We start from the raw sequence: 144179 nt of genomic DNA on the forward strand, positions 1-144179 counted from the left end.
ACAAAGAAAAAGCTCCCTGCTTTCCAGTGAGTGACTTAAGAGAGCTTGAAATTCCCCGGTCTGCTTAGGTTCTTGAACAGTGACATACTTTCTTGAAGTACTTCACCATAGAAAACAAGGTATGTACTGTCGAGTTGGCGTGTGAGCTGCTTGTTTGAAATGCTAGCATGATAAACGTCTATAACCTCAAAACACTGAAGCCCGAGATATGAGGGTTTCAGCAGCCTTGAAAGTGGCAGAAACTATTACGGTGTAAGAAAAGGTTGTTAAGGTATGACTGGAAAAGCGTACTATGTTGCAGAACTAAATGCTGCCACCACGCAAAATACCCCTGCCACGTTTTCATGTTCCAACACCTATCAAGGTGTACCAGTCCGACCTCTCATTTATGCCGCACCACAAGGCTGGAATATGAAAGTAAAATTATACGCTGACAGTGGTGGACGTCGCCAGCAATGACCAGGAGGCCGAACCCTTAACAACAAAGGTACTTGTAATGACCCTGACGCTCTGACAGTGGGAACTTACGGGCGCTGTGTCCCAACTAATGGCTAAGCGAAACGTGCACATGAGACAGGGTAAAGTAGGGAACCAGGGAAAGCAGATCATTGTGGAGCGGCTCAACCGTCTTTAACCGAGAACTCCTTGGGTGCCAGAAAACCAGGGAGATTTTCGATGTTCAGCTCAATAATGATAGTATTTGCGCTGCTGTTGGCGCTACAGTGCGTAACACTAATTGGGTTTGGAAGCTGAGGGCTGTTTGGATGGCCATAAACGACGAGGTGAACAGGGTCCCATGCAGTGGACCTATTGAAGCCGTTCGGGTTACGTCTTTACGTTCGGGACAATGGATGTCGGCGGCGTCTGTGATAAATCCTGCTCTAGATCTCGGACTAGAAGAGCATTCCTAGTCATCAGATGAACCTTTACGGGAACATATTGTATTAACTGTGGATGTCGGTCATGGAGTGGTGGACCTATTTCCTCTATCAAAAACCTTCGAGGTAGAGATGGTGCTTTGTGACTGTCCTCGAGATGACTTTGGCCTTACGCATTCATGTGCTCGCCGTTTCGGTTTGGAATACCTTTCGGGATGGAGGTCTAATGAACTTGTCTATGACCTTTCTGATGGTTGGATAGTAGAGAAAACGCTCTTTAGCTTATTTACTCATGCACTCGAGGTTAGCATCTTCGACCCTAATGGGGTCTCTATGCTGTCTGGGCCCGTTTACACTAGGTGCGCATTGTCTCCGTAGCTCACTTTGATGTGATTGTAAGAGAAGCCATTTATCCACTGCTCGCTCATGTCGATTATAGCCTACCGATATAGAGCGTCAGGCTGGTCTTTCTGAAACGTACAGCAATGGGATTGCCTCTTAAAATCTTTCGAATCTGGTACACCGGGGTATCCCGCAGCGCATCTGGTTATCCCATCCATCACGCCACACAAGAGTCAATCAAAACCGTTGATTTAGGTCCTCCATAGTCTTTCATGAAGAAAGATTCATTCATCAGCATACTTTTATTCAGTTATATGAATGGCTCTTTCCACTCGTTTTGGTTGAAGTCCGTCTCAGAGAAACTTGGTGACACGCAGCCCCAGCATGATTCATGGATAGCTTCATTGTCGCCATATAAAACTGGGGTCTTGGAGACCCAGTTGTAGGAGACGACTATTTATCATAAGCTACACATGACCTGGACGGCCTTTCGCTGCGTGCGGCGTTTATTCGGATCGTCGGCAGTGCCTTCCATTGGCACTTTCAGTGCCTTGTTGTTGTTGTTGTTGATGTTGTAGGGTTTAACGCTATTTTTATTCACAATATAGGCTATACATGGTGGCTAGTATAAATGGTGGAGGAAGAACCCGGGAAAACTCCGGAAAGAACCACCGACCCACGAGAAGCTACTACCAAACTTTCTCACATACCCACATTGGCCGAATCCTAGACTCGAACCCACGTAGACAGAGGTCAAATGGCAGTGATCCGTAACGGTGAACGCTTCAGATTACTCGGCCACTCGGGGCGACCCACTCAGTGTCTTGAAAAGAGCATAGACGATGCATGAGATGCTGATTTGGCGGTGGTGGTTCTGGAAGGCCAGAATGCTCTTGCCTGACTACATAGAGGACAGACACACGGCTTTTCGGCTATTCGGTGGAATTTTTCGTATGACCTCCAATAGGACAGCCCATATGAAGACGCGAAGACCCAGACGCACGGGTGCTTTCTTTCCGTGTGGCCTATATGCTTGTAGTATATCAGGGACTGACGTTCTTGATCAAGACGCAGCTGATATTTCATGTTCAGTGAGTGGCAAACTGTATTTTGCATATTGTCTCATTTGTCCAGTAATGTGTTATAGGTCCAACCTATTTTCTTACACAAGTCGCTGACTGAACGGCTGGCTTGATCCGCTTAAACTATGCCAAAAGTACCCTGCATGGCCTACCAACAATGTCATTATCGGCCATGTCAATAACCCACAAAATGACCCACTCAAAGCAGCGGTTGCAATTATTGCTTCCAATGATTCCAGCGATTTTAATAACAATGACATTATGTGTTGATATGTAGCTCCAACGAGCGATACCTTGACACTCCAACATCAAGTGTTTCGCATCTTACGAACACCCATTCCGACCCTTCACTCATGTATGTTTCGATACGTCTGAGGGTGGTGGCATTAGGATGGTGGCATTATCTTGAGAAATCAGCACCTCGAGCCCATGAAGGTGAGCTACGACTGTGGCATCACTCCTGAAATGGTCAAAACGTGGAAGAAATTCAGGTCATGTAACAGCTGCATTCACTCGTAAAGGAAAAAGTATGTACCAAGCGCCATAGCAAAGAGTAATATCAACGTGGAATCTTCAACCCTGTCATTTTCTGGGATGTTGTCGATATGGTCTTTTACTATCTGGTGATAAGCCCAATCTCATGCACCATACTTTCATTTTAGTAATATTGGGCATCCTCGCTTTCTCTGGAGCACATGAATGAATCAGTACACATTTTCAGTTTTTAGCACAGGTTTATGCTTCTTTAGCTTCAGTAAAGCGCACTTTTTCCATGAAAACGTGACATAGTTCAAAGGTGTTCATCTGATTAGTAACCAGAAAGACAAACCTTGAAGTTGTTGTTGTTGTTGTAGGGTTTAACGCCATTTTTCAGCACGCGATAGGCTATACATGGCGGCCAGTATTAATGAAAACCCCGGAAAGAACCACCGACCCACGAGAAGCTACTGGCAAGCTTTCTCACATACCCACATTAGCCGAATCCGAGACTCGAATCCACGTAGACAGAGGTGAGATGGCAGTGATCCGTAACGGAGAGCGCTTTAGACCACTCGGCCACTCGGGGCCCCCAAACCTTGAAGTTATACCTTGCCAACATTCTTTGATTTTGTTTGTTTTTTTTAAAAATAAAAAATGTGTAGTCGTAAATAAATTGCTTGTGCGTTTTGATTTTTTCAATCCCAAACAGTAACAAGGAGAGTATAATTATTGATAATAAGTAAAATACTATCATATGAAAAGTTTAAAGAAAATTTGAGAACTGTATGCTCTGCATTAGCTTATTTTGGTGAGAAATTAGGAATTACTTATATACTACTACTACTACTCTCTCTCTCTCTCTAACTCCTTATATTATACATATATATATATATATATATATATATATATATATATATATATATATATATATATATTGTGTGCATTTCATTTTTTAAGGTTGTGGATTGTAAGACTAATTGTTTTAAATAACATTACATAGCTCCATGATTGTGGGCTGTATCTAATTTTGGGTAAATATATTTAGGCAGCCTTTTCGCCTTGGAAGCTTCTGGAAGTGATCTTATTCAAAAATTGTGTTTTGAGTTCAGATAAATGGTTCTCCCCCTTGACATTCAGGTCTATCTGATTTCTGATTTCTTAGCACCTAAAGGAAATGCCCTTGTTTACAATTTACAATGTTCAGGAAATGAATTTTTGACCCTCATCTTGGTTCTGTTATTCTTCTTTAGTTTTTTTTAATATAAGATAGTGAGTAACATAATTATGTATTCCTATCTTAAGCCGATGTAGCGGAGTCAATCTTTTATTTGTGTTAAATTAGTATTTGAGAAGATTTATTTATTTCAATTTTTCATTGGAATTGCAAAGTTTTGATGGACTGTAGGATTAAATAACTATTTTGGAATTACTATGAAGACAGTTACAGACATTTTGGATTATATATAATGTGAGACATCAAGAATGTTAGGATATCAACACTGTTTAGGGGTACTTTAACATTAGCACATTCAGCATTTGACTTCAAGGAGAACACCACTGGAACTCATTTGGAATACTCTATACTTTTGGACTTGTGATAGAACATTTTGAACGACTTGGGATTTTTTTACAATACTTTTAAGTTCTTTTTAAATTTTCACTTTGCAATTTAGAGAAACAAATTATTTGGTCGCTTTTTTCTGTCAGTTTTGTAGTCTCTCACTCTTCCTTTGGTCGATTTGACTGTACTTTTGCCATCATTCATAGGTCCAGAGACATCGTCGTAAAACACAAGCGAAAATCCTCTACGCTCGTGTTTTCACAAATGTTCGCCCGTATCTGGCTACGATGGTCTAGAGAGAGAGAGAAAGAGAGATATCTTGCATTTAAAAGATTGTTTATTATTATTTAAGGAAGACGTTTTGATTTAATATCGTTAGCATCCTCAGCTCACACTAGTTGCCGACCCTTTTGTGCATGCTTATCCGTTATCTAATACTGGTGGTATAGATAGCGTTCGAGACTGAGAGTTCGTACAACTTTGATGCTTATATAGCGGATGAGAGTCTCCTTTCGCCGCTAGACTTAATAAATATGATTGTTGATTTTTTATATTTTGTCTGTTTGTTCAACCATTGACTGCATTGTGTGTAACAAATGCTATTCACGTATATTCTTAAAACTGTGGTAAGCGGTGAATACAAAATAAAAAACGCAATTAAAGAGGTACTTGTCCAATATCATCTTACATATCTGAAAGTTCGTATTTCCTCTTTGTGTTATATACAGAAGGTCGCGTTTTCTTTCCTTTTTTTCTATATTTTATCTACTGGTTGCTGCCAGACAGAAAATTAAAGGAATATAAATGACTGAATTTTGTTTTCGTGAAATTGTCAACAGTGTAGTTCAGATGAGAAAGAAACAAAAATTCGTAATAAAGAAAAACTTGCTGTTTGTTGATATAACATTTTAAAATAGAAGCTATTGAACACAAACATTCAATACTTTTGTACTAGATAGTACATCATATCATTTGAAGATTTTTCTTTTCTAACTCATTCATTGCACTTCAGCAATACGTTTTCTTTTTATCACTGATCTCTAACTTTAACAGCTGCGTATTACAGCACATACCTAATTTTATACATTAGTTTTTTTTTATCAAAGTTGGGGATGGCTAGTACTTAGGGCAATAAAGAACCCTACACATTTTGGGATCTATAGTTCAAAGGTCACGGTCATAGTAAGTCTAAGAACATGATGTTTTCTGACAGTAAGGTTTCTTCAAGACCGCATTACTTGAGCAAGTCATTGGGACTCATCGGTCAACTATCTTCAAAGTCGGTCATACCCTATGAGTGCCTGCACATGATATTATTAAACACGGAGCTAGCGCCGGTGGCCTAGTGGTTAGAGCGTCGCCTCGGATGCGGGAGGTCGTGGGTTCGATCCCCGGCCGAGTCATACCAAAGACTTACAAAAATGGTACTAACAGCTGCTTCGCTTGGCGCTCAGCATTAAGAGGTTAGTGTTAGGACTGGTCGGCCCGGTGTCAGGATAATGTGACTGGGTGGGACATCATGCTACATGTCTGCGGCATGATGCCCCAGTGCTAGACATCACTATAAACTGCCACATTGCAGACATCGTAGCGATATGACTGGAAAATTGTCAAAGCTACGTTAAAAATCCAAATCACATCACATCACATCACGGAGCGGGCGTATAACGTACCGTTCAGGGTACCGTTTGATCCATTGAGGACTTTAGTTGTATACTGTTCCTTAGTCACCATCTTACCCAGACTGTTTATCTAACACCATATGTTTTCATTTGTGACCAGAGTAAAAAGAAAGTGTTCATTCTGTGGTGTTCTGCTTTAAAACTTCCAATGAGTTTTCCTGATCATGAATACATAGTTATATTAATGTTAAGGATCACCATACCTTCGCATCGTTAGATATTTAGCTTTTTTCCAATTGCGCTATTTATCTATTGAATTAGCTGCTTGACTGTATTATACCTTCAGCATAGAGGAAATAACAACAGTCTCCCCACTTGGTTTCATAAAATCTGCTCTCGCCATGTATCCCAGTGTGCCCGGAGCTTGGTATGTCAACATCACATGGACTCCAACAATGTCTGATATAAACACAATGAACATATTGTGTTTTTCAGCTACCGACAAAATGAGGTATATGACATTGATGTTTTAAAAAGTATTCTCTCTCTCTCTCTCTCTCTCTCTCTCTTTCTCTCTATCTTTCTCTCTCTCTCTCTCTCTCTCTCTCTCTCTCTCTCCTGGAAATATTTCTGTAAAGTTATAAGCAAACTGGGTCAAGTTATATAACACGTTTTAGGCCTAATTTGGAATTAATTTACCGTAATATTCGCGTACTCCGAAGGTAAATTCCTAATAGCTAATAACGAAATACAAAATGGCACGATGGCTGGAAGTTCGATTAACATTTGTTTTGAACGAAACATTATCTTGTTTATATGAAATGGTGGTGTTCATAAGATATCATCTTATTTTAAATAAGATATCCTGTGAGAAAAGATACAATTATGCTCTTCTAGTTCAAAATAAATTTTAATTAGTTAGGTCAGAAATCAATTATACACCCGTTCGAAGAGCACTGATCCATATTAGTGACTTTGTCAATATGTTCATTCATCCGTTCGTGTGTCCTCCAGCATGAACGATCGTCCTGTCCGGATTGTGTGACGCCTGTACTAATTTACCGAATGACATTACAATGCAGTAGGGCTGCATCTTGAGATGGAAGTATACGACACATCAATAAGTTTGTTTCTTTATTTCGCATATGTTAGTAATGGTTTCGTACAAAACTGCTCGTTTTTAGTTAGTGCTTATTAGCTACTGCAATTATTTAAATTTAACAAACATGCACAGTAAGATGGGATTGTGTCACACAGCAAATGAGGTCACTGTAACATTTAGCCTACTTTTTATTTGAGAGCTGTTCAGCAAATTCGGATTCAAGTGTCATAGTCACATGTCTGGTTAAAATCGTTGCTTATCTAGCATGATTACTTCTCTTTAGCGGGCCAATGCAAATCAAGGAACAGAAACGCAAATTCAAAATAAAAAAGATACAGTATACAGTTGCATACATTTAAGCAAATATTAGCATCGTCACCTTGTCATTTCACTCTGATGTTTAGTTCATGAACAGAACTTTCTTAGTGGGGCAAAATTCGGGGACGACATATCACAAATCAAGAAAGACAAGAAGATGCTTCCGCTGTTTAAGATTACAGACAATTGGAAAAAGTGTATTAAAGAAAGACAAGTCGAAATTTTTACACAATTTAAGGTTGCATTGACTAGTCTTGGATGCATAACACAATTATCCCCAAACGGCTTCAGTGTGCAAGTTTCATGTGAATAAGTTCTTAGCATTTGAGTAGTATCATGGAATTGAAGATAAATGACAAATTGAATACTCTATCGCCATGCACTTCGAAGTCGACATATAATATCATGGAATTGAAGATAAATATAAACTGAACGGCAAAGTGAATACTCTATCGCCATGCACTTCGAAGTCGAGATATAATATCATGGAATTGAAGATAAATGCAAACTGAACGACAAGGTGAATACTCTATCGCCAGGCACTTCGAATTCGAGATATAAATGAGTTTAGGTTTGAGCAGAATATCTTTTTATTCAAACAAAATAAAATCACGTTTAACCAGGAGAGTAGGTGATTTAAACAATACAATAGCTCTTTGGAACAAAGTAAAAGCTTTCTTTAGCAAGACAATAGCTTGGAAAAGAAGACGATATTTTATCTAAACAAGATACTATCATAATTTGAAAAGATAATAATCAGCCACCGTACAATTTCTAAAATGACACAATATGCTAGACTTGCAAAACCTGAATGAGAATTGAAATGATTGTTGCTGTATTGTGGGTTATATTTCAACCAGAATGCACTTTAGGTACTTTAGTCTTATATTTTCAGACTTACTAGTCAACAAAGATGCATTAATTTAATTGTGACTCCCGGTAAGTGCTGATCTACATTTTACTTTTCTTCATACATAGATACATATAATATTTTTGGATGCTGACAACCAGGCCACCTTCATCACACGTACAATCTAATCAGTGTTTGACATTTTATATAAACGATTCGACAGGAATTATATTGCTATGTAGACAGTCTCGATGACTGAATTGCAAATAGTTTCTAACGAAGTGTAAGATATAATATTCAATGACTGGCGTTGCCATGATCTCTTTAATTTAATTGCTCATTTTCTTGATACACATGTCGAAGATTTTTGTTATAAATGTATAACTGGTTGACGTTGGCATTATCCTGTGCATTGATACTGTTGATAAGCAGTTTATCCATTTCATTTATATATTTTAACAATATGTTATACTTATTCTGTGTTGTATTATGTATCATTTTGACATTATATTTCAGAGATCGTGACAGATGGATCAGAACGTAAGGAATATCTCTGGTGTTAGATAAATTTATAAATTTAAAAGTGCTAACACACTGTCTCATATGATCGTTTTTTAAAGTTGCTACCAGTAATTGAAGATTGATCTAGGTACCGACTCATCCTAATCTACGAAATTGGTCGCATTGTCTAAAACTGATTACACTGAGTGACACACCGATATGTGACCGGGATATTAATATTTGTCAGCTTGACGTAATTAATATACTATATGTCGCCTGTGCGTAATTGTCGCAAATCTCCAAACGTTGCCCCAATCTTGTCTTGGAAAGTTTCAAAACGTCACCATGCTTAAATGCTGTAAACATTGTTATGATATGTCAACGTCGTTTTGATGCTGGAAGTGTGCATAAGTTTTTGTTTGTGTTTGCTTTTGTTGGTTTTGGGGGCGGTTGGTTGAGGTGAGGTTAAATATAACATTTGTGCTTATTATTGCTTTCATTTTATTAAAATTTTCCGATTGTTTCTAACATTAAGCCCTTTACAAACGGGAATATATAAGTAAGGATATAAGAAAAACTGGAAGAAAGAAAACCTTCAACTGGCGACATCTATTGCCGACCTTCTGTGCCATTTAAGCAAGGCAGCCTTTATTTACTGGTGTGACTACTTTAAAAAAAGCGATCAATAGCAACGGATGTGACGATATTTAGGCACAGGAATCATCAACTTAGCCCCAGTGTCACCAACATAACTAAATATTCTTCTGCAGAATCTAGCAGTTTGATTGACTAAAATGAAGTCAGATTTTTCAAGTGTTTCCAATACGACTGTATGAATCAAGACATGAGGTTAATTTGACAATGTCGGTACAATACATCCTGGTCTAGATTTGAACCATATTAGGGACCGACAGGTTACTCTCAAGAGTTTATGGACGAGATTATGATCGGTGAAGACATATTTTAATTACATCTAAGAATGAACCAACACTGGGGTTTTATGTCATTCTTTCTTCCTTCTTCCTTCTTCTTCTTCTTCTTCTCTCTCTCTCTCTCTCTCTCTCTCTCTGATATTTTCCAATATGTTCAGCATAATTTAAGCAGAGAGAAATATTTTAAACTGATGTTACGGCGATTTTCATCAACAGGAATTAACCCTAGAAAATATTGTCTGTGTTGTCAATATGACCGAACGATTTGCCTCCCTCCAGAATAGGAAAATATTACTATTTGTGTTTGGGAGGGAGGTGGGCTGGTAAATTATGTATACCCTGTCAATGTGTGTGTGTGTGTGTGTGTGTGTGTGTTATTGTGTGTGTGAGTTGGACTTTGAACGTAACTTTAACAATTGTTCAGTCATATCGCTACGATGTCTGCAGTGTGGAGTTTATAGTGATGTCTAGCACTGGGGCATAATGTCGCAGACATGCAACACGATGTCCCACCCAGTCACATTATCCTGGTACCGGACCGACCAGACCTAACACTAGTCTCCTAATGCTGAGCGCCTGGTGAAGCAGCTGTTAGTACCAATTACATAAGTCTTTGGTATGACTCAGCCGAGGTTCGAACCCGCGACCTCCCGCATCCGAGGCGGACGCTCTAACCACTAGGCCACCGGTCTTTTACCCTGTAGAAAAGACACTGCAACTAAGATTATTACCCTTAAATACATTTGAACGTCCAATGCTCAAAATAGTATGCATATTGCATTTGTATTCCATTCTGACAAGTGTATTCAACATAATATTCAGAATCTCTCTCTCTCTCTCTCTCTCATATCATAAAACCGTAGCTGGCAATACAGTTCTTTTTAGGTCTGTTATGTTTTTTTCTTCTGTTTACATTTTTGCACAATATTTTTCATTGTTCGCTATTTAAAGAGACACTTAATCATGGCTTGATGTGACGTAGACTTATGTTTTTCATTAATATGTCCTTGTACTTTTTAAATAAAAGTTAAATTCAAAAATGCTGATTAAGGTGTTCTTGTAGAACTTACGGCATTCGATTCATCATTTCTAATTACTAGTTTTTCCTATTTTTATTTTGTCGACAGTTTAGATTCAAAAGGGACGATACACTCTGATTTATATGAATGTTCTTTCTACAGTTTAGTTTAAAGAGGGACGATAAACTCTGACTTATATGTTCAGTTTAAGTAAAACATTTACAATCAACCTACTTCAGGAATACAGTTTGAGTATGGCCCAAAGAACAATGACAGATATATTGGAGTGAAAGACGGAAAATGTAAACTCGTTTACAACGCCTATAAATTCCCATTGTTTATGTCTACTTACTCTATGATATACGTAAGTACGTTTATCTCTTTCTCTTATACTTTTAAAAGATTTTTTTCCATATTGAAAACTCAATAATGAATTATTTAGCAAAGTTATAAAATATTTGTCCTGCAGATCGATAGATAAAGTACTCCATGAACGTATTATGCTGTTGCATTGACCTGCTGATAACATATTTGCAATTACGAGGGAAAGAAGAAACACTATTAATTGAAAATATGAACAACAAAATATCAATAACTCATGATGAAATGCAAGTTTGGGCATTGGATATGGAATATGCAGCTGTAATGTAATTGAGAGAGAGAGAGAGAGAGAGAGAGAGAGAGAGAGAGAGAGTATATTTACACAAGTACCATACAGAAAACGCTTCATCTCTAAACTTGTATAGCCTATCTTGCGTATTGCCTATCTTGCCTAGTGAACACAAACAACACAATTTTAACCTTTTTCAAAGGAAAACAAATAATGAATACAACTATTTTGCTTTCATTGCTTATGAATGACAAACATTATGAGATTATTTTTTAGAATTCTTGTTTTCTTAAGGCTGTTTTTTGGTGATTGGAAAAGACAATTTTTAATCTTTTCCGAAATTTGCGCGATTAATTTCTTTTAAACTAAGATAAACTTAAGTTGATTTACTTTTTACAGATTTCTTCTATGCTCTAATATTTAACTAAAAAATAACTCGCATAATCCTCATGCGACTTCCAAATAAAATAAAATTTTAGTTCCTTTCAACTAGGTTTGCATCACTGGCATTGTAACATTTGATCAGCCTTTTCTATCCCCTGGAACTGTTAACGGGTCTGATATGAAAGGAATGACCATACTGGCACCATATTTTACTAATATTGATATGAACAGTTTAAACCTTGGAGGAAGTGTTTACTACCAGATACACAATTCAATAAACGGCGATATCAACAAAGTTTCTAACGTGATGAAAGCTCAAGAAATTATTCGACGAATTCACGGAGATGTTGGAAACTTCAGTGCCCAATTCGCTTTGTTCGTTACATGGCATAAAGTTCTGCCATCAACAGCAAGCAATCGCACAAGTGAGGTAGGATGACCATCTATAGTTAATTTCATGTTATTCTGCGTAAAAGTGACCATCTATAGCTAATTTCATGTTGTTCTGCGTAAATGTGACCATCTATAGCTAATTCCATGTTATTCTGCGTAAAAGTGACTACCTATAGGTAATGTCATGTTATTCTGCGTAAGAGTGACCACCTATAGCTAATTTCATATTGTTCTGCGTAAGGGTGACCACCTATAACTAATTTCATGTTGTTCTGCGTAAAAGTGACCATCTATAGCTAATGTCATGTTATTCTGCGTAAGAGTAACCACCTATAGCTAATTTCATGTTGTTCTGCGTAAAAGTGACCATCTATAGCTAATGTCATGTTATTCTGCGTAAAAGTGACCATCTATAGCTAATGTCATGTTATTCTGCGTAAGAGTGACGACCTATAGCTAATTTCATATTGTTCTGCGTAAAAGTTACAACCTCGAGCTAATTCTATACTATTCTGTGTATAAGTGACCACCTAGATCTAGTTCCGTACTTCCAATGGAAAATTCACAAACATTTAATAGTATACCCCTTTCTTCTTTCCTGTGCTTAAAGTGTGATCAAAAATATAAAAAAATGTCACTGTAACTAGTTTGGCATATTTGAACTTTGACCCCAATCCCAAGGACACTGTCGGCGAGGCCTCAAGACCATGCCACCACCGCTTGTACGTAATCTTATGGGAAGCTTATGTACTATGCTTGGTTAATTTCCACTCATCAGTTTAGTAAGAGATATTGTGGCGGACAGACAGGCAGAGGGCATCGCATTATACACCACTAAAGTATAAAGATAATATTTTGTGCTAATAGATTAGTACATTTATCCAGTAGTTATTGTGATTTCGCTAAATTGAACATTTCTTAGAGTTCTAAATGTCTCTTCTTTGGTTTCTTCAGAAAATGACCTTTCAGCTTGGCCTTGTAACGGACGGTGTGTATACTTTCGCATTCTACATCTTTCCTCAGGATGGCATAAATTTAAGAAACCAGCCAGTGTACATAGGATTTACAACTAAAGACGGTCAAAACTATAAAGATTATCGATCATTTACTCCAAATGTCTTTAACATCGATGAATTTGCGATGTCGTTCGGTAAGTACGCTTAACGATGAGATCCAGTAAATTAACAAAGTATTATCTTTTTGAAGAAAAATAATCATTTTATATTCATGAGAGTAAACGATATCGCGATACATTAACTAGTTACAAGTTGCTATGAATTCTCTTGCATGCCCGTATTATATCTATATTATCTCTACCCGGAAGTAAGCGCTATTACATGAGAAAGTATAGGAATAATTTCACCATGACGAACTGCCAGTAACACAACGAATGGATCTCGTGAATTCATTAAATTTATCCCGATTGAAGGAAACATATACTTTACCAATTATACCGAGAAAATTATGTTACCCCGAAAACAATTGTATGCCGTGCATAACTGCATTTTCCAAGTAAAACAATTGTAATAATTTACTGGAGTGATTTACGACAAATAATTTCATTACCTGGTCAATAACAAGATAACCTTGAAATTCGAAGTTATTCTTAGATCCGTGTGGTTAAAATGGGATCATCTCATAACAGACGACCCGAGTTCAAATCTGTTACTTTATTTTGAATTGGGAAAGACAATTATGAAACTTTTTTTAAATTTTTTTTTAATGAATAATCGCATAACAGAGCAGAACATAAACGGTAAACCGCGAACATCGCGAGGAATCACCCCGCTACTTGAATAGGTCATGCTGTACATCTTGCTAGCCAATACGCTTGAGCTGGCAATAAAAAAAATTGCTGAATTTGTCACCCACTAGATTAATATATCTGCTATTCACTTATTTCAAGCAAATATCTATCTATCTATCTATCTATCTATCTATCTATCTATCTATCTATCTATCTATCTGATAGGATACAGAATTCACTTTACGTCCTATCCTCTCGGAATTGATAGCGCTACTATGCAATAAGGTAAAAATTGACGTCATATCTCGTTAACGTAATACATTATTGATACGTCATATCTCGTTAACGTAATATATTAATGATACGTCATATCTCGTTAACGTAATATATTAATCATACATCACATCTCGTTAACGTGATATGTAAATGATACGTCATATCTCGTTAACGTAATACATTAATGATACGTCATATCTCGTTAACGTAATATATTAATGATACATCACATCTCGTTAACGTGATATGTAAATGATACGTCATATCTCGTTAACATAATACATTATTGATACGTAATATCTCGTTGACGTAATACATTAATGATACGTCATATCACGTTAACGTAATACATTAATGATACGTCATGTCTCGTTAACGTAACACATTAATGATAACGTCATTTCGGAATGCGGCTTAAACACTAATTGTGAAGCAGCGATAATAATATTTTGCGCAAAACTTTCAGGACATTAGTAAGGATATACTTCACCAAGCGAAATAAAAGCTCTTTTCAAATCAAATGTTTACTTGATAGATGACAATAGTCCAACCGATAATAATGATTATCTAAGCAATAAACCTGATACAGGTTTGTAAATAGGACTATATTATTTGTTAAAAGGTTTTATGATGCCTCCGATGTAATGGGATTATTATTATTATTTTGTTTTCTTTTGTATGTAGCAGTTAAATTATTCACAGGAGAAGAGAAAGTTATTCTATTGCATTTTGATGATGGACTCAGGAAACATGATCAGTTTTATTTTCTTTGTGGAGTTTAGTCAGATGCCGTCATTTTGTGACTAGGTAATAGTACTGTCAATGACATACCGTCTACATGATATACAATACTAGTACAAGGCAGACTCATTTGACGATTTGATCTACCTCGGATAGATACATAATACCCTAGCCGTTTCTTAATAGATAAATGCTATGTATCTTACTTTAGTTTTGAAACACACACACACACACACACACACACACACGAAACACACACACACACCACACACACACACACACACACACACACACCACACCACACACAAACACACACACACACCACACACACACACACACACACACACACACACACACACACACCAAATAAGTCCAACAAATGTAATATTATAAAGCAAGTACTGTACTAATAAATGCGCATTTGTTATTAATTAGGTCATGAGGGACTGTTGCATTATCGTCTATCGTTCCCGTTACCTGGTCAGAGGAGCTCTCGCCAAGTCTGTATTGACTGGTACCTGAGCGAGAGAAAAAAACAGGATGAATACAAAGAAGGCCTGGAAAAGATGCCTCTTTGTCCCTGCGACGCCTCCCATCTCGCACGGGACCAATTTTACAGTGATAATAAATACTTCCAACAGGGGAAGGCCTTCTGCACGTATATTCGTCCTAACTGGCAATTTCGACCGACTGATTCTGGAAAGGTATATTATATACGATAATGGCCTACTCCCAGTTTGCCGATCGATTTTTTGGGAAAATTTTGTTTGCTTTTTTCAGTTCATAAAAATATCAATAGATAAAAGTTCAAGTTATATCGAACGACAAAGCAGGTAAAACATTAAGTGACATCTTTGTATAAAATAAAGTGGTTCATTTCTTGTTTACATTGTTCAGTTTGCGTCATCCACAGAATACAAGCTTATCGTGAGTGTATAAACAAATTTGTAATCTTCTTTTGTAAACGTTAATCACTTTGAACCTAACGCTCTTTAACAGTTTCAACCGATATTTTATTTTCGCCAGCCAATTACCATACATATATATATATATATATATATATATATATATATATATATATATATATATATATATATATATATATATATATATATATATATATATATATATATATACACATATATATAGTGAGAGAGAGATTAAAACAACATAGCTTTTATAAGTTATAGTTATTATGCGCATTTTAGACTTGCTGCTATGACAGAACAAATCAGTACTTCATAGAGTATGGAACCGATGCAGGAGGGTTCGTAAGGTACCATCCATACAATCAGGAGCTTAAGCACAAGATTTACGACAGTGACATGAGAACTGCTTGTTGTGAAGAAAATGCTATGTGTTCCCTGTACCAGAGCGTTCGGCCAATAGGGCATTGCTATACCATTTTCCCTGCATGGCACGGTATGAGACTGGTCATTAATTATCTTATTTTAGCAAGCTATTATATGTATTTGATATTATTATTTTATGAAACATTCACATCATTTATCACGAGATATCAAAACCTTTTTGAAAGGTCGCCAAATATATATCGTGACATGAGAAATTTTTGGCTTGTCATATAATTGGATCAATATTGTATCTGAGTTCAAGTCAAATCACAGATTCAATCCTTTTCAGCAAAATAACAAACCCTTCTTCTGAAGATTGCTGTATAAAAGACAAAATCAAACATTCAAAGGCTGGTATCTATAAAGGAAAAACCAAGCATGCGCAGTCGTATATTAAGCTGTGATTGAGACGTCGATTCCGTACCCTTTATTTAAGGCAACAAAAATATATTTCAAAACTGATTCATGTGCAAGTTAAAAACCAAACGTGATTTTGATAGCTCAATACATGAACAATATTGAACTTAACATTACCCTTTACTTATCAGCACCTGCACGTGGTGACCCACATTTCATGACCCTCGATGGACTGAATTACACCTTCAACGGCTGGGGAGAATTTACAATGATCAAAATCAACTCGTCGACAGAGGAGTTTGAACTTCAAGCCAGAACTTCCAGAGTTGTGACAAAAGATGGGAATATGAGTGATGCCACAGCGTTCTCAGCCTTTGCTGCCAGGGATAAAAATAATATTAATGTCCATGTCGAATTGGATGCAACAAAAACCGGTAATATACTTGTATTTCTTCAATGGTTTCGAACACACGCATATATATATATATATATATATATATATATATATATATATATATATATATATATATATATATATATATATATATATATATATAAGTGTGTGTGTGTGTGTGTGTTTCAATCACTGTAAATTTGTATTAATATGTAAGTTATCATCCAACGATTCAAAAGTAACTTAGTAACTTTAATATTTTGAGAGTGATCTGTGTAAGCGGGAAGACATTTCGCACAAATTATCACCATGTTAGTGTATATAATAACCCAAATTGAATACACCATCGTAACACAATATGTCAAAATAAAATAAGGTTTTGGCCGCCGATCTAACTTTGCCACTAAGGACAACATTGTAGATTATATTGTGATAACAAGTGAATACAAGTTTACTGAAAATAGCCGAGATACGAAGCTAAAGGCCTCATTTTTTTCATAATATCATCAGATATACTTCACATAGTACGTCCTTTTCTTTTTAAAATGTACAGTTTAGCAAACAAATGTTAGAGTTCAACTTTTCCAAATCTTATTGCGAAAGAACATTTAGTCATAGTAGCCATACATGTATCAGTCTGCAAATCATATACAGCTTAGATCATTTTAAGCTACGTGGAAAATTAAATGGCTTCACTATGGCCTTTTCAAACAGAGGCAACAGTTGAGTTTATTTGTTTCTGTGCATAATTATTATCTTTTAAAACGTTAAAGGTTAAAATGCTTTTGTGCATTTCATGAATGTTCATGCGCAGACTGGTCGTCAGTTCATGAACAAACATTGGACAACGTATGCTAAATGGAAGGCAGTTAATAGCGTTCTTCGTGAAGTTTTCTTCTTTTCTTTCTCTCAGATAGATCAGAGAGCATTTCATACAGCGAATGGACAGATCTTGGTTTTGCATATTTTACAATATCTCTAAAATTGTCACACATACCAAATACAAAATGCTAACTTTAACGCCATGTATATCATTAGATATAAGAAAATAATGATGAACGTAATAAGAATTTACATATTCATTCAATATTTAGCAATCATTTAAAATTAATTGTAATGCTTCTTTAAGCCGACTTATTTTCACGTATTTTTTTTTAAATAAGCACATTGTTTTGACATTCATGTTATTAAATCATCGTTAACTTTTCTGGACTTTTCAAAAGACTGTTTGCTTTAACAGAAATATCCTATTTGTAAAATTTAATCGTTTAGTCCAGATCTTTGGACAACATGAAAATCATAGGAACCCCAAAACTGATAGTTCAGTTTCATTTACCTGAAAAGGTGATACAGTTAACCTTTAGGTTATATTACATTCCACAATTTGGTATTGGTATATTTCAGGCCTCATTGTTTACGCTAGGATGGCTCCTGGTCTGATGCTGAATGACTACACATTAGAATTGATGGATATGGAAAATGAATTCAACTTCGCATCAAGCTACCTGTCACTTTCAAGAAGTAATCAAACCAAAAATGTGAAGGTTGTTTTCTCATCAGGTAAAAACGTCACGATTGTTTGCATCAACACTTAAATTTTCTGAACTTTAAATAGAAAATGCATTATATGTGGGAATTACGTTTTAAAAAAATACTTATTGATGCTCTATCAAGAAAGAAAAACATAATGTCATGTTACATACAGTCTCGTAGAAAATCCTCATTTGTGTTGCAATATGTGTAGTGTCGAATAATGCTTGATGGCTAGCATGTTATGCTTCATTTTGCGTGTGATATATAACATGAATAATAATGATAATAAGAAATCTATTTCAATATTATCCATTTTTGCGTGCAAAATAATCCATGGGCAAAACAACATTCTTACTGCTACTACTACTATTGCTAATAATACTAATAAATAACTAAAAGATTGCACCTTAGAATCTGTATTACCTAAATCTGTTTCAGGGATAGCTTTTACAGTTGGATTTTCAGTCAACATGCTAAACATTGATGTTTTGATTCCAAACAAGTTTAGAAATATGACAGCTGGATTATTGGGGAATTTTGACGGTGATCCTGCAAACGACTTTCAGTTTAGGAATGGCACCGTTCTCAGAGGCATCATAGGAGAGAAAGACATATTCGAATTTGGACAAAAATGTAAGTTTCTAAAATATAACGATTGATTCAAGTACATAGGTATAATATAACGATCTTGACAGATAACTCAAATCCTTTTTAAACATGTTACATTCTTTGCGCGACAATGTATTATTAAATTCTTTACGACACAATGGAATATTAAATTCTCTACAAGACAATATGATACTAAATTCTGTACAAGACAATGTAATATTAAATTCTCTACAAGACGATATGATATTAAATTCTGTACAAGAAAATGTACTATTAAAATTCTGTACAACGTAATGAAATATTAAATTCCGTACAACACAATGTAATATTAAATTCTCTACAACACAATACAATATTACATTCTATACGACAAACAGAATATTAAATTATCTACAAGACAATATGATATTAAATTATGTACAACACAATGTAATATTAAATTATGTACGACACAATGGAATACTAAAATTATGTACAAGACAATGTAATATTAAATTCTCTACAAGACAATATGATATTAAATTCTGTACAAGAAAATGTACTATTAAAAGTCTGTACAACGCAATGAAATATTAAATTCCGTACAACACAATGTAATATTAAATTATGTACAACACAATGGAATACTAAAATTATGTACGACAAAATGGAATATTAAATTCTCTACAAGACAATATGATACTAAATTATGTACAAGACAATTTAATATTAAAATTCTGTACAACGCAATGTAATATTAAATTCTGTACAACACAATGTAATATTAAATTCTCTACAAGACGATATGATATTAAATTATGTACAAGACAATTTAATATTAAAATTCTGTACAACGCAATGTAATATTAAATTCTGTACAACACAATGTAATATTAAATTCTCTACAAGACAATATGATACTAAATTATGTACAAGACAATTTAATATTAAAATTCTGTACAACGCAATGTAATATTAAATTCTGTACAACACAATGTAATATTAAATTCTCTACAACACAATACAATATTACATTCTATACGACAAAACAGAATATTAAATTATCTACAAGACAATATGATATTAAATTATGTACAAGACAATGTAATATTACAATTCTGTACAACGCAATGTAATATTAAATTCCATACAACACAATGTAATATAAATTCTGTGCAAGACAATATAATATCAAATTCTGTATGACACAATGGAATATTAAAATTCTGTACAACACATGGAATATTAAATTCTCTACAACATAATATGATACTAAATTCTGTATAAGACAATGTAATATGAAATTCTGTACAAGATAATGTAATATTATATTATGTACGACACAATGTAATATAAAATTCCGTACAACACAATGTAATATAAATTTTGTGCAAGACAATGTACTATTAAATTTTGTACACCAATATGTAATATTACATTATGTACAACACAGTGCAATATTAGATTCTCTACAAGACAATATGATACTAAATTCTGTACAAGAGAATGTAATATTAAAATTCTGTACAATACAATGTAATATTAAATTCTGTACAAGACAATGTGATATTAAATTCTGTACAATACAATGTAAGATTAAATTCTGAACGACACAACTGAATATTAAATTCTCTACAAGACAATATTATACTAAATTTTGGACAAGACATGTAATATAAAAATCTGTACAACAAAATGTAATATTAAATTCTGTACAAGACAATGTGATATTAAATGTTGTACAATACAATGTAAGATTAAATTCTGTACAACACATTGTAATATAAATTCTGTACAACACATTGTAATATAAATTCTGTACAACACAATGTAATATTAAATTCTGTACAAGACAATGTGATATTAAATTCTGTACAACACAATGCAGTCTTAAATTCTGAACGACACAAATGAATATTAAATTCTCTACAAGACAATATTATACTAAATTCTGGACAAGACATGTAATATAAAATTCAGTACAAGACAATATAATATTAAATTCTGTACAACACAGTCTAATACTACATTCTGTACGACACCATGGAATATTAAATTCTCTACAAGACAATATGATATTAACATATGTACAAGAAAATGTAATATTAAATTCTCTACAAGACAATGTGATATTAAATGTTGTACAATACAATGTAAGATTAAATTCTGTACAACACATTGTAATATAAATTCTGTGCAAGACGGTGTAATATTAAATTCTGTACAACACAATGTAATATTAAATTCTGAACGACATAATGGAATATTAAATTCTCTATAAGACAATACGATACTAAATTCCGTACAAGACAATGTAATATTAAGTTTCTGTACAACATAATGTTACATTAAATTCCGTACAACACAATGTAATATTAAATTCTGAGCAAGACAATGTAATATTAAATTCTGTACGACACAATGGACTATTAAAAGTCTGTACGACAAATGTGATATTAAATTCTATACAAGACAATGAGATAATAAATGCTGTACAGTACAATGTAATATTAAAGTATGTGCAAGACAGTGTAATATTAAATTCTGTACGACAAAATGGAATATTAAGTTCTGTACCACACAATTCAATACATTTTCTTATATTAGGAGAAGTATTAAAAATGTTGAATAATACTACAAATACTTTAGAGCACCATTTTCTCTCAGCGTATGATAACATACAAAACAAAACACAAACTTCAGATCCCGCATTGCGATATGGATTATCACGTTCTTTTAAGCAATTGAGATATGTAAATAAAAACTAGCATTTGTCAGTTTAAGAATGAAGACAACGTTTAGTATCATTTTTTGTTTACTAACAAAATTAGAAAGCATGTATCTTAAGCATGCATGTAAGAGTGATTTAAATGAAAATGACATGTTGAACGAATAATGTGAATATATAAATACTTACATATTGATATGGTGTATAATCGTCCAAGTTAGAATTAATCATCCAAGTTAGAATACTCTATGTTACTGAACTGTGACAAATATAGGTTACAGCTACCAAATTTTGTTAGTGTATTATTGTATCACAAAGACTCATCAACCGTTCCGGATCACTGCCATCTCACCTCTGTCTGCGTGGGTTCGAGTCTCGGATTCTGCCAGTGTAGGTATGTGAGAAAGCTTGCTAGTAGCTTCTCGTGGGTCGGTGGTTCTTTCCGGGGTTTCATCGGGTTCTTCCTCCATCAGTGATACTGGCCACCATGCATAGCCTATCGTGTGCTGAAAAATGGCGTTAAACCCCACAACAGCAACAAGACTCATCAGCAAACAAACATGCATGCCATTGTTGCCAACAATGCCATGTAAACTGAAATAAATGCAAAACTAAAATCAATGAAGCGTGATATTTAGGTCACATTATCCATGGTTGGATGGGATGGTCTTTTTATTCCTGCGACATATTTACAGACAGTGCATGAATCTGATTTCATATAGCCTCTGTGATGCGACGTAAATCCACAACCAATCAACCGACCAACCATAAATCTGAGACTAACTTGTGCCTTTAGAACAGATCTATATTTCGTCGTTGTTGATGTTGTAAGTTTAACGCTATTTTTCAACACACGATGGGGGTGGGGGTGCCGAGTGGTCTAAAGCGCTCTGCGTTACGGATCACTGCCATCTCACCTCTGTTTGCGTGGGTTCCAGTCTCGGATTCAGCCAATGTAGGTATGTTAGAAAGCTTGCCAGAAGATTCTCGTGGGTTGGTGGTTCTTTCCAGGGTTTTCCCGGGTTCTTCCTCCACTATTAATACGGGCCGCCATGTATAGCCTATCGTGTGCTGAAAAATGGCGTTAAACCCCACAATAACAACAACACACGATAGGCTATACACGGCGCCCAGTATAACTGGTGAAGGAAGAACTCGGGAAAACCCTGACAAAGACCAACGACTCACGGCAAACTACTAGCAAGGTTTCTCACATACCCACGTTGGCTGAGCTCGAGGTTGGAACCCACTTGGACAGAAGTGTGATGACAATGGTAGGTAAAGGCGAGCGCTTTGGACGACTTGGCCCCCACCCCCACCCGGGGTGGACCTAAACGTAAAATTTAACAAATAATGGATGAATGGACAGAAAAACAGATTAATACACTAAGTGGTGGGGCATCTACAGAGACTTGTCTTGTCTCTTTCACATATTTCCACATAATTAAAAGCGGATTATACTGTTTCAGTCAATATAATCCATAGACAAAACAAGAGTTGTTCATTTCGATCTTCATGTCATTTTAGGTACTTGTGCACTCCGATTCCCAACTTAATTTACAATGTTGGAATAAATATTGATATTTAATATTATGTTACCGAACACTCTGATTAGCAAGTATTCCGCCCATCTCATACTAGTTAGCTCTGTGTGTAGCTTTTGTGAAAAATAGAAACAAGTTCTTAAGTGATGGAGTCAAAAGAGATTTCCATGTCATAGTAACCAAATGATTTCCAGAGGGATAATACACTTTCAATTTGTGTGTCGTTTATTAATTTTAATAATAATAATAATAATAATAATAATAATAATAATATTATTATTATTATTAGCAGTAGTAGTTGTTGTTGTTTTAGTTGTAACAGCAGTAGCATTGTGTTGTTGTTTTTGTTTCCTACGTACCCGAGGGCTGATTTGTAGAATGGATGATGACATAGAGCATTTATTTAATATTTCCTCATTTAGAAAAAAAACGAACATGGTTTAGTTAATGGATGCTTCACATAATTTCGCTGCTTTTCATTTTTAAGAATATGTTAAAAATAAAAAGTAAAATCTATTTAATCAGGGATCATTCTCCTCATGATATGCAAGACATAGTGGACATTTACGGCAAACATACTATGTTGGTGCGGCACATTCAGGTAGTTGCATCAACATTAACACGTGAACGGTGAAACTAAACTTGTTTTATGCTAAAGTAGAAATTGATTTTAAAGGGGCGGTTCATCCCAATCAGTCGACATTTTGGTATCCTCGAGGAAAAGGATATTACGATTATTCACACCTGAATTACACGCCTACATTTCTGGAAGATCTTGATCCGGCAAAAGTTGCAAGTGCCAGCATGGTCTGTGGTGAGGAAGAATATGAATGCATTTTCGATTTGGTATTGACCGAGGATGAAGAAGTTGGAAAGGAGACAAGAAGACTTGTTGATGTTGCTAGACATTTAGATGGAGTACTCGGTAGGTATTTATCTCTTTTGCAATAAAGCTTCAGATTAATCCAATAATTGTCAAATATTTAGTTAATATATATGCGTTTTGAAAAAAATATGTACAGAGCATTAAATATAATTATTAACAGTAGATGCTTACAAATATGACTGTTATAGTAATTGCAACGTTATACGATACACTGATTGGAACTGTTACCAGAGGCCTGAAACAACAACAAAATAAATAGATAAATCTTTTCGTTTAGCAAGAGATTTTTAATATCTGTATTAATTAGTATTCAGCTGTGTATTTGATTTCATTTAAACAATATTTGAAACAATATGTCGTTCCACTTTCAAATGCGGGTTATACAATGTTCGATAGAACAGACGAAAAAAATAAAATAAAATAAACTGTTAGATGTTGAATTGTTTTAAATTTAATTCCAGCTAACGAGGCACCGCGTATAAGTGGTCCTACAACAATTAACGGAACGATCAATGAAACAGCGTCCTATCAAGTGAATGCCTCAGATGACGGTACATTTACATATCGACTTCTTGATGGCCACATGTATGCCAATATCACCGCTCAAAAGAATGGAACAGCGCTTGTTACTCTTCTTCTCCAAGACGACAGGCCTATCAATGTCAAGTAAGTTATTGTCATCGGGTTTAGTTTAAAGTAAGGTTCAACACGCTTAAAGGTCATTAATAAATATTTGACAGAAGCGTATAATAATTATGATTATAGAATATGCTACATGCAACCCCGTCCCGCTCTCCTGCCACCCCCACCCCACCCCCCGGGCCAAAACAAAGCCAAACAAACGACTACTTTTCGCATAATGAGTCAGTGCGGCTTTTAAAATGCATGCATTAGAAAGGAAGAAAATGCTATCTTAAATGAAAGACAAATCCAATTCCCACCTATTCTTTATTTTCGTCAAGATAAGATATATTAAATTGTTCAAGTCGCGTGATGGGGATGTCTAGTGTTTCAACAGCGTTTTGACTTTGCTGTTTATCTTTACGTCTTTCATGCTGATTGATAACAGCATGGGCTTGATATTAAGCACTCGGTTTTCTCTAACAACTGATGCAGTTCAATTAATATTTGGAACAACTAATAATATCGTACTTTCAATAGACCGTATTTCACTTCTGTCCGAGCCATTTTCCTGGAGAGCAATATAGTGTCAAGAATTTTGACAACTCATTGTTAAGGTTTACTCAGCTGTTATTTACTTAGATAACCTAATAATTATATGATGACATGCTCTCTTTCTTCCTCTACAACATTTACGCTACACCATGTCTACTGTAGAGTTATGCTACATCATGTCTATAGTACATATACGCTACATCATGTTTATTGTAGATTTACGCTACATCATATCTATTTAAGATTTACGCTACATCATATCTATTGTAGATTTACGCTACATCATGTCTATTGTAAATTTACGCTACATCATGTCTATTGTAGATATACGCTACATCATGTCTATTGTAGATTTACGCTACATCATGTATATTGTAGATTTACGCGACATCATGTCTGTAGTGATTTTACGCTACATAATGTCTATTGTAGATATACGCTACATCATGTCTATTGTAAATTTACGCTACATCATATCTATTGTAGATTTACTCTACATCATGTCTATTGTAAATTTACGCTACATCATATCTATTGTAGATTTACGCTACATCATGTCTATTGTAGATTTACGCTACATCATGTCTTTTGTAGATTTACGCTACATCATGTATATTGTAGATTTATGCGACATCATGTCTGTAGTGATTTTACGCTACATCATGTATATTGTAGATATACGCTACATCATGTTTATTGTAGATATACACTACATCATGTCTATTGTAGATTTACGCTACATCATGTCTATTACAAATTCAGGTTTTATGAAATAGAAAATGTTTGGGTAACACTTTTGTTCACCTGTTTCTTTATACCACTTACCTAATTTATACCGTAGTGAACGTCACGAAATAACTCTTTGCTCTGTATCACTTCTTCTTCTGAGTCATGCTTCTAATTTGGACCATATTGTGTCCAATTTTATCATTCTCTCTGGTTTTCTCGGTATTTTTTCTTAACATCAGAATCCGTTCTATATTCTTAATGTTTATCACGTAACGCTACATGAGATTTGTTGAAGCAATGAAATACCCTAATATAAACTGATTAGTTAATGAACACAATCTTCATGAAAAGATTATTCGAGGAGAAGTTCGACCGTTTGAAATGCTTTCGCCCAATAAATAAATGCAACTTGCACAAATATCTTAGTGCAATATATTTTATTTGATAAACAATGAACTTGCGATCATGTATAATGCCCGACAACTACAAACCTTACCTAAAGAGTTGTTAAATATGTTCTTAATACAGCGGGACTTTTTAAAAGTTTCAGTTCCTTTCAATACTTTAAGCAATGTCATTGATTTATTGTATTCTATAATTCTAACCATAAGCAATTTGGCTGAAGTTATAAATGGAGACATATGAATATGATCTCAAATGAAAAACATGTTTTTATGCTCAGTTCGTTAATTTAATATTTTAGAGTGACAGTTGTTGATGAATTTGGAGTACAAGCAACCCCTCAACAGCTCGTCATAGTAATGTGTTCGACTTGCAACCAAAGAGGAACATGTGACTTTGAAGAATTCCGGGATGATAATCGCACAACAGACACTTTTAAATATGCTACATGCAGATGTGAGCCGTACTGGGACGGTAGGTTAAAACAGGCCGAGTTCATTTGAAACGTAAACTGTCGTATCAACACACACATACACATACATGTACATGTCGACATAAAGAAACGAAGACTCAAGTGCAACGTAGGTGAAAATGTACATTTATCGATGTTCCTACATATTTAATAGCTAAACAAATTGTGATAAAAATAAATAAGAAATAGAAATGAAGACGTAAAATGATTTAGTGTGTATGATTAGGATTTTTGAAGTAGCTTTAACAATTTTTCAGTCATATCACTACGATGTCTGAAGTGTGACAGTTTCTAGTGATGTCTTCCAATGGGGCATCATGCCTCAGATATGTAGCATTATGTCCAACCCAGTCACATTATCCTAACACCAGGCCGACCTGTCCTAAAACTAACCTCTTAATGCTGACTTCCCTCCAGTTGTAAACGTATCTGAGTTGAATGATACTTAGGAACTATAAAATGTGGTGGGTTTGTTTCGCCTTCAAACTTTAATTAGGTTTCTGACAAGAATAACTTCAAATGTTTATGTTATATGTGTATTCCATTCTGCCACACTATTATAATTATTATTATTATCATTATTATTATTATTATTATCCAGTGTAAGTGTACAACAAAGATAACCCATCTTTCAAAATTATACAGATATACGCTCGATGAAGGTTAGTAAGCGCAAGTACTAAGGTCATGTCTAAGTTTCCATGAAAATAATGACGCACTGACCATAGCTGGTGACCAATACGCATTTTGATGAAACGAATGAAAATAAAATTACAATTGTACCGTTTTTCTCATTATCTAATATGGGTTTCAAATACTTAGTAGGTTACGTGGGGAAACTTATGCCACAACACCTTTCAAAAATGCCTCAAATTAAGGAGTCGCACAAAAGGAAGAATCATTTGATTCAAGTGTGCCTCATTAACAAGTTTTAAAGCAGCTTCATCTGCACCAGTGTTAAAATGTTACTGCGTTGCATTGGTGAATCGGACTTGTTTTATGGTCAGAGAGATTAACAATGTAAAAGGTATACTTTCTTGCAACAGATAAGGTTATCCATAATCTACCGCTCTTTTCAATCGCTGATATTTGTGTGATGAGCCTATGAATTATATTGAAAGTGATATAAATGAACAAAAAGTGGTGAATTGTGGATAGGAGTTGTGTTATAGAGTGAGTGTTTCATTCTAAGCTTCGATTCAGGAGTAAAAGTTTGTTCCGGCTGGAATGCCGGTTATGTTGTTTCATCCTGTGGTACAATAATAACAATATTAACAATTGTATATATATATATAGCTCACGACGATTAAACATATTAGGGGAAGAAAGACAAATATCATGAATGTATTATATATAAATTTCAGGTCCGGAATGTGAATTGGATAGGAATGGATGTGCTACACAACCATGTTCGCCGCTAAGGAACTGTATAGATATCCCAGCACACATCCAAGAAATTACGGGGATCGGATACAATTGTTCTAACTGTCCAGCTGGTTTTACATCCACAAATGATGGCGGATGCGAAGGTTTGTTTCATCAGGTCCAGAATGTGTTGTTAAGTCTCTTCCAATGCAAAACTATGTAAAGTTTTATCCGTACTGTCATTAGTGTAGAACTTCAAACAAATACTAAAACTTTCTTCAGAGGTTGCATCAATAGGGCCGCACCAAAAATGACCAAACGGTGTGTTCCCAAACGGTTTAATAGCAAACAAATGACACTATCTTATAAGTTCTGTATATCTAGGTACGGACCTTAATAAGTTTCGAAGATTTACTATGCATAATTATTCTAAAGAAATATTCAGACGTCGTCAATAATTGTAAAAAATATTCAGCTCAATTCAGCCATTAAAATCGAGATTGAACTTTAAAGATGTTTTCATTTTTAAAAAATTGAACGTGAAATGTAAAGTTGTCGAGATTCATCTTTTTATCTGTATGAACGCCAAATCTGGGATATTTTAATGGCCGTATATCTAATTTTAGTACTGAATCGTTGTTCCAGAGTTATCTGTATTTAGTAAAAATTGCATTTGCAAACAGGCCTAATTCAAAAGTAGAGAATCATAAAGCATGTAATTTACAGATGTATGGTCAAGATTTTGTTTTCGATATTATTTTCAGTTTACAATAGACGATCGCATTAAATATTCCGTAGAGTCTGATTATACTGGAAATGATGGTCCATACATGAAACAAATTGCAAAATGCAAGCAGGTTATTTTGTTATTCCAGATATCGATGAATGCAGTTCTTCAAATGGTGGCTGTCCTCACATGTGTAATAATTCCTATGGAACATTTGTCTGCTCGTGTTTTGAAGGTTATAGAAAATCTACGGGCTCAGATATATGCCATGGTATGATGTTCATTTTTAATACTGACATGCGCATTAAGAGCAGCATATAATACACGGCGTAATTATTATACATTTTTTCTATTACTTCCACTAAAAACTTAATCAACAGGATATCTATGTCCACGCTTATTTTAGTTTAAATTTGATATATATTGAATGTGCTTTCCTTTCTTGCTCTGATATTTCTTTGTGCTCACAGTATTTTTTGTTGGAATATGCCTAATTTATTGAACAATCTACTTACGTAGACTATAAATCAATAACTCTACCATCGATGAGCCAATTCCACACTGGAATTTAAAGAATGCCGACGGAGCCAAGCTTGACACACTGTCAATGGGTTTAAACTCTCAAAATCAAAAACGGTATGAATGCATTTCGGTCAGTCATGAAGATAACATGGTGATCCTAAACTCCCCGTGGACGGAGCATCTATACCGATTGCTGAGTAAACACAGGTTTTAGGTACTGTCTTCGAAAAAAACCTTATATTCATGCCACACATTAAGAAACTGAATGCTAATGCATGAACGCCCTTGATGTACTCAAAGTATCAGTGCGTACTGACTACGTTGCTGATAGAAAAACATTCTTAACCTATATATCACCTTTATTAGATACAAACTGAGATATGGTTGTATTAATTATAGTTCGGCCAAAAACGCATTCTTAAAGATGCTGGTCCTAATTCACCATCAAGCAATACGACTCGCGCTGGGAGCATTAGTCACCCATATTACATCGAAGAGAAACATTATGTTATAGAACTAAGACCCAAACCTTTAAATCCTGCTTTTGCGTCTTTCTGTCAACCCCAATATAAATCATTATACAAAACTAAAACAAATGCCATAACAACCTTTGGCATTAGAATATTTTCCATCCTTGACCGTAAAAAATTTATCTTTGTAAAGTCCAAAAGTCGTCTGTGTATGTAACAACTCCCTGGCTTCTTAAACAATCTAAAGTACGTTTTCCGCTGCATGCAGGAACAAAATCCAAAACAAATTCTTCTACTTTTCATAACCCTTGCAAGAAAAGTCCCTCCAACATTTTCTAAAACTAGAAAAGAACTTACACAGACGGATCAAAGGATGAGGAAAAGGCTGCTGCAGCCTTTATTTGCGCTAATCATTCCATAAAAGTTCGCATTTCAGAGTTCGCATCGAAATTTTTTTTGCCGAAATCGGGACAATAGACCTTGATCTGAATTATATCGCAACCAAACAAAGTTTACATTCTGTCATCTTCTTCGATTCACTATCTGCACTATAGTTACTACACAATACGAAGCTGGAAAACCCACTATTGACCAATATTCGCATCAAACATACATATCTGTGTATCTCTCGCAATGTAGTGTAATGTTGGTTACACAGACATGTCGGTATTATAGGTGACGAAAATGGAGACCACACTGCTAAAATAACCATATCGCTACATCCATATGTTTATAAAATACCATACACTAATTTTAAACCTGATATCAAAAATCCTTCTTTTGTTAGTGACAAGCATCGTGGAAGGGTGTTGTTAATAACAAGCTCCATGTGATCATGTGATCAAACCTACCTCCAGCGCATGGCCTTCTTTTTACTTAACCATGGGACACGGTAGACATTGCAGGAATTAGTTGTATTTATACAACCCACTCATACAAATTAAAGGGACTAAGAACCACCTGAATTCGTTCCTTACAATGAACTCTTCGCAGTGAAACAGTTTGTGACAGATTTGTATTCTCCAGCCAAGATGCGACCGTTACTAAAATGTTCAGCACATGATGGAAAGTTTTGATATAAAGAATGTGACTTGTATTTTAAATTTCTTGAAAGAAGTAAACATTTATTCTAAAATATAGAATATTTGGAATCATTTTTTCTTTTGAATATTTTAACCAACTTTTGTACTGTTGATCACCCTATTTATCTTTCTTCATTTTCATCCCCCACTGATTGTAAACCATCTTCTATTTGCTACATAACATCTTTGTATTTTCTATACTTTTATCGCTTGTTAGTAATAAATCTTTTGATCCATTTTATTTTATCATATTTTGACGCTGTATAGCCTTAAAGTGCTGGTGTGCTGTAAAATCAACATTCAGTCAAATAATTAATCAATAATTCTTATACATTGATATGTATGTACTCTCACATTTAGCTTCATTTGAATATGCCATATATATTGAGCAATGACATAACCTAGATTGAGACATATATTTATGATGAAAGGGATTTGAAAATATATTCGGAAAAATAGCAATGGATAGCTTTTTTCATCACTTCACTAGGCAAATTTTCGTACATTAATCAGTATAAGAAGAATGTGGATAAATATATGTCACACGTCAGCCTCGGAAGGTAGATATGAAACTTAAATAATTCTTTACATATTTGTTGTACATTTCCAAAACACGGATATCGTCATTTGATGTTTTTTGAGTATTCGCAAGTATTTTCCTTCATTAGATTTGCCATAGAATATGAACTTAGTATGCTTGACATTTTGTGTAACAGATATTAACGAGTGCTTAGAGGCATCCAATGACTGCGACCAAATTTGCTCTAACAGCATTGGTGGATACAATTGCAGTTGTTATGAAGGATTCATTTTCAACAGTGCGACACGAAGCTGTAAGAAGGGTAAGAAGTTGGTTCTTTTTATTGTATGTATATTATTAACCATTCAAAGCAATTGACCAATATATGTTCCAACGATTATCTCTTCCTAGTGTAGTGCACTAAGTGTACTCTTCAGCATGGCAGGTACTTGAATTCAAATAAAAATATTTTGAAGGAGTGTAGATCGAGATATTGTTACTAACCAGTCTAAACAGCAAATAGTAATTCTTAAAGAACTTAAAGAAGCGATATATAGTAGCGAATTATCTGAAAACGTATATGCCTGTAATCCTTTACTTAATAAGGAAATGTATATCTAATGCATTTGTATTATTGATCCATTGTAGATTTCATGGTAAGCAACAACAAAAGTAATAAATCCACTGGTTTTTTTAGATGTGAAGGCATCAAATTCAATATATATATATATATATATATATATATATATATATATATATATATATATATATATATATATATATATATATATACATTGTCAGTTTCGTAAATTTATTTAATCAATAGCTGCGGCACGCAATTACCAGTCTGTAATATGAATACATTCTAATTTTGTTCACTAATTGTCTTTATTTTAATGCCAGTTGTTCCCCACAATCATTAACCGTCTTCGTTTGCTGTTTTTATAATCGCTGGATATAATTTCTTTATCACCATTACGTGAATTGATATTTAATACTATATAAATCAGGTCAGATCCCTTGCAATACTTGAGATTACTACGCAAGATGAAACATTTTCGAAAACTTTGAGCAGTTGAATATCCACCTCAAGATGATTCATTTGGAATTTTGGATGTGGATTTCCAGCATTATTATTTTTGCAAAACATAATCGTCTATGACCAGCTAGAAATGGTGATATTTTGTTAAAATGTAGGACCGAAAGCCATTAATGTCTGTGATGGTACCATTGATCATTCTTGAACTCATCTGAAACTTATCAAATGCTATTACGATTAAGTTCGAATGATATATTTTCAGGGTTAAAGCCACTCCTTCAGCAAGGGCGATTTAAGTTATTTGGTGTTGGAATTAATGACAAAATAAACTAAATATATGCAAAACACACTTTTAATTTATTTCATGATTTATTAATCTGAAAAAGAAAAAATTATAAGAAAACGTGTGCATTTATTTTAATAAATGCTGGAAATAAAGAGTGAAAATTAATGTTAAATGACATAAAGCTCCAGAGCGGAAAATTCCATGGTGCGACTCATTTCGAGTTAGCTAGATATTCAAACTTGTTAATAATTCTAAGACGTGTTTGAATACGTGATAAAGCATTTGTATTGCAAAAATTCATTTGTTTACGGAAACTATGAAAGCCCAATTAGGATTGCCGTCTGAAGAGGTCTAAAAGTCTGAGCACACATGTGAGCGTATACTAATCTGGCACATTACATCATTATATTTTACTATTCAATACTGAACTTATAATATTTTAAAAATTGCAGCACTAATTAAAACTGCAACACTAATTACAGTGCAGAAGACAAAGTTTAGGTTAAAGAAGCAAATAAGATTATCTCATTATTAGCATTACTAGTTCATTGTGTGCTAAGTTTGTTTTGTCCCATTAAAACGTTGTACCTCTCACAAATTCGGCCGGTCGGAGACACCTTATAATTTCCACTTTGGGATCCAAGGAACAACACTAAATATATAATTTTCATGTTCTGATATCTAGGGACTCTTCCACCAGGATGCAATTCTCTTAACTGTAGTGGTACAGCAGGATGTACAACCGACGAACATGGCAACGCTACTTGCTTTTGTAGGAAAGGGTTTCAAATGAGCTCAGATGGAGACACCTGTAACGGTATGTATTTATATTATATTTAGCTTTGAATATTTTGATCTAAAAATATCTAATTTTGGAGCAGAACAGAATATAAATCAGTTTTGGTTTAGATATTTATGCTTATCATTGATGATGCAACCTAATTCAGATTTTCTTTTCTTTAGTGCTTGTAAATAGGTAGTTTCATGCTCGTGCTTATTATTTCCATTATTATTCTAAATATCAAATCAGCGATTGAAAAGAATAATAAACAAATGGACTGTATGATCAAATTCAAAATTGTTTACTTACACTATATATGAATTATCATATCTATTCATTAAGATGTAGTCATATGTTTAGATGTAGACGAATGTCAACTGCCAGTGTGTCAACAGCTCTGTACAAACACGGAGGGCGGCTTCAGCTGTTCCTGTTTTCATGGCTTCATGATTGAATCGGATAAATCCTCATGCAAACGTAAGTGCATTATATAACTCAGTAACTTTAGTACTTTTAGAATCTGACTTTGGTTGGCAAGTCTAGTTTTCATTGAGCTCTGCATATTAGTTTCTTACTAAGTACTTTTGACACAAACTCTATTATAGAAAAAATGTCTTACCTAATTTAGTAAATCTTATAGTTTACCTTGGTTATTAACAAATAATGACCAAATATATATATATATATATATATATATATATATATATATATATATATATATATTTCCAATCGATCTTAAATGATGCCATTGACACAGGCCTGCAAACAGCGATATTTATATGTGTATTCCATGAAATTTATATCCTTTGACAGATTATCATTTTGTCTATTATCTGGGAAAGCCAATCATTAATCTATATAGTACTTATGGACGTATTTGAATATGAGAACTAAATCCTCTGTAGATGTCGCCACATAGTATTCACTGACTGAACTGTAAAATGGCTGAATAACGGCAAACTTCGAATCCGCATGGCTCGAAATGAGATAGAGAGCCACAATTGTTGAATGGTTCGTCAGAGGAATGTCTCCTTTTACTCTAAGCTGGCTAATATTGACAGTTATTCAATCTTAACAGAATAAATGTTAGGCTCTATAAAATCATATATTTTGGAATACTTTATAAACGTTCAAATCGTAATAGTTTAAATGTATAAGTATGTTTTTTTTAAACAACAGTGTGTGAGCTTCCTAAGTACGGTGAAAATTGTAACAATACGTGCCAGTGTGGACAGGGAGCCATTCGATGTGATCCTATAAAAGGCTGCATTTGCTCAGAGACATGGACTGGTGCAAATTGCGACGAGGATGTAGACGAATGTCTAGTTCCAAATATATGCAATGACAGCTTCAAGACATGCTTAAACACAAATGGATCGTACATATGCAATTGCGTGGACGGTTACACCCTAAATGCAAGCGGATCGTGCATAGGTAATTTATGTACATGTCTTATCTTTTACCTTGGTTATTTACAAATAATGACCAAAAATAATTTTATATAAATATATGGATTAAAAGCAAATTGAGGATAAAAGTGAATGATAATCTAAATTCTGACTTTTGTCATTTAAACAGTTGTCACTTTAGTTAGAGTTGCTAGCAGAAAGCTTAAAGATGACTTGAACATATGTATTAATCTATTTCCGCCGAGTATTTAAGACTTTGCGGATATGTAATCTGCTACGACATCGATAATACATTGTGTGCAATACTCATAGATCTGAATGAATGCAATGATCCTGAGTTGAATACGTGTCAACAACTTTGCAAGAATGAAGCTGGAGGTTTCTCGTGCAGCTGCTTCAATGGATATATACAAGGCAGAAATGACACGAAGAATTGTGAGGGTAAATTGTTATGTTATCATTCTTAATCTGTTTGAGTTCCTGTCAAGATATGAACAGTACGTTTTGTTTTCAGAAATAATTGCCACATCATCTTTATTAACTGAATCTGGCATTAAAACCAAATGATCTGTAATCTGTGCGCCTTAAATGTTTAAAAAGAGATGCGAAAGAAACAATTTTGAACTATACTAAACAAATAAGTTATTATCTCTTGTCTTGTTATGTTCTTTCAGAATGATGTGATCATGGCGCTAAGAAACATTTAAATACCACTCTTTCGTCCGTTTAACAAAACATTTTTACGTTAAACAGAAGTAGTACATTTTTGAAACCTAAGACAAATAATACAATATCAAGACAAATTCGGCCACACACACACACACACACACACACACACACACACACACACACACATATATATATATATATATATATATATATATATATATATATATATATATATATATATATATATATAATAGATATCGATGAATGTAGCGTGGGCATATCCGGATGTGAGCATTTATGTGAAAACAGCGATGGCAGATATACCTGCGACTGTTACTTTGGTTACATTCTAAACAGCGATAGGAAGACGTGTAAAAAAGGTAAACCATAGTGTTTGCACTACAGCAAGTTATGATATGATCCCGTAAACTATTTCACCCATAGTTATTAATTTTAAATCAACAAAGTCAAGTAACAAGAATAACAACTAACATGAGAAGGCATTATACAATGTAATTCATTTACCACGAGGTCATATTCATCGTACTTAATAATGTTAGAATGATTTTATTTTATCTTTCCGAAAATAATTTTCACAACTATGTAGCGATATTTTGAGATTGGTCTCTATATTGATCGGTTTTTAATTTTTAGATGTAAAGGTAAAACGTTATACAGCTTTATATTTTTAAAACCCCTATAACACATAATTCAGAATTGGTGTGTTGCCTTATCATCATTGTTCTTAGAACAAATGCATAATTTAGACAGCGTTTAATATTTTTTGCGTTGCAAATTTGGACGTTTGATATAATTGATGAAGCAAGAGAGAAAAGCTGTTAAAAGTAAGATCACATAGATATTAAAGTTTTAAATGCAATATGATCACAAAATAACACTGTATCTATTAAATGCCATATATTGTAACATTACTAATATTAGGAGATTCTTTTCGTTTCGAGACAATATTATGTTCCTGCTTATCCACGACTGTAAATAATAAAAATGCACATACTTATATTATCATCTGCCTGTTGTTATTGAAGGATAATCCAATAGAAAACGAACTGTCACATGGTTTCGATAGTACCTAAAGCATTAAGAAATCTTTGCCACTTTTGCTGCACAATTTGTCGCTCTGTTGATGAATACGTTCATAGCTAAGAACAAAGAACGTCATAAAATATTTAGTTGCATTTCATTTGATATGGATAAGTAAATTGGATAAAACAGTTTTATTGTATCACGAATAAATATAATGCAATATTAATTAGCCTCATTTGCACCTGTTCTGATAAAAACTTCTTAATGATATATCAATACTGAGTAGTCCAATGGATGTATAAAATTATACGACTGACATAGATATATTAAGGAATTCGATTACTTTGCAAGTTGCGTTTATTGTACACGTGTTTGTTTCTTGTACCAGTTGAAGATCCATGCGCAACATTTGGAAATTTAACTTGCAGCCAGTTATGTGTCTTGGAAGATGGACGTGTTTTCTGCTCCTGTGCAATTGGCTACAAATTACGTTCTGATAACCAGACATGTGAAGGTGAGCCAACGTTTTATAGGTTGTTTTGTTAATCGACTTGTGAGTGCAAAACAGCATATCAGTATGTATGAAAATGATAGATATCATTCAGTAATTATAATTGTATTTCACAAATTACGTCAGGATAGATAACTTATAAATGCACTTATCCTAAATTTTCAAACTTTCGATCTTTTAAAGATTTTAGTCTATTATTAATGACCTAAATGTTTTGATTTGATATAATCTCATCCGGCTCCTCGTATGATGGAAGTAGTTTTAAAGGTTAACTTTGGTTTTAATACGGAAATTGTAATTACTTCATTAAATAATATTTAATTTCAAACTGGTATTATATGTACTAGATATCAACGAATGTGAAGACAAAAGGTTGAATCGATGTAGTAACAACTGCACAAACGAAAATGCCGGTTATGTTTGCTCATGTCCAAACGGTTTTCATCTAGCAAATGATGGGAGAACATGCATAGGTAAGATTAATAACCTGCTTTAAATGTGATTGCGTTTCGCATGCATTTCATAAACTAAAATTACTTTTTTCAATGTGAGTATAACGCGTAAAATGATCATATCATATTTCTGGATACGCAGCACACACGTCTCATGAGCATATTTAGTCTTTCATTGTTATAACTGAATATAAATCGAGTCCTCCTTTAGGAATTATATGGATACGTTACAATGAATGTATTAAATCGAGGGTTATTAAACATCTCTTCAAGCTAAGAATTGCTGATTCACCTTGTTGATAATGATATTGCTATTATACGACCTAATGACATTTGTATGGAGATTTCACAACTTGACCTGGACACAGACCTTATGAGAGTGTTTCAACGTTACTGTAACGAATGATGAAAACCTGTTGCCGTTTGTATTTGAAAAGAAATTGTATGCTTATGTACACGCCATACTTGTATGAGACAGTCTAATATTTTATTTATTTAGGTATTTTGCTAGAGTCACGATTAAGCAAATAACTAGAGATTGAAACGCACTACATCTAGCACCTCCATTTGTGACGATCCGACTTTATAGGAAATACTGAACAAAGTAAATATCTGCATGTAGATTTATACAAATTGAATGGCGTGAGAGTATTTCTAGAAATATTCTCTGAGAAAAGAAATATATTAATTAGATTTTCGACCAAATTCATAGTGATGACGAAAAGCTATCAAAAAACTTTATACCTGGAAAGAAGTTTTTAAAACCTAACAGTTCTATTATATATTTTGTGTACAATATTCATTTGTTTCTTAAGCTTGAATATTTATTCCTTCCGTTTAATGAAGTTTGCCATTAAGTATCTGTTTTCTTCCCATTCATTTCATTCATTCATTCCATCTATATATCCTCCTTTTGGAGATTAATAACAATGTGAATTGGTACAGACACGGGAACAACAAGGACAATATGTACAATACATATATAAATCACAAACTCGTACATATAATCATACTTTCACACATAGAAATTACATATTCATACATATATAAATGGGAATACGTTTTAAATCTGGAATTCTGATAGCGTTTTCTACCAATAAAATGGATCATTAATATATTCTCTGACTCAACGTAATAAAAGAGGTACACAATACAATTATCACATTTGAGTACTAGCAGATTTGTTACATCAAACCTTATGAACGGTTATATAGTTATGTAATCAAAGCTGTTCAGTCAAGTTATCCGTGAGGTAACCCAGCGGGATAATTTTGATTTAATTCAGTTTTTTGTCGTTGTTTCGTTAGTCAGTCATGCAATGCCTCCAGCTAACAAATGCTCCTATTAGTTAACAAATTCATGTCGGCTTCCTGCCGAAGGCATAGCAGCTGACATCATAAACTTTCTGTAGACGTCGGGGTCATTAAGTTTACAGTTGTTTGGGAATTCCCTTTTGGATAAGTGCTGAACGAAATCTTAGATATATTATGAAGATATGCACCAAGTACAACATCAAAATTATTGTTAATATGCGACGAAAATAGATCACTCATTCTTTGAGATTTTGAACAAGAGATAAGCATACGAGCAGTAATACCAGTCTACGCAGTATTGCAATGTTGGCAAATTATGAAGTGTCATACTGAATGGAGTTACTAGAAACCTTTCCAAAACTTTGACCAGTTTAAGTTCTTTGCCTTTTTTTTTTGAATGATGTATATTTTTGAACCTTTGAAAAGACGGATCATTAAAGCACATTTGCTCATATTTATTTATGGTGTTCCATACACGGTGTTTCCATTCCTTCTTAGATGGAAATGTCTTTTATTGTACAAAAATATAAATAAAGTCTTCCAAGTCGTATTTATGGAGTAATTCTATTCAGCAATAAATACTTCATCATAATGCTCGGAATAAATACGTCTCCTTGCTGTAGTATGTATTCATCTGTCAAAAATTTACTATGCTGCAAATTATTATCTGTTGCACAAGTATGTAAAAAGATTTAAATCTCATCAAATAAAGAAGTTTGTGGTTCACGTTGAGTATTGTTTCATTTTACAGCATGCGATGAATTTCACTACGGACCAAATTGTTCTACACTATGCAACTGTGGTATTGGTACTGAAAGATGTGATCCTATCACAGGCTGTGTGTGTAACGATGGGTGGCACGGCATCAGCTGCGATAAGGATATAGATGAATGTGTCAAACATCCATGCACTGGTACTAACAGTATCTGTATTAACACAGCTGGATCCTACGTGTGTAATTGTTTACTTGGTTTCAGAAATATTAGCGGGGTTTGCCAAGGTACGTACCCTCATGGAACATATTTATTAGTGTGTATGTATTTAATTGTAACCTTTAGATTCATTCAGCCAATAAGGTCTAAGCCACTGAAGACCTCAGATTTCTAAGATGCTAGAAGTCCTTGTAATAATTTTGTTTTAGATCGAGTAAAATGATAGTGTATTGTCTACTAAAACTCTGATATTGCCAGTTACTTTGAATATTGTTGTAGTTGCAAAATACTGGTAAAACGATATAATAGAATATCTCGGATATAATTTGCGGTTACTCATATTTCCGTAGAAAGATAGATGGCGATGTGGCTTTTCAATTTAGAGGTCTAAATATTATATTTTCCAGCATCAGCATCAAGTTGAAGCCCACTAGTTCAAACATCAAACATTGCTATTTTTTTATAATTCGAATGGTCATGTAAAATTTTGTAACAACGCTTTTTTGTTGTTGTCCTATCTCTGTTTTGTATTTGCCTTTAACGTTGACTCATTTGGATTCTCAGGAGCTTAGGCATGTTAGAAACTGGTATTGCACTGTTTGTTGTCTGGATTTTTGCACACACACACACACACACACACACACACACACACATTGAATCTAATAAAGGTTTAAAAAGTAAATGTATTTCCAGATATTGATGAATGCAACGATCCGCGCTTAAATGAATGTAACCATATCTGCCACAACAACGTAGGAAGTTACAGTTGTTCGTGTTATGAAGGATTTGTTTCCAATGGGATCGTTTGTACTAGTAAGTTTTATTGATATTGTAGTATGTGCAAATAAATATCATTCTACTGAAAGTAGCTATTGTAAAGAAAAGTTAAACTTTCTGTGGTCGTGAACTAGCCTGTCAAGCATGTATTAACAGTCACATTATTTCATTCGAAACCGTGTAATAAACTGGAAGGTATTCGACCAGAAAGCCAACGTAGATTAAGCAGGCACATCTGAAAGGAAGAGGGAATTGTTAGCGACCTTACATCTTCTGAATAATCTGATACGTTGCCAAAATCAACGTTTGAGTTTCTCGTACGACTTCGTATAATTTTGTAAGAAAGACTCATATTGCCGTTTGGATTAATCGAAAGGTGTACAAAAGGTCTCTTTCTAATAGAGCCTTCCAAATTTCCATTTATGAAATATTCTTCTAAACATATACATAAAGACATATTAAGGAGAATTTATTAAATATAGCTCTTGATTAGTTTGAATCCAACATAACGTCGTGTGCTAATATGTTAAGCCTTTCGCAGTAGTGCAAATTGTGTTGCAGTCGTTTACGAATGTACATGCATTCATGATAGAGTTCATTAACGTATCAGTATAGAAAGCAGTTAAAGATATAAGGGTCTTTGAATCATATCTCAGTTCCAGTAGATGTAAGTAATTAAGTCTTTTGTTTAATCCCCATATTTTGCAAAGTCAATTCGTTTTTGTTTTCTTTCTGCAACTATTTCCTCGTTCAGTCATCACTTGGAGAATATTGCGCGGCTCAATATATTTAAATGCATTTAATGTCTTCCCAGATGTTTCTTCATATGTTATTGATTTTCTTATTATGTGAGGCTACCTTGCAAAAAAAATTGCACTGTTAAACATTTCACTCAGACAAATGTGAAAATGCTTAAGCACATAGCGTGACTGATAGCACAATATGATTTATATAATTACTTACACGAAGTATACTATAAGCTTCAGTTATTTGTCATGTGGAGAAATAAAAGTGAATCCATATTTTTGTTATAACTGCTCAGCATGTTTCAGAATGTATTTATTATTTATACGTAAATTGCTTAACAATGTAATCTTTGGAAACTAGGCAGTTCGTTAATACAACACTCTTAAAATAGATATTTCTTTTCATTGGGGATGGAAAAGAAAATCTCTTAAAAACATTTTATTACAGCTGCTTGCAAAGCAAACACATATGGACTCGACTGCGACCTTAACTGCACTTGTCATATGGAAAACACCCAAACATGTTCCAGTGTAGATGGAACCTGTCTATGTCGAGAGGGATGGGAGGGCAAGGAATGCAGTGTAGATGTTGACGAGTGTTCTAATAGTTCGAGCCCCTGCGGCACGACTAACAAGATATGTGTCAATAGCCCTGGATCTTTTGCATGTGAATGTAAACAGGGCTACGAGATGAACAATAATACACAGTGCATTGGTAAGTACTACTTCAATATTCATTTTGAAGATATTTTCAAAATTGCAACCATTTGTAATATTTTAATTATGAATCTTTCAGTACAGTTTGTATTTGTCTCTAACAACAGATTAAAACATTATGTTGCCTTCTAAACCTGATATAAGCATTGTATGGAATCTAACAAAAGATACAAATTGATTAATACTATTTGTTATGTGTCTCTGTGTGTGTGTGTGTGTGTGATATTTAAGCCTGAGAGGCATGTCTCCTTGATTCATCGAAACTTATTTTTAACAGAGGAAAACTCTTTAATCGGTGGTGGTATCTATCAATTATATGAATGTGTTGGAGTATTTGTGAGTTATTTACATTTATTGACAATCACTCACTAACATTAATTGTATAAGACCAATTTAAATACCAAATGTCTCCCAAAACATATCCAGAATTTGAAGCTTCTGTCTTGAATTGTCAAATATGTCACCCAGGACCTTACTTTGTAACTTCACACAAATGCACGTCATTTTGATAGGCAGGATATTATTATCCTCGCTCACTCATCTGGATCGTAATTAAGTTGTGGATCATTATCCGTGCTCACTCATCTGGTTCGTCATTACACACTTGTCTCAACGATGCTATTTTTATACCAATAACATTAAGAACATTACTAAATGCTACGTCTAGGTTACTTCTCTACATATAGAGGTGAAGAATAAGGTCACTTACGAGCATTTTCTAAACCATTTTCTGAACAATCAAATGTCTCTTCTAGATCTTGATACATGTGCAGGCCTTCATAAATGCACTCATCAATGTGTTAATGGTGAAGACACAGAGGAACATGCAATTAAAGATTTCAGCATGGCCAAGAGGATAACCGTTGTTACTCTGCTTAGCATAGGGGTCAATGATATGAATACACTAAATGAAAACTCACTCAACGAACGTATTTTATCTTCTGCAGAGGATAGTATTCATTCTTTTGCGAAAATTAAAAAAGCGATACAATTTCAGTCCTGTTACAGACTGTAAATTGTATCATATGTTGTACATTTTGTATGTTGATATTAGACAATTTCCAAACCGTTATTCGTATCTCGGTTTTAAAAATATAGGATTAAATTACCTTTATAGGTTATAAGCTGTCTCTTTAATGCAAACCTTTCCCACTGATCGCAAAGTAAATACAGTAGAGGGACTAACCTTAGTAAGATTTATTGTTTGATCCCCACACACTCTATATACACACCCACAGTGTTGTGGTCTAAATTATTCCAACGCAAAACACTAAGTTACCATAACGACACGCCGCATGAGATTGTCTCCGGACCTTATTGATATCTTGATCCGGCATAGGTCTACATTTGAATCGGCATACATGTACATTTAAATCGGTGATGATACACATCAGTTATACTAAACCTGTGTGTTCAGCATATGGAAACGAAATTCTACATTTTTAATGATAAGATCGGAATAAGAGCTATAATCTCTTGCCTGAAGAATGTGGTTTTATGGCGACAAAAGTAATTCCATTTTTAAATGAAACGTCCATGTAAAGACTCTACCAATATACATGCATAATAATGTGACATGAAAAGATTAAAGGTATGATCAATAATAGCGAAATCTTTCCAGATCTTGATGCATGTACAGGCCGTCATTATTAAATGTTACGTCCAGGTTATTTCTTAACGAATAAACGCAAACAATAAGGTCACTTATGAGTAGTTTCTAAAAGGTTGATGAATAATACAATGCAGCTTCCAGACCTTGATAAATGTGCTGGCCTTCACAACTGCTCTCATCAATGCTGTCAATAGTGAAGGCAGCTACAGATGTACATATAACGAAGGATTTATGTTTTTAGAAGCGGATAATCTCAGCTGTTAATGTCAGTATTTGGCTTCGATATAAAGCAAAATAATTTAGCAAGTTTAATAGTCTTTTTCAAAACACATCGTTAGTGTTGACCCTAAATATATGAACGGTAATGCCTGAATCTCCACACAGAATTAAAACATTGTTCATCTGCAGAGGATGTTATGATTATTCAGACCTTAAATACTGTACTAATTTTTTGTATATTTCTCATGTTGAAACCAGTCCATTTTCCAAAACCGTTAAATGTGTCAAAAATTTAAACAAATTACAGTTCTAGGATATATTTGTCAACCAGAAACTTCTTTCGTCATGGTATACATTGCCCATCAAACCTAAACGCTGTAAAAGACACTACGGGGTTCGTAAGAATAGCGGGAATACATGTAGTTGGATCTCAGAATTTGTTGTCCCAAACCCAAATAAGACTGAGCAAGTGTGTATGCATATATGTTGGGGTCTAAAAGCATGAACGGAAATACAGTGTCCATGTCTATATGCCGCATGGTGATGATTTCGAGTCCCATTGTAATCATTGGGGATAATAACGACAATCGTTTGCCGCAAGGATGCTATTTTATAGCAACAATGGTAACATCATTATTCAATTAAAATAAAGGTAAATACTGTATCAATATTGGTGCAGAATAATGTGACCTGACAATTTGTAAAGAATTTGATGAGTAATATATATTTTTCCATATCACAATGAATATTCCCGCGCTACATACCTGTCACCTTCCTTGTGTCATTAGGGGAGGCAGTTAAAAACATGTTAGCAAATGGATAAAATGCAGCAGAGATTTAGCATTGAAATAAAATCGAACTTTGTGATGATTCTAATACGCAGGACGTTCAAAAGAAATCGTATGCAAGAATGTTAACATAATGAACAACAGCATGTGATCTTATGGGGAATATTCCACATGGTTATTAAAGACCGAGGGAAAACTTGTTAGTATTGAGCTTAGGTATATAAACAATAATGATTGAAACCCGTCACATAAATAATACAGTTTCTGTACTGCAGTGACTACTATTTTTGGTATTGAATCGGTAAATGTTTTGATTATAAACAATACTCTCGGTCCGTTTTAAGTCTATAAATGCTATATCATATTTATATACTTTTCATGAAAATATTAGAATAATTTCCAGTCCTTTATTGTTAGTCTAAAGTTTTAAAGATACAACGATCACGCTACCACTATCCTTTAGAAATTCAGCTATAAAGATATCATGTTCCCATCAGCCGCAGAATTTCTACCATAGGATATACTTCACGAGGAATGAAAATATATCGTTATCAATTATAGAAGGATCTGATAATTTGTGTTTCCATCCATATCAAATATGTGTGTGCGCGTCTTTGTCTGGCTACGCTGTTGTGACCTAAATAGTTTCAGCAGATAAATGAGTGACTATAGCTATAGGTCGCACGTAGGTGGCTTTGGGTCTCAATGAAATCTTTGCCATATATCTAATTTTGAATCAGTGGTCACACCCATAAATTGTATCAAATGCATTCTTGTACAAGGAGCATAATTCCACCATTTTATTGACAAGCTATGGGAGGATGGTGGTAAAGAACCATACTCTTGTGTCTCACGAAAGGCATAAACATTACTAAATAAAACATTCTGGTAATGACTCTATCAATATACATGCAAAATAAGGTGAGAGATTAAAATATTAAAAGGATAATAACTTTTTTTACAGATATTGATGAATGTGCCGGCCTTCACAACTGCTCTTATCAATGTGTCAATAGTGAAGGAAGTTTTAGATGTACATGTAATGAGGGATTTCAACTTTCTCAAGCGGACAATCGCAGCTGTTTATGTCAGTAGTTATAATCAATTTAAAGCAAAATGACTTCAGTTTAACAGTCTTTTGAAAACTATTTTCAAGAAAAAATAAATTTATATTCTTGCGCGTATACTAGTCTTTGTGGTAATACCTTTGCGGATGTATGAATATAAATTAATGCCATTAAAATGCTGATAATTATTTTAAATTATGCATGCACTCATCTATAATATAAGATCATTACATAATGCCTAATATCTGTCTGTCTGCAAAAGGGAACGTTCAAAGTAAATTTATATTTCAGAAGATTATTCTTGCGAGTTATAATTTTGCAAATAATAGAGTGTCACAAAGAACAAATCAAAACAATATATTTGCTAAAGAATAATATCAGACTGCTTTTGCAAGTACGCGAACCCATAAATGAGACTGAAAGAAAACACCACGGTTTTTTGGAGGAGTTAAAATATCAAGCAGTTACTTTTTAATTACAGCTTGTGGACCAAATAAATATGGAATAGACTGTGCCATGAATTGCACGTGCAATATGGAAAACACCCAAGTGTGCGACGCTCGTAATGGAACATGTCTTTGTCGAGCGGGTTGGACAGGGATCGAATGCAGTAGAGATGTTGACGAGTGTTCCAACAGTTCTAATCCATGTGTTACACCCAACATGTTCTGTGTCAATAGTCCTGGATCATTTTCATGTAAATGTGAACCTGGATACATAAGTAATAATACGCAATGCACTGGTAAGTGTTTTAAGACAACCGTTACCGAATTTTCAAATATACATGCTAACATTTGGTTTGAAATATATACAATGCAGGAAAGAACTAGCGCTGACGTACAATCAAATCCTTTTTATGACTCCAATACTGAGGGGTCGTTCAAGTGTAATTGTACGCTGGAACGGTAACATAATGGACATATACCCACCCCAGCATATGATCGTCTAGGAAATATTCAACGTGGTTATGAAAGAGTGAGGGAGCATTTGTGGCATCTGAGAATTTGTTGTTCCGTCTACAGTAGTTATACACACATAGACTTTTCTTCTTCTAATACGTTACCTTATAATAATACATTCGGAGGACTAGTACTACCTCACAATTGCAACCCTTCCAGATACTACGTTTATCTAAAGGGGGCTATTAATTTTCTCCCGAGATATGTGATTGTCAGGCAGAGTGATCTCCTCTTAGGTATTAGACTTACCCGCAAAGTCTACAAAAATAGCAATTACTACTTCCGCTCGTGCGATAAATCACACTCTCGACATGAGAGACCTCAAAAAAGCCAGAGCCTACATGGATGATATACCACTACCAGTTGGAACAGTTTCTCAGGGCATCAACTTTAATGTATTTATTTGTACGGGAGGTAACTGGGCCTTATTCCGTACAAGTATTTTGTCATACTGGATTTTGTCGCATCCACTATGTAAGTATCAATAATGGTGCCTTAGTTGTCTTTTACGGTGTAGATATTTGCGCGTAATGTATACACTCGTATACATTTAAGTATTTCTTTCGCCCTGGTCGGAGAGGTACAGGTCAATGCTCTATATGGTATATTCATTCACCTCCTCCGCATGCATTTTTGTATTGGCAACTCTTGAGTCATGTTTATCTGCATAATCTTTAAATCATATTTATCGAGAACTTTCTCCCTTGCACGTGTTGACTATGCTATTTCACACGATAGGTTCGGGCTACATTATTTGTAAGTGTACATGTCTTTATGCTCTTAAGAAACTCCATATACATGAAAGTTCCGACAGAACGGTTCAATGTGTTTCATGACAGCATCCTCTATCATTGCCGAGATCTGTCTTCCTTCTACGGGTAAGTAGCATTTGTCATGAACCCTACGTCTCATATGGACACATCAACTGAAGACCACCTACAAGACTCAATCAGGGCCCTCAGGTGATAGCGTAACACGAATAGAGGCGCTGTGTCGAAGGAGATCACGCCTGTTTCAATTTCTTATAACAGACATGAGTATCTATCAGAACAGGCTATCACGTAGTCGAGTAAGGAAATTTCTCGAACAGAATATGGGGGAATATCCCCAACCCAAAGAACATATTACGCACTTCGGCTCACGAGGTTTGATCAGTTGCCACCAACCTATCCGACACCATTCAGGCTGTGGGATAGAGGTCGGAGTCCACATTATCTAACCTTTATGTCCGATGTCTGTCATCCCAGATGGCCCAATTCGATATGGTAGGGCCTATATCCACAGCTCAACAGGTCACCGTTCCAGATCGATCGGCAGGTTCTTAAGACGCGGCTTCACAACTCCCACTGAATTTGCCTGTGGAGGGGGATTTTTTAACACTTTTCAAGCCGCGCCCTGATGGAGAGAATCTTTGGAGTCGGTTTACCTAGAAGCTGTCTCACTGCCTTAGGGGACCGGAAATGATATTTCCGGGTAAGGGAATGGACCTCTCTGCACCTCTTACCTTTCTCTTAATGGTTATGTTTCAGTAACATATTTGAAGATGAAACCAATTATTCTATGTAAAACATATTTAAATGAGAATACTGACCTAATCTTAATAGACATACACCCTCCCAGCTCACCCACCTGCAGTTACATCCATAGAAAGCGTGTCGTTCTCTTCAGTAGTAACTGATGCATTTTAAGCCTTTGCGGCCAAGTCTTATTCGCAAGGGGAGACCACTCTTACTGACTTTCACATATACCGGCAGACGAATTGTAGCTCCATTTAGCTAAAAGTAATATCTGGGAGGGTGGGATTTACGAGGTAGAAGTATTTCTCATGAGGTATTATAATTGGTTCAGTATTCTGGAATAACATTTATTACTAGGAAAAATTGGTATATATGTATGTATGTATATATGTATGTATGTATGTATGTATATATGTATGTATGTATGTATGTAACAATCTTTGTTTCGATGTGCAAGCCTCATCAGATGTATGACATATAGCTTTATTGAAACATGTTTTGTCAACGTCGACTCCGTAATCATTTATTTTATCCAATTGTTCTAAGAAATATTTGTCGGAGTATTTTGGTGCTATTTTGATTTTTATGGAACGTCATTCACGTCCTATTAGATCCTGGTTCAAGGCCATTATGATGAATGATGAAGACGATGATCGGTGATACTTCGCATCTATTTATACACGAACGATTGCTCTAATCGGCAGGTTAGCCCGATTTCCGTTACTCCCCACACCAAAGATCCTCCAATAAGTCTTGCATAAGAACAATAATCACTTTTTCAGAAAAATGTGCTTCAATTCCAACGAAGATAAGCTCATTATTAAATGGTACATCCAGGTAACGGCTGTATAAATAAACATGCAGAATATTATCACATATGAACATTTTCTGACAATGACATGAAGAATAGAATGTATTTTCCAGATGTTGATGAATGTGCAGGCCTTCACAACTGCTCTCATCAATGTATCAATAGTGAAGGCAGCTACAGATGTACATGTAATAAAGGATTTCAACTTTCGCAAGCGGATAATCGCAGCTGCTTTGGTTAGTATTGAGCTTAAATATATAAACAGTAATGATTGAAACCCCTGAGACTTAATACAGTTTCTGTAATGCAGAGACCATTATTCTTGACATTGAATCTGTGCAGGTACTTGATTAAAAACATTAAACTGTTAGTCCGTTTTTTGACTCAAAGTGCAACATTATTATTGTATGTTTTTGATGATAAGATCAGATTGTTTTTCCAGTCCGTTATTTTTTCCAAGGCTTTCCAAATACCCGATCACGCTACCATTAACCTCCTGAAATGTATTTCTGAAGTTAGCATGTTTTCCACTCAGTCTCAAAATCTGTACAATAGGATATAGTTCAGGAGGTCTGGAACGATATCGTAAACAATTATAGAAGTATCTGAGAATTTGGTTTTCCATCCATATTAAATGTGTGTGTGTGCGTGTTTGTGTAGCTACGCTGTTGTGATCTAAATAGTTTCAGCAGATAAATGAGTGACTATTTGCTATAATCCGCATGAGCATGGATTTGGGTCTCAATGAAATCTTTGCCATATGTCTAATCTTGAATCAGTGATCATACCCATAAATTGTACCAAATGCATTCTTGTATATAGGAGCATATTTCCACCGTTGTATTGAAAATCTGAGGTAAACATCATTGATATCGTGTCTCAACAAAGGCATACAAATTGCTAAATGAAACCTTCCGGTAATGACTCTATCAATATACATGCAAAATAAGGTGAGAGATTAAAATATTAAAAGGATAATAACTTTTTTTACAGATATTGATGAATGTGCTGGCCTTCACAACTGCTCTCAACAATGTGTGAATAGTGAAGGAAGTTTTAGATGTACATGTAATGAGGGATTTCAGCTTTCTCAAGCGGACAATCGCAGCTGTTTATGTCAGTAGTTAGCTTCGATATATATGAAAATATTTGAACAAGTTTAATAGTCTTTTGGAAAACAAATTCAAGAAGAAAGAAGTTTCTATTTTGGCTCGTATACTAATCTTTGTGGTAATGAATGCTATTACAATTCTGTGAATTATTTTAAATTCTATATCATATGGAGGCTCACTTCTTTAATATAATATCATTTTCTAATACCTAATATCTGTCCAGGTATGCAATAAGGAACTTTTAAAATAACTTTATCCTTCAGAAAAAAAATCGACAAGGAACAAACCACAATCATATATGTGCTAAAGAATAATATCAGACTGCTTTTGCAAGTACACAAACCTCTAAATAAGACTGAAAGACAACAGCACGGTTTTTTGGAGGAGTTAAAATATCAACCAGTTACTTTTTAATTACAGCTTGTGGACCAAATAAATATGGAATAGACTGTGCCATGAATTGCACGTGCAATATGGAAAACACCCAAGTGTGCGACGCTCGTAATGGAACATGTCTTTGTCGAGCGGGTTGGACAGGGATCGAATGCAGTAGAGATGTTGACGAGTGTTCCAACAGTTCTAATCCATGTGTTACACCCAACATGTTCTGTGTCAATAGTCCTGGATCATTTTCATGTAAATGTGAATCTGGATACATAAGTAATAATACGCAATGCACTGGTAAGTGTTTTAAGATGTCCTTTACCAATTTTTTAAATATGCATGCTCACATTTGGTTTGAAATGGATACAATGCAGGAAAGAGCCAGCACTGATTTAAAATCAAATCCTTTTTATGACTCCAATACTGAGGGGTCGTTCAAGTGTAATTTTACGCTGGAACGGTGAGATAATAGACATATACCCACCCAGCATATGATCGTCTAGGAAATATTCAACGTGGTTATGAAAGAGTGAAGGAGCATTTGTGGCATCTGAGAATTTGTTGTTCCATCTACAGAAGTTATGCACACATAGACTTTTCTTCTTCTAATACGTTACCTTATAATAATACATTCGGAGGACTAGTACTACCTCGCAAATGCAACCCTGCCAGATACTATCTTTATCTAAAGTGAGCAAAAAGTTGTTTTCCGACATGTGTGGTTGTCATGCAGAGTGATCTCGTGTTAAGTTTTAGTCTTGCTGGCAAAGTCTACAAACACATCAGTTACTACTTCCGCTCGTGCGAAAAAGCATGCTCATGTCATGAGTGATCTCGAAAAATGCCAGAGCCAACGTGGAAGATATACCACTATAAGTTGGAACAGTTTTTCCGGCATCAACTTTAATGTATTTATCTGTACAGGCTGTGTCTGGGCCTTGTTCCCTACAACTATTTTGTCATACTGCATTTTGTCGCATCTACTATGTAAGTATCAATAATGGTGCCTTAGATGTCTTTTACCAGATGGATTTTTGTGCGTAATATATACACTTGTATACATTTCTGTATTTATTCCGCTCTGGTCGGAGAGGTACAGGTCGGTGCTCTATATGATATAATATTCAGTAAATTCCTGCGCAAGCATTTCTCTATTGGTAACTCTTGAGTCATGTTTATCTGCATAATCATTAAACCATATTTATCGAGCACTTACTCGCTTGCACGTGTATCCTATGCTACATCACAAGATAAGTGTTGGTTATATTATTTATCTGTGTAAATGTCTTTATGCTCTTACGAAACTACATATACATGAAGTTCCGACAGGACGGTTTAGTATGTTTCATGACAGCATCCTATGTCATCGCCAAGATCTGTCTTCCTTCTACGGGTAACTATCATTTGTTATGAACCTTACTGAAGACCACCTACAAGACCCAATCCGGGCTCTCATGTGATAGCTTAATACGAATAGAGGCACTGTGTCGAGGGATATCAGACTCTGTCAACTTCTCATAAAATGACATCGGTATCTATCAGAACAGGCTATCACCTGCTCGAGTATGGAAGTTTCAAGAACAGAATATAGGGAAATATCCCAAGCTCCATGAACCTATTACGCACTTCGGCTCACGAGGTTTGATCAGTTGCCACCAACCTATCCGACACCATTCAGGCTGTGGGATAGAGGTCGGATTCCACATTCTCTTGATTTTATCTCCGAGATCTGTCATCCTAGAGGGCCCTATTCGATGTGGTAGGGCCTATATCCACAACTCAACAGGTCACCGTTCCAGATCTATCGACAGGATCTTAAGAGGCGGCTTCACAACTCTCACTGAATTTGCCTGGGGAGGGGGATTTTTAATCCTTTTGAAACCGCGCCCTGATGGGGGGAATCTTCTCCAGTCGGTTTACCTAGAAGCTGTCTCACTGTCTTAGGGGACCGGAAATGATATTTCCGGGTAAGGGAATGGATTTCCCTCCACCTCTTACCTTTCTCTTAATCGTTATGTTACAGTAATATATTTAAAGATGAAACCAATTATTCTATGAAAAACTTATTTATCTGAGAATACTGACCCAATCTTGATAGACATACACCCTCCCAGCTCACCCACCTGCAGTTACATCCATAGAGAGCGTGTCGTTCTCTTCAGTAGTAACTGATGCATTTTAAGCCTTTGCGGCCAAGTCTTATTCGTTAGGGGAGATCACTCTTACTGACTTTCACATACCCCGGCAGACGAATTGTAGCTCCGTTTAGCTAAAAGTAATATCTGGGAGGGTGGGATTTGCGAGGTAGAAGGATTACTCATGAGGTATTATAATTGGTTCAGTATTCTGGAATAACACTTATTACTAGGAAAAATTGGTATGTATGTATGTATGTATGTATGTATGTATGTATGTAACAATCTTTGTTTCGATGTGCAAGCCTCATCAGATGTATGACAGATAGCTTTATTGAAACATGTTTTGCCAGACGTCGACTCCGTAATCATTTATTTTATGCAATTGTTCTAAGAAATATTTGTCGGAGTATTTTGGTGCTATTTTTATTTTTATGGAACGTCATTCACGTCCCATCAGATGCTGGTTCAAGGCCATTATGATGAATGATGAAGACGATGATCGGTGATACTTGGTTTCTATATATACATGAACGATTGCTCTAATCGGCAGGGTAGCCCGATTTCCGTTACTCCCCACACCAAAGATCCTCCAATAAGTCTTGCATAAGAACAATAATCACTTTTTCAGAAAAATGTGCTTCAATTCCAACGATGATAAGCTCATTAATAAATGGTACATCCAGGTAACGGCTGTATAAATAAACATGCAGAATAGTATCACATATGAACATTTTCTGACAATGACATGAAGAATAGAATGTATTTTCCAGATGTTGATGAATGTGCAGGCCTTCACAACTGCTCTCATCAATGTATCAATAGTGAAGGCAGCTACAGATGTACATGTAATAAAGGATTTCAACTTTCGCAAGCGGATAATCGCAGCTGCTTTGGTTAGTATTGAGCTTAAACATATAAACAGTAATGATTGAAACCCCTGAGACTTAATACAGTTTCTGTAATGCAGAGACCATTATTCTTGACATTGAATCTGTGCAGGTACTTGATTAAAAACATTAAACTGTTAGTCCGTTTTTTGACTCAAAGTGCAACATTATTATTGTATGTTGATGATAAGATCAGATTGTTTTTCCAGTCCGTTATTTTTTCCAAGGCTTTCCAAATACCCGATCACGCTACCATTAACCTCCTGAAATGTATTTCTGAAGTTAGAATATTTTCCACTCAGTCTCAAAATCTGTACAAGAGGATGTAGTTCAGGAGGTCTGGAACGATATCGTAAACAATTATAGAAGTATCTGAGAATTTGGTTTTCCATCCATATTAAATGTGTGTGTGTGCGTGTTTGTGTAGCTACGCTGTTGTGATCTAAATAGTTTCAGCAGATAAATGAGTGACTATTTGCTATAATCCGCATGAGCATGGATTTGGGTCTCAATGAAATCTTTGCCATATGTCTAATCTTGAATCAGTGATCATACCCATAAATTGTACCAAATGCATTCTTGTATATAGGAGCATATTTCCACCGTTGTATTGAAAATCTGAGGTAAACATCATTGATATCGTGTCTCAACAAAGGCATAAACATTACTAAATAAAACGTTCTCGTAATGACTCTATGAATTTTCATGCAAAATAAGGTGAGAGATTAAAATATTAAAAGGATAATAACTTTTTTTTTTACAGATATTGATGAATGTGCTGGCCTTCACAACTGCTCTCATCAGTGTGTCAATAGTGAAGGAAGTTTTAGATGTACATGTAATGAGGGATTTCAACTTTCTCAAGCGGACAATCGCAGCTGTTTATGTCAGTAGTTATAATCAATTTAAAGCAAAATGACTTCAGTTTAACAGTCTTTTGAAAACTATTTTCAAGAAAAAATAAATTTATATTCTTGCGCGTATACTAGTCTTTGTGGTAATACCTTTGGGGCTGTATAAATATAAATTAATGCCATTAAAATGCTGATAATTATTTTAAATTATGCATGCACTCATCTATAATATAAGATCATTACATAATGCCTAATATCTGTTTGTCTGCAAAAGGGAACGTCCAAAGTAAATTTATATTTCAGAAGATTATTCTTGCGAGTTATAATTTTGCAAATAATAGTGTCACAAAGAACAAATCAAAACAATATATTTGCTAAAGAATAATATCAGACTGTTTTTGCAAGTACGCTAACCCATAAATGAGACTGAAAGAAAACACCACGGTTTTTTGGAGGAGTTAAAATATCAACCAGTTACTTTTTAATTACAGCTTGTGGACCAAATAAGTATGGAATAGACTGTGCCATGAATTGCACGTGCAATATGGAAAACACCCAAGTGTGCGACGCTCGTAATGGAACATGTCTTTGTCGAGCGGGTTGGACAGGGATCGAATGCAGTAGAGATGTTGACGAGTGTTCCAACAGTTCTAATCCATGTGTTACACCCAACATGTTATGTGTCAATAGTCCTGGATCATTTTCATGTAAATGTGAACCTGGATACATAAGTAATAATACGCAATGCACTGGTAAGTGTTTTAAGATGTCCTTTACCAATTTTTTAAATATGCATGCTCACATTTGGTTTGAAATGGATACAATGCAGGAAAGAGCCAGCACTGATTTAAGATCAAATCCTTTTTATGACTCCAATACTGAGGGGTCGTTCAAGTGTAATTTTACGCTGGAACGGTGACATAATAGACATATACCCACCCCAGCATATGATCGTCTAGGAAATATTCAACGTGGTTATGAAAGAGTGAGGGAGCATTTGTGGCATCTGAGAATTTGCTGTTCCATCTACAGAAGTTATGCACACATAGACTTTTCTTCTTCTAATACGTTACCTTATAATAATACATTCGGAGGACTAGTACTACCTCGCAAATGCAACCCTGCCAGATACTATCTTTATCTAAAGTGAGCAAAAAGTTGTTTTCCGACATGTGTGGTTGTCATGCAGAGTGATCTCGTGTTAAGTTTTAGTCTTGCTGGCAAAGTCTACAAACACATCAGTTACTACTTCCGCTCGTGCGAAAAAGCATGCTCATGTCATGAGTGATCTCGAAAAATGCCAGAGCCAACGTGGAAGATATACCACTATAAGTTGGAACAGTTTTTCCGGCATCAACTTTAATGTATTTATCTGTACAGGCTGTGTCTGGGCCTTGTTCCCTACAACTATTTTGTCATACTGCATTTTTTCGCGTCTACTATGTAAGTATCAATAATGGTGCCTTAGATGTCTTTTACCAGATGGATTTTTCTGCGTAATATATACACTTGTATACATTTCTGTATTTATTCCGCTCTGGTCGGAGAGGTACAGGTCGGTGCTCTATATGATATAATATTCAGTAAATTCCTGCGCAAGCATTTCTCTATTGGCAACTCTTGAGTCATGTTTATCTGCATAATCATTAAACCATATTTATCGAGCACTTACTCGCTTGCACGTGTATCCTATGCTACATCACAAGATAAGTGTTGGTTATATTATTTATCTGTGTAAATGTCTTTATGCTCTTACGAAACTACATATACATGAAGTTCCGACAGGACGGTTTAGTATGTTTCATGACAGCATCCTATGTCATCGCCAAGATCTGTCTTCCTTCTACGGGTAACTATCATTTGTTATGAACCTTACTGAAGACCACCTACAAGACCCAATCCGGGCTCTCATGTGATAGCTTAATACGAATAGAGGCACTGTGTCGAGGGATATCAGACTCTGTCAACTTCTCATAAAATGACATCGGTATCTATCAGAACAGGCTATCACCTGCTCGAGTATGGAAATTTCAAGAACAGAATATAGGGAAATATCCCAAGCTCCATGAACCTATTACGCACTTCGGCTCACGAGGTTTGATCAGTTGCCACCAACCTATCCGACACCATTCAGGCTGTGGGATAGAGGTCGGATTCCACATTCTCTTGATGTTATCTCCGAGATCTGTCATCCTAGAGGGCCCTATTCGATGTGGTAGGGCCTATATCCACAACTCAACAGGTCACCGTTCCAGATCTATCGACAGGATCTTAAGAGGCGGCTTCACAACTCTCACTGAATTTGCCTGGGGAGGGGGATTTTTAATCCTTTTGAAACCGCGCCCTGATGGGGAGAATCTTCTCCAGTCGGTTTACCTAGAAGCTGTCTCACTGTCTTAGGGGACCGGAAATGATATTTCCGGGTAAGGGAATGGATTTCCCTCCACCTCTTACCTTTCTCTTAATCGTTATGTTACAGTAATATATTTAAAGATGAAACCAATTATTCTATGAAAAACTTATTTATCTGAGAATACTGACCCAATCTTGATAGACATACACCCTCCCAGCTCACCCACCTGCAGTTACATCCATAGAGAGCGTGTCGTTCTCTTCAGTAGTAACTGATGCATTTTAAGCCTTTGCGGCCAAGTCTTATTCGTTAGGGGAGATCACTCTTACTGACTTTCACATACCCCGGCAGACGAATTGTAGCTCCGTTTAGCTAAAAGTAATATCTGGGAGGGTGGGATTTGCGAGGTAGAAGTATTACTCATGAGGTATTATAATTGGTTCAGTATTCTGGAATAACACTTATTACTAGGAAAAATTGGTATGTATGTATGTATGTATGTATGTATGTATGTATGTAACAATCTTTGTTTCGATGTGCAAGCCTCATCAGATGTATGACAGATAGCTTTATTGAAACATGTTTTGCCAGACGTCGACTCCGTAATCATTTATTTTATGCAATTGTTCTAAGAAATATTTGTCGGAGTATTTTGGTGCTATTTTTATTTTTATGGAACGTCATTCACGTCCCATCAGATGCTGGTTCAAGGCCATTATGATGAATGATGAAGACGATGATCGGTGATACTTGGTTTCTATATATACACGAACGATTGCTCTAATCGGCAGGGTAGCCCGATTTCCGTTACTCCCCACACCAAAGATCCTCCAATAAGTCTTGCATAAGAACAATAATCACTTTTTCAGAAAAATGTGCTTCAATTCCAACGATGATAAGCTCATTAATAAATGGTACATCCAGGTAACGGCTGTATAAATAAACATGCAGAATAGTATCACATATGAACATTTTCTGACAATGACATGAAGAATAGAATGTATTTTCCAGATGTTGATGAATGTGCAGGCCTTCACAACTGCTCTCATCAATGTATCAATAGTGAAGGCAGCTACAGATGTACATGTAATAAAGGATTTCAACTTTCGCAAGCGGATAATCGCAGCTGCTTTGGTTAGTACTGAGCTTAAACATATAAACAGTAATGATTGAAACCCCTGAGACTTAATACAGTTTCTGTAATGCAGAGACCATTATTCTTGACATTGAATCTGTGCAGGTACTTGATTAAAAACATTAAACTGTTAGTCCGTTTTTTGACTCAAAGTGCAACATTATTTTTGTATGTTTTTGATGATAAGATCAGATTGTTTTTCCAGTCCGTTATTTTTTCCAAGGCTTTACAAATACCCGATCACGCTACCATTAACCTCCTGAAATGTATTTCTGAAGTTAGCATGTTTTCCACTCAGTCTCAAAATCTGTACAATAGGATGTAGTTCAGGAGGTCTGGAACGATATCGTAAACAATTATAGAAGTATCTGAGAATTTGGTTTTCCATCCATATTAAATGTGTGTGTGCGTGTTTGTGTAGCTACGCTGTTGTGATCTAAATAGTTTCATCAGATAAATGAGTGACTATAACTATAAGCCGCATGTGAATGGATTTGGGTTTCAATGAAATCGTTGCCATCTATCTAATCTTGAATCAGTGATCATACCCATAAATTGTACCAAATGCATTCTTGTATATAGGAACATATTTCCACCGTTTTATTGAAAATCTGAGGTAAAGATCATAGATCTCGTGTCTCAACAAAGGCATACACATTACTAAATGAAACGTTCTCGTAATGACTCTATCAATATACATGCAAAATAAGGCGAGAGATTAAAATATTTAAAGGATAATAACTTTTTTTTACAGATATTGATGAATGTGCTGGCCTTCACAACTGCTCTCATCAATGTGTCAATAGTGAAGGAAGTTTTAGATGTACATGTAATGAGGGCTTTCAACTTTCTCAAGCGGACAATCGCAGCTGTTTATGTCAGTAGTTAGCTTCGATATATATCAGAATATTTTAACAAGTTTAAGAGTCTTTTGGAAAACAAATTCAAGAAGAAAGAAGTTTCTATTCTGGCGCGTATACTAATCTTTGTGGTAATACCTTTGGGGCTGTATGAAAACAAAATTAATGCTATTAAAATTCTGTTAATTATTTTAAATTCTATATGATATGCAGGGTCACTTCTTTAATATAATATCATTTTCTAATACCCAATATCTGTCCAGGTATGTAATTAACGTCTAAAATAACTTTATCATTCAGAAGATTATTCTTGCGAGTTATCGTTTTGTAAAAAATCGACAAGGAACAAACCACAACCATGTATGTGCTAAAGAATAATATCAGACTGCTTGTGCAAGTACACCAACCTCTAAATAAGACTGAAAGACTCCACCACGGTGTTTTGGAGGAGTTAAAATATCAACCATTTACCATTTAATTACAGCTTGTGGACCAAATAAATATGGAATAGACTGTGCCATGAATTGCACGTGCAATATGGAAAACACCCAGGCGTGCGACGCTCGTAGAGGAACATGTCTTTGTCGAGCGGGTTGGACTGGGATCGAATGCAGTAGAGATGTTGACGAGTGTTCCAACAGTTCTAATCCATGTGTTACACCCAACATGTTCTGTGTCAATAGTCCTGGATCATTTTCATGTAAATGTGAACCAGGATACATAAGTAATAATACGCAATGCACTGGTAAGTGTTTTAAGATAACCTTTACCGATTTTTCAAATATACATGCTCACATTTGGTTTGAAATAGATACAATGCAGGAGAGAACTAGTGCTGACATACAGTCAAATCCTTTTTATGACTCAAATACTGAGGGGTCGTTCAAGTGTAATTGTACGCTGGAACGGTAACATAATGGACATATACCCTCCCCTGCATATGATCGTTTTGGAAATATTCTACGTGGTTATGAAAGAGTGAGGGAGCATTTGTGGCATCAGAGAATTTGTTGTTCCGTCTACAGTAGTTATACACACATAGACTTTTCTTCTTCTAATACGTTACCTTATAATAATACATTCGGAGGACTAGTACTACCTCGCAATTGCAACCCTCCCAGATACTACGTTTCTCTAAAGGGAGCTATTAATTTTCTCCCGAGATATGTGGTTGTCAGGCAGAGTGATCTCCTCTTAGGTATTAGACTTGACCGCAAAGTCTACAAACATATCAATTATTTCTTCCGCTCGTGCGATAAATCACGCTCTCATCATGAGAGACCTCCAAAAAAGCCAGAGCCTACGTGGATGATATACCACTACCAGTTGGAACAGTTTCTCAGGGCATCAACTTTAATGGATATATTTGTACGGGAGGCAACTGGGCCTTATTCCGTACAAGTATTTTGTCATACTGGATTTTGTCGCATCTACTATGTAAGTATCAATAATGGTGCCTTAGTTGTCTTTTACGTGGTAGATATTTGCGCGTAATGTATACACTCGTATACATTTAAGTATTTCTTCCGCCCTGGTCGGAGAGGTACAGGTCAGTGCTCTATATGGTATATTCAGTCACCTCCTGCGCATGCATTTTTCTATTGGCAACTCTTGAGTCATGTTTATCTGCATAATCTTTAAATCATATTTATCGAGCACTTACTCGCTTGCACGTGTAGCCTATGCTTCTTCACACGATAGGTTCGGGCTACATTATTTGTAAGTGTACATGTCGTTATTCTCTTAAGAAACTCCATATATAAGAAAGTTCCGACAGAACGGTTCAATGTGTTTCATGACAGCATCCTCTATCATTACCGAGATCTGTCTTCCTTCAACGGGTAACTAGCATTTGTCATGAACCCTACGTCTCATCTGGACACATCAACGGAAGACCACCTACAAGACTCAATCCGGGCCCTCAGGTGATAGCTTAATACGAATAGAGGCACTGTGTCGAGGGAGATCACGCCTCTTTCAATTTCTTATAACAGACATGAGTATCTATCAGAACAGGTTAGTACGTCGTCGAATAAGTAAATGTCTCGAACAGAATATGGGGGAATGCCCGCAACCCTATGAACTTATTACGCACTTCGGCTGACGAGGTTTGATCAGTTGCCACCAACCTATCCGACACCATTCAGGCTGTGGGATAGAGGTCGGATTCCACATTCTCTAACTTTTATGTCCGAAATCTCTCATCCCAGATGGCCCAATTCGATATGGTAGGGCACATATCCGCAGCTCAACAGGTCACCGTTCCAGATCGATCGGCAGGTTCTTAAGACGCGGCTTCTCAACTCTAACTGAATTTGCCTGGGGAGGAAGATTTTTTTAACTCTTTTCAAGCCGCGCCCTGATGGGGTGAATCTTCCCCAGTCGGTTTACCTAGAAGCTGTCTCACTGCCTTAGGGGATCGGAAATGATATTTCCGGGTAAGTGAATGGATCTCCCTCCACCTCTTACCTTTCTCTTAATGATTATGTTTCAGTAACATATTTGAAGATGAAACCATGTATTCTATGTAAGACATATTTATCTGAGAATACTGACCCAATCTTAATAGACATACACCCTCCCAGCTCACCCACCTGCAGTTACATCCATAGAGAGCGTGTCGTTCTCTTCAGTAGTAACTGATGCATTTTAATCCTTTGCGGCCAAGTCTTATTCGTTAGGGGAGATCACTCTTACTGACTTTCGCATATGCCAGCAGGCGAATTGTAGCTCCGTTTAGCTAAAAGTAATATCTGGGAGGGTGGGATTTGCGAGGTAGAAGTATTAATGATGACGTAGTATAATTGGTTCAATACTCTGGAATAACACTAATTACTATGAAAAATTGGTATGTATGTATTGATGTATGTATGTATGTATCGCTGTATATATGTAACAATCTTTGTTTCAATGTGCAAGCCTCATCAGATGTATGACGCATAGCTTTATTGAAACATGTTTTGCCAGACGTCGACTTTTGAATCATTTATTTTATCCATTAGTTCTCAGAAATATTTGTTGGAGTATTTTGGTGCTATTTTTATTTTTATGGAACGTCAATCACGTCCCATGAGATGCTGGTTCGAGGCCATTATCATGAATGATGAGGCTGATGCTCGGTGATACTTCGTATCTATTTGTAAACCAACGATTACTCTAATCGGCAGGGTAGCCCGATTTCCGTTACTCCCCACACCAAATATCCTCCAATAAGTCTCGCATAAGAACCATTATCACTTTTTCTGAAAAATGTGCTTCAATCACAACGATGATAAGCTCATTATTAAATGGTACATCCAGGTAACGGCTGTATAAATAAACATGCAGAATAGTATCACATATGAACATTTTCTGACAATTACATGAAGAATAGAATGTATTTTCCAGATGTTGATGAATGTGCAGGCCTTCACAACTGCTCTCATCAATGTATCAATAGTGAAGGCAGCTACAGATGTACATGTAATAAAGGATTTCAACTTTCGCAAGCGGATAATTACAGCTGCTTTGGTTAGTATTGAGCTTAAATATGTAAACAGTAATGATTGAACCCCCTGAGAGACTTAATACAGTTTCTGTAATGCAGAGACCATTATTCTTGATATTGAATCTGTGCAGGTACTTGATGAAAAACATTAAACTGTTAGTCGGTTTTTTTACTCAAAGTGCAACATTATTTTTGTATATTTTTGATGATAAGATCAGATTGTTTTTCCAGTCCGTTATTTTTTCCAGGGCTTTCCAAATACCCGATCACGCTACCATTAACCTCCTGAAATGTATTTCTGAAGTTAGCATGTTTTCCACTCAGTCTCAAAATCTGTGCAATAGGATATAGTTCAGGAGGTCTGGAACGATATCGTAAACAATTATAGAAGTATCTGAGAATTTGGTTTTCCATCCATATTAAATGTGTGTGTGCGTGTTTGTGTAGCTACGCTGTTGTGATCTAAATAGTTTCATCAGATAAATGAGTGACTATAGCTATAAGCCGCATGGGCATCGGTTTGGGTCTCAATGAAATCTTTGCCATATGTCTAATCTTGAATTAGTGATCATACCCATAAATTGTGCAAAATGCATTCTTGTATATAGGAACATATTTGCACCGTTGCATTGATAAGCTGGGGTAAAGATCATTGATCTCGTGTCTCAACAAAGGCATAAACATTACTAAATTAAACGTTCTCGTAATGACTCTATCAATATACATGCAAAATAAGGTGAGAGATTTAAATATTTAAAGGATAATAACTTTTTTTTACAGATATTGATGAATGTGCTGGCCTTCACAACTGCTCTCATCAGTGTGTCAATAGTGAAGGAAGTTTTAGATGTACATGTAATGAGGGCTTTCAACTTTCTCAAGCGGACAATCGCAGCTGTTTATGTCAGTAGTTAGCTTCGATATATATCAAAATATTTTAAGAAGTTTAATAGTCTTTTGAAAACCAATTTCAAGAAGAAAGAAGTTTATATTATGGCGCGTATCCTAATCTTTGTGGTAATACGTTTGGGGCGGTATGAAAACAAAATTAATGCTACTACAATTCTGTTAATTATTTTAAATTCTATATCATATGCATGCTCACTTCTTTAATATAATATCATTTTCTAATACCTAATATCTGTGCAGGTATGTAATAAGGAAAGTTTAAAATAACTATCCTTCAGAAGATTATTCTTGTGAGTTATAGTTTTGTAAAAAAATTGACAAGGAACAAACCAGAACCATATATGTGCTAAAGAATAATATCAGACTGCTTGTGCAAGTACGCCAACCTCTAAATAAGACTGAAAGACCCCACAACGGTTTTTTGGAGGAGTTAAAATATCAACCATTTACTATTTAATTACAGCTTGTGGACCAAATAAATATGGAATAGACTGTGCCATGAATTGCACGTGCAATATGGAAAATACCCAGGCGTGCGACGCTCGTAAAGGAACATGTCTTTGTCGAGCGGGTTGGACTGGGATCGAATGCAGTAGAGATGTTGACGAGTGTTCCAACAGTTCTAATACATGTGGTACACCCAACATGTACTGTGTCAATAGTCCTGGATCTTTTTCATGTAAATGTGAACCTGGATACATAAGTAATAATACGCAATGCACTGGTAAGTGTTTTAAGATAACCTTTACCGATTTCTCAAATATACATGCTAACGTTTGGTTTGAAATAGATACAATGCAGGAGAGAACTAGTGCTGACATACAGTCAAATCCTTTTTATGACTCAAATACTGAAGGGTCGTTCAAGTGTAATTGTACGTTGGAACGGTAACATAATGGACATATACCCACCCCAGCATATGATCGTCTAGGAAATATTCAACGTGGTTATGAAAGAGTGAGGGAGCATTTGTGGCATCTGAGAATTTGTTGTTCCGTCTACAGTAGTTATACACACATAGACTTTTCTTCTTCTAATACGTTACCTTATAATAATACATTCGGAGGACTAGTACTACCTCGCATTTTGCAACCCTCCCAGATACTACGTTTATCTAAAGGGAGCTATTAATTTTCTCCCGAGATATGTGGTTGTCAGGCACAGTGATCTCCTCTTAGGTATTAGACTTGCCCGCAAAGTCTACAAACATATCAATTATTACTTCCGCTCGTGCGATAAATCACGCTCTTGTCATGAGAGACCTCCAAAAAAGCCAGACCCTACGTGGATGATATACCAATACCAGTTGGAACAGTTTCTCAGGGCATCAACTTTAATGGATATATTTGTACGGGAGGTAACTGGGCCTTATTCCGTACAAGTATTTTGTCATATTGGATTTTGTCGCATCTACTATGTAATTATCAATAATGGTGCCTTAGTTGTCTTTTACGGTGTAGATATTTTCGCGTAATGTATACACTCGTATACATTTCTGTGTTTCTTCCGCCCTGGTCGGAGAGGTACAGCTCAGTGCTCTATATGGTATATTCAGTCACCTCCTGCGCATGCATTTTTCTATTGGCATCTCATGAGTCATGTTTATCTGCATAATCTTTAAATCATATTTATCGAGCACTCACTGGCTTGCACGTGTAGACTATACTATTTCACACGATAGGTTCGGGCTACATTATTTGTAAGTGTACATGTCTTTATGCTCTTAAGAAACTCCATATACATGAAAGTTCCGACAGAACGGTTCAATGTGTTTCTTGACAGCATCCTCTATCATTGCCGGGATCTGTCTTCCTTCTACGGGTAACTAGCATTTGTCATGAATCCTACGTCTCATCTGGACACATCAACTGAAGACCACCTACAAGATTCAATCCGGGCCCTCAGGTCATAGCTTAATACGAATAGAGGCACTGTGTCGAGGGAGATCACGCCTGTTTCAATTTTTCATAACAGACATGAGTATCTATCAGAACAGGCTATCACGTAGTCGAGTAAGGAAATTTCTCGAGCATAATATGGGGGAATGTCCCCAACCCAATGAACTTATTACGCAATTCGGCTGACGAGGTTTGATCAGTTGCCACCAACCTATCCGACACCATTCAGGCTGTGGGATAGAGGTCGGAGTCCACATTCTCTAACTTTTATGTCCGATGTCTGTCATCCCAGAAGGCCCAATTCGATATGGTAGGGCGTATATCCACAGCTCAACATGTCACCATTCCAGATCGATCGACAGGTTCTTAAGAAGCGGCTTCTCAACTCTCACTGAATTTGCCTGGAGAGGGGGATTTTTAACTCTTTTCAAGGCGCTCCCTGATGGGGAGAATCTTCTCCAGTCGGTTTACCTAGAAGCTGTCTCGCTGCCTTAGGGGACCGGAAATGAAATTTCCTGGTAAGGGAATGGATCTCCCTCCACCTCTTACCTTTCTCTTTATGATTATGTTTCAGTAACATATTTGAAGATGAAATCAAGTATTCTATGTAAAACATATTTAGTTGAGAATACTGACCCAGTCTTAATAGACATACACCCTCCCAGCTCACCCACCTGCAGTTACATCCATAGAGAGCGTGTCGTTCTCTTCAGTAGTAACTGATGCATTTTAATCCTTTGCGGCCAAGTCTTATTCGTTAGGGGAGATCACTCTTACTGACTGTCACATATGCCGGCAGACGAATTGTAGCTCCGGTTAGCTAAAAGTAATATCTGGTGGGTGGGCGGGGTAGGATTTGCGAGCTAGAAGTATTAATTATGAGGTAGTATAATTGGTTCAATTTTTTGGAATAACACTTATTACTATGAAAAATTGGTATGTATGAATGTATGCATGTATGTATGCATGTATGTATGTATCGCTGTATATATGTAACAATCTTTGTTTCATTGTGCAAGCCTCATCAGATGTATGACACATAGCTTTATTGAAACATGTTTGCCAGACGTCGACTTCTCAATCATTTATTTTATCCATTGGTTCTCAGAAATATTTGTTGGAGTATTTTGGTGCTATTTTTATTTTTATGGAACGTCATTTACGTCCCATGAGATGCTGGTTCGAGGCCATTATCATGAATGATGAAGCCGATGATCGGTGATACTTCGTATTTATTTGAACACCAACGATTGCTCTAATCGGCAGGGTAGCCCGATTTCCGTTACTCCCCACACCAAATATCCTCCAGTAAGTCTCGCATAACAACAATACTCACTTTTTCTGAAAAATGTGTTTCAATTCCAACGAAGGTAAGGACATTATTAAATGGTACATCCAGGTAACGGCTGTATAAATAAACATGCAGAATAGTATCACATATGAACATTTTCTGACAATTACATGAAGAATAGAATGTATTTTCCAGATGTTGATGAATGTGCAGGCCTTCACAACTGCTCTCATCAATGTATCAATAGTGAAGGCAGCTACAGATGTACATGTAATAAAGGATTTCAACTTTCGCAAGCAGATAATCGCAGCTGCTTTGGTTAGTATTGAGCTTAAATATATAAACAATAATGATTGAAACCCCTGAGAGACTTAATACAGTTTCTGTAATGCAGAGACCATTATTCTTGATATTGAATCTGTGCAGGTACTTGATTAAAAACATTAAACTGTTAGTCCGTTTTTTGACTCAGAATGCAACATTATTTTTGTATGTTTTTGATGATAAGATCAGATTGTTTTTCCAGTCCGTTATTTTTTCCAAGGCTTTCCAAATACCCGATCACGCTACCATTAACCTCCTGAAATGTATTTCTGAAGTTAGCATATTTTCGACTCAGTCTCAAAATCTGTACAAGAGGATATAGTTCATTAGGTCTGGAACGATATCGTAAAAAAAATTATAGAAGTATCTGAGAATTTGGTTTTCCATCCATATTAAATGTGTGTGTGTGTGTGTGTTTGTGTAGCTACGCTGTTGTGATCTAAATAGTTTCAGCAGATAAATGAGTAACTATAGCTATAAGCCGCATGAGCATGGATTTTGGTCTCAATGAACTCTTTGCCATATGTCTAATCTTGAATCAGTGATCATACCCATAAATTGTACCAAATGCATTCTTGTATATCGGAGCATATTTCCACCGTTGTATTGATAAGCTGGGGTAAAGATCATTGATCTCGTGTCTCAACAAAGGCATAAACATTACTAAATGAAACGTTCTCGTAATGACTCTATCAATATACATACAAAATAAGGTGAGAGATTAAAATATTTAAAGGATAATAACTCTTTTTTACAGATATTGATGAATGTACTGGACTTCACAACTGTTCTCATCAATGTGTCAATAGTGAAGGAAGTTTTAGATGTACATGTAATGAGGGCTTTCAACTTTCTCAAGCGGACAATCGCAGCTGTTTATGTCAGTAGTTAGCTTCGATATATATCAAAATATCTGAACAAGTTTAAGAGTCTTTCGAAAAACAATAACAAGAAGAAAGAAGTTTCTATTATGGCGCGTATACTAATCTTTGTGGTAATACGTTTTTGGCTGTATGAATACAAAATTAATGGTATTAAAATTCTCTTGATTATTTGAAATTATATATCAAATGCAGGCTCACTTCTTTAATATAACATCATTTTCGAATACCTAATATCTCTCCAGGTATGCAATAATGAACATTTAAAATAACTTTATCCTTCAGAAGATTATTCTTGCGAGTTATAATTTTGTAAAAAATCGACAAGGAACAAACCACGACCATGTATGTGCTAAAGAATAATATCAGACTGCTTTTGCAAGTACACCAACCTCTAAATAAGACTGAAAGACTCCACCACGGTGTTTTGGAGGAGTTAAAATATCAACCATTTACTATATAATTACAGCTTGTGGACCAAATAAATATGGAATAGACTGTGCCATGAATTGCACGTGCAATATGGAAAACACCCAGGCGTGCGACGCTCGTAAAGGAACATGTCTTTGTCGAGCGGGTTGGACAGGGATCGAATGCAGTATAGATGTTGACGAGTGTTCCAACAGTTCTAATACATGTGGTACACCCAACATGTACTGTGTCAATAGTCCTGGATCATTTTCATGTAAATGTGAACCTGGATACATAAGTAATAATACGCAATGCACTGGTAAGTGTTTTAAGATAACCTTTACCGATTTTTCAAATATACATGCTAACATTTGGTTTGAAATAGATACAATGCAGGAGAGAACTAGTGCTGACATACAGTCAAATCCTTTTTATGACTCAAATACTGAGGGGTCGTTCAAGTGTAATTGTACGCTGGAACGGTAACATAATGGACATATACCCACCCCAGCATATGATCGTTTTGGAATATTCAACGTGGTTATGAAAAGTGAGGGAGCATTTTTGGCATCAGAGAATTTGTTGTTCCGTCTACAGTAGTCATACGCACATAGACGTTTCTTCTTCTAATACGTTACCTTATAATAATACATTCGGAGGACTAGTACTACCTCGCAATTGCAACCCTCCCAGATACTACGTTTATCTAAAGGGAGCTTTTAATTTTCTCCCGAGATATGTGGTTGTCAGGCAGAGTGATCTCCGCTTAGGTATTAGACTTGCCCGCAAAGTCTACAAACATATCAATTATTACTTCCGCTCGTGCGATAAATCACGTTCTCGTCATGAGAGACCTCCAAAAAAGCCAGAACCTACGTGGATGATATACCAATACCAGTTGGAACAGTTTCTCAGGGTATCAACTTTAATGGATTTATTTGTACGGGAGGCAACTGGGCCTTATTCCGTACAAGTATTTTGTCATACTGGATTTTGTCGCATCTACTATGTAAGTATCAATAATGGTGCCTTAGTTGTCTTTTACGTGGTAGATATTTGCCGTAATGTATACACTCGTATACATTTCTGTATTTCTTCCGCCCTGGTCGGAGAGGTTTAGGTCAGTGCTCTATATGGTATATTCAGTCACCTCCTGCGCATGCATTTTTCTATTGGCAACTCTTGAGTCATGGTTATCTGCATAATCTTTAAATCATATTTATCGAGCACTTACTCTCTTGTACGTGTAGCCTATTCTACTTCACACGATAGGTTCGGGGTACATTATTTGTAAGTGTACATGTCTTTATGCTCTTAAGAAACTCCATATACATGAAATTTCCGACAGAACGGTTCAATGTGTTTCATGACAGCATCCTCTATCATTGCCGAGATCAGTCTTCCTGCTACGGGTAACTAGCATTTGTCATGAACCCTACGTCTCATCTGGACACATCAACTGAAGACCACCTACAAGACTCAATCCGGGCCCTCAGGTGATTGCTTTATAAGAATAGAGGCACTGTGTCGAGCGAGATCACGCCTCTTTCAGTTTCTCATAACAGACATGAGTATCTATCAGAACAGGCTCTCACGTCGTCGAATAAGTAAATGTCTCGAACAGAATATGGGGGAATGTCCGCAACCCAATGAACTTATTACGCACTTCGGCTGACGAGGTTTGATCAGTTGCCACCAACCTATCCGACACCATTCAGGCTGTGGGATAGAGGTCGGAGTCCACATTCTCTAACTTTTATGTCCGATGCCTGTCACCCCAGATGGCACAATTCGATATGGTAGGGCATATATCCGTAGCTCAACAGGTCACCGTTCCAGATCGATCGGCAGGTTCCTTAGACGCGGCTTCTCAACTCTCACTGAATTTGCCTGGGGAGGAAGATTTTTAACTCTTTTCAAGCCGCGCCCTGATGGGGAGAATCTTCTCCAGTCGGTTTACCTAGAAGCTGTCTCACTGCCTTAGGGGACCGGAAATGATATTTCCGGGTAAGTAAATGGATCTCCCTCCACCTCTTACCTTTCTCTTAATGATTATGTTTCAGTAACATATTTGAAGATGAAACCAAGTATTCTATGTAAAACATATTTATCTGAGAATACTGACCCAGTCTTAATAGACATACACCCTCCCAGCTCACCCACCTGCAGTTACATCCATAGAGAGCGTGTCGTTCTCTTCAGTAGTAACTGATGCATTTTAATCCTTTGCGGCCAAGTCTTATTCGTAAGGGGAGATCACTCTTACTGACTATCACATATGCCGGCAGGCGAATTGTAGCTCCGTTTAGCTAAAAGTAATATCTGGGAGGGTGGGATTTGCGAGGTAGAAGTATTAATGATGACGTAGTATAATTGGTTCAATACTCTGGAATAACACTTACTACTAGGAAAAATTGGTATGTATGTATGTATGTATCGCTGTATATATGTAACAATCTTTGTTTCATTGTCCTAGCCCCATCAGATGTATGACGCATAGCTTTATTGAAACATGTTTTGCCAGACATCGTCTTCTCAATCATTTACTTTATCCATTGGTTCTCAGAAATATTTGTTGGAGTATTTTGGTGCTATTTTTATTTTTATGGAACGTCATTCACGTCCCATGAGATGCTGGTTCGAGGCCATTATCATGAATGATGAGGCTGATGCTCGGTGATACTTCGTATCTATTTGTACACCAACGATTGCTCTAATCGGCAGGGTAGCCCGATTTCCGTTACTCCCCACACCAAATATCCTCCAGTAAGTCTCGCATAAGAACAATAATCACTTTTTCTGAAAAATGTGCTTCAATTCCAACGATGATAAGCTCATTATTAAATGGTACATCCAGGTAACGGCTGTATAAATAAACATGCAGAATAGTATCACATATGAACATTTTCTGACAATTACATGAAGAATAGAATGTATTTTCCAGATGTTGATGAATGTGCAGGCCTTCACAACTGCTCTCATCAATGTATCAATAGTGAAGGCAGCTACAGATGTACATGTAATAAAGGATTTCAACTTTCGCAAGCGGATAATCGCAGCTGCTTTGGTTAGTATTGAGCTTAAATATATAAACAATAATGATTGAAACCCCTGAGAGACTTAATACAGTTTCTGTAATGCAGAGACCATTATTCTTGATATTGAATCTGTGCAGGTACTTGATTAAAAACATTAAACTGTTAGTCCGTTTTTTGACTCAAAGTGCAACATTATTTTTGTATGTTTTTGATGATAAGATCAGATTGTTTTTCCAGTCCGTTATTTTTTCCAAGGCCTTCCAAATACCCGATCACGCTACCATTAACCTCCTGAAATGTATTTCTGAAGTTAGAATATTTTCCACTCAGTCTCAAAATCTGTACAAGAGGATATAGTTCAGGAGGTCTGGAACGATATCGTAAACAATTATAGAAGTATCTGAGAATTTGGTTTTCCATCCATATTAAATGTGTGTGTGTGTGCGTGTTTGTGTAGCTACGCTGTTGTGATCTAAATAGTTTCATCAGATAAATGAGTGACTATAGCTATAAGCCGCATGGGCATGGATTTGGGTCTCAATGAAATCTTTGCCATATGTCTAATCTTGAATTAGTGATCATACCCATAAATTGTGCAAAATGCATTCTTGTATATAGGAACATATTTGCACCGTTGCATTGATAAGCTGGGGTAGAGATCATTGATCTCGTGTCTCAACAAAGGCATAAACATTGCTAAATTAAACGTTCTCGTAATGACTCTATCAATATACATGCAAAATAAGGTGAGAGATTAAAATATTTAAAGGATAATAACTTTTTTTTACAGATATTGATGAATGTGCTGGCCTTCACAACTGCTCTCATCAGTGTGTCAATAGTGAAGGAAGTTTTAGATGTACATGTAATGAGGGCTTTCAACTTTCTCAAGCGGACAATCGCAGCTGTTTATGTCAGTAGTTAGCTTCGATATATATCAAAATATTTTAAGAAGTTTAATAGTCTTTTGAAAACCAATTTCAAGAAGAAAGAAGTTTATATTATGGCGCGTATCCTAATCTTTGTGGTAATACGTTTGGGGCGGTATGAAAACAAAATTAATGCTACTACAATTCTGTTAATTATTTTAAATTCTATATCATATGCATGCTCACTTCTTTAATATAATATCATTTTCTAATACCTAATATCTGTGCAGGTATGTAATAAGGAAAGTTTAAAATAACTATCCTTCAGAAGATTATTCTTGTGAGTTATAGTTTTGTAAAAAAATTGACAAGGAACAAACCAGAACCATATATGTGCTAAAGAATAATATCAGACTGCTTGTGCAAGTACGCCAACCTCTAAATAAGACTGAAAGACCCCACAACGGTTTTTTGGAGGAGTTAAAATATCAACCATTTACTATTTAATTACAGCTTGTGGACCAAATAAATATGGAATAGACTGTGCCATGAATTGCACGTGCAATATGGAAAATACCCAGGCGTGCGACGCTCGTAAAGGAACATGTCTTTGTCGAGCGGGTTGGACTGGGATCGAATGCAGTAGAGATGTTGACGAGTGTTCCAACAGTTCTAATACATGTGGTACACCCAACATGTACTGTGTCAATAGTCCTGGATCTTTTTCATGTAAATGTGAACCTGGATACATAAGTAATAATACGCAATGCACTGGTAAGTGTTTTAAGATAACCTTTACCGATTTCTCAAATATACATGCTAACGTTTGGTTTGAAATAGATACAATGCAGGAGAGAACTAGTGCTGACATACAGTCAAATCCTTTTTATGACTCAAATACTGAAGGGTCGTTCAAGTGTAATTGTACGTTGGAACGGTAACATAATGGACATATACCCACCCCAGCATATGATCGTCTAGGAAATATTCAACGTGGTTATGAAAGAGTGAGGGAGCATTTGTGGCATCTGAGAATTTGTTGTTCCGTCTACAGTAGTTATACACACATAGACTTTTCTTCTTCTAATACGTTACCTTATAATAATACATTCGGAGGACTAGTACTACCTCGCATTTTGCAACCCTCCCAGATACTACGTTTATCTGAAGGGAGCTATTAATTTTCTCCCGAGATATGTGGTTGTCAGGCAGAGTGATCTCCTCTTAGGTATTAGACTTGCCCGCAAAGTCTACAAACATATCAATTATTACTTCCGCTTGTGCGATAAATCACGCTCTCGTCATGAGAGACCTCCAAAAAAGCCAGAGCTTACGTGGATGATATACCACTACCAGTTGGAACAGTTTCTCAGGGCATCAACTTTAATGGATATATTTGTACGGGAGGTAACTGGGCCTTATTCCGTACAAGTATTTTGTCATATTGGATTTTGTCGCATCTACTATGTAAGTATCAATAGTGGTGCCTTAGTTGTCTTTTACGGTGTAGATATTTTCGCGTAATGTATACACTCGTATACATTTCTGTGTTTCTTCCGCCCTGGTCGGAGAGGTACAGCTCAGTGCTCTATATGGTATATTCAGTCACCTCCTGCGCATGCATTTTTCTATTGGCATCTCATGAGTCATGTTTATCTGCATAATCTTTAAATCATATTTATCGAGCACTCACTGGCTTGCACGTGTAGGCTATACTATTTCACACGATAGGTTCGGGCTACATTATTTGTAAGTGTACATGTCTTTATGCTCTTAAGAAACTCCATATACATGAAAGTTCCGACAGAACGGTTCAATGTGTTTCTTGACAGCATCCTCTATCATTGCCGGGATCTGTCTTCCTTCTACGGGTAACTAGCATTTGTCATGAATCCTACGTCTCATCTGGACACATCAACTGAAGACCACCTACAAGATTCAATCCGGGCCCTCAGGTCATAGCTTAATACGAATAGAGGCACTGTGTCGAGGGAGATCACGCCTGTTTCAATTTTTCATAAGAGACGTGAGTATCTATCAGAACAGGCTATCACGTCGTCGAGTAAGGAAATTTCTCGAGCATAATATGGGGGAATGTCCCCAACCCAATGAACTTATTACGCACTTCGGCTGACGAGGTTTGATCAGTTGCCACCAACCTATCCGACACCATTCAGGCTGTGGGATAGAGGTCGGAGTCCACATTCTCTAACTTTTATGTCCGATGTCTGTCATCCCAGATGGCCCAATTCGATATGGTAGGGCGTATATCCACAGCTCAACATGTCACCATTCCAGATCGATCGACAGGTTCTTAAGAAGCGGCTTCTCAACTCTCACTGAATTTGCCTGGGGAGGGGGATTTTTAACTCTTTTCAAGGCGCTCCCTGATGGGGAGAATCTTCTCCAGTCGGTTTACCTAGAAGCTGTCTCGCTGCCTTAGGGGACCGGAAATGATATTTCCTGGTAAGGGAATGGATCTCCCTCCACCTCTTACCTTTCTCTTTATGATTATGTTTCAGTAACATATTTGAAGATGAAATCAAGTATTCTATGTAAAACATATTTAGTTGAGAATACCGACCCAGTCTTAATAGACATACACCCTCCCAGCTCACCCACCTGCAGTTACATCCATAGAGAGCGTGTCGTTCTCTTCAGTAGTATCTGATGCATTTTAAGCCTTTGCGGCCAAGTCTTATTCGTTAGGGGAGATCACTCTTACTGACTGTCACATATGCCGGCAGACGAATTGTAGCTCCGGTTAGCTAAAAGTAATATCTGGTGGGTGGGCGGGGTAGGATTTGCGAGCTAGAAGTATTAATGATGAGGTAGTATAATTGGTTCAATTTTTTGGAATAACACTTATTACTAGGAAAAATTGGTATGTATGTATGTATGTATGTATGCATGTATGTATGTATCGCTGTATATATGTAACAATCTTTGTTTCATTGTGCAAGCCTCATCAGATGTATGACACATAGCTTTATTGAAACATGTTTGCCAGACGTCGACTTCTCAATCATTTATTTTATCCATTGGTTCTCAGAAATATTTGTTGGAGTATTTTGGTGCTATTTTTATTTGTATGGAATGTCATTCACGTCCCATGAGATGCTGGTTCGAGGCCATTATCATGAATGATGAAGCCGATGATCGGTGATACTTCGTATCTATTTGAACACCAACGATTGCTCTAATCGGCAGGGTAGCCCGATTTCCGTTACTCCCCACACCAAATATCCTCCAGTAAGTCTCGCATAAGAACAATAATCACTTTTTCTGAAAAATGTGTTTCAATTCCAACGAAGGTAAGCTCATTATTAAATGGTACATCCAGGTAACGGCTGTATAAATAAACATGCAGAATAGTATCACATATGAACATTTTCTGACAATGACATGAAGAACAGAATGTATTTTCCAGATGTTGATGAATGTGCAGGCCTTCACAACTGCTCTCATCAATGTATCAATAGTGAAGGCAGCTACAGATGTACATGTAATAAAGGATTTCAACTTTCGCAAGCGGATAATCGCAGCTGCTTTGGTTAGTATTGAGCTTAAATATATAAACAATAATGATTGAAACCCCTGAGAGACTTAATACAGTTTCTGTAATGCAGAGACCATTATTCTTGATATTGAATCTGTGTAGGTACTTGATGAAAAACATTAAACTGTTAGTCCGTTTTTTGACTCAAAGTGCAACATTATTTTTGTATATTTTTGATGATAAGATCAGATTGTTTTTCCAGTCCGTTATTTTTTCCAGGGCTTTCCAAATACCCGATCACGGTACCATTAACCTCCTGAAATGTATTTCTGAAGTTAGAATATTTTCCACTCAGTCTCAAAATCTGTACAATAGGATATAGTTCAGGAGGTCTGGAACGATATCGTAAAAAAGATTATAGAAGTATCTGAGAATTTGGCTTTCCATCCATATTAAATGTGTGTGTGTGTGTGCGTGCTTGTGTAGCTACGCTGTTGTGATCTAAATAGTTTCAGCAGATAAATGAGTAACTATAGCTATAAGCCGCATGGGCATGGATTTTTTTGTCTCAATGAAATATTTGCCATATGTCTAATCTTGAATCAGTGATCATACCCATAAATTGTACCAAATGCATTCTTGTATATCGGAGCATATTTCCACCGTTGTATTGATAAGCTGGGGTAAAGATCATTGATCTCGTGTCTCAACAAAGGCATAAACATTACTAAATAAAACGTTCTCGTAATGACTCTATCAATATACATGCAAAATAAGGTGAGAGATTAAAATATTTAAAGGATAATAACTTTTTTTACAGATCTTGATGAATGTACTGGACTTCACAACTGCTCTCATCAGTGTGTCAATAGTGAAGGAAGTTTTAGATGTACATGTAATGAGGGATTTCAGCTTTCTCAAGCGGACAATCGCAGCTGTTTATGTCAGTAGTTAGCTTCGATATATATCAGAATATTTTAACAAGTTTAATAGTCTTTTGAAAAACAATTTCAAGAAGAAAGAAGTTTCTATTATGGCGCGTATACTAATCTTTGTGGTAATACGTTTGGGGCTGTATTAATACAAAATTAATGGTATTAAAATTCTCTTGATTATTTTAAATTATATATCAAATGCAGGCTCACTTCTTTAATATAACATCATTTTCGAATACCTAATATCTCTCCAGGTATGCAATAATGAACATTTAAAATAACTTTATCCTTCAGAAGATTATTCTTGCGAGTTATAATTTTGTAAAAAATCGACAAGGAACAAACCACGATCATGTATGTGCTAAAGAATAATATCAGACTGCTTTTGCAAGTACACCAACCTCTAAATAAGACTGAAAGACTCCACCACGGTGTTTTGGAGGAGTTAAAATATCAACCATTTACTATATAATTACAGCTTGTGGACCAAATAAATATGGAATAGACTGTGCCATGAATTGCACGTGCAATATGGAAAACACCCAGGCGTGCGACGCTCGTAAAGGAACATGTCTTTGTCGAGCGGGTTGGACAGGGATCGAATGCAGTATAGATGTTGACGAGTGTTCCAACAGTTCTAATACATGTGGTACACCCAACATGTACTGTGTCAATAGTCCTGGATCATTTTCATGTAAATGTGAACCTGGATACATAAGTAATAATACGCAATGCACTGGTAAGTGTTTTAAGATAACCTTTACCGATTTTTCAAATATACATGCTAACATTTGGTTTGAAATAGATACAATGCAGGAGAGAACTAGTGCTGACATACAGTCAAATCCTTTTTATGACTCAAATACTGAAGGGTCGTTCAAGTGTAATTGTACGCTGGAACGGTAACATAATGGACATATACCCTCCCCAGCATATGATCGTTTTGGAAATATTCAACGTGGTTATGAAAGAGTGAGGGAGCATTTGTGGCATCTGAGAATTTGTTGTTCCGTCTACAGTAGTTATACACACATAGACTTTTCTTCTTCTAGTACGTTACCTTATAATAATACATTCGGAGGACTAGTACTACCTCGCAATTGCAACCCTCCCAGATACTACGTTTATCTAAAGGGAGCTATTAATTTTCTCCCGAGATATGTGGTTGTCAGGCAGAGTGATCTCCTCTTAGGTATTAGACTTGCCCGCAAAGTCTACAAACATATTAATTATTACTTCCGCTTGTGCGATAAATCACGCTCTCGTCATGAGAGACCTCCAAAAAAGCCAGAGCCTACGTGGATGATATACTACTACCAGTTGGAATAGTTTCTCCGGGCATCAACTTTAATGGATATATTTGTACGGGAGGTAACTGGGCCTTATTCCGTACAAGTACTTTGTCATATTGGATTTTGTCGCATCTACTATGTAAGTATCAATAATGGTGCCTTAGTTGTCTTTTACGGTGTTAGTATTTGCGCGTAATATATACACTCGTATACATTTCTGTGTTTCTTCCGCCCTGGTCGGAGAGGTACAGGTCAGTGCTCTATATGGTATATTCAGTCACCTCCTGCGCATGCATTTTTCTATTGGCAACTCTTGAGCCATGTTTATCTGTATAATCTTTAAATCATATTTATCGAGCACTTACTCGCTTGCACGTGTAGACTATACATTATTTGTAGGTGTACATGTCTTTATGCTCTTAAGAAACTCCATATACATGAAAGTTCCGACAGAACGGTTCAGTGTGTTTCTTCACAGCATCATCTATCATTTCCTTGATCTGTCTTCCTTCTACGGATAACTAGCATTTGACATGAACCCTACGTCTCATCTGGACACATCAACTGAAGACCACCTACAAGATTCAATCCGGGCCCTCAGGTCATAGCTTAATACGAATAGAGGCACTGTGTCGAGGGAGATCACGCCTCTTTCAATTTCTCATAACAGACATGAGTATCTATCAGGACAGTCTATCACGTCGTCGAGTAAGGAAATTTCTCGAGCATAATATGGGGGAATGTCCCCAACCCAATGAACTTATTACGCAATTCGGCTGACGAGGTTTGATCAGTTGCCACCAACCTATTCCACACCATTCAGGCTGTGGGATAGAGGTCGGAGTCCACATTCTCTAACTTTTATGTCCGATGTCTGTCATCCCGGATTGCCCAATTCGATATGGTAGGGCGTATATCCGCAGCTCAACAGGTCACCATTCCAGATCGATCGACAGGTTCTTAAGACGCGGCTTCTCAACTCTCACTGAATTTGCCTGGGGAGGGGGATTTTTTAAAACTCTTTTCAAGGCGCTCCCTGATGGGGAGAATCTTCTCCAGTCGGTTTACCTAGAAGCTGTCTCGCTGCCTTAGGGGACCGGAAATGATATTTGCGGGTAAGAGAATGGATCTCCCTCCACCTCTTACCTTTCTCTTAATGATTATGTTTCAGTAACATATTTGAAGATGAAATCAAGTATTCTATGTAAAACATATTTATTTGAGAATACTGACCCAATCTTAATAGACATACACCCTCCCAGCTCACCCACCTGCAGTTACATCCATAGAGAGCGTGTCGTTCTCTTCAGTAGTAACTGATGCATTTTAAGCCTTTGCGGCCAAGTCTTATTCGTTAGGGGAATCACTCTTACTGACTTTCACATATGCCGGCAGACGAATTGTAGCTCCGGTTAGCTAAAAGTAATATCTGGGGGGGGGGGGGGGGCGGGGTAGGATTTGCGAGCTAGAAGTATTAATGATGAGGTAGTATAATTGGTTCAATTTTTTGGAATAACACTTATTACTAGGAAAAATTGGTATGTATGTATGTATGTATGTATGTATGTATGTATGCATGTATGTATGTATCGCTGTATATATGTAACAATCTTTGTTTCATTGTGCAAGCCTCATCAGATGTATGACACATAGCTTTATTGAAACATGTTTGCCAGACGTCGACTTCTCAATCATTTATTTTATCCATTGGTTCTCAGAAATATTTGTTGGAGTATTTTGGTGCTATTTTTATTTTTATGGAACGTCATTCACGTCCCATGAGATGCTGGTTCGAGGCCATTATCATGAATGATGAAGCCGATGATCGGTGATACTTCGTATCTATTTGAACACCAACGATTGTTCTAATCGGCAGGGTAGCCGGATTTCCATTACTCCCCACACCAAATATCCTTCAGTAAGTCTCGCATTAGAACAATAATCACTTTTTCTGAAAAATGTGTTTCAATTCCAACGAAGGTAAGGACATTATTAAATGGTACATCCAGGTAACGGCTGTATAAATAAACATGCAGAATAGTATCACATATGAACATTTTCTGACAATTGCATGAAGAATAGAATGTATTTTCCAGATATTGATGAATGTGCAGGCCTTCACAACTGCTCTCATCAATGTATCAATAGTGAAGGCAGCTACAGATGTACATGTAATAAAGGATTTCAACTTTCGCAAGCGGATAATCGCAGCTGCCTTGGTTAGTATTTATGCTCTTAAGAAACTCCATAAGGGTAAGGGAATGTACTTCCCTTCTCCTCTTAACTTTCTCTTAATTATTATGTTGCAGCAACATATTTAAAGACGAAACCAAGTATTCCAGGTGAAATATGTTTCTTTGAGAATACTGACCCAATCGTAATACACATACACCCTCCCAGCTCCCCCACGTGCATTTACATCCATAGAGAGCGTGTCTTTCTCTTCTGTAGCAACTGATGCATATATAGATTTTGCGGCCAAGTCTTATTCGTAAGGGTAGAGCACTCTCACTGACCTCCACATATGCCGGTATACAAATTTTAGCTCAGTTTAGCTAAAAGTAATATCGGGGAGTTGGATTTTCGAGGTAGAAGTACTCCTCCAGAGGTATTAAAATTGGTTCAGTATTCTGGAATAACACTTATTACTAGGACAAATTGGTATGTATATTTGTATGTATGTATGTATGTATGTATCGCTGTACGTACTTACGTACGTACGTACGTACGTATGTATGTATGTATGTATGTATGTATGTATGTATGTATTTGTGTTTTGATGTGTAAGCCTCATCAGATGTATGACACATAGGTTTATTGAAACATGTTCTGTCAGACGTCGACTCCGCAATCATTGACTTTATCCATTGGTTCTAACAAATATTTGTTGGAGTATTTTGGTGGTATTTTAAATGGTACATCCAGGTAACGGCTGTATAAATAAACATGCAGAATAGTATCACATATGAACATTTTCTGACAATGACATGAAGAATAGAATGTATTTTCCAGATGTTGATGAATGTGCAGGCCTTCACAACTGCTCTCATCAATGTATCAATAGTGAAGGCAGCTACAGATGTACATGTAATAAAGGATTTCAACTTTCGCAAGCGGATAATCGCAGCTGCTTTGGTTAGCATTGAGCTTAAATATGTATACAGTAATGATTGAACCCCCTGAGAGACTTAATACAGTTTCTGTAATGCAGAGACCATTATTCTTGACATTGAATCTGTGCAGGTACTTGATGAAAAACATTAAACTGTTAGTCGGTTTTTTTAACTCGAAGTGCATTATTTTTTTATATTTTGATGATAAAATTATACTGTTATTGCAGTCCGTTATTTTTGTCCAAGGCTTTTTAAAACCCGATCACGCTACCATTAACCTACATAAATCTATTTCCAAAGTTATCATATTTTCCACTCAGCCGCAAATGCTCTACCATACGATATACTTCGGTAGGTCTGGAAAGATATCGTAAGCAATTATAGAAGTATCTGAGAATTTGGTTTTCCATCCATATTAAATGTGTATGTGTGTCTGTGCGTGTGTTTGTATGGCTACGCTGTTGTGATCTAAATAGTTTCAGCAGATAAATGAGTGACTATAGCTATTAGTCGCATGGGCGTGGCTTTGGGTCTCAATGAAATCTTTGCCATAAATCTAATCTTGAATAAGTGATCATAACCATAAATTGTACCAAATACATTTTTGTATATAGGAGCATACTTACAACGTTGTATTGATAAGCGGGGGTAAAGAACATTGATCGCATGTCTCACCAAAGGCAAATACGTTGCTAAGTAAAACGTTCTGGTAAGGACTCTATCAATATACATGCAAAATAACGTGACAGATTAAAATATGTAAAGGATAATAACTTTTTTGTAGATATTGATGAATGTACCGGCATACACAACTGTTCTCATCAGTGTGTCAATAGAGAAGGCAGCTATAGATGTACATGTAATGAGGGATTTCAGCTTTCTCAAGCGGACAATCGCAGCTGTTTATGTCAGTAGTTAGCTTCGATATAAAACAAAATAATTTAACCAGTTTAATAGTCTTTTGAAAACTATTTTCAAGAATAAATAAGTTTCAATTCTGATGCGTTTACTAGTATTTGTGGTAAGACGTTTGGGGCTGTATGATTACAAATGAATGCTGTGTCAATAGTCCTAGATCATTTTCATGTCAATGTGAACCTGGATACATAAGTAATAATCCGCAATGCACTGGTATGTGTTTTAAGATGTCCTTTGTCAATTTTTCAAATATACATGCTAGAATGTGGTTTGAAATAGATACAATGCAGGAAAGAACCAGCCCTGACATAAAAGCAGATCATTTTGATGACTCAAATACTCAGGGGTCATTCAAGTGTAATTGTACGTTGGAACGGTAACATAATGGACATATACCCACCCAAGCATATGATCCTCTAGGAAATATTCAACGTGGTTATGAAAGAATGAGGGAGCATTTGTGGCATGTGAGAATTTTGTTGTTCCAACTATAGTAGTTATACACACATAAACGATTCTTCTTCAAATACGTTTTCCTGCCTTAATTCATTAGGAGAACTACTACTACCTCGCAAATGCAACCCTCTCAGATACTACGTTTATCTAAATGGAGCTATTAATCTTCTCCCGTCATATGTGGCGGTCAGGCAGAATGATCTCCCCCTAGGTATTAGAGTTGCCAGCATGGTCTAAAAACACATCGTGAGAGACCCGGAAAAATGCCAGAGCTTACGTGGTTGATATACCACTATACATTGGAACACTTTTTCCGGGTGTCAACGTTAATGTTTCTATTTGTACTGGCAGTCTCTGGGCCTTGTTCCCTACAAGTGTTTATTCATAATGGATTTTGTCGCATCTACTACGTAAGTATCTATAATAGTGCCTCGGTTGTTTTTTACGTGATTCGGTTTTGAGCGTAATGTAGACACTCGTATACGTATCTTTATTTCATCCACTCTGATCGGTGAAGTACAGGTCTGCGCTCTATATATAGTTTGCTCAATCACCTCCTGCGCATCCATGTTTCTATTGGCAACTCTTGGGCCATGTTTATCTGACTGGAAATATCAACACTTCAAATCAGTATTAGGACTCTGACTGGAAACATGAACACTTTAAGTAATTTTCGGGCGTGTACATGCAGATATACCGCGTGTCAAAGTTACAAACATTTTGGTTTTAAATTCAGTTTTTCCTGTTCAAATAATTTGTTTTCCAGTGATCTTATCGCACGCGAATAATATTTGTCTCCACCGATACCTTTATTATGAATATTTCACTTTTTCAGCTTGCAGAAACAACACTTTCGGAATGAATTGCAGTTTATATTGTAGCTGTAACATATCAAATTCAATAAATAAAAACCAAACCTGTGATTCATATAATGGTACCTGTCTCTGTAAGGAAGGTTGGACGGGAGACGACTGCAGTCAGGATATAAACGAGTGTGAATTAGTCCCTGCAGTATGTGAGAAAATCAATAATTCGGGGTGCTATAACACCTATGGATCTTTCCAGTGCCGCTGTCACATTGGGTATATCTCTGATGTTACCGGAAGATGTGTAGTAGGTATGAAACGTATTGATGTCTTCGACTAAAATATCTATATTTGCTGTATATGCCACTGGAATGAATATTAAATATAAAATCTTTGTTCAAGACATATATTCACTGTTAAGTTAATTGTCCCATGTGGACAAAATACACAACTGTTGAAGTGTCATATGCAATAAAAAAAAACAAGTGGACTAATTGGGTAAAACTTGGAGGAACCTTTCGTGACAAATAATAATGAACTTTGAATATAATTTATAAATTAATAAACCTTTCGTGATAAACAATAATGAACTTTGATTATAATTAATAAGTTAGGGAGGAATAAATATTTGAAATCAATAAGTAATGTGCACACAACTACTTGAAAAAAGCACATATCCGAATAAATTACATCCTCGAATACCAAATTTTTACTATTATACCTACTGATTGTCATTACTTAATATTGACAATTGCAAAAGTTGGTTTTTGACCATGCAATAAAGAAAGTAACTTGCCAATATTTCTAATTGTCCCAGTGTTTGATTTTAATAAGGACTTGTCCATATATCTTATCAAAATGTAAATTTATTGTAAACTCTGCAAGTAAGAAGTTGCGAGAACAACTTGAATATCTTTCGTTGCAGAGGAATTCTGAAGAACAGAAGGAATTTATTATGAATTTCAGTTATGCTTTATGAGAATAGTTTACTGCCATTTTATAATGTATTGCTTCTTTTTTTCAAAGTACATTAGTTTGCATTTGGTATTCCTTTTTCGTCCGAACAGATGTTTCTAAGACTACGACACCAATGACTGTAGACGGTAAGTATTAATACATATACTTGCAAATAATGTCCCCCTAACATATAAAAATGTTTGATGCAAAATAGTAACCCACATTGAACCTCACATACGATATCCATTCTAAAAGAAATAAATGCAAATATTTCATATTCTAGTTTATTTATATATTAAGGGACACTTGTTAATAATGTTCACGTTCGAGCTATAAAACGAATTTCAGTGCATGGTTTATATCGTAAATAAAGAAGAATCTATTATAAAATGATTTTAAGACTCATCAATGCATGCATAGTGTAATAGATGTATTGTAGGCAGTTAGTATGGATGGGAAGATAACTCTGAATATCATGCTACTATGCCATTCAGGTTGACTACCATTCTCATTCCATAGAATTGCGTATTTATTCAAGTTTAAAAGTGACTATATATATATATATATATATATATATATATATATATATATATATATATATATATATATATGACTATGCTTTGTTTCAGATACTCATACATCATTTGAATGCAGTATTACCTTGGAATTCATTCTTCATGAATCCTTTGATATAAAAGTTCCAGAAAATTACGCCGTAATAGAAAGTGAGGTTCAGGATGCGGTATGTTGAAAACAGAAGGAACGTCAAAGCATATATGATCCCCTATATAATTATCTCTCTGATAGTCGTTTTGTATACACGTATATGCTTTATACGTTTACTTCATATTCTAATACAAATGTATGTGACTCTGAAATTAGTTATACTGGTGCAGCTTGTTCGGCGTAACTGAGCCAACAAGAATAACATTATTCTACATTTTTCTACAATTGGTGATGGATATTTTTAAAGAAACATGCTGCAACTATGATTCTCCGAATCAGAAAATGTATTTGTTTAATACATGTTTGACAATTGTGTTGCTTTCTTATTTGCTATTTTCTCTTTGTCGTATAAATTGTAGGCAGCATGTTGCTCAAAAGAGATCGTTCATTAAAGTGTATGCTGATCTAGATAAAACTAATCGATGTATGATTCTGTATGTACACTCAGTATACGTGTGCGTCGAATTTGAAGTTCTCTCAAAAACCAGTTACCAAAATTAAAGCATAGCAATTTTAAATTATTGGCAAAATTGAATGTTCACTGACTGTAATAATTCCACCAACGTATCATATCTTGAAAAGGAGAAATAACTGAAAATCATTATCTTCGGCGGAAATATGTGGTCTAGTTTTATGTATTAGTCATTAACATGTTGCATGTCTTACATCAAATTATAGTCATTTCTATTAATAGCTTACATAAGAGTGATTTAAGCCATTTTGACTTACATTTACTTCATAAAACCTAAACATTGCCAGATATTATTTGTAATATGTTAACTTGTTCCTCTTCAAATTAGCTCAGTGAATTCTACCGAACAAAGATGGATCAGCTGTTTGTCAGAATCGTCATAATTTCAATTCGGTAAGAATTTTTAGATTTTTACCTTTAGCAGTACAATTTTAACATTATTTTATAAACATTTAATGTCCTGTGTATAGATGGTAAATAGTCAAATACATCGATTGCATTCTATTTTCCATTTCAATATATTTTCAAGAGGTTGAAATAATGTTGAGGATGAATTACTTGTAAGCAAAGTTATTTTTGTCAAAAAGGTAATATATCTTTGTAAAATGACTGAATATTATTTTTATTGGTAGCCGAGGTAGTTTAATCTCGGAGTACAGCGTTATCACATGGAAATCGGAGGATGCCTTACTGAAGTTAGCGAATGCCAATGCAGAGTTAGCAGCGGGAGAGAAGATCTCATTAGCTGGACAAAATAGCTCTGCACTTCGACTTAATGTGCAAGGACATGACTGTAAAAATATATATTTTATGAATACTGTTATACTTTCCTAATTTTCCATTGGTGTATGTGGAGTAATTTAGAACAAAAAAGCTATGATAATAATAATATCGTTATCGTCATCATCAACATCATCATTATAATAACTAAAATAAGAATTAAATTCGCTGCTTGAACATAATAATAAAAGTCTTAAATAGAAGGAGGAGGCGAAGATGAAATGGAAGAGATTGTGATGACGATATTAATGGGGAGATAAGACGTAGGAATAACATTAGCAATGATGCTTCCAAATGCAATGATAAAAGCCAGATAAATAGTAACAAGGAATAACAAACTTTAGCTGATCATTGGTGCTTTACTTTTTGTTGTTATTGATGATGATGATGATGATGATGATGATAGTGCTAAATATTTTGATTGACGTTGGTTTTAGAGCCCATCTTAGCAGAAAATCAACCTAGCTATCACTTTGGGGTCTGGTACGTCCGTCCGTCCTAATGTCAAACCTTTTGCTCCTTAATACATAAAATGCCGGCTCAGCAAAAATATGTGGTATCTTATCTTATTTCTCGTCATTGTGTCTTACTTGATCTTTCTATTTGAGCATTCTTTTGTCTTTTAGTGAATGAATTCGCGCGGTAATAATACTTATAAGAACATATGATTTGGCTTTTCCATAATTACATAAATTAATAATATTCTTACTTGCTAGTGCCTAATGATACTTCGGCAGATCAGTTATTGTGCAAGAGTTATCAATTACTGAAAGGAGTCTGTACTATGGGCTACGAGTGCGCCGTTATTGACAGCCAACCATCATGCACGTGAGTATGGAAAAACAGAAATACTTCGTCAGCATTTTAATTGAATTACCTTTACAAAATCAATTTCTGATATTGGTATAGTGACATACAGAGCATTAAATAGGGATCATTTCATTTAACATAGTGAATTAAGATTTTTAGATTTTTGTACATGTTCATCACACAAGGATAAACAATAAATGTAACATGTGGTATAAATATTTGTGTTACGACATAGCAAGCAGTGGTTTTAGCAGGCACTGAGGTTTGTCCCATTTACGTTTTGAATACGGTTAAAAATACTGTTGAGTCCAGAATAGGGAATCATAAGTCATGTTTAGATTCACCTTAGCCCGGGTGAACTAATATCCATGGCAGACACAAAACAAGATCCATCATAACTGGCTTGACAATTAAAACGTCTCACCCTTCGAAACTGATTTTGTCTACGATGGTTCAAACGTTCGACAATACAAAACATATTTGAAAATTAATTAAAGATTGCATTCATTGCAAATTGAATTAACACCAAATTTTTGTTATAATATATTTCAAGAAATCCATCTTTGCAAAGTTCGCGATTTTATGGTGGTAGCAGCATGCACACTACATCCATGTTCTTAGAAACAGCTCAACTATCTGGCTAAAAAATAAAAGATAATTATGAATACAACATAAATACAACATAGACAGTAAAATTATGATCCTTAACGTCAAAAGCATAACTACACCCATAGTGGATGATCGACTGTTTTTATGTCTGAAGAAAGAGGTGTATTCAAGTAGAATTTGAAGATGGGAGAGGTTATCCTCACATAGTAACATGTGCTACTAATTCTCCATAATGTCGTCACATATTATTATACACGTTCATGTCAACTATTCTATACATTTATGTGATTATTACATAAGAAGATAATAATTTGAAATGAAAAATACAATTACTGAAGAGGCAAAGCATTTAAATTGTAATAATAGCATATATTAATTCATAATTTGAAAATTCCATATATATAAAATCCTCTCGCTCTTGATCGAAATGTTATACAAACTATCAGGCTTATATATATTAATTCGAGGGTTCACAAATAAAATTAATTTAACTTTTACTCTTAAGAAACAATAAGATAATTATCATTGTTGATGTATCATGCATACTTATTTCGGCATCCTTAGCAATACATTTAACCGTAACGTGTTGCCCTAATGCGAATGGAAAATGTTACCCTTTCAACATGGAGTAAAGTAACACACACCCTACCAAAGTCAGAGAGACAAACAGATATATGTGAAGATAGACATTTGGATGGATGCTGGATTGCGATATGGTAGAATGGATGAAGGAAATTGAAATAAACGAAGGTTGGAAAGAGGAATCGATAGGTGAGCGGGTAGACAAACGAATGAATATAACTGTTAAATAGAAATATGGATGGACAGATACATCGAATCACGAAAATAATTTTACGTTAAAAATAATAAATTGTATAAGAGCACCTAACATGCATATTCATTCTATATTGCCATTTACATAGTTTTGATATGTATTTTGTGTTATTATTGTGGCCTTATTAGCTACATTGTTTTATTGTTGTTGTTGTTTAACTACATAACTTCTTTTAGGCCAAGAAATAAGGAAGGTGAGTTCTGCAGCTATCTCCGACATTTTGTCTCAAGCTGATACTACTTATAACAATAATGCTTATATACATCAAAGCTGAATACAATAAGGAAATATAATTTATATTGATGGAACACATTTTTAACGTATATTATTAACACATATGTTAAATGTATAATTTGTCGGAAATTATTTTAACGGATATCATTACATATATATCAAATGCATGTTGTGTGGAACACATTTTCAGGCATATGATTACATAAATGAAACATTTGTTTCAGATGTATATGAAAAATAGTGATTACGTTAACAATATCACGTTTGTAGTACATGTTAACATACGTTTTTCAAATCTGTTCCTTATTGTAATTACAAAATGTTTAAAATATGTTCTAATTATAATATATGACACATCACAACAGTTATATCTCATATATTCATCAAATACGATACTCGTCATATCCTATTTCATGCTTACACTCAAGATGTCTTAATGGAACTTGTTCTACAACATGTCCTAATTCAATCTTGTACTCAACATTTCTTTATTCAACTTGTATTCAAGTTGTACTCAACATGTCTTAATTCAACCTGTGCTCAACATGTCTTTATTCAACTTGTATTCAACTTGTACTCATCATGTCTTAATTCAACTTGTACTCAACATTTCTTTATTCAACTTGTATTCAACTTGTACTCAACATGTCTTAATTCAACTTGTACTCAACACATCTTTATTCAACTTGTATTCAACTTGTACTCAACACGTCTTAATGTATCCTATACTCAAAACAGCCTGTACTTAGCATGTCTTAATTCAGCGTGTACTCATCATGCCTTAATTCAACATGTACTAAACACGTCTTAATCCAGCCTGTACCCATCATGACGTAATTCAACCTGTGCTTAGCATGTCTTAACTCAACTTCTGCTCATTATTTCGTAAACAGCCTGTATTCGTCATGTATTAATTTAATATGTACTCAACTGATCTTTTTTCAGCTTGTACTCAACATATATATTTTCAAGCTGCGCTCAGATGTCTTAATTTAAGCATGTACTCAACTTGTCTTAATTCACCCTGTACTCAACATGTGTTAAATTAGTCTGTATCAATCGTGTCTTAATTCAACATGTACTCAACATGTCTTAATTAAGTCTATATTCAACATGTCTTAATTTAGCCTGTACTCAAAATGTCTTAATTCAGCCTATATTCAGCATGTCTTAATTTACCCTGTACTCAGCATTTCTTAAGTCAGCTCGTATTCAGCCTGTCTTAATTTAACATCTGCTCGACTTGCCTTAATTTAGTCTGTACTCAACATCTCTTAATTCAGCGTGTACTCAACATGCCTTAATTCAGTATGTACTCAACATGTCTTAATTCAGCTTGTATTCTAGATGTCTTAGTTTCAGCATGTACTCATTATGTCTTAATTCAGCCCGTATTCAACATAAATTAATTCACCTTATACTCAACACGTACTAGTTCATCATATACTCAACATGTCAATTAAGCCTGTGCTCAGCATGACGTAATTCATCCTGTACTCAACACGTACTAGTTCATCATATACTCAACATGTCAATTAAGCCTGTACTCAGCATGACGTAATTCATCCTGTACTCAACACGTACTAGTTCATCATATATTCAACATGTCAGTTAAGCATGTACTCAGCATGACGTAATTCATCCTGTACTCAACATGTCCTAATTCAGCCGTGTCATGCATTTGGTTACTTATAAACTTTCGTGTATTTTACTCCGTAATGTGATTACTTCCGATAACATACATGGAGTTTACCGCTACTCGTCAACAATAATTACCTTACGTAATCACGTTTTAACTTTGAATGACTCACATTTATGATTCAGCGCGTTTAACACACAAGGATATTTTTTCAGCGTACACATGTTCGTGATTTGAACATTATATATATATATATATATATATATATATATATATATATATATATATATATATATATATATATATATATATATATATATATGTGTGTGTGTGTGTGTGTGTGTGTGTGTGTGTAATTCTTTATCTTAATATGTCACTTTATTTAAGCTTTAAGTGTAATTTAGGATTATGTTAATCTTTATTGTAACACTAGTAATGTTGAAACGAAAATACAATTTCTTCTTCAAAGATAAAAGCTGTCAGTTAGATTTCACACATATTTACATATTGCAAAGACTATTATAAATTAAACTTGTATCTTGCTTTTAATCTTGATCTTTAGAAGTAATGTGTTTAGTGGCCGTCTATTCTTAGAACGTTTCATAGCATTTACAGTTTCATTGTCTTAATTTAGACTAAGATTGTTCAATATAAACCGAAACACACCGAATACAATACCGTTCTAACAGTTTTATTATTGTTTTTCATTCTATACAGATAACTCCCTCCTCATTTTGGCCGTTGGAATAGGGGCATCTTTTTCCGTCATTTTAAGCCTTGTGATTGTTGCGTATGTTGTTTATAAGCATAGATCAAAAACAGAGAGGAGAGCAAAGAGTTCATCTTCCAGACGTAAAGTGCACACAGTCAGAACTATGGCTTATGGAGTAAGTTTGCAATAATAATAATAATAATATCGTCATTATTGCCGTTATCTGTCCTGTACATATTTTCTTCTAAATCGCCCTCGTACGTCTACCTTTTTCTTTTAACACAGAATAAAGCACCACCTCAAGATCTCATGGATATGGCATGGAATAGAGTTCAGTCAAATCGTGATCAGTTTAATTCAATAGAAAATAATTCATTACGTTAGTCTGTTTCATATGACGTAAGCATTATCTAGTTTTTGGGCGAAATGGTCAAACTTTGATTCCTGTTCGATCAGCGACATGAGTGAATACTATTTATAAATGAGATCTCTTTAGTGTTCCGTACTTAGTGATATTCGTACTATTTATAAATGAGATCTCTTTAGTGTTCCGTACTTAGTGATATTCGTACTATTTATAAATGAGATCTCTTTAGTGTTCTGTACTTAGTGATATTCGTACTATTTATAAATGAGATCTCTTTAGTGTTCTGTACTTAGTGATATTCGTACCATTTATAAATGAGATCTCTTTAGTGTTCTGTACATAGTGATATTCGTAAAGAAATTTTGTCAATTGCATTTTTCCATCAGAATGAGAAATAAGTAAAAGCTATTGTCAAAACACATGTACAGATTTAATAGGTAGGAATTTACACACACACACACACACACACACAAAACAACCAGTAGGTGAAACCCAGTCTAGCAAGGAAAGCGGGCCTGTCATTATAAGGTCATTTAACATTTTTCGTCTACTTGCAGAATGGAATATACAACTAACTGATGCTTCCGGCCACAGCTTAAATGGACATTTGCTGCTTAATTCATTTTATACAACTAACTGGTACTTCCGGCGACAGCTTAGATGGAAATTTTTTTGTTTAATTCATTTTATGATGATGTAAATAAGTGTACAGTTGTTTCTGGACGTACCAAATGGATTCTTTGGAGGCTATTAAGATATATTCTCTTGAATTTATAAATGTATATTTTCTTTTCGCATCCTTGCCATAGTATATTTCGTAAAGTGGATTTTTATTACGCAGAGTAATATTGCTCACAAATGCTATTGAATGAAAAACGTAGCTATATATATATATATATATATATATATATATATATATATATATATATATATATATAAACCTGATTTAAGTAACAACAAATGGAAAAATTTAAATATGGGCTCTCGTCATTTCTTTTTTGCAGAACGGACTCTTATGAGGCATGTTATATATATATATATATATATATATATATATATATATATATATATATATATATATAATTTAGAAATTTCTAGATTTTTTCTTAATGTTTTTCTTTCGCGTAGTAGTTGTAGTTGTTATATAGAACGGTGTTTGTCACTGGTATAACTTAAACAAAATACAATAGCTCCATGCATATAGTCGAACCTGTTGTAAGTACAAATCAATAGAAAAAGCGGTATTTGATGACAGGCTGTCCTTTGATACAACTTATACCAACTACACTATCAAAAATAACAAGGAATTATTGTCTTGTAATGTAGGTGGTCTCTTGGAAGGGTGATCTTTAGCACATATTCAGGTATATGTGCATCGGAAGCAATCATGACGCTTACGAAGATCTGAATGGATTAATGTTCAAGTTAGTAAAATACAAAGGAACATGTTAACATAAATTATCGTTCGAAAGGTATCTCTTTCTTATTACATAACAATGCAAGTGACATATCGAAAATGATTATAATATACCAGTATATCCCCAAAAATATCAGAAGCATTTGAGTTTGGTACATAACTGATTGCGACTCTAATTCAACAGTATACAAATGTGAGTGGATGCTTTACGTGGCTGAATTAAAACTATTTTTTTTAAATAGTTATAATATACATATTATAAAGACTATTACTACATCTAGCTTATAAACACCATTAGATAAATTTTCCGTTAAATATTACTTATCTTAAATAAGCTATCTGTAAAAATGTTTGCTACGATAAGTAAAACGGTGTTGGCAAAATCACATCAAGGTCTTTCAGTGTTGAAAATCTTCATCAATTAGCAGTTCTAGCGATTTCTTGACAGACACTTAAAATATAGGGGTATTTTTCTTTTGTGTATGCTAGGCCCGTAAAACACAATGGCATCATCACATCCAAATCAAATACCTTCCATTATGTACACCCTACACGTACACAGTATAATAAATTTTAATGCACACTACCAAAAGCCCCCTACAGTATTATTACTAACACCGGAGAAGGACGGACAATTAAAACATTAAATAGCCCCGAGTCCCCAGTCAGCAAAGCCGACGGTCTAGGTGCATCAAATAAAAACAGTAAGGTGAAAGGTATAACAATTTAATAAATTATATCACGGTATTAAACAACTAAATAACAATTTTTCCACGTAATTTCTTTATATCAATACAAAGACTTATTCAAATTGCCAGTTATTTCATCACGCGATTTTAAAGGTGAGATTATTTCCTTCCCGTGTCCATTCTATGTAACTCATCTGCAACTTACGCCTTGTATCCCGATTCGGTACTTCCGATATCCTTGTTTCAGTTCTTCCTGCCCTGCGCCTTCGCACTACTGCCTATTAGCGAACCCGACCCATCGCACTACTTCCTATTCTCCCGGCCCTGCCCCTTCTTACAATTGCCTATTATCCCGTGCTTTCACCGTCTTCTTCTCTCTCTAATCTTCGGGCGGTGCCCTATCCCACCCCGAAAGTTTCCTGCTGAATAGAAGGGACGTACCATTTTGTCTACTTGCTCAATCACACGAGAATAAAAACACTCTCACAGACCTGTCATCAGCATGATGGCAATTAAATATTTAGGTCAATCCACTTACATCTAAATATTCCGTACACTCTTGTTCTATAATAAAGACTATAACAACAACAATAATATCACGACATCTGATACACACATATCTGTAATTCTTGATATAGTAAACTATCAACATTAACAATATTCATACACATTTTCTACCTTACAAATTATAAAGACACATACAAATATAAAAATGCCTAATTATACGTGCACAAGGATAACAACGCCGAACTCTGCATAATCAACAACTATATATTCAAATACAAACAAGTACAAGTTCTAACACAACTCGCTGATCAATTCAGCTATACATAGAAGATTAAATTTCTACTAAATTAAATGCAACCAATAACGTTTAAATATTACAACACATAGTTTGGAAAGTGAGGCAGATTCAGGCGAATATATTTTACCTCCAAAGCCTTTGTTCCAAATCTCGTCCAAATTTCCTGGAATTCCTTTTTTCCCTCTCATTTTTACGAGTGCACAATTTGCTCTCGGAGTACAGCGATGTTTAATTAGTAACGTCAAGACTTGTACTGATTCTTCCAAAATGAATGTAACAGAATAACGTCTGGCTGCGTGAGAAACCGGCCAAATATTTGACTATCTTAGATCTGATTGAATATCGGTGGTCTCTTTGAAAACTGCCTGGGGTAGTAGCACTGACATGTTATAATGTTGGATTTTCCGATCTCTAAGCCGAAGCCCACCGGTGACATCACTGCCTGATTGCAAAACAGAGTTTCTCACCACCACGGCAAGGTTCTCTTTGAATTAACTGCTAACTTGACTGTGACACAATGGCTAAATCACGGACATGTAGTTTCTTTATTGAATCGATTTAAAGTTTTAATATTATATAACACTATTAACATTACCCAAGGTACTTTGAATTACAAATTCTATGAGAACACATTTGTAGACGTAAGGCAGGAATTGTTAGCAAATTTTCTCACATAGCGTGACACATGCATACAACCATTTCCACATACATGCCAGAGTAATCTAATCCACCTCAATCTGTAACAATATGGTGGGGGGGGGGGGGAGAAGACGAGGCTAAAATTATTTACTTACATGCTGACGCTCCACTCAGCTGACCAAATCCCCACCACCTTGCTTTTGAAGAACATTTCCTCTTAAGAACACGTTGTCAGGCCACTTACACATGCATACCTGAATACATATCTTACAGGTCGATCTGTGCGTATATACAAAATATATCACGGGTCTCATTTGTTCAGTAGCGACATATTTGTTATTGTCACTCCTGTAACACTGATATTCCACACAGTAGATCTTCTTGCCACTCTGATATTACAATCAGAAAGATAAGGTTTAATATCAACGTTATGCATCAAACTAATGCCATCTCAACATTCTCAATGACAGCAATATTTAGTCAAACGAACCAATGGTATAGGTAAAGATTTAAATGGATGATTAAAAACAATTATTTGGTCAGTAGTAATTGCAATGACATCATAATAATGACAAAGATCAACTGTTAATATATTCAAATATTTGAATTACCTCGTTCCTTCGTTAGATATACGTAAAATTACAGTAATGTGAATTAAATCGAAAATAGTTCCAAATGTTCCGAGTTTATAGAGTTCCTAATAAATTCCATTCGTGATCCGAATGACTTCCAAAACTGAATGTGCTGACCTGCAAATAGTCACGAATGTATTAATGTGTCAACAGTCTTGATGTATTGCAATGACACAGTCCAAAATATCCTTGAGTAAATTAAAAATAATCCCCGTATAATGATTTAGTCCGAAAAGTGTTAATGAGGGTTATACATTCTGTAAATAATTTTATAAATACCCTCAAATAAAGCAACACCACAATAAGGCTGATTCCACTTTGGATGTTAATGTCTGTATTTGCGTAAGTAGAGGTCTTGACTTCGAGGGTAGAAGGGTAAATCCCTCTTATAGGCTGTACAAGGGACGGGCAGTTGTACGTCTTGAGCAAGACACGTAACCAAGGTGTAAAGAGACGGCTATGCTAAAGTGGAAAGAGAGCTAATCTCAAAGTAAGGTACTGTGTCTTAATTTCATAATAAATTTTTCTTTGATACCAGTCTTACGAATCTTAAGATAACTGTTTGAGTTTAGTTGTCCTAAATGATATATGAATCATGTATTCTAAGCAACGATTATTACTAGGTTTGTGTGATGCTTTATGCTAATGAATTGTTAGTATTTTTAGCTACCAATAATGTATTTACACTAAGAACTGAATTTTGTTTGATCTAGCTGTTAGATAGGATGTGAATTCTTTTAACCAATAATCAGTGGTGTTAACACTGGAAAAGTAAAGTGGACACTAATGCTATTTACTGTCGGCCGTATGTGTGCATGTGTCCGATATTAATGAAGATAGTGATTAATAGCTGGCACTGCAGGGTCTTAATCGTTGAGAGATTACACCATATTATAAATCAATTAGTAATTGATAACTAGCTCTGTACAAGAAATATACTAACTTTCCTGTGGTATGTTAATTGTTTATGGAAGAACTAACCTAGAAGATATATTATTTTGAATGCAAGTTTATGACCTGAAACCAAGTAGCAATGAAATATCTGCTGTGGAATCTGATACGCTATTCTGCGGAACGAGAAATAGAATGTTAATTCATTGAGAGACGTTATTTAGAGCAAGTGTTACACTTGATTTTATTCATTTATTAAGAAAATAGCTTCCAGGTCGATATATCGGCACATTCAACGTTAAAGAATCTTGTCGGATTAAAGAATCCATCCCTGGACAAAGAGCGAAGACTAAGGGAACAGAGTGTTGCTGTATAGGTCGACTCCGAAAGACAAGCTACGCGGAGTCCCGAAAGGGGCCAGCAAACAGATCAGTTTATGAAGGCTGTTCGAAATGCACACTCAAATCTTGACGAAATTTGACGTATCTAAGTAAACGGAACTGCTAACTGCATTTAGAACTTTGAATTAATATATTTTCTGATAGAGGTACCTACTATACACGGTCTTGTACAATTTGTATTTTATTTGTCTTATAATTAAATTGTCATATTATGTACACGGGTATATTATTATGTATCTCGCATCTGATCTACATTTATTCTACCATTAAGTTCATATTTTTATATTCGCTAGGTCCTGTCTATAACACAGAGGTCGATCATTATTAGGAATCGATAACCACCAAAACGTAATAAAGCAGCACCGCATCATATATATATATATATATATATATATATATATATATATATATATATATATATATATATATATATATATATATATAGTTAGTTAGTTAGTTAGTTAGTTAGTTGGAGACACGTAACACGGCTGAAAATAGACGACTTTGCTAAAGTGGGAAGAGTGCTAATCGTAAGAGTGCTAATCGTAGAAAGGTACTACATTATTGTCATTGATATGAGTCTTAAGATAATTGTTTGAATTCATTAGTCGTACATGATATATGAATCAGTTATTATAAAAGTTAATTATTGTTAGGTTTTGGCAATGCTTTGCATCAAGTAATCTTGAAGCTGTATGGGGACATCAATTAAATGGCACTTATAGTACAGCATACTGTACTACTTCTACTAATGTACTCTACATCCGGACTAAACTCGACCAAGGTTCATAAAAACATACACCCAAAAAAGCAGTATTATTTTAACTAAATACAACTTATTTTAATCATCATTATATTAAAGGAAAATAATAATAAATCACCTGATACTTAAGTTTTTAGAACGTGTTTCAGGGATTAGATCGGTAGGAACGACTCCCATAGCACTGATGAATTGTCTACATCAGCACAACGTTCAACGCTCTCAGGTCTTTGCAATTTATGGTTCGTTCTGACACTGACACTTCTCAAATCACCAGGTGAAACACCTGGACACTCGGCGTATAAACTATTATATGCCTTTTGTTCTGCACATGTACCATATGGGTGTTATTCTTAAGAACCGCGTGCATCTGTTTATTATGTCCCTCAGCTGTCGTACCTGTTAGAAGGTCTTTGGCTCTGGTTCTCACGTAAGGTTTGTCGCGTTTATTTATTTTATTAATGGAATGAATCTTCCTCATCCATTCTCCAGCATATATGATGTATGTTACATAACAGCTTCTTTTCCAATGATCTTTGCGAGTCTTCTTTTATCAAGATTGTATTCAATTTGTTCCCTATCCCGACTCCAGCTGTGCATCCCGTCATTCAATCAAATACTGTAGCGCCTATCAAGTCCACATAGTTGCCTCCATCCTCTGGGACATCTATAATGCGCAGTACCTTGTCAACAAAGCCGTATGGCTTGGCATTTTTTCCGTTAACGGCAACCTCAGCCATATTAGTAATGTCATCCTTTAAAATTCCTCAAGCAGCTCCCCCTGATGCGGCGCCCACTGGACCACCCAACATAAACCCCCTACGCCGCCACCAAAAACACCTGAATATTATGGGATGCAGCTTACATAGGATTATCGCCCCCTTCCTTATCGCCACATACGTGATGCACTACCCCTTTTACGTGTCCAACAATTGGCACAGAATCCACCATGCTATTTACACCTTTCAGGAACTGCATCTGCGCTTCTTTGGTACCTTTTTCATCCCCACATATCGCTTGAACTAGTGAAGTGTCCTGCGATACCGCCGGGCACAACTTTAAAACACTCATTTGTGTTTCTTGAGCACCTTTGCTGTGTCCCATTGCCAACTGGGCAAGTGGTTTCATCTGACAAAATACAGGAATGGCATTCATTTTCCTTGCTGGTCTTCAAAAGAAAACATTATTTACATTATATTTACATTAAACCAGAAATCAGATTCATATTATTGTTATTATTATTATTATTATTATTATTAAAGAGTTCTAGTTAGAAATGTGGGAAAATGAAATAACCTGTCCATTGTTTGACATGTTTTTGTTTCTTTTGTTTAAAAATAATGTTACTAACAATTTAACTGTTTATTTTAAAAGTGTCCCTAAAATAAAATACTAGGCAGATAAATGTAAAATGTATTTTAGCTTCCCCAGCTTGAAACAAGAGGCCTCTAATATATCTGATGTGATTAAGAGTGAATTTTAAAATGAAAGCAGTTATTGTTATTATGAAACTGACAGAGTCCAGTGTAACGCCCATTTTGTATCGTATTAATAAATTATCACGATCATAAATCCACTTTTCACATGTATAAATGGTATTATTTATTTCCATAATACTTATGTTTTTGTGCATTTTATTTTTAAAAAATAAATATGAATACTAAATGTTTTTTGGAACAGGTATACAGTTGGATTCTTTGGTTTCACTGTTAATGGTCCTCAGACGCATATAGTTAACTGAAAAACACGTGATTATCCACTACTAAGTCTGTAAACAGCATGGTTCTTACTTTATGCTTAATAGTTGTTCATTTTCCGTAAAATCGATAGCATTAGATTTAAGAAGTGAATGACATATAAGTGAATAATTTATCATATCTTTTGCATATTACTGGACATCTCTGGTACCGTTTGCAATGATGAAGGTTGAACTGTGAATGCTCTAAACCTGTCAGTACAGGGATGATGTAGGTGGGACCCTACTGATAAAACACAGCATCCCACCCTCGTCATTTTACACTGCTAAAATAATATTGCAAAAACAATTTTTTAATATCGTTACATGTTTTAAATAATTTTCAAATATCTTGTATATAGTATTAGAATAGTGGCTTCCCGATTTAGGTATATCAATATATTTATTTAGAAAATAAAGAAGACTCGGGGGAAAAAACGCCACCAAGAAAAAAAAATACAACCCAAGAAATAATAGCCCCATTAAAACAGCTGCCTAATGGTAACATCAATTGGACCTCCGGTTTTGTATTATATCGTGTTACTCTCGTCGTTTTAATTTCGATGTTTGTGTGAGCCTGATGGAGTTGAGAAGTTGCAAAATAGAATAGATGAATAAATATATTTTTTCAGTAATCATAAACAATCACAAGTAATATAAATAATTTCATACTTACGAATGAGGTCTTGAACTATGCTAGCAGTAAAACTGAAATTAAATGCAGAAACTGCGTTACATAACACCGTAGATATTGCATAGAAAAAATCTTGAGTGATGCTTGATCAATGTTTTTTAACGTACAAAGAAGGTGTTGTCCAAAAAGAGCGAACCATAGAACCTGAAAAGATAAACAAAATTACTTTATATTAAAGAAATAATAATAATAATAATAATAATAATAACAACAACAACAACAACACTTCGACTATTCTTTAGCATTTATAAAAACGTCAAAAAAAGAAACTTTGAAAGGCCAAATAATTGATTACCTCTGGTAAAAGAAAGCAAATATAATTCTGTTTGCAGAGTTAGCAGTAATTTGTAATTAACACCACTCATCATCGTCTCTTACGAACACAGTGTAAGCTCCCCCTACACAAGTGGCAACACCATAACTGTCAAGTTTCTTGAAACAAACTTAAGTCTGTAGCTTTGTTTATTGGAGCTTGTTCAAACTGTGCAGTGACTAATCAAGGGACCGTTGCAAAGAGCCAAATGAATGAACTTTGATAGCTATTGTATTACAGTATGTCTGTGGTCAGTGTCTATTTTGCAAAAATGGTGGGCAGCTCAAGGAGTCTTAATTGCCCGTGTAATAGGGCTCTTTATCCAACAAATTTAAAAAGTCCTTAATCTGATTGATCACCTCTACCTTTCTCTACTTCTCTCCACCTCTCTCTACTTCTCTCCACCTCTCTCTACCTCTATCTCTCTCCAATACGTTTGTGGAACTCTAAGGTCATTTCTGAGGGCTATTTATTTATAATCTAATTAAATGCAACAACTAACTTCGGAAATGTTTTTAAAATAATGCTTTCCATTGCACGCATGTGAACTTAAAACCAAATAAAAAAATTACGGACGGAAGGAGTTCATCCATACATACAGTACAGACTCTGCATAAATGTGCCCTTTATATTTTAATTTTTCTAGTGTAGCAAAGTATTTTTAAAAATCTACTTATACTACAATACCACACTTCTCCGACATATTTGGTTTTTCTGAACAGTTACAAGAGTTTTAAAATTTATTTTCCTCACAAAACTTAAATGAAGTTAATAATAAACATATAAACATATAATTCAGATATACCGAGCAAAAATATTATTTTTTCTCCTCGAGGCAACGGATATATATATATATATATATATATATATATATATATATATATATATATATATATATATATTCACATTGGTCTTTCTGTGTGTGTGTGTGTGTGTGCCCAGGTCAAACATGAGATAGCGAGTTCGAAACTCGCAGCAGCATCTACATTTGTTTAAATAGTTTTAAAATGTTTAATTTTTTTAATTTCTTTAATACTCGCTCATTTTTTGTATCTTTATCTTAACACTTTCTTTTATGACTGCCAACCTAGGACGGGCAATTAAGCTATATAAGCACCTTACATTTGTATGCCTTTCGGTGTGTGTCCCGGCTGTCAAACAAGAGGTTGTGAGTTTGAAGCTCGGTGCTGCATCACAATCTAAAAAACATACTTTTATTTAACTTTTATGCTGAAACATTCTTTTAAACCCACTCATCCCAATTCTTTTTCTTTCTAACTTCCTTCATATTTCATATACTGTTGCAGCTTTCTTTTATGACTCCCGTCCTGGGACCGATAATTAAACTAGAATATATATATATATATATATATATATATATATATATATATATATATATATATATATATATATATATAGGTAAGTGTTGGGAGGATGAGCTGAAAATGAAAATTATTAAATCTAATATCACAAACAAGTGAAGTTTGGAAGTGGAGACCTGTCGTCAGTGATTACGATTTACGAGAAGGGAAAGTGAACAATGGAAACGAAGCCAAAACTAGAATGAAATGCACTGGTATATTAGCAGCTTAATCTGTATTACCTTTGCGTATTCATTTATACGCATATGAACTCGAGCTCATGTCACATGTTCCAAATTTAAAATATCGGTCGCGCGCGGGCGCGGACACACACGCACACACACACACACACACAAATCTATACAACGAGTGGTAAATCAAAGATGCAGCGTACATACGTGCATTTTATTTATATCACATACCAATACTCAAATTTGCTCTTTGAACGGAGTTATGATTGATTATAAGGAAAGTGTGTAATGACCGAGTGACTGAACTCACATCCATGCCAAGTGTGTGCGCTACAAAATCTAGTTCTTCGCTTTTGTGGCCATTCACAATCACCCTTGCAAATTGATAAATTCATTGTTTTCTTGCTTGAGTTTCTATTTTGATTCACATTGATTAAATCCAATATAAGACACAATTATAATTTAAACATGAAAGATGGTTTTCGTGTAGAAAGTATAGCACTACAAACACTGAAACGCTCAGCTCTTCACGTAGCAACAGATAGAAATTTGTGTGGAATAGAAACTAAGTAAAAAGGACGAACCAACAAGAGGTAATTAAACTATTTTAATATATTTACAGTTGGCCTAAGTCATTATTATGGTTTAATTAATATTACTACCGACATAAAATTCTCTCTCTCTCTCTCTCTCTCTCTCTCTCTCTCTCTCTCTCTCTCTCTATATATATATATATATATATATATATATATATATATATATATATATATATATAGCGGGTAGGGGTTATATGATGCAAGTAGCGATATTAACCACCCATTAACTTTATGTTATGGTTGGTTATTGAGTATCTGGTTCATGGTACAGGTCATCAAGTTTTATTATTCACCAGTTTTGGCATCAGCTTAAGTGTCTAGTTAAACAAGGGTAAAATTATTATGCGAACGTGGTTAATCATGCCTTAAATCTTGACATCAGTGCCTAAGTCTTTCTTGCTTTGGATTTTCAAACTTTCAATACACGATTTCAGCGGCAACGGACTTGATCTCTCCCTCTCTATCATGTTGGTGTAATTGGAAACACCAGCTTCATATGAGATCTTGGTCTCTCACTCATATCATTTTAGTGTCAATTGGAAACACTAGCTGCATAAGAAATCTTTTTCTATCCCTCTCTATCATGTTGGTGTCAATTGGAAACAACAGTTTCATATGAGATCTTGGTCTCTCCCGTCCTATCTTGATGGTGTCATTAGGAAAAACCAGCTTCATTTGAGATCTCATTATCAAAGGTTTTTTTAACAAATATTTTTATCTACCTCAACTAATTCTAAGTTCTCGGCGGTAACATTTCCAGTTGAACGAAAATAATCACAAATGAACTATATCGAGCGCCAAATCACCCAAGTAAGATTAGATTGTTATGTAGTAAAACAATATTTGCAATATTCACCACCAATTTGTGACAGATACAACCTTTGCAAAAAGAAACCTAATTTGTTGAACTAGTTTGTCATGGGGAATTTCTGTACATTTCTGGCGGAAACTGGCAACATACTGGGTATAGTGAAAAAGTATCGTGGTGCATGCCACTGGTAACAAATGCATCGCTAAACCGGTAATATCGCAAATACACACACACACACACACTTGCTGCTTGAATGATTCGATTCAATATTGCCTTCACTGGCCGAAGTTATCAGTACTTTTCTCTTGTCAGGGCTGTTCACGTCATTTTCAAAACTGACATTGTAAAACCCCTGTTGAAAAAACCCAACACCTAACCCTAAAGTTTTAAAAAACTACCACCCTATTTCTTATTTATTTACAAAATCCTAGTCAAACTTGCACTGTGTCTTCTTAGATCTCATTTGAATTAAAAATAATCGTTTGTTATCAACGTAGTCTGCATATCGTCCACGTCCATATCACTGAAACTACCCTTCTACGACCTTCTGTCTGCTGTTGTTAGTAAAAACATTACAGCCCTCAGCCTCGTGGACTTGTCTTGCGGCATTTGAAACAATATATCATAATATATTACTTCATCTTCTCCAGCATGTATATGTAACTCTATGCATATGTACGTGATATATATATATAATGAATATGATACGAGACAAAATGTGACCTATGACTCTGATATAATGGACAGGATAACAGGCAAGATATGGCCTAAGACTTTGATATATTGGACATGATAACAACACGTGTACAAAACATTCTACGGCAGTATTACAGGCCTCTTGCTTGAAGTCTTCATTTTATAACTGCCTATCTCGTGTTTAAAGATTGGAGATGATCCGCAATAATAAAAAGGAATGACGAATTGATACAAAAGATGAAAAAGAATGATGAAGAGGGTGTAAATGCCCTATTGATTATTTACATCTATTATTAAAATAAATATTTAAACCAATTCACTGTCACACCCAAAAAGATATAAATTAACAAGACGGACAATAGATTCAGGGTGATATAGACATGGTAATCAATGCCATGCACGAATTATATACTTACATAGAAAGGATCATACTATAAATTATTAATAGCGAATAGAAGATAAGTCACGTTTGACAGAGGTATCTCTTAATTGAAGAAATATAAATCAGTAAGGTATATATTAGGTGTTTGAAATCATACATTAATAATGTATCCGTACTATCAGTCATTCAATCACTGGTTATAAACGTCTGCTGTCTAGCTTCAAGACTTCGTATGTTTAAGAAAACATAGCTTGAAATCATCGCCCTTATCTTTGATGATTATGTAAAAGTATGTTTATTCAGAAGTCCCTAAAATACTTCCAGCGTCTTTAGCTGCATTTTAAAGTTTTTGAGACGTTGCTGTGGCATTGATGCTCAGTTTTGTCAAGATTTATAGCCAGCGTTGTAGACATAGGAACTAACGTTCTCATCCGTTTTCATTAATGCCAATATAGTAGAACGGCAAGAACAATGATGTTATGTGCAAATAATTGAAACAGAAGATATGAAGTGCGTCAAAAATACCATAGTCAATGGTAACTGTAGACAGGATGAACGTTGAAATTATAGATTTATTGCAGTCATTTTGTTCTGGATCATCACTATAATTTAGAAGCTTGCTGTTTTGGATACACACGTTTATAATGCATAATATGTACACTTCCATCGGTTTTGCATTGTTTCTAACATGCAACATATAGCGGTACTGACCATATTTTTTCTGATGTTCTTCATTTACTTATATGCGCTTACTATGGTATCAGCTTTAATTTACGTAGAAAGACGCCAAGAGTCTGTTTGAAAGAGACCAATAAATGCAGACTATAATTGTTGATAATTGTTATGATGTGTATTTTTTACTCTGGAGTCATTAACACGTATCTTTATTTGTTGTATTGACATGTTTAATGCATGCTTCATAGGTCGTAGGGACACAGGGACGTACCAAAAAATGTGATAACGTATTCCCGAATTAATCCGTACAAAACTTTCGTCTCAATTTCTTGATTAAATAGCAATCGTATTTTGATGTAGTTTTGTGATTGCGTCCAAAACAATGTGTTTTAATAGGAAATATTGAGTTTAAAATAGATTCAGAAAAAATGTTATTGTACTGTGCAAGTCAAGTTTATTATGTAAAGTATACAAAATAAATTTATTGTATGAAGTATGATGTTTATTGTCTGATTCATTAGAAACAGTAGGTTTTATTCACAAAAGTATTCGTTTTATTGCACATGACCTCGCACCTTTTCATCCCATGTTTGGTCAATACGCTCTGCCTATGTACTAATTAAGTTTTCCTATTGCGATCCACGAATTGCAACTACATTCAATTAATTAGTTGGAAACGTCTGTCAATATCGCTTCTTTTAGGTATCTTCGACCGTATCATGCTTGTTTCTTCATTTATTAGAAAATATGAAAACCTTTATTAATAAACTCTGTGAGCCTCAGAACTAAATTTCTTTTATTTGCGATGGGGTTTTTGTATACCTTCATGACTAATACACTGCTATCATCTGGCTATTTGAGGCAGGGCTTCTGCATACCTTCATGACTAATACACTGCCATCGTCTAGCTATTTGAAACAGGGCTTTTGCATACCTTAATGACTAATACACTGCCATCATCTAGCTATTTGAGACAGAGCTTTTGCATACCTTCATGACTAATACACTGCCATCGTCTTCCTATTAAAAACATGGGTTTTGCATCCATTCATGACTAATTCACTGCCATCATCTAGCTATTTGAGGCAGGGCATTTGCATGCCTTAATGACTAATACACTGCCATCAACTAGCTTTTTGAGACAGGGCTACTGCATACCTTAATGACTAATACACTGCCATCATCTAGCTATTTGAGACAGAGCTTTTGCATCCATTCATGACTAATTCACTGCCATCATCTAGCTATTTGAGGCAGGGCATTTGCATGCCTTAATGACTAATACACTGCCATCAACTAGCTTTTTGAGACAGGGCTACTGCATACCTTCATGACTAGTACACTGACATCGTCTAGCTATTTAAAACAGGGGTTTTCCATACCTTCATGACTAATACATTGTCATCATCTAGCAATTTGAGACAGGACGTTAGCATACCTTCATGACTAATACACTGCCATCGTCTAGCTATTTAAAACAGGGGTTTTGCATACCTTCATGACTAATACACTGCCATCATCTAGCTATTGAGACAGGGCTTTTGCATATCTTAATGACTAATACACTGCCATCATCTAGCTATTTGAGACAGGGCTTTAGCACACCTTCATGACTAATACACTGCCATCGTCTAGCTATTTAAGACAGGGCTTTAGCATACCTTCATGACTAATACACTGCCATCGTCTAGCTATTTAAAACAGGGGTTTTGCATACCTTCATGACTAATATATTGTCATCATCTAGCTATTTGAGACAGGGCTCTAGCATACCATCATGACTAATGACTAATACACTGCCATCATCTAGCTATTTGAGACAGGGGTTTTGCATCCCTTCATGACTAATACACTGCCATCATCTAGCTATCTGAGGCAGGGGTTTTGCATCCCTTCATAACTAATACACTGCCATCATCTAGCTATCTGAGCCAGGGCTTTTGCATACTTTAATGACTAATACACTGCCATCATCTAGTTATTTGAGACAGGGCTTTAGCATACCTTCGTGACTAATGACTAATACACTGACATCATCTAGCTATTTGAGGCAGGGTTTTGCATACCTTCATGACTAATACACTGCCATCATCTAGCTATTTGAGACAGGGGTTTTGCATCCCTTCATGAATAGTACACTGCCAGCATCTGGCTATTTGAGACAGGGCTTTTGCATACCTTAATGACTAATACAATGTCATCATCTAGCTAATTGAAACAGGCGTTTTGCATCAATTCATGACTAATACACTGCCATCATCTAGCTATTTGAGACAGAGATTTTGCATACCTTCATGACTAATACATTGCCATCATTTAGTTATCTGAGGCAGGGCTTTTGCATACTTTAATGACTAATACTCTGCCATCATCTAGCTATTTGAGACAGGGCTTTTGAACATCTTCATGACTAATACACTGCCATCGTCTAGCAATTAAAAACAGGGATTTTGCATCCCTTCATGACTACTACACTGCCATCGTCTAGCTATTTGAAACAGGGCTTTTGCATACCTTCATGACTAATACACTGCCATCAACTAGCTATTTGAGACAGGGCTTTTGCATACCTTCATGACTAATACACTGCCATCGTCTTCCTATTAAAAACATGGGTTTTGAATCCATTCATGACTAATACACTGCCATCATCTAGCTATACGAGGCAGGGCTTTTGCATGCCTTAATGACTAATACACTGCCATCAACTAGCTTTTTGAGACAGGGCTACTGCATACCTTCATGACTAGTACACTGCCATCGTCTAGCTATTTAAAACAGGGGTTTTGCATACCTTCATGACTAATACATTGTCATCATCTAGCTATTTGAGACAGGGCTTTAGCATACCTTCATGACTAATACACTGCCATCATCTAGCTATTTCAGGCAGGGCTTTTGCGTACCTTAATGACTAATACAATGTCAACATCTAGCTATTTGAGGCAGGGCTCTTGCATCCCTTCATGACTAATACACTGCCATCATCTAGCTATTTGAGGCAGGGCATTTGCGTACCTTAATGACTAATACACTGCCATCATCTAGCTATTTGAAACAGGGGTTTTGCATCCCTTCATGACTAATACACTGCCAGCATCTAGCTATTTGAGACAGAGATTTGGCATACCTTCATGACTAATACATTGCCATCATTTAGCTATCTGAGGCTGGGCTTTTGCATACCTTAATGACTAATACTCTGCCATCATCTAGCTATTTGAGCCAGGGCTTTTGAACATCTTCATGACTAATACACTGCCATCGTCTAGCTATTTAAAACAGGGGTTTTGCATACATTCATGACTAATACACTGCCATCATCTAGCTATTGAGACAGGGCTTTTGCATATCTTAATGACTAATACACTGCCATCATCTAGCTATTTAAGACTGGGCTTTAGCATACCTTCATGACTAATACACTGCCATCGTCTAGGTATTTAAAATAGGGGTTTTGCATACCTTCATGACTAATACATTATCAACATCTAGCTATTTGAGACAGGGTTCTAGCATACCTTCATGACTAATGACTAATACACTGCCATCATCTAGCTATTTGAGGCAGGGCTTTTGCATACCTTCATGGCTAATACACTGCCATCATCTAGCTATTGAGACAGGGCTTTTGCATATCTTAATGACTAATACACTGCCATCATCTAGCTATTTGAGACAGGGCTTTATCATACCTTCATGACTAACACACTTCCATCGTCTAGCTATTTAAGACTGGGCTTTAGCATACCTTCATGACTAATACACTGCCATCGTCTAGCTATTTAAAATAGGGGTTTTGCATACCTTCATGACTAATACATTACCAACATCTAGCTATTTGAGACAGGGCTCTAGCATACCTTCATGACTAATGACTAATACACTGCCATCATCTACCTATTTGAGGCAGGGCTTTTGCATACCTTCTTGACTAATACACTGCCATCGTCTAGCTATTTAAAATAGGGGTTTTGCATACCTTCATGACTAATACATTGTCATCATCTAGCTATTTGAGACAGGGCTCTAGCATACCTTCATGACTAAAGACTAATACACTGCCATCATCTAGCTATTTGAGGCAGGGCTTTTGCATACCTTCATGACTAATACACTGCCATCATCTAGCTATTTGAGGGAGGGCTTTTGCGTACCTTAATGACTAATACAATGTCATCATCTGGCTATTTGAAACAGGGGTTTTGCATCCCTTCATGACTAATACACTGCCATCATCTAGCTATTTGAGACAGAGATTTTGCATACCTTCATGACTAATACATTGCCATCATTCAGCTATCTGAGGCAGGGCTTTTGCAAACTTTAATGGCTAATACTCTGCAATCATCTAGCTATTTGAGACAGGGCTTTTGAACATCTTCATGACTAATACACTGCCATCGTCTAGCTATTTAAAACAGGGGTTTTGCATACCTTCATGACTAATACACTGCCATCATCTAGCTATTGAGACAGGGCTTTTGCATATCTTAATGACTAATACACTGCCATCATCTAGCTATTTGAGACAGGGCTTTATCATACCTTCATGACTAACACACTTCCATCGTCTAGCTATTTAAGACTGGGCTTTAGCATACCTTCATGACTAATACACTGCCATCGTCTAGGTATTTAAAATAGGGGTTTTGCATACCTTCATGACTAATACATTATCAACATCTAGCTATTTGAGACAGGGCTCTAGCATACCTTCATGACTAATGACTAATACACTGCCATCATCTACCTATTTGAGGCAGGGCTTTTGCATACCTTCATGGCTAATACACTGGCATCATCTAGCTATTTGAGGCAGGGCTTTTGCGTACCTTAATGACTAATGCAATGTCATCATCTGGCTATTTGAAACAGGGGTTTTGCATCCCATCATGACTAATACACTGCCATCATCTAGCTATTTGAGACAGAGATTTTGCATACCTTCATGACTAATACATTGCCATCATTTAGCTATCTGAGGCAGGGAATTTGCATACCTTAATGACTAATACTCTGCCGTCATCTAGCTATCTGAGACAGGGCATTTGAACATCTTCATGACTAATACACTGCCATCGTCTAGCAATTTAAAACAGGGACTTTGCATCGCTTCATGACTACTACACTGCCAACGTCTAGCTATTTGAAACAGGGCTTTTGCATACCTTCATGACTAATGCACTGCCATCATCTAGCTATTTGAGACAGGGCTTTTGCATACCTTCATGACTAATACACTGCCATCGTCTTCCTATTAAAAACAATGGATTTTCATCCATTCATGACTAATACACTGCCATCATCTAGCTATTTGAGGCAGGGCTTTTGCATGCCTTAATGACTAATACACTGCCATCAACTAGCTTTTTGAGACAGTTCTTCTGCATACCTTCATCACTAGTAAACTGCCATCATCTAGCTATTTGAGACAGTGCTTTTGCATACCTTCATGACTGCTAAACTGCCATCGTCTAGCTATTTGAAACAGGGCTTTTGCATACCTTAATGACTAATACACTGCCATCATCTAGCTATTTGAGACAGGGCTTTTGCATACCTTCATGACAATACACTGCCATCGTCTTCCTATTAAAAACATGGGTTTTGCATTCTAGCTATTTGAGACAGGGCTTTTCCATACCTTCATGACTGCTACACTGCCATCGTCTAGCTATTTGAAACAGGGCTTTTGCATACCTTAATGAATAATACACTGCCATCATCTAGTTATTTGAGGCAGGGCTTTTGCATCCCTTCATGACTAATACACTGCCATCATCTAGCTATTTGAGACAGAGATTTTGCATACCTTCATGACTAATACATTGCCCTCATTTAGCTATCTGAGGCAGGGCTTTTGCATACCTTAATGACTAACACTCTGCCATCATCTAGCTGTTTGAGACAGGGCTTTTGAACATCTTCATGGCTAATACACTGCCATCGTCTAGCTATTTAAAACAGGGGTTTCGCATACCTTCATGACTAATACACTGCCATCATCTAGCTATTGAGACAGGGCTTTTGCATATCTTAATGACTAATACACTGCCATCATCTAGCTATTTGAGACAGGGCTTTAGCACACCTTCATGACTAATACACTGCCATCGTCTAGCTATTTAAGACTGGGCTTTAGCATACCTTCATGTCTAATACACTGCCATCGTCTAGCTATTTAAAATGGGGGTTTTGCATACCTTCATGACTAATACATTGTCATCATCTAGCTATTTGAGACAGGGCTCTAGCATACCTTCATGACTAAAGACTAATACACTGCCATCATCTAGCTATTTGAGGCAGGGCTTTTGCATACCTTCATGACTAATACACTGCCATCATCTAGCTATTTGAGGCAGGGCTTTTGCGTACCTTAATGACTAATACAATGTCATCATCTGGCTATTTGAAACAGGGGTTTTGCATCCCTTCATGACTAATACACTGCCATCATCTAGCTATTTGAGACAGAGATTTTGCATACCTTCATGACTAATACATTGCCATCATTCAGCTATCTGAGGCAGGGCTTTTGCAAACTTTAATGACTAATACTCTGCAATCATCTAGCTATTTGAGACAGGGCTTTTGAACATCTTCATGAGTAATACACTGCCATCGTCTAGCTATTTAAAACAGGGGTTTTGCATACCTTCATGACTAATACACTGCCATCATCTAGCTATTGAGACAGGGCTTTTGCATATCTTAATGACTAATACACTGCCATCATCTAGCTATTTGAGACAGGGCTTTAGCATACCTTCATGACTAATACACTGCCATCGTCTAGCTATTTAAAATAGGGGTTTTGCATACCTTCATGACTAATACATTATCAACATCTAGCTATTTGAGACAGGGCTCTAGCATACCTTCATGACTAATGACTAATACACTGCCATCATCCAGCTATTTGAGGCAGGGCTTTAGCATACCTTCATGACTAATAGATTGTCATCATCTAGCAATTTGAGACAGGGCTCTAGCATACCTTCATGACTAATGACTAATACACTGTCATCATCTAGCTATTTGAGACAGGGCTTTTGCATACCTTCATGGCTAATACACTGCCATCATCTAGCTATTTGAGGCAGGGCTTTTGCGTACCTTAATGACTAATACAATGTCATCATCTGGCTATTTGAAACAGGGGTTTTGCATCCCATAATGACTAATACACTGCCATCATCTAGCTATTTGAGACAGAGATTTTGCATACCTTCATGACTAATACATTGCCATCATTTAGCTATCTGAGGCAGGGCTTTTGAATACCTTAATGACTAATACTCTGCCGTCATCTAGCTATCTGAGCCAGGGCTTTTGAACATCTTCATGACTAATACACTGCCATCGTCTAGCAATTTAGAACAGGGACTTTGCATCCCTTCATGACTACTACACTGCCATCGTCAAGCTATTTGAAATAGGGCTTTTGCATACCTTCATGACCAATGCACTGCCATCATCTAGCTATTTGAGATAGGACTTTTGCATACCTTCATGACTAATACACTGCCATCGTCTTCCTATTAAAAACATGGGATTTTCATCCATTCATGACAAATACACTGCCATCATCCAGCTATTTGAGGCAGGGCTTTTTCATGCCTTAATGACTAATACACTGCCATCAACTAGCTTTTTGAGACAGGGCTTCTGAATACTTTCATGACTAGTAAACTGCCATCATCTAGCTATTTGAGACAGGGCTTTTGCATACCTTCATGACTGCTACACTGCCATCGTCTAGCTATTTGAAGCAGGGCTTTTGCATACCTTAATGACTAATACACTGCCATCATCTAGCTATTTGTGACAGGGCTTTTGCATACCTTCATGACAATACACTGCCATCGTCTTCCTATTAAAAACATGGGTTTTGCATTCTAGCTATTTGAGACAGGGCTTTTGCATACCTTCATGACTGCTCCACTGCCATCGTCTAGCTATTTGAAACAGGGCTTTTGCATACCTTAATGACTAATACACTGCCATCATCTAGCTATTAAGGCAGGGCTTTTGCATCCCTTCATGACTAACACACTGCCATCATCTAGCTATTTGAGGCAGGACTTTTGCATCCCTTCATGACTAATACACTGCCATCATCTAGCAATTTGAGGCAGGGCATTTGCATACCTTAATGACTAATACAGTGTCATGATCTAGCTCTTTGAAACAGGGGTTTTGCATCCCTTCATGACTAATACACTGCCATCATCTAGCTATTTGAGACAGAGATTTTGCATACCTTCATGACTAATACATTGCCATCATTTAGCTATCTGAGGCAGGGCTTTTGCATACCTTAATGACTAATACTCTGCCATCATCTAGCTATTTGAGACAGGGCTTTTGAACATCTTCATGGCTAATACACTGCCATCGTCTAGCTATTTAAAACAGGGGTTTTGCATACCTTCATGACTAATACACTGCCATCATCTAGGTATTGAGACAGGGCTTTTGCATATCTTAATGACGAATACACTGCCATCATTAAGCTATTTGAGACAGGGCTTTAGCATACCTTCATGACTAATACACTGCCATCGTCTAGCTATTTAAGACTGGGCTTTAGCATACCTTCATGACTAATACACTGCCATCGTCTAGCTATTTAAAATAGGGGTTTTGCATACCTTCATGACCAATACATTGTCATCATCTAGCTATTTGAGACAGGGCTCTAGCATACCTTCATGACTAATGACTAGTACACTGCCATCATCTAGCTATTTGAGGCAGGGCTTTGGCATACCTTCATGACTAATACACTGACATCATCTAGCTATTTGAGGCATGGCTTTTGCGTACCTTAATGACTAATACAATCTCATCATCTAGCTATTTGAAACAGGGGTTTTGCATCCCTTCATGACTAATACACTGCCATCATCTAGCTATTTGAGACAGAGATTTTGCATACCTTCATGACTAATACATTGCCATCATTTGTCTATCTGGGGCAGGGCTTTTGCATACCTTAATGACTAATACTCTGCCAGCATCTAGCTATTTGAGACAGGGCTTTTGAACATCTTCATGACTAATACACTGCCATCGTCTAGCAATTTAAAACAGGGCTTTTGCATCCCTTCATGACTACTACACTGCCATCGTCTAGCTATTTGAAACATGGCTTTTGCATACCTTCATGACTAATACACTGCCATCATCTAGCTATTTGAGACAGGGCTTTTGCATACCTTCATGACTAATACATTGTCATCATCTAGCAATTTAAGACAGGGCTCTAGCATAGCTGCATGACTAATGACTAATACACTGCCATCATCTAGCTATTTGAGGCAGTGCTTTTGCATGCCTCCATGACTAATAGACTGCCATCATCTAGCTATTTGAGGCAGGGCCTTTGCATACCTTCATGACTAATACACTGCCATCATCTAGCTATTGAGACAGGGCGTTTGCATATCTTAATGACTAATACACTGCCATCATCTAGCTATTTGAGACAGGCCTCTAGAAAACCTTCATGACTAATACACTGCCATCGTCTAGCTATTTAAGACAGGGCTCTAGCATACCTTCATGACTGATACACTGCCATCGTCTAGATTTTTAAAACAGGGGTTTTGCATAACTTCATGACTAATACATTGTCATCATCTAGCTATTTGAGACAGGGCTCTAGCATACCTTCATGACTAATGACTAATACACTGACATCATCTAGCTATTTGAGACAGGGCTTTTGCATACCTTCATGACTAATACATTGTCATCATCTAGCAATTTGAGACAGGGCTCTAGCATAGCTTCATGACTAATGACTAATACACTGCCATCATCTAGCTATTTGAGGCAGGGCTTTTGCATGCCTCCATGACTAATAGACTGCCATCATCTAGCTATTTGAGGCAGGGCCTTTGCGTACCTTAATGACTAATACAATGTCAACATCTAGCTATTTGAGGCAGGGATTTTGCATCCCTTCATGACTAATACACTGCCATCGTCTAGATTTTTAAAACAGCGGTTTTGCATACCTTCATGACTAATACATTGTCATCATCTAGCTATTTGAGACAGGGCTTTTGCATACCTTAATGACTAATACTCTGCCAGCATCTAGCTATTTGAGACAGGGCTTTTGAACATCTTCATGACTAATACACTGCCATCGTCTAGCTATTTAAAACAGGTATTTTGCATACCTTCATGACTAATACGCTGCCATCATCTAGCTATTTGAGACAGAGATTTTACATACCTTCATGACTAATACATTGAAATCATTTAGCTATCTGAGGCAGGGCTTTTGCATACTTTAATGACTAATACTCTGCCATCATCTAGCTATTTGAGACAGGGCTTTTGAACATCTTCATGACTAATACACTGCAATCGTCCAGCTATTTAAAATAGGGGTTTTGCATACCTTCGCGACTAATACATTGTCATCATCTAGCTATTTGAGACAGGGCTCTAGCATACCTTCATGACTAATGACTAATACACTGCCATCATCTAGCTATTTGAGGTAGGGCTTTAGCATACCTTCATGACTAATACACTGCCATCGTCTTCCTATTAAAAAAATGGGTTTTGCATCCATTCATGACTAATACACTGCCATCATCAGGCTATTTGAGGCAGGGCTTTTGCATGCCTTAATGACTAATGCACTGCCATCAACTAGCTTTTTGAGACAGGGCTTCTGCATACCATCATGACTAGTACACTGCTATCGGCTAGCTATTTAAGACATGGGTTTTGCATACATGCATGACTAATACATTGTCATCATCTAGATATTTGAGACAGGGCTTTAGCATACCTTCATGACTAATGCACTGCCATCATCTAGCTATTTGAGGCAGGGCATTTGCGTACCTTAATGACTAATACAGTGTCATCATCTAGCTATTTGAAACAGGGGTTTTGCATCCCTTCATGACTAATACACTGCCATCATCTAGCTATGTGAGACAGAGATTTTGCATAAATTCATGACTAATACATTGCCATCATTTAGCTGTCTGAGGCAGGGCTTTTGCATACCTTAATGACTAATACTCTGCCATCATCTAGCTATTTGAGACAGGGCTTTTGAACATCTTCATGACAAATACACAGCCATCGTCTAGCTATTTAAGACTGGGCTTTAGCATACCTTCATGACTAATACACTGCCATCGTCTAGCTATTTAAAATAGGGGTTTTGCATACCTTCATGACTAATACATTGTCATCATCTAGCTATTTGATACAGGGCTCTAGCATAGCTTCATGACTAATGACTAATACACTGCCATCATCTAGCTATTTGAGGCAGGGCTTTTGCATACCTTCATTACTAATACACTGCCATCATCTAGCTATTTGAGAAAGGGCTTTTGCATACCTTCATGACTAATACACTGCCATCGTCTAGCTATTTGAAACAGGGCTTTGCGTACCTTCATGACTAATGTCTAATACACTGCCATCATCTAGCTATTTGAGACACGGCTTTTCCATACCTTCATGACTAATACACTGCCATCATCTAGCTATTTGAAGCAGGGATTTTGCATACCTTCATGACTAATACACTGCCATCATCTACATATTTGAGACAGTGCTTCTGTATACCTTCATGACTGATACTCTGCCATCGTCTATATATTTGAGACAGGGCTTTTGCAAACCTTCATGACTAATACACTGCCATCATCTAGCTATTTGAGAGAGGGCTTTTGCATACCTGCGTGACTAATACACTGCCATCGTGTTGGTATTTGAAAAAGGGCTTTTATATACTTTAATGACTAATATTCATCGATCATCTAGCTATTTGAAACAGGGATTTTCCATACCTTCATGACTAATACACTGCCATCATCTATCTATTTGAGACAGGGGTTTTGCATCCCTTCATGAATAATACACTGCCAGCATCTAGCTATTTGAGACAGGGCATTTGCATACCTTCATGACTAATGACCAATACACTACCATCATCTAGCTATTTGAGACAGGGGTTTTGCATCCCTTAATGACTAATACACTGTCATCATCTAGCTATTTGAGGCAGGGCTTTTGCATACCTTCATGACTAATACACTGCCATCATCTAGCTATTTGAGGCAGGGCATTTGCGTACCTTAATGACTAATACAATGTGATCATCTAGCTATTTGAAGCAGGGGTTTTGTATCCCTTCATGACTAATACACTGCCATCATCTAGCTATTTGAGACAGTGATTTTGCATACCTTCATGACTAATACATTGCCATCATTTAGCTATCTGAGGCAGGTCTTTTGCATACCTTAATGACTACTGCTCTGCCATCATCTGGCTATTTGAGACAGGGCTTTTGAACATCTTCATGACTGATACACTGCCATCGTCTAGCTATTTAAAACAGGGGTTTTGCATTACTTCATCACTAAAAGACTGCCATCGTCTAGCAATTTAAAACAGGGAATTTGCATCCCTTCATGACTACTACACTGCCATCGTGTAGCTATTTGAAACAGGGCTTTTGAATACATTCATGACTAATACACTGCCATCATCTAGGTATTTGAGACAGAGCTTTTGCATACCTTCATGACTAATACACTGCCATCGTCTTCCTATTAAAAACATGGCTTTTGCATCCATTCATGACTAATACACTGCCATCATCTAGATATTTGAGGCAGGGCTTTTGCTTGCTTTAATGACTAATACACTGCCATCAACTAGCTTTTTGAGACAGAGCTTCTGCATACCTTCATGACTAGTACACTGCCATCATCTAGCTATTTGAGACAGGGCTTTTGCAAACCTTCATGACTACTACACTGCCATCGTCTAGCTATTTGAAACAGGGCTTTTGCATACCTTAATGACTAATACACTGCCATCATCCAGCTATTTGAGGCAGGGCTTTTGCATGCCTTAATGACTAATACACTGCCATCAACTAGCTTTTTGAGACAGGGCTTCTGCATGCCTTCATGACTAGTACACTGGCATCATCTAGCTATTTGAGACAGGGCTTTTGCATACCTTCATGACTACTGCACTGCCATCGTCTAGCTATTTGAAACATTGCTTTTGCATACCTTAATGACTAATACACTGCCATCATCTAACTATTCGAAACACGGCTTTTGCAAACCTTCATGACTAATACACTGCCATCGTCTTCCTATTAAAAACATGGGTTTTGCATCCATTCATGACTAATACACTGCCATCATCTGGCTATTTGAGGCAGGGCTTTTGCATGCCTTAATGACTAATACACTGCCATCAAGTAGCTTTTTGAGACAGGGCTTCTGCATACCTTCATGACTAGTACACTGCCATCGTCTAGCTTTTTAAAACAGGGGTTTTGCATACCTTCATGACTAATACGTTGTCATCATCTAGCTATTTGAGACAGGGCTTTAGCATACCTTCATGACTAATACACTGCCATCATCTAGCTATTTGAGACAGGGCTTTAGCATACCTTCATGACTAATACACTGCCATCATCTAGCTATTTGAGACAGGGCTTTTGCATACCTTCATGACTAATGCACTGCCATCATCTTGCTATTTGAGACAGGGCATTTGCATACCTTCATGACTAATACACTGCCATCGTCTTCCTATTAAAAACATGGGATTTTCATCCGTTCATGACTAATACATTGCCATCATCTAGCTATTTGAGGCAGGGCTTTTGCATGCCTTAATGACTAATACACTGCCATTAACTAGCTTTTTGAGACAGAGCTTCTGCATACCTTCATGATTAGTAAACTGCCATCATCTAGCTATTTGAGACAGGGCTTTTGCACACCTTCATGACTGCTACACTCCCATCGTCTAGCTATTTGAAACAGGGCTTTTGCATACCTTAATGACTAATACACTGCCATCATCTAGCTATTTGAGGCAGGGCTTTTGCATCCCTTCAAGACTAATACACTTCCATCATCTAGCTATTTGAGGAAGGACTTTTGCATCCCTTCATGACTAATACACTGCCATCATCTAGCAATTTGAGGCAGGGCTTTTGCGTACCTTAATGACTAATACAGTGTCATGATCTAGCTATTTGAAACAGGGGTTTTGCATCCCTTCATGACTAATACACTGCCCTCATTTGGCTATCTGAGGCAGGGCTCTTGCATACCTTAATGACTAATACTCTGCCATCATCTAGCTATTTGAGACAGGGCTTTTGAACATCTTCATGGCTAATACACTGCCATCGTCTAGCTATTTAAAACAGGGGTTTTGCATACCTTCATGTCTAATACACTGCCATCATCTAGCTATTGAGACAGGGCTTATGCATATCTTAATAACTAATACACTGCCATCATCTAGCTATTAGAGAGAGGGCTTTATCATACCTTCATGACTAATACACTGCCATCGTCTAGCTATTTAAGTCTGGGCTTTAGCATACCTTCATGACTAATACACTGCCATCGTCTAGCTATTTAAAATAGGGGTTTTGCATGCCTTCATGACCAATACATTGTCATCATCTAGCTATTTGAGACAGGGCTCTAGCATACCTTGATGACTAATGACTAATACACTGCCATCATCTAGCTATTTGAGGCAGGGCTTTTGCATACCTTCATGACTAATACACTGCCATCAACTAGCTATTTGAGACAGGGCTTTTGCATACCTTCATGACTAATACACTGCCATCGTTTTCCTATTAAGAACATGGGTTTTGAATCCATTCATGACTAATACACTGCCATCATCTAGCTATTTGAGGCAGGACTTTTGCATGCCTTAATGACTAATACACTGCCATCAACTAGCTTTTTGAGACAGGGATACTGCATACCTTCATGACTACTACACTGCCATCGTCTAGCTATGTAAAACAGGGGTTTTGCATACCTTCATGACTAATACATTGTCATCATATAGCTATTTGAGACAGGGCTTTAGCATCCCTTCATGACTAATACACTGCCATCATCTAGCTATTTGAGGCAGGGCTTTTGCATACCTTCATGACTAATACACTGCCATCATCTAGCTATTTGAGGCAGGGCTTTTGCGTACCTTAATGACTAATACAATGTCATCATCTGGCTATTTGAAACAGGGGTTTTGCATCCCTTCATGACTAATACACTGCCATCATCTAGCTATTTGAGACAGAGATTTTGCATACCTTCATGACTAATACATTGCCATCATTCAGCTATCTGAGGCAGGGCTTTTGCAAACTTTAATGACTAATACTCTGCAATCATCTAGCTATTTGAGACAGGGCTTTTGAACATCTTCATGACTAATACACTGCCATCGTCTAGCTATTTAAAACAGGGGTTTTGCATACCTTCATGACTAATACACTGCCATCATCTAGCTATTGAGACAGGACTTTTGCATATCTTAATGACTAATACACTGCCATCATCTAGCTATTTGAGATAGGGCTTTATCATACCTTCATGACTAACACACTGCCATCGTCTAGCTATTTAAGACTGGGCTTTAGCATACCTTCATGACTAATACACTGCCATCGTCTAGCTATTTAAAGTAGGGGTTTTGCATACCTTCATGACTAATACATTATCAACATCTAGCTATTTGAGACAGGGCTCTAGCATACCTTCATGACTAATGACTAATACACTGCCATCATCTAGCTATTTGAGGCAGGGCTTTAGCATACCTTCATGACTAATACATTGTCATCATCTAGCAATTTGAGACAGGGCTCTAGCATACCTTCATGACTAATGACTAATACACTGTCATCATCTAGCTATTTGAGGCAGGGCTTTTGCATACCTTCATGGCTAATACACTGCCATCATCTAGCTATTTGAGGCAGGGCCTATGCGTACCTTAATGACTAATACATTGCCATCATTTAGCTATCTGAGGCAGGGCTTTTGCATACCTTAATGACTAATACTCTGCCGTCATCTAGCTATCTGAGACAGGGCTTTTGAACATCTTCATGTCTAATACACTGCCATCGTCTAGCAATTTAAAACAGGGACTTTGCATCCCTTCATGACTACTACACTGCCATCGTCTAGCTATTTGAAATAGGGCTTTTGCATACCTTCATGACAAATGCACTGCCATCATCTAGCTATTTGAGACAGGACTTTTGCATACCTTCATGACTAATACACTGCCATCGTCTTCCTATTAAAAACATGGGATTTTCATCCATTCATGACTAATACACTGCCATCATCCAGCTATTTGAGGCAGGGCTTTTTCATGCCTTAATGACTAATACACTGCCATCAACTAGCTTTTTGGGACAGGGCTTCTGCACACCTTCATGACCAGTAAACTGCCATCATCTAGCTATTTGAGACATGGCTTTTGCATACCTTCATGACTGCTACACTGCCATCGTCTAGCTATTTGAAGCAGGGCTTTTGCATACCTTAATGACTAATACACTGCCATCATCTAGCTATTTGTGAGAGGGCTTTTGCATACCTTCATGACAATACACTGCCATCGTCTTCCTATTAAAAACATGGGTTTTGCATTCTAGCTATTTGAGACAGGGCTTTTGCATACCTTCATGACTGCTCCACTGCCATCGTCTAGCTATTTGAAACAGGGCTTTTGCATACCTTAATGACTAATACACTGCCATCATCTAGCTATTTGAGGCAGGGCTTTTGCATCCCTTCATGACTAATACACTGCCATTAACTAGCTATTTGAGGCAGGACTTTTGCATCCCTTCATGACTAATACACTGCCATCATCTAGGAATTTGAGGCAGGGCGTTTGCATACCTTAATGACTAATACAGTGTCATGATCTAGCTATTTGAAACAGGGGTTTTGCATCCCTTCATGACTAATACACTGCCATCATCTAGCTATTTGAGACAGAGATTTTGCATACCTTCATGACTAATACATTGCCCTCATTTAGCTATCTGAGGCAGGGCTTTTGCATACCTTAATGACTAATACTCTGCCATCATCTAGCTATTTGAGACAGGGCTTTTGAACATCTTCATGGCTAATACACTGCCATCGTCTAGCTATTTAAAACAGGGGTTTTGCATACCTTCATGACTAATACACTGCCATCGTCTAGCTATTGAGACAGGGCTTTTGCATATCTTAATGACTAATACACTGCCATCATCTAGCTATTTGAGACAGGGCTTTAGCATACTTTCATGACTAATACACTGCCATCATCTAGCTATTTAAGACTGGGCTTTAGCATACCTTCATGACTAATACACTGCCATCGTCTAGCTATTTAAAATAGGGGTTTTGCATACCTTCATGACCAAAACATTGTCATCATCTAGCTATTTGAGACAGGGCTCTAGCATACCTTCATGACTAAAGACTAATACACTGCCATCATCTAGCTATTTGAGGCAGGGCTTTTGCATACCTTCATGACTAATACACTGCCATCATCTAGCTATTTGAGGCAGGGCTTTTGCGTACCTTAATGACTAATACAATGTCATCATCTGGCTATTTGAAACAGGGGTTTTGCATCCCTTCATGACTAATACACTGCCATCATCTAGCTATTTGAGACAGAGATTTTGCATACCTTCATGACTAATACATTGCCATCATTCAGCTATCTGAGGCAGGGCTTTTGCAAACTTTAATGACTAATACTCTGCAATCATCTAGCTATTTGAGACAGGGCTTTTGAACATCTTCATGACTAATACACTGCCATCGTCTAGCAATTTAAAACAGGGCTTTTGCATCCCTTCATGACTACTACACTGCCATCGTCTAGCTATTTGAAACATGGCTTTTGCATACCTTCATGACTAATACACTGCCATCATCTAGCTATTTGAGACAGGGCTTTTGCATACCTTCATGACTAATACATTGTCATCATCTAGCAATTTGAGACAGGGCTCTAGCATAGCTTCATGACTAATGACTAATACACTGCCATCATCTAGCTATTTGAGGCAGGGCTTTTGCATGCCTCCATGACTAATACACTGCCATCATCTAGCTATTTGAGGCAGGGCCTTTGCGTACCTTAATGACTAATACAATGTCAACATCTAGCTATTTGAGGCAGGGATTTTGCATCCCTTCATGACTAATACACTGCCATCGTCTAGTTATTTAAAACAGGGGTTTTGCATACCTTCATGACTAATACACTGCCATCATCTAGCTATTGAGACAGGGCGTTTGCATATCTTAATGACTAATACACTGCCATCATCTAGCTATTTGAGACAGGGCTCTAGAAAACCTTCATGACTAATACACTGCCATCGTCTAGCTATTTCAGACAGGGCTCTAGCATACCTTCATGACTAATACACTGCCATCGTCTAGATTTTTAAAACAGGGGTTTTGCATACCTTCATGACTAATACATTGTCATCATCTAGCTATTTGAGACAGGGCTCTAGCATACCTTCATGACTAATCACTAATAAACTGCCATCATCTAGCTATTTGAGACAGGGCTTTTGCATACCTTAATGACTAATACATTGTCATCATCTAGCAATTTGAGACAGGGCTCTAGCATAGCTTCATGACTAATGACTAATACACTGCCATCATCTAGCTATTTGAGGCAGGGCTTTTGCATGCCTCCATGACTAATAGACTGCCATCATCTAGCTATTTGAGGCAGGGCCTTTGCGTACCTTAATGACTAATACAATGTCAACATCTAGCTATTTGAGGCAGGGATTTTGCATCCCTTCATGACTAATACACTGCCATCGTCTAGATTTTTAAAACATGGGTTTTGCATACCTTCATGACTAATACATTGTCATCATCTAGCTATTTGAGACAGGGCTTTTGCATACCTTAATGACTAATACTTTGCCAGCATCTAGCTATTTGAGACAGGGCTTCTGAACATCTTCATGACTAATACACTGCCATCGTCTAGCTATTTAAAACAGGTGTTTTGCATACCTTCATGACTAATACACTGCCATCATCTAGCTATTTGAGACAGAGATTTTACATACCTTCATGACTAATACATTGAAATCATTTAGCTATCTGAGGCAGGGCTTTTGCATACCTTAATGACTAATACTCTGCCATCATCTAGCTATTTGAGACAGGGCTTTTGAACATCTTCATGACTAATACACTGCAATCGTCCAGCTATTTAAAATAGGGGTTTTGCATACCTTCGCGACTAATACATTGTCATCATCTAGCTATTTGAGACAGGGCTCTAGCATACCTTCATGACTAATGACTAATACACTGCCATCATCTAGCTATTTGAGGCAGGGCTTTAGCATACCTTCATGACTAATACACTGCCATCGTCTTCCTATTAAAAACATGGGTTTTTCATCCATTCATGACTAATACACTGCCATCATCTGGCTATTTGAGGCAGGGCTTTTGCATGCCTTAATGACTAATGCACTGCCATCAACTAGCTTTTTGAGACAGGGCCTCTGCATACCATCATGACTAGTACACTGCTATCGGCTAGCTATTTAAAACATGGGTTTTGCATACATTCATGACTAATACATTGTCATCATCTAGATATTTGAGACAGGGCTTTAGCATACCTTCATGACTAATACACTGCCATCATCTAGCTATTTGAGGCAGGGCATTTGCGTACCTTAATGACTAATACAGTGTCATCATCTAGCTATTTGAAACAGGGGTTTTGCATCCCTTCATGACTAATACACTGCCATCATCTAGCTATGTGAGACAGAGATTTTGCATACCTTCATGACTAATACATTGCCATCATTTAGCTATCTGAGGCAGGGCTTTTGCATACCTTAATGACTAATACTGTGCCATCATCTAGCTATTTGAGACAGGGCTTTTGAACATCTTCATGACTAATACACAGCCATCGTCTAGCTATTTAAGACTGGGCTTTAGCATACCTTCATGACTAATACACTGCCATCGTCTAGCTATTTAAAATAGGGGTTTTGCATACCTTCATGACTAATACATTGTCATCATCTAGCTATTGGAGACAGGGCTCTAGCATAGCTTCATGACTAATGACTAATACACTGCCATCATCTAGCTATTTGAGGCAGGGCTTTTGCATACCTTCATGACTAATACACTGCCATCATCTAGCTATTTGAGACAGAGATTTTGCATACCTTCATGACTAATACATTGCCATCATTTAGCTATCTGAGGCAGGGCTTTTGCATACCTTAATGACTAATACTCTCCCATCATCTAGCTATTTGAGACAGGGCTTTTGAACATCTTCATGACTAATACACTGCAATCGTCTAGCTATTTAAAATAGGGGTTTTGCATACCTTCGCGACTAATACATTGTCATCATCTAGCTATTTGAGACAGGGCTCTAGCATACCTTCATGACTAATGACTAATACACTGCCATCATCTAGCTATTTGAGGCAGGGCTTTAGCATACCTTCATGACTAATACACTCCCATCGTCTTCCTATTAAAAACATGGGTTTTGCATCCATTCATGACTTATACACTGCCATCATGTGGCTATTTGAGGCAGGGCTTTTGCATACCTTCATGACTAATACACTGCCATCATCTAGCTATTTGAGACAGAGATTTTGCATACCTTCATGACTAATACATTGCCATCATTTAGCTATCTGAGGCAGGGCTTTTGCATGCCTTAATGACTAAGACTCTGCCATCATCTAGCTATTTGAGACAGGGCTTTTGAACATCTTCATGACTAATACACAGCCATCGTCTAGCTATTTAAGACTGGGCTTTAGCATACCTTAATGACTAATACACTGCCATCGTCTAGCTATTTAAAATAGGGGTTTTGCATACCTTCATGACTAATACATTGTCATCATCTAGCTATTTGAGATAGGGCTCTAGGATAGCTTCATGACTAATGACTAATACACTGCCATCATATAGCTATTTGAGGCAGTGATTTTGCATACCTGCATGACTAATACACTGCCATCATCTAGCTATTTGAGAAAGGGCTTTTGCATACCTTCATGACTAATACACTGCCATCGTCTAGCTATTTGAAACAGGGCTTTGCGTACCTTCATGACTAATGTCTAATACACTGCCATCATCTAGCTATTTGAGGCACGGCTTTTCCATACCTTCATGACTAATACACTGCCATCATCTAGCTATTTGAAGCAGGGATTTTGCATACCTTCATGACTAATACACTGCCATCGTCTAGCTATTTGAAACAGGGCTTTGCGTACCCTCATGACTAATGTCTAATACACTGCCATCATCTAGCTATTTGAGGCACGGCTTTTCCATACCTTCATGACTAATACACTGCCTCGTCTAGCTATTTAAAACAGGGGTTTTGCATACCTTCATGACTAATACACTGCCATCATCTAGCTATTGAGACAGGGCTTTTGCATATCTTAATGACTAATACACTGCCATCATCTAGCTATTTGAGACAGGGCTTTAGCATACCTTCATGACCAATACACAGCCATCGTCTAGCTATTTAAGACTGGGCTTTAGCATACCTTCATGACAAATACACTGCCATCGTCTAGCTATTTAAAATAGGGGTTTTGCATACCTTCATGACCAATACATTGTCATCATCTAGCTATTTGAGACAGGGCTCTAGCATACCTTCATGACTAATGACTAATACACTGCCATCATCTAGCTATTTGAGACAGGGCTTTAGCATACCTTCATGACTAATACACTGCCATCATCTAGCTCTTTGAGACAGGGCTTTTGCATACCTTCATGACTAATACACTGCCATCGTCTTCCTATTAAAATCATGGGTTTTACATCCATTCATGACTAATACACTGCCATCATCTAGCTATTTGAGGCAGGGCTTTTGCTTGCTTTAATGACTAATACACTGCCATCAACTAGCTCTTTGAGACAGGGCTTCTGCATACCTTCATGACTAGTACACTGCCATCATCTGGCTTTTTGAGACAGGTCTTTTGCATACCTTCATGACTACTACACTGCCATCGTCTAGCTATTTGAAACAGGGCTTTTGCATACCTTAATGACTAACACACTGCCATCATCTAACTATTTGAGGCAGGGTTTTGCATGCCTTAATGACTAATGCACTGCCATCAACTAGCTTTTTGAGACAGGGCTTCTGCATACCATCATGACTAGTACACTGCTATCGGCTAGCTATTTAAAACATGGGTTTTGCATACATTCATGACTAATACATGGTCATCATCTAGATATTTGAGACAGGGCTTTAGCATACCTTCATGACTAATACACTGTCATCATCTAGCTATTTGAGGCAGGGCATTTGCGTACCTTAATGACTAATACAGTGTCATCATCTAGCTATTTGAAACAGGGGTTTTGCATCCCTTCATGACTAATACACTGCCATCATCTAGCTATGTGAGACAGAGATTTTGCATACCTTCATGACTAATACATTGCCATCATTTAGCTATCTGAGGCAGGGCTTTTGCATACCTTAATGACTAATACTCTGCCATCATCTAGCTATTTGAGACAGGGCTTTTGAACATCTTCATGACTAATACACAGCCATCGTCTAGCTATTTAAGACTGGGCTTTAGCATACCTTCATGACTAATACACTGCCATCGTCTAGCTATTTGAAACAGGGCTTTTGCATACCTTAATGACTAACACACTGCCATCATCTAGCTATTTGAGGCAGGGCTTTTGCATGCCTTAATGACTAATACACTGCCATCAACTAGCTTTTTGAGACAGGGCTTCTGCATACCTTCATGACTAGTACACTGGCATCATCTAGATATTTTAGACAGGGCTTTTGCATAACTTCATGACAACTACACTGCCATCGTCTTGCTACTTGAAACAGGGCTTCTGCATACCTTCATGACTAATACACTCCCATCGTCATCCTATTAAAAACATGGGTTTGCATCCATTCATGACTAATACACTGCCATCATCTTGCTATTTGAGGCAGGGCTTTTGCATGCCTTAATGACTAATACACTGCCATCAACTAGCTTTTTGAGACAGGGCTTCTGCATACCTTCGTGACTAGTACACTGCCATCGTCTAGCTATTTAAAACAGGGGTTTTGCATACCTTCATGACTAATACATTGTCATCATCTATCTATCTGAGACAGGGCTTTAGCATACCTTCATGACTAATACACTGCCATCATCTAGCTATTTGAGGCAGGGCTTTTGCGTACCTTAATGACTAATGCAATGTCAACATCTAGCTATTTGAGGCAGGGCTTTTGCATCCCTTCATGACTAATACACTGCCAGCATCTAGCTATTTGAGGCAGGGCATTTGCGCACCTTGATGACTAATACAATGTTATCATCTAGCTATTTCAAACAGGGGTTTTGCATCCCTTCATGACTAATACACTGCCATCATCTAGCTATTTGAGACAGAGATTTTGCATACCTTCATGACTAATACATTGCCATCAACTAGCTTTTTGAGACAGTTTTTCTGCATACCTTAATGACTAGTGCACTGCCATCATCTAGCTATTTTAGACAGGTCTTTTGCATACCTTCATGACTAATACACTGCAATTGCCTTCCTATTAAAAACATCGGTTTTGCATCCATTCATGACTAATACACTGCCATCATCTAGCTATTTGAGGCAGGGATTTTGCATGCCTTAATGACTAATACACTGCTATCAACAAGCTTTTTGAGACAGGGCTTCTTCATACCTTCATGTCTAGTACACTGCCATCATCTACCTCTTTGAGACAGGGCTTTTGCATACGTTCATGACTACTACACTGCCATCGTCTTGCTATTTGAAACAGGGCTTTTACATACCTTAATGACTACTACACTGCCATCATCTAGCTATTTGAGACAGGGCTTTTGCATACCTTCATGACTAATACACTGCCATCGTCTTCCTATTAAAAACATGGGTTTTGCATCCATTCATGACTAATACACTTCCATCATCTAGCTATTTGAGGCAGGGCTTTTGCATGCCTTAATGACTAATACACTGCCATCAACTAGCTTTTTGAGACAGGGCTTCTGCATACCTTCATGAGTAGTACACTGCCATCATCTAGCTATTTGAGACAGGGCTTTTGCATACCTTCATGACAAATACACTCCCATCGTCTTCCTATTAGAAACATGGGTTTTGCATCCATTCATGACTAAAACACTGCCACCATCTAGCTATTTGAAGCAGGGCTTTCGCGTACCTTAATGACTAATACAATGTCAACATCTAGCTATTTGAGGTAGGGCTTTTGCATCCCTTCATGACTAATACACTGCCATCATCTAGCTATTTGAGGCAGGGCATTTGCGTACCTTAATGACTAAGACAATGTCATCATCTAGCTATTTGAAACAGGGGTTTTGCATCCCTTCATGACTAATTCACTGCCATCATCTAGCTATTTCGGACAGAGATTTTGCATACCTTCATGACTAATACATTGCCATCTTTTAGCTATCTGAGGCAGTTCTTTTGCATACCTTAATGACTAATACTCTGCCATCATCTAGCTATTTCAGACAGGGCTTTTGAACATCTTCATGACTAATACACTGCCATCATCTAGATATTGAGACAGAGATTTTGCATATCTTAATGACTAATACACTGCCATCGTCTAGCTATTTAAGACGGGGCTTTAGCATACCTTCATGACTAATACACTGCCATCGTCTAGCTATTTAAAATAGGGGTTGTGCATACCTTCATGACTAATACATTGTCATCATCTAGCTATTTGAGACAGGGCTCTAGCATACCTTCATGACTAATGACTAATACACTGCCATCATCTAGCTTTTTGAGGCAGGGCTTTTGCATACCTTTATGACTAATACACTTCCATCATCTAGCTATTTGAGGCAGGGCTTTTGCATCCCTTCATGACTAATACACTGCCATCATCTAGCTATCTGAGCCAGGCGTTTTGCATCCCTTCATGACTAATACACTTCCATCATCTAGCTATTTGAGGCAGGGCTTTTGCATACCTTCATGACTAATACACTGCCCGCATCTATCTATTTGAGACAGGGCTTTTGCATACCTTCATGACTAATACATTGTTATCATCTAGCTATCTGAGCCATGGCTTTTGCATACCTTAATGACTAATACTCTGCCTTCAGCTAGCTATTTGAGACAGGGCTTGACATACCTTCATTACTAATGACTAATACACTGCCATCATCTAGCTATTTGAGACAGGGGTTTTGCATCCCTTCATGACTAATACACTGCCATCATCTAGCTATTTGAGGCAGGGCTTTTGCATCCCTTCATGACTAATACACTGCCATCATCTAGCTATCTGAGCCAGGGCTTTTGCATACCTTATTGACTAATACACTGCCATCATCTAGCTATTTGAGACAGAGCTTTAGCATACCTTCATGACTAATGACTAATACACTGAGATCATCTAGCTATTTGAGACAGGGCTTTGCATACCTTCATGACTAATTCACTGCCATCATCTAGCTATTTGATACAGGGGTTTTGCATCCCTTCATGAATAATACACTGCCAGCTTCCAGCTATTTGAGACAGGACTTTTTCGTACCTTCATGACTAATACACTGTCATCATCTAGCAATCTAAGCCAGGGCTCTTGCATAACTTAATGACTAATACACTGCCTTCATCTAGCTATTTGAGACAGGGCTTTAGCATACCGTCATGACTAATACACTGCCATCGTCTTCCTATTGAAAACCTGGGTTTTGCATCCATTCATGACTAATACACTGCCATCATCTAGCTATTTCAGGCAGGGCTTTTGCATCCCTTCATGACTAATACACTGCCATCAACTAGCTTTTTGAGACAGGGCTTCTGCATGCCTTCATGACAAGTAGACTGCCATCGTCTAGCTATTTAAAACAGGGGTTTTGCATACCTTCATGACTAATACACTGGCATCATCTAACTATTTGAGACAGGGCTTTAGCATACCTTCATGACTAATACACTGCCATCATCTAGCTATTTGAGGCAGGGCTTTTGCGTACCTTAATGACTAATACAATGTCAACATCTAGCTATTTGAGGCAGGGTTTTTGCATCCCTTCATCACTAATACACTGCCATCATCTAGCTGTTTGAGGCAGGGCATTTGCGTACCTTAATGACTAATACAATGTCAGCATCTAGCTATTTGAAACAGGAGTTTTGCATCCCTTCATGACTAATACACTGCCATCATCTAGCTATTTGAGACAGAGATTTTGCATACCTTCATGACTAATACATTGCCATCAACTAGCTTTTTGAGACAGGGCTTCTGCATACCTTCATGACTAGTACACTGCCATCATCTAGCTATTTGAGACAGGGCTTTTCAACATCTTCATGACTGATACACTTCCATCGTCTAGCTATTTAAAACAGGGGTTTTGTATACCTTCATGACTAAAACACTGCCATCGTCTAGCAATTTAAAACAGGGATTTTGCATCCCTTCATGACTACTACACTGCCATCGTCTAGCTATTTGAAACAGGGCTTTGCATACCTTCATGACTAATACACTGCCATCATCTAGCTATTTGAGACAGGGCTTTTGCATACCTTCGTGACTAATACACTGCCATCGTCTTCCTATTAAAAACATGGGTTTTGCATTTATTCATGACTAATACACTGCCATCATCTAGCTATTTGATGCAGGGCTTTTGCATGCCTTAATGACTAATACGCTGCCATCAACTAGCTTTTTGAGACAGGGCTTCTGCATACCTTCATGACTAGTACACTGCCATCATCTAGCTATTTGAGACAGGGCTTTTGCATACCTTCATGACTACTACACTGCCATTGTCTAGCTATTTGAGACAGGGCTTTTGCATACCTTAATGACTAATACATTGCCTTCATCTAGCTATTTGAGACAGGGCTTTTCCATACCTTCATGACTAATACACTGCCATCGTCTTCCTATTAAAAACATGGGTTTTGCATCCATTCATGACTAATACACTGCCATCATCTAGCTATTTGAGGCAGGGCTTTTGCATGCCTTAATGACTAATACACTGCCATCAACTAGCTTTTTGAGACAGGGCTTATGGATACCTTCATGACTAGTACACTGCCATCATCTAGCTATTTGAGACAGGGCTTTTGCATACCTTCATGACTACTACACTGCCATCGTCTAGCTATTTGAAACAGGGCTTTTGCATACCTTCATGACTAATACACTGCCATCGTCTTCCTATTAAAAACATGGGTTTTGCATCCATTCATGACTAATACACTGCCATCATCTAGCTATCTGAGGCAGGGCTTTTGCATGCCTTAATGACTAATACACTGCCATCAACTGGCTTTTTGAGACAGGGCTTCTGCATACCTTCATGACTAATACACTGCCATCATCTAGCTATTTGAGACAGGGCTTTTGCATACCTTCATGACAAAAACACTCCCATCGTCTTCCTATTATAAACATGGGTTTTTGCATCCATTCATGACTAATACACTGCCATCATGTAGCTATTTGAGGCAGGGCTTTTGCATGCCTTAATGACTAATACACTGCCATCAACTAGCTTTTTGAGACAGAGCTTCTGCTTACCTTCATGACTAGTACACTGCCATCGTCTATCTATTTAAAGCAGGGGTTTTGCGTACCTTCATGACCAATACATTGTCATCATCTAGCTATTTGAGACAGGGCTTTAGCATACCTTTACGACAAATATACTGCCATCATCTAGCTATTTGAGGCATTTCTTCTGCGTACCTTAATGACTAATACAATGTCAACATGTAGCTATTTTTGGCAGGACTTTTGCATCCCTTCATGATTAATACACTGCGATCATCTAGCTATTTGAGGCAGGGCATTTGCGTACCTTAATGACTAATACAATGTCATCATCTAGCTATTTGAAACAGGAGTTTTGCATCCCTTCATGACTAATACACTGCCATCATCTAGCTATTTGAGACAGAGATTTTGCATACCTTCATGACTAATACATTGCCATCATTTAGCTATCTGAGGCAGGGCTTTTGCATACTTTAATAACTAATACTCTGCCATCATCTAGCTATTTGAGACAGGGCTTTTGAACATCTTCATGACTAATACACTGCCATCATCTAGCTATTGAGACAGGGCTTTTGCATATCCTCATGACTAATACACTGCCATCATCTAGCTATTTGAGACAGGGCTTTAGCATACCTTCATGACTAATACACTGCCATCGTCTATCTATTTAAGACTGGGCTTTAGCATACCTTCATGACTAATACACTGCCATCGTCTAGCTATTTAAAATAGGGGTTGTGCATACCTTCATGACTAATACATTGTCATCATCTAGCTATTTGAGACATTGCTCTAGCATACCTTCATGACTAATGACTAATACACTGCCATCATCTAGCTTTTTGAGGCAGGGCTTTTGCATACCTTCATGACTAATACACTGCCATCATCTAGCTATTTGAGACAGGGCTTTTGCGTACCTTAATGACTAATACAATGTCATCATCTAGCTATTTGAAACAGGGGTTTTGCATCCCTTCATGACTAATACACTGCCATCATCTAGCTATGTGAGACAGAGATTTTGCATACCTTCATGACTAATACATTGCCATCATTTAGCTATCTGAGGCAGGGCTTTTGCACACCTTAATGACTAATACTCTGCCATCATCTAGCTATTTGAGACAGGGCTTTTGAACATCTTCATGACTAATACACAGCCATCGTCTAGCTATTTAAGACTGGGCTTTAGCACACCTTCATGACTAATACACTGCCATCGTCTAGCTATTTAAAATAGGGGTTTTGCATACCTTCATGACTAATACATTGTCATCATCTAGCTATTTGAGACAGGGCTCTAGCATAGCTTCATGACTAATGACTAATACACTGCCATCATCTAGCTATTTGAGGCAGGGCTTTTGCATACCTTCATGACTAATACACTGCCATCATCTAGCTATTTGAGAAAGGGCTTTTGCATACCTTCATGACTAATACACTGCCATCGTCTAGCTATTTGAAACAGGGCTTTGCGTACCTTCATGACTAATGTCTAATACACTGCCATCATCTAGCTATTTGAGGCACGGCTTTTCCATACCTTCATGACTAATACACTGCCTCGTCTTGCTATTTAAAACAGGGGTTTTGCATACCTTCATGACTAATACACTGCCATCATCTAGCTATTGAGACAGGGCTTTTGCATATCTTAATGACTAATACACTGCCATCAACTAGCTATTTGAGACAGGGCTTTAGCATACCTTCATGACTAATACACAGCCATCCTCTAGCTATTTAAGACTGGGCTTTAGCATACCTTCATGACTAATACACTGCCATCGTCTAGCTATTTAAAATAGACGTTTTGCATACCTTCATTACCAATACATTGTCATCATCTAGCTATTTGAGACAGGGCTCTAGCATACCTTCATGACTAATGACTAATACACTGCCATCATCTAGCTATTTGAGACAGGGCTTTAGCATACCTTCATGACTAATACACTGCCATCATCTAGCTATTTGAGACAGGGCTTTTGCATACCTTAATGACTAATACTCTGCCGTCATCTAGCTATCTGAGACAGGGCATTTGAACATCTTCATGACTAATACACTGCCATCGTCTAGCAATTTAAAACAGGGACTTTGCATCCCTTCATGACTACTACACTGCCAACGTCTAGCTATTTGAAACAGGGCTTTAGCATACCTTCATGACTAATACACTGCCATCAACTAGCTTTTTGAGACAGGGCTTCTGCATACCTTCATGACTAGTACACTGGCATCATCTAGCTATTTGAGACAGGGCTTTTGCATACCTTCATGACAACTACACTACCATCGTCTTGCTACTTGAAACAGGGCTTCTGCATACCTTCATGACTAATACACTCCCATCGTCATCCTATTAAAAACATGGGTTTGCATCCATTCATGACTAATACACTGCCATCATAGAGCTATTTGAGGCAGGGCTTTTGCATGCCTTAATGACTAATACACTGCCATCAACTAGCTTTTTGAGACAGGGCTTCTGCATACCTTCGTGACTAGTACACTGCCATCGTCTAGCTATTTAAAACAGGGGTTTTGCATACCTTCATGACTAATACATTGTCATCATCTATCTATCTGAGACAGGGCTTTAGCATACCTTCATGACTAATACACTGCCATCATCTAGCTATTTGAGGCAGGGCATTTGCGTACCTTAATGACTAATACAGTGTCATCATCTAGCTATTTAAAACAGGGGTTTTGCATACCTTCATGACTAATACACTGCCATCATCTAGCTCTTTGAGACAGGGCTTTAGCACACCTTCATGACTAATACACTGCCATCGTCTAGCTATTTAAGACTGGGCTTCAGCATACCTTCATGTCTAATACACTGCCATCGTCTAGCTATTTAAAATAGGGGTTTTGCATACCTTCATGACTAATACATTGTCATCATCTAGCTATTTGAGACAGGGCTTTTGCATACCTTAATGACTAATACTCTGCCAGCATCTAGCTATTTGAGACAGGGCTTTTGAACATCTTCATGACTAATACACTGCCATCGTCTAGCTATTTAAAACAGGTGTTTTGCATACCTTCATGACTAATACACTGCCATCATCTAGCTATTTGAGACAGAGATTTTACATACCTTCATGACTAATACATTGAAATCATTTAGCTATCTGAGGCAGTTCTTTTGCATACCTTAATGACTAATACTCTGCCATCATCTAGCTATTTCAGACAGGGCTTTTGAACATCTTCATGACTAATACACTGCCATCATCTAGATATTGAGACAGAGATTTTGCATATCTTAATGACTAATACACTGCCATCGTCTAGCTATTTAAGACTGGGCTTTAGCATACCTTCATGACTAATACACTGCCATCGTCTAGCTATTTAAAATAGGGGTTGTGCATACCTTCATGACTAATACATTGTCATCATCTAGCTATTTGAGACAGGGCTCTAGCATACCTTCATGACTAATGACTAATACACTGCCATCATCTAGCTTTTTGCGGCAGGGCTTTTGCATTCCTTCATGACTAATACACTTCCATCATCTAGCTGTTTGAGGCAGGGCTTTTGCATCCCTTCATGACTAATGCACTGCCATCATCTTGCTATCTGAGCCAGGCGTTTTGCATCCCTTCATGACTAATACACTTCCATCATCTAGCTATTTGAGGCAGGGCTTTTGCATACCTTCATGACTAATACACTGCCATCATCTAGCTATTTGAGACAGGCGTTTTGCATCCCTTCATGACTAATACACTGCCATCATCTAGCTATTTGAGGCAGGGCTTTTGCATCCCTTCATGACTAATACACTGCCATTATCTAGCTATTTGAGACAGAGCTTTAGCATACCTTCATGACTAATTAGTAATACACTGAGATCATCAAGCTATTTGAGTCAGGGCTTTGCATACCTTCATGACTAATACACTGCCATGATCTAGCTATTTGAGACAGGGGTTTTGCATCCCTTCATTAATAATACACTGCCCGCATCTATCTATTTGAGACAGGGCTTTTGCATACCTTCATGACTAATACATTGTTATCATCTAGCTATCTGAGCCATGGCTTTTGCATACCTTAATGACTAATACACTGCCTTCATCTAGCTATTTGAGACAGGTCTTAACATACCTTCATTACTAATGACTAATACACTGCCATCATCTAGCTATTTGAGACAGAGGTTTTGCATCCCTTCATGACTAATACACTGCCATCATCTAGCTATTTGAGGCAGGGCTTTTGCATCCCTTCATGACTAATACACTGCCATCATGTAGCTATCTGAGCCAGGGCTTTTGCATACCTTAATGACTAATACACTGCCATCATCTAGCTATTTGAGACAGAGCTTTAGCATACCTTCATGACTAATGACTAATACACTGAGATCATCTAGCTATTTGAGACAGGGCTTTGCATACCTTCATGACTAATTCACTGCCATCATCTAGCTATTTGATACAGGGGTTTTGCATCCCTTCATGAATAATACACTGCCAGCTTCCAGCTATTTGAGACAGGACTTTTTCGTACCTTCATGACTAATACACTGTCATCATCTAGCTATCTAAGCCAGGGCTCTTGCATAACTTAATGACTAATACACTGCCTTCATCTAGCTATTTGAGACAGGGCTTTAGCATACCGTCATGACTAATACACTGCCATCGTCTTCCTATTAAAAACCTGGGTTTTGCATCCATTCATGACTAATACACTGCCATCTACTAGCTTTTTGAGACAGGGCTTCTACATACCTTCATGACTAGTACACTGCCATCGTCTAGCTATTTAAAACAGGGGTTTTGCATACCTTCATGACTAATACACTGGCATCATCTAGCTATTTGAGACAGGGCTTTAGCATACCTTCATGACTAATACACTGCCATCATCTAGCTATTTGAGGCAGGGCTTTTGCGTACCTTAATGACTAATACAATGTCAACATCTAGCTATTTGAGGCAGGGTTTTTGCATCCCTTCATGACTAATACACTGCCATCATCTAGCTGTTTGAGGCAGGGCATTTGCGTACCTTAATGACTAATACAATGTCATCATCTAGCTATTTGAAACAGGGGTTTTGCATCCCTTCATGACTAATACACTGCCATCATCTAGCTATTTGAGACAGAGATTTTGCATACCTTCATGACTAATACATTGCCATCAACTAGCTTTTTGAGACAGGGCTTCTGCATACCTTCATGACTAGTACACTGCCATCATCTAGCTATTTGAGACAGGGCTTTTGAACATCTTCATGACTGATACACTTCCATCGTCTAGCTATTTAAAAAAGGGGTTTTGTATACCTTCACGACTAAAACACTGCCATCGTCTAGCAATTTAAAAGAGGGATTTTGCATCCCTTCATGACTACTACACTGCCATCGTCTAGCTATTTGAAACAGGGCTTTGCATACCTTCATGACTAATACACTGCCATCATCTAGCTATTTGAGACAGGGCTTTTGCATACCTTCGTGACTAATACACTGCCATCGTCTTCCTATTAAAAACATGGGTTTTGCATTTATTCATAACTAATACACTGCCATCATCTAGCTATTTGATGCAGGGCTTTTGCATGCCTTAATGACTAATACGCTGCCATCAACTAGCTTTTTGAGACAGGGCTTCTGCGTACTTTCATGACTAGTACACTGCCATCATCTAGCTATTTGAGACAGGGCTTTTGCATACCTTCATGACTACTACACTGCCATCGTCTAGCTATTTGAGACAGGGCTTTTGCATACCTTAATGACTAATACATTGCCATCATCTAGCTATTTGAGACAGGGCTTTTCCATACCTTCATGACTAATACACTGCCATCGTCTTCCTATTAAAAACATGGGTTTTGCATCCATTCATGACTAATACACTGCCATCATCTAGCTATTTGAGGCAGGGCTTTTGCATGCCTTAATGACTAATACACTGCCATCAACTAGCTTTTTGAGACAGGGCTTATGGATACCTTCATGACTAGTACACTGCCATCATCTAGCTATTTGAGACAGGGCTTTTGCATACCTTCATGACTACTACACTGCCATCGTCTAGCTATTTGAAACAGGGCTTTTGCATACCTTAATGACTAATACACTGCCATCATGTAGCTATTTGAGACATTGCTTTTGCATACCTTCATGACTAATACACTGCCATTGTCTTCCTATTAAAAACATGGGTTTTGCATCCATTCATGACTAATACACTGCCATCATCTAGCTATCTGAGGCAGGGCTTTTGCATGCCTTAATGACTAATACACTGCCATCAACTGGCTTTTTGAGACAGGGCTTCTGCATACCTTCATGACTAATACACTGCCATCATCTATCTATTTGAGACAGGGCTTTTGCATACCTTCATGACAAAAACACTCCCATCGTCTTCCTATTATAAACATGGGTTTTTCATCCATTCATGACTAATACACTGCCATCATCTAGCTATTTGAGGCAGGGCTTTTGCATGCCTTAATGACTAATACACTGCCATCAACTAGCTTTTTGAGACAGAGCTTCTGCTTACCTTCATGACTAGTACACTGCCATCGTCTATCTATTTAAAGCAGGGGTTTTGCGTACCTTCATGACCAATACATTGTCATCATCTAGCTATTTGAGACAGGGCTTTAGCATACCTTTACGACAAATATACTGCCATCATCTAGCTTTTGAGGCAGGGCTTCTGCGTACCTTAATGACTAATACAATGTCAACATCTAGCTATTTTTGGCAGGACTTTTGCATCCCTTCATGATTAATACACTGCCATCATCTAGCTATTTGAGGCAGGGCATTTGCGTACCTTAATGACTAATACAATGTCATCATCTAGCTATTTGAAACAGGGGTTTTGCATCCCTTCATGACTAATACACTGCCATCATCTAGCTATTTGAGACAGAGATTTTGCATACCTTCATGACTAATACATTGCCATCATTTAGCTATCTGAGGCAGGGCTTTTCCATACTTTAATAACTAATACTCTGCCATCATCTAGCTATTTGAGACAGGGCTTTTGAACATCTTCATGACTAATACACTGCCATCATCTAGCTATTGAGACAGGGCTTTTGCATATCTTCATGACTAATACACTGCCATCATCTAGCTATTTGAGACAGGGCTTTAGCATACCTTCATGACTAATACACTGCCATCTTCTATCTATTTAAGACTGGGCTTTAGCATACCTTCATGACTAATACACTGCCATCGTCTAGCTATTTAAAATAGGGGTTGTGCATACCTTCATGACTAATACATTGTCATCATCTAGCTATTTGAGACATTGCTCTAGCATACCTTCATGACTAATGACTAATACACTGCCATCATCTAGCTTTTTGAGGCAGGGCTTTTGCATACCTTCATGACTAATACACTGCCATCATCTAGCTATTTGAGACAGGGCTTTTGCGTACCTTAATGACTAATACAATGTCATCATCTAGCTATTTGAAACCGGGGTTTTGCAATCCTTCATGACTAATACACTGCCATCATCTAGCTATGTGAGACAGAGATTTTGCATACCTTCATGACTAATACATTGCCATCATTTAGCTAACTGAGGCAGGGCTTTTGCATACCTTAATGACTAATACTCTGCCATCATCTAGCTATTTGAGACAGGGCTTTTGAACATCTTCATGACTAATACACAGCCATCGTCTAGCTATTTAAGACTGGGCTTTAGCACACCTTCATGACTAATACACTGCCATCGTCTAGCTATTTAAAATAGGGGTTTTGCATACCTTCATGACTAATACATTGTCATCATCTAGCTATTTGAGACAGGGCTCTAGCATAGCTTCATGACTAATGACTAATACACTGCCATCATCAAGCTATTTGAGGCAGGTCTTTTGCATACCTTCATGACTAATACACTGCCATCATCTAGCTATTTGAGAAAGGGCTTTTGCATACCTTCATGACTAATACACTGCCATCGTCTAGCTATTTGAAACAGGGCTTTGCGTACCTTCATGACTAATGTCTAATACACTGCCATCATCTAGCTATTTGAAGCACGGCTTTTCCATACCTTCATGACTAATACACTGCCATCATCTAGCTATTTGAAGCAGGGATTTTGCATACCTTCATGACTAATACACTGCCATCGTCTAGCCCTTTGAAACAGGGCTTTGCGTACCTTCATGACTAATGTCTAATACACTGCCATCATCTAGCTATTTGAGGCACGGCTTTTCCATACCTTCATGACTAATACACTGCCTCGTCTAGCTATTTAAAACAGGGGTTTTGCATACCTTCATGACTAATACACTGCCATCATCTAGCTATTGAGACAGGGCTTTTGCATATCTTAATGACTAATACACTGCCATCATCTAGCTATTTGAGACAGGGCTTTAGCATACCTTCATGACTAATACACAGCAATCCTCTAGCTATTTAAGACTGGGCTTTAGCATACCTTCATGACTAATACACTGCCATCGTCTAGCTATTTAAAATAGGGGTTTTGCATACCTTCATTACCAATACATTGTCATCATCTAGCTATTTGAGACAGGGCTCTACTTTACCTTCATGACTAATGACTAATACACTGCCATCATCTAGCTATTTGAGACAGGGCTTTAGCATACCTTCATGACTAATACACTGCCATCATCTAGCTATTTGAGACAGTGCTTTGCATACCTTCATGACTAATACACTGCCATCGTCTTCCTATTAAAATCATGGGTTTTACATCCATTCATGACTAATACACTGCCATCATCTAGCTGTTTGAGGCAGGGCTTTTGCTTGCTTTAATGACTAATACACTGCCATCAACTAGCTCTTTGAGACAGCGCTTCTGCATACCTTCATGACTAGTACACTGCCATCATCTGGCTTTTTGAGACAGGGCTTTTGCATACCTTCATGACTACTACACTGCCATCGTCTAGCTATTTGAAACAGGGCTTTTGCATACCTTAATGACTAACACACTGCCATCATCTAGCTATTTGAGGCAGGGCTTTTGCATGCCTTAATGACTAATACACTGCCATCAACTAGCTTTTTGAGACAGGGCTTCTGCATACCTTCATGACTAGTACACTGGCATCATCTAGCTATTTGAGACAGGGCTTTTGCATACCTTCATGACAACTACACTGCCATCGTCTTGCTACTTGAAACAGGGCTTCTGCATACCTTCATGACTAATACACTCCCATCGTCATCCTATTAAAAACATGGGTTTGCATCCATTCATGACTAATACACTGCCATCATAGAGCTATTTGGGGCAGGGCTTTTGCATGCCTTAATGACTAATACACTGCCATCAACTAGCTTTTTGAGACAGGGCTTCTGCATACCTTCGTGACTAGTACACTGCCATCGTCTAGCTATTTAAAACAGGGGTTTTGCATACCTTCATGACTAATACATTGTCATCATCTATCTATCTGAGACAGGGCTTTAGCATACCTTCATGACTAATACACTGCCATCATCTAGCTATTTGAGGCAGGGCATTTGCGTACCTTAATGACTAATACAGTGTCATCATCTAGCTATTTAAAACAGGGGTTTTGCATACCTTCATGACTAATACACTGCCATCATCTAGCTCTTTGAGACAGGGCTTTAGCACACCTTCATGACTAATACACTGCCATCGTCTAGCTATTTAGGACTGGGCTTTAGCATACCTTCATGTCTAATACACTGCCATCGTCTAGCTATTTAAAATAGGGGTTTTGCATACCTTCATGACTAATACATTGTCATCATCTAGCTATTTGAGACAGGGCTTTTGCATACCTTAATGACTAATACTCTGCCAGCATCTAGCTATTTGAGACAGGGCTTTTGAACATCTTCATGACTAATACACTGCCATCGTCTAGCTATTTAAAACAGGTGTTTTGCATACCTTCATGACTAATACACTGCCATCATCTAGCTATTTGAGACAGAGATTTTACATACCTTCATGACTAATACATTGAAATCATTTAGCTATCTGAGGCAGTTCTTTTGCATACCTTAATGACTAATACTCTGCCATCATCTAGCTATTTCAGACAGGGCTTTTGAACATCTTCATGACTAATACACTGCCATCATCTAGATATTGAGACAGAGATTTTGCATATCTTAATGACTAATACACTGCCATCGTCTAGCTATTTAAGACTGGGCTTTAGCATACCTTCATGACTAATACACTGCCATCGTCTAGCTATTTAAAATAGGGGTTGTGCATACCTTCATGACAAATACATTGTCATCATCTAGCTATTTGAGACAGGGCTCTAGCATACCTTCATGACTAATGACTAATACACTGCCATCATCTAGCTTTTTGCGGCAGGGCTTTTGCATTCCTTCATGACTAATACACTTCCATCATCTAGCTGTTTGAGGCAGGGCTTTTGCATCCCTTCATGACTAATACACTGCCATCATCTAGCTATCTGAGCCAGGCGTTTTGCATCCCTTCATGACTAATACACTTCCATCATCTAGCTATTTGAGGCAGGGCTTTTGCATACCTTCATGACTAATACACTGCCATCATCTAGCTATTTGAGACAGGCGTTTTGCATCCCTTCATGACTAATACACTGCCATCATCTAGCTATTTGAGGCAGGGCTTTTGCATCCCTTCATGACTAATACACTGCCATTATCTAGCTATTTGAGACAGAGCTTTAGCATACCTTCATGACTAATTAGTAATACACTGAGATCATCAAGCTATTTGAGGCAGGGCTTTGCATACCTTCATGACTAATACACTGCCATGATCTAGGTATTTGAGACAGGGGTTTTGCATCCCTTCATTAATAATACACTGCCCGCATCTATCTATTTGAGACAGGGCTTTTGCATACCTTCATGACTAATACATTGTTATCATCTAGCTATCTGAGCCATGGCTTTTGCATACCTTAATGACTAATACACTGCCTTCATCTAGCTATTTTTGAGACAGGTCTTAACATACCTTCATTACTAATGACTAATACACTGCCATCATCTAGCTATTTGAGACAGGGGTTTTCCATCCCTTCATGACTAATACACTGCCATCATCTAGCTATTTGAGGCAGGGCTTTTGCATCCCTTCATGACTTATACACTGCCATCATCTAGCTATCTGAGCCAGGGCTTTTGCATACCTTAATGACTAATACACTGCCATCATCTAGCTATTTGAGACAAAGCTTTGGCATACCTTCATGACTAATGACTAATACACTGAGATCATCTAGCTATTTGAGACAGGGCTTTGCATACCTTCATGACTAATTCACTGCCATCATCTAGCTATTTGATACAGGGGTTTTGCATCCCTTCATGAATAATACACTGCCAGCTTCCAGCTATTTGAGACAGGACTTTTTCGTACCTTCATGACTAATACACTGTCATCATCTAGCTATCTAAGCCAGGGCTCTTGCATAACTTAATGACTAATACACTGCCTTCATCTAGCTATTTGAGACAGGGCTTTAGCATACCGTCATGACTAATACACTGCCATCGTCTTCCTATTAAAAACCTGGGTTTTGCATCCATTCATGACCAATACACTGCCATCTACTAGCTTTT

General features: G+C 36.7%; 2 protein-coding genes across 2 annotated transcripts; both read left to right on the plus strand.

Annotated features, from left to right (window-relative positions):
• The first annotated feature begins 15404 nt into the window (after positions 1-15404).
• Positions 15405-33057, plus strand: LOC149791311 (mucin-like protein). Its single transcript, XM_089971330.1, has 12 exons — positions 15405-15542; positions 16047-16260; positions 16739-16981; positions 18346-18501; positions 18913-19107; positions 24011-24259; positions 24682-24886; positions 26829-27001; positions 28364-28528; positions 29240-29362; positions 31882-32007; positions 32987-33057. The coding sequence occupies exons 1-12, from the start codon at positions 15405-15407 to the stop codon at positions 33055-33057; spliced, it is 2058 nt and encodes a 685-aa protein (XP_089827456.1).
• Positions 33058-33712: 655 nt separating this feature from the next.
• LOC149791312 (uncharacterized) lies at positions 33713-92118 on the plus strand. Its single transcript, XM_089971331.1, has 45 exons — positions 33713-33827; positions 34152-34268; positions 34971-35225; positions 35513-35641; positions 36124-36249; positions 37302-37427; positions 37772-37897; positions 39941-40189; positions 40815-40934; positions 42093-42359; positions 45945-46067; positions 46529-46789; positions 49448-49570; positions 50328-50450; positions 50867-51127; positions 53739-53861; positions 54619-54741; positions 55201-55461; positions 58074-58196; positions 58952-59074; positions 59542-59802; positions 62445-62567; positions 63325-63447; positions 63917-64177; positions 66838-66960; positions 67724-67846; positions 68317-68577; positions 71203-71325; positions 72087-72209; positions 72679-72939; positions 75596-75718; positions 76485-76607; positions 77078-77338; positions 79988-80110; positions 80904-81026; positions 81789-81911; positions 83214-83495; positions 84252-84287; positions 84771-84883; positions 85668-85732; positions 85972-86132; positions 86836-86947; positions 88550-88566; positions 90964-91133; positions 91883-92118. The coding sequence occupies exons 1-45, from the start codon at positions 33800-33802 to the stop codon at positions 91898-91900; spliced, it is 6819 nt and encodes a 2272-aa protein (XP_089827457.1). The 5' UTR covers positions 33713-33799; the 3' UTR covers positions 91901-92118.
• The last annotated feature ends 52061 nt before the right edge of the window (positions 92119-144179 follow it).

The sequence above is a fragment of the Sinohyriopsis cumingii genome, chromosome 9, assembly GCF_028554795.1.
Source record: "Sinohyriopsis cumingii isolate HCF-2022 chromosome 9, ASM2855479v2, whole genome shotgun sequence".
Classification (NCBI taxonomy): domain Eukaryota; kingdom Metazoa; phylum Mollusca; class Bivalvia; order Unionida; family Unionidae; genus Sinohyriopsis; species Sinohyriopsis cumingii.

Excerpts from the sequence above, each read along its gene's own strand:
- LOC149791311 (XM_089971330.1), top strand. The coding sequence starts at position 15,405 with ATGCCTCTTTGTCCCTGCGACGCCTCCCATCTCGCACGGGACCAATTT. Across the intron at positions 15,543-16,046 it reads GACCGACTGATTCTGGAAAG|ACTTGCTGCTATGACAGAAC; the intron begins GTATATTATATA and ends TGCGCATTTTAG. Across the intron at positions 18,502-18,912 it reads GAAGGTTGTTTTCTCATCAG|GGATAGCTTTTACAGTTGGA; the intron begins GTAAAAACGTCA and ends AATCTGTTTCAG.
- LOC149791312 (XM_089971331.1), top strand. The coding sequence starts at position 33,800 with ATGAGCTCAGATGGAGACACCTGTAACG. Across the intron at positions 51,128-53,738 it reads TAATAATACGCAATGCACTG|ATGTTGATGAATGTGCAGGC; the intron begins GTAAGTGTTTTA and ends TGTATTTTCCAG. Across the intron at positions 81,027-81,788 it reads GGATAATCGCAGCTGCTTTG|ATATTGATGAATGTACCGGC; the intron begins GTTAGCATTGAG and ends ACTTTTTTGTAG.